The 105,094-nt window shown below is 45.4% G+C and overlaps 7 protein-coding genes and 1 pseudogene across 7 annotated transcripts; 3 read left to right on the forward strand and 5 right to left on the reverse strand.

Moving 5' to 3' along the window:
* Window positions 1-1,285: 1,285 nt before the first annotated feature.
* On the reverse strand, window positions 1,286-18,591 carry nf2b (NF2, moesin-ezrin-radixin like (MERLIN) tumor suppressor b). The gene is made up of 17 exons (XM_072374840.1): window positions 18,295-18,591; window positions 18,047-18,150; window positions 17,185-17,310; window positions 16,980-17,102; window positions 16,804-16,887; window positions 16,650-16,718; window positions 16,490-16,572; window positions 16,333-16,408; window positions 14,976-15,113; window positions 12,885-12,959; window positions 12,699-12,812; window positions 12,504-12,626; window positions 12,212-12,429; window positions 11,776-11,878; window positions 3,220-3,350; window positions 2,821-2,989; window positions 1,286-2,751 (listed from the first exon to the last, which is right to left on the reverse strand). The coding sequence occupies exons 2-17, from the start codon at window positions 18,134-18,136 to the stop codon at window positions 2,704-2,706; spliced, it is 1,770 nt and encodes a 589-aa protein (XP_072230941.1). The 5' UTR covers window positions 18,137-18,150; window positions 18,295-18,591; the 3' UTR covers window positions 1,286-2,703.
* Window positions 18,592-18,597: 6 nt separating this feature from the next.
* On the forward strand, window positions 18,598-26,664 carry mettl27 (methyltransferase like 27). Its single transcript, XM_072374841.1, has 6 exons — window positions 18,598-18,769; window positions 19,328-19,458; window positions 24,608-24,736; window positions 24,814-24,949; window positions 25,114-25,206; window positions 26,310-26,664. The coding sequence occupies exons 1-6, from the start codon at window positions 18,613-18,615 to the stop codon at window positions 26,510-26,512; spliced, it is 849 nt and encodes a 282-aa protein (XP_072230942.1). The 5' UTR covers window positions 18,598-18,612; the 3' UTR covers window positions 26,513-26,664.
* Window positions 26,665-31,786: 5,122 nt separating this feature from the next.
* LOC140279761 (claudin-4-like) lies at window positions 31,787-32,714 on the reverse strand. The gene has a single exon (XM_072374930.1). The coding sequence runs from the start codon at window positions 32,702-32,704 to the stop codon at window positions 31,787-31,789; it is 918 nt and encodes a 305-aa protein (XP_072231031.1). The 5' UTR covers window positions 32,705-32,714.
* Window positions 32,715-36,554: 3,840 nt separating this feature from the next.
* Window positions 36,555-37,200, reverse strand: LOC140279762 (claudin-4-like). The gene has a single exon (XM_072374931.1). It carries the CDS (start codon window positions 37,194-37,196, stop codon window positions 36,564-36,566), a length of 633 nt encoding a protein of 210 aa, XP_072231032.1. The 5' UTR covers window positions 37,197-37,200; the 3' UTR covers window positions 36,555-36,563.
* A 12,052-nt stretch (window positions 37,201-49,252) lies between these two features.
* Window positions 49,253-52,598, reverse strand: LOC140279764 (claudin-like protein ZF-A89). The gene is made up of 2 exons (XM_072374932.1): window positions 52,074-52,598; window positions 49,253-49,995 (listed from the first exon to the last, which is right to left on the reverse strand). The coding sequence occupies exons 1-2, from the start codon at window positions 52,578-52,580 to the stop codon at window positions 49,450-49,452; spliced, it is 1,053 nt and encodes a 350-aa protein (XP_072231033.1). The 5' UTR covers window positions 52,581-52,598; the 3' UTR covers window positions 49,253-49,449.
* A 1,134-nt stretch (window positions 52,599-53,732) lies between these two features.
* Window positions 53,733-71,607, forward strand: LOC140279763 (claudin-4-like; annotated as a pseudogene).
* LOC140279765 (claudin-4-like) lies at window positions 56,085-60,304 on the reverse strand. The gene is made up of 2 exons (XM_072374933.1): window positions 59,826-60,304; window positions 56,085-56,745 (listed from the first exon to the last, which is right to left on the reverse strand). The coding sequence occupies exons 1-2, from the start codon at window positions 60,299-60,301 to the stop codon at window positions 56,100-56,102; spliced, it is 1,122 nt and encodes a 373-aa protein (XP_072231034.1). The 5' UTR covers window positions 60,302-60,304; the 3' UTR covers window positions 56,085-56,099.
* Window positions 71,608-83,416: 11,809 nt separating the features above from the next.
* Window positions 83,417-84,139, forward strand: LOC140279909 (claudin-3-like). The gene has a single exon (XM_072375131.1). It carries the CDS (start codon window positions 83,466-83,468, stop codon window positions 84,114-84,116), a length of 651 nt encoding a protein of 216 aa, XP_072231232.1. The 5' UTR covers window positions 83,417-83,465; the 3' UTR covers window positions 84,117-84,139.
* Window positions 84,140-105,094: the final 20,955 nt, after the last annotated feature.

The raw sequence follows: 105,094 nt of genomic DNA on the forward strand, positions 1-105,094 counted from the left end.
GCTTCCAGAGTTACGACTCTTTATAGGGTCAAAGCTTCCAGAGCTATGACCCTTTATAGGGTCAAAGCCTCCAGAGTTATGACCCTTTATAGGGTCAAAGCTTCCAGAGCTATGACCCTTTATAGGGTCAAAGCTTCCAGAGTTATTACCCTATATAGGGTCAAAGCTTCCAGAGTTATGACCCTTTATAGGGTCAAAGCCTCCAGAGTTATGACCCTTTATAGGGTCAAAGCTTCCAGAGCTATGACCCTTTATAGGGTCAAAGCTTCCAGAGTTATGACCCTATATAGGGTCAAAGCTTCCAGAGCTATGACCCTATATAGGGTCAAAGCTTCCAGAGCTATGACCCTATATAGGGTCAAAGCTTCCAGAGCTATGACCCTATAAAGGGTCAAACCTTCCAGAGTTACGACCCTTTATAGGGTCAAAGCTTCCAGAGCTACGACCCTATATAGGGTCAAAGCTTCCAGAGTTATGACCCTATATAGGGTCAAACCTTCCAGAGCTACGACCCTTTATAGGGTCAAAGCCTCCAGAGCTACGACCCTTTATAGGGTCAAAGCCTCCAGAGCTACGACCCTTTATAGGGTCAAAGCCTCCAGAGCTACGACCCTTTATAGGGTCAAAGCCTCCAGAGTTATGACCCTATATAGGGTCAAAGCCTCCAGAGTTATGACCCTATATAGGGTCAAAGCTTCCAGAGTTATGACCCTTTATAGGGTCAAAGCCTCCAGAGCTACGACCCTTTATAGGGTCAAAGCCTCCAGAGCTACGACCCTTTATAGGGTCAAAGCCTCCAGAGTTATGACCCTATATAGGGTCAAAGCCTCCAGAGTTATGACCCTATATAGGGTCAAAGCTTCCAGAGTTATGACCCTATATAGGGTCAAAGCTTCCAGAGTTATGACCCTTTATAGGGTCAAAGCCTCCAGAGCTACGACCCTATATAGGGTCAAAGCCTCCAGAGTTATGACCCTATATAGGGTCAAAGCTTCCAGAGTTATGACCCTTTATAGGGTCAAAGCCTCCAGAGCTACGACCCTTTATAGGGTCAAAGCCTCCAGAGTTATGACCCTATATAGGGTCAAAGCTTCCAGAGTTATGACCCTTTATAGGGTCAAAGCTTCCAGAGTTATGACCCTATATATGACCCTATATAGGGTCAAAGCCTCCAGAGTTATGACCCTATATATGACCCTTTATAGGCAAGTTGTCCCTACACCTCAGCAGAACTTTAGTTATTCACCACAAACCGTCAGTCAAACACCAGGCTTCCTGTCAGCTGTTTAAGAATGTTCCTTTATTAGGAGGACTGTGTGTTAACAGACACATTATGAGCAACAATTATTCTCCAATTATCCAACAAGCCAGTCAGAAGCACAACAGAGGCACCGTCGTGTCATTAGTGATGTAATGAAGTGAGGTTACAACAGAGACGTTAGGTCACTTCAAGGTAAACATGCGCTCCGAAATGTTGTTCAACACTAGACTGAACATTAAAAGAAAGGTATAGCACAAATAAATAAGGGTAAAGGAGGAAACTGAGGCCCATCTGAACCTGAATCTACACCAGACCGAGGTTAGTGTTCAGCCATGAGACCCCCGCCCGTCACCGCTCTGAAGAACGTGGCGAGCGGATTCACCCAATATCGTTATAGTCCACAGCAGGGGGGCAGCTAGGAACAGTTTCCATCTTTTTTAACAGAACATATGTTCATAAATATTATTAATATCCGACTCACTGTCGCTGGGACTCTTTTATATTTATGGGAACATAATGAGATTCTCCTGATCGTTTCCAACACTAACCCTGAGAAAAGCGCGAGCTCAGGACCAAACGGAGAGCCATCAGTCATCTGTTCTGTGAATTCATAAAGGTCAGAGTTAAACAGCCCCAACACGAAGAGCAGAAAGACACCAAACAACACCTTAACATCTTAAAACGTAGCAAAAAAGTCCAGCAGCAGCCTGCAGGACCAAGTATAAAAACTGAAAATGGCAGAGCTGAAGCCCGAAAGTGTAATACTCGCCAAAGAGCTCCCGTGATCAGGCTCCGCCCACAATAAAGGCACCTGGGTGACGCCAGCAAAGCAGCTGAGTTTACCACAGCTCCCTGCACGGGATGATTTAACGAGGATCTGAGTCCGTCTGAATAAGAATCTGTGAATGAGAGCAGCTTTTTAGGGAATTTGTGTCAGAATACGTTAGAGTTCTGGAGGTCTGGAGCATGCAGAGCACCTGCAGCTGTTTGAGAGCAGCTGAGCGTATTCATGCAGCAGTAAATGGGCTTAATTTGACCTTCCACGCTAAGTACGACTGATCAAACCTTATATTTCGTGTACCGAGCCTCCATCAGCCCAAATGTGAAATCTGTGCCTCCAAAGAGCTTCGTTTCAAAGTGGAGTCTGAGAAAACAACCTCTAAAAGTCGAAGGTAAGTCATCACATCCCTTAAAAGCACAAAGTATAAAAGACAACGCCTTGAGAATCCCATCCTGAGTCAGCGTTGTACATGTCACACGTTAAAGTTCTTTATGTTTAGCAGAGCTGAGTGTAGCGGGTATCTGTGTCCGTCTGTCCCAGAGAACAGCGTCACGGTGTTTCCACGCCGCTGTCCGTTACGTTTCAGCCGGGAACAAGGCGCCCAAGCATGCTGCAGGAGCCCCGAGTCGCAGCCACAGGCCCCGCTGCTGCAGGACCGGCATCACACCTCCTCAAAGAAGGCCATCTGGGACATGTAGGCGGAGTTCCGCTGCAAGACAAACCATGTGAGTGGCATCAGTCACCGGGGGGGAACGGTTCCAGAGACAAGTCAACCTACGTTGCTGTGGGGTAAGTAGACGGGCTCCTGGACGTATCCCCTGGCCTCGCTGTGGAGGCTGTACAGGCTGGCTTGCTGCTGCTGCTCCTCCAGCTTCAGAGACTCGATCTCAGACTTCAGCTCCTTCAGCTGGTCCTGCAGGTGTTTGCTCTTCTCCATGTACTCCAGCCTGCATCAGGGCGAGAAAACACGGCGGCGTCAAGATACAGAAAGAGCGCTGCGGCGCTGCAACACGCCGTCAGCACACAGAAAGAGCTGCAACAGGGTGTCAGACACACAGAAAGAGCTGCAACAGGGCGTCAGACACAGAAAGAGCTGCAACAGGGCGTCAGACACAGAAAGAGCTGCAACAGGGCGTCAGACACAGAGAAAGGAGGCACTAACCCTAACCCAGCTCACCTCTCTCTCTCGATCTCCATCGACAGCCTCTTCATGTCAGAGTCCTTGAAGTCGAGGCGTGAGGACGCAGATTCATAGCCAAATTCTGACGGCTCGGGAGGAGCGGGGGGGGTGGAGTAAGCTGCTATGAGCTGGAGGAGAGGTAGAGGAAGAAGTTAATACCTTCATGGAGGCAAAGCACGTTAAGACTGAGCATCACGGCTTATCTGAGTCAAACCAAACTGTCTTTCCATCTCCGCCCTGAAATAACGTCTCCTGCTTCTTTTCTCCTGCTTCTTTTCTCCTGCTTCTTCTCTCCTGCTTCTTTTCTCCTGCTTCTTTCCTCCTGCTTCTTTCCTCCTGCTTCTTTTCTCCTGCTTCTTTCCTCCTGCTTCTTTTCTCCTGCATCTTTCCTCCTGCTTCTTTTCTCCTGCTTCTTTCCTCCTGCATCTTTCCTCCTGCTTCTTTCCTCCTGCTTCTTTCCTCCTGCTTCTTTCCTCCTGCTTCTTTTCTCCTGCTTCTTTTCTCCTGCTTCTTTCCTCCTGCTTCTTTTCTCCTGCATCTTTCCTCCTGCTTCTTTCCTCCTGCTTCTTTTCTCCTGCTTCTTCTCTCCTGCTTCTTCTCTCCTGCTTCTTCTCTCCTGCTTCTTTCCTCCTGCTTCTTTCCTCCTGCATCTTTCCTCCTGCTTCTTTCCTCCTGCTTCTTCTCTCCTGCTTCTTTCCTCCTGCTTCTTTCCTCCTGCATCTTTCCTCCTGCTTCTTTCCTCCTGCTTCTTTCCGCCTGCTTCTTTTCTCCTGCTTCTTTCCTCCTGCTTCTTTTCTCCTGCATCTTTCCTCCTGCTTCTTTCCTCCTGCTTCTTTCCTCCTGCTTCTTCTCTCCTGCTTCTTTTCTCCTGCTTCTTTTCTCCTGCTTCTTTCCTCCTGCTTCTTTTCTCCTGCTTCTTTTCTCCTGCTTCTTTCCTCCTGCTTCTTTTCTCCTGCTTCTTCTCTCCTGCTTCTTCTCTCCTGCTTCTTTTCTCCTGCTTCTTCTCTCCTGCATCTTTCCTCCTGCTTCTTTCCTCCTGCTTCTTCTCTCCTGCTTCTTTCCTCCTGCTTCTTTCCTCCTGCATCTTTCCTCCTGCTTCTTTCCTCCTGCTTCTTTCCGCCTGCTTCTTTTCTCCTGCTTCTTTCCTCCTGCTTCTTTTCTCCTGCATCTTTCCTCCTGCTTCTTTCCTCCTGCTTCTTTCCTCCTGCTTCTTCTCTCCTGCTTCTTTTCTCCTGCTTCTTTTCTCCTGCTTCTTTCCTCCTGCTTCTTTTCTCCTGCTTCTTTTCTCCTGCTTCTTTCCTCCTGCTTCTTTTCTCCTGCTTCTTCTCTCCTGCTTCTTCTCTCCTGCATCTTTCCTCCTGCTTCTTCTCTCCTGCATCTTTCCTCCTGCTTCTTTCCTCCTGCTTCTTTTCTCCTGCTTCTTCTCTCCTGCATCTTTTCTCCTGCTTCTTCTCTCCTGCTTCTTCTCTCCTGCTTCTTTCCTCCTGCTTCTTCTCTCCTGCATCTTTCCTCCTTCTTTTCTCCTGCTTCTTTTCTCCTGCTTCTTTCCTCCTGCTTCTTCTCTCCTGCTTCTTTCCTCCTGCTTCTTTCCTCCTGCTTCTTTCCTCCTGCATCTTCTCTCCTGCTTCTTTCCTCCTGCATCTTTCCTCCTGCTTCTTTTCTCCTGCTTCTTTTCTCCTGCTTCTTTTCTCCTGCTTCTTCTCTCCTGCTTCTTCTCTCCTGCTTCTTCTCTCCTGCATCTTTCCTCCTGCTTCTTTTCTCCTGCATCTTTTCTCCTGCTTCTTTTCTCCTGCTTCTTTCCTCCTGCTTCTTTCCTCCTGCTTCTTTTCTCCTGCTTCTTCTCTCCTGCTTCTTTCCTCCTGCTTCTTCTCTCCTGCTTCTTCTCTCCTGCATCTTTCCTCCTGCTTCTTTCCTCCTGCATCTTTTCTCCTGCTTCTTTTCTCCTGCTTCTTTCCTCCTGCTTCTTCTCTCCTGCTTCTTCTCTCCTGCTTCTTTCCTCCTGCTTCTTTCCTCCTGCTTCTTCTCTCCTGCTTCTTTTCTCCTGCTTCTTTTCTCCTGCATCTTTTCTCCTGCATCTTTTCTCCTGCTTCTTCTCTCCTGCTTCTTTCCTCCTGCATCTTTCCTCCTGCTTCTTTCCTCCTGCTTCTTTCCTCCTGCATCTTTCCTCCTGCATCTTCTCTCCTGCTTCTTTCCTCCTGCATCTTTTCTCCTGCTTCTTTTCTCCTGCTTCTTTCCTCCTGCTTCTTTTCTCCTGCTTCTTCTCTCCTGCTTCTTTCCTCCTGCTTCTTCTCTCCTGCTTCTTCTCTCCTGCATCTTTCCTCCTGCTTCTTTCCTCCTGCATCTTTTCTCCTGCTTCTTTTCTCCTGCTTCTTCTCTCCTGCTTCTTCTCTCCTGCATCTTTCCTCCTGCATCTTTCCTCCTGCTTCTTCTCTCCTGCTTCTTTTCTCCTGCTTCTTTTCTCCTGCATCTTTTCTCCTGCATCTTTTCTCCTGCTTCTTTTCTCCTGCTTCTTTCCTCCTGCTTCTTTTCTCCTGCTTCTTCTCTCCTGCTTCTTTCCTCCTGCTTCTTCTCTCCTGCTTCTTCTCTCCTGCATCTTTCCTCCTGCTTCTTTCCTCCTGCATCTTTTCTCCTGCTTCTTTTCTCCTGCTTCTTTTCTCCTGCTTCTTTCCTCCTGCTTCTTCTCTCCTGCTTCTTCTCTCCTGCATCTTTCCTCCTGCATCTTTCCTCCTGCTTCTTCTCTCCTGCTTCTTTTCTCCTGCTTCTTTTCTCCTGCATCTTTTCTCCTGCATCTTTTCTCCTGCTTCTTCTCTCCTGCTTCTTTCCTCCTGCATCTTTCCTCCTGCTTCTTTCCTCCTGCTTCTTTCCTCCTGCATCTTTCCTCCTGCATCTTCTCTCCTGCTTCTTTCCTCCTGCATCTTTCCTCCTGCTTCTTCTCTCCTGCTTCTTTCCTCCTGCTTCTTTCCTCCTGCATCTTTCCTCCTGCATCTTTTCTCCTGCTTCTTTTCTCCTGCATCTTTTCTCCTGCTTCTTCTCTCCTGCTTCTTTCCTCCTGCTTCTTTCCTCCTGCATCTTTCCTCCTGCATCTTTTCTCCTGCTTCTTTCCTCCTGCTTCTTTCCTCCTGCATCTTTCCTCCTGCATCTTCTCTCCTGCTTCTTTCCTCCTGCATCTTTCCTCCTGCTTCTTCTCTCCTGCTTCTTTCCTCCTGCTTCTTTCCTCCTGCATCTTTCCTCCTGCATCTTTTCTCCTGCTTCTTTTCTCCTGCATCTTTTCTCCTGCTTCTTCTCTCCTGCTTCTTTTCTCCTGCTTCTTCTCTCCTGCATCTTTCCTCCTGCATCTTTTCTCCTGCTTCTTTTCTCCTGCTTCTTTTCTCCTGCATCTTTTCTCCTGCATCTTCTCTCCTGCTTCTTTCCTCCTGCTTCTTTCCTCCTGCATCTTTTCTCCTGCTTCTTTTCTCCTGCTTCTTCTCTCCTGCTTCTTCTCTCCTGCTTCTTTCCTCCTGCATCTTTCCTCCTGCTTCTTCTCTCCTGCTTCTTTCCTCCTGCATCTTTCCTCCTGCTTCTTCTCTCCTGCTTCTTTCCTCCTGCTTCTTTCCTCCTGCATCTTTCCTCCTGCTTCTTTCCTCCTGCTTCTTTTCTCCTGCTTCTTTCCTCCTGCTTCTTCTCTCCTGCTTCTTCTCTCCTGCATCTTTCCTCCTGCATCTTTTCTCCTGCTTCTTTTCTCCTGCTTCTTTCCTCCTGCATCTTTCCTCCTGCATCTTTCCTCCTGCTTCTTTCCTCCTGCTTCTTTCCTCCTGCATCTTCTCTCCTGCTTCTTTCCTCCTGCATCTTTCCTCCTGCTTCTTCTCTCCTGCTTCTTTCCTCCTGCTTCTTTCCTCCTGCTTCTTTCCTCCTGCATCTTTCCTCCTGCATCTTTCCTCCTGCTTCTTTCCTCCTGCTTCTTTTCTCCTGCTTCTTTTCTCCTGCTTCTTTTCTCCTGCTTCTTTCCTCCTGCATCTTTTCTCCTGCTTCTTTTCTCCTGCTTCTTTTCTCCTGCATCTTTTCTCCTGCTTCTTTTCTCCTGCATCTTTTCTCCTGCTTCTTCTCTCCTGCTTCTTTCCTCCTGCTTCTTTCCTCCTGCATCTTTCCTCCTGCTTCTTTTCTCCTGCTTCTTCTCTCCTGCATCTTTCCTCCTGCATCTTTTCTCCTGCTTCTTTTCTCCTGCTTCTTTTCTCCTGCATCTTTTCTCCTGCTTCTTCTCTCCTGCTTCTTTCCTCCTGCTTCTTTCCTCCTGCATCTTTCCTCCTGCTTCTTCTCTCCTGCTTCTTTCCTCCTGCTTCTTTTCTCCTGCTTCTTCTCTCCTGCATCTTTCCTCCTGCATCTTTTCTCCTGCTTCTTTTCTCCTGCATCTTTTCTCCTGCTTCTTTTCTCCTGCTTCTTTCCTCCTGCTTCTTTTCTCCTGCTTCTTTCCTCCTGCTTCTTTCCTCCTGCTTCTTTCCTCCTGCTTCTTTCCTCCTGCATCTTTCCTCCTGCTTCTTTCCTCCTGCTTCTTTTCTCCTGCTTCTTTCCTCCTGCTTCTTCTCTCCTGCTTCTTCTCTCCTGCATCTTTCCTCCTGCTTCTTTCCTCCTGCATCTTTTCTCCTGCATCTTTCCTCCTGCTTCTTTCCTCCTGCTTCTTCTCTCCTGCTTCTTTCCTCCTGCATCTTTCCTCCTGCTTCTTCTCTCCTGCTTCTTTCCTCCTGCATCTTTCCTCCTGCTTCTTTCCTCCTGCTTCTTTCCTCCTGCTTCTTTTCTCCTGCTTCTTTTCTCCTGCTTCTTTTCTCCTGCTTCTTTCCTCCTGCATCTTTTCTCCTGCTTCTTTTCTCCTGCTTCTTTCCTCCTGCATCTTTCCTCCTGCATCTTTCCTCCTGCTTCTTTTCTCCTGCTTCTTCTCTCCTGCTTCTTTTCTCCTGCTTCTTTCCTCCTGCATCTTTTCTCCTGCTTCTTCTCTCCTGCTTCTTTCCTCCTGCTTCTTTTCTCCTGCTTCTTCTCTCCTGCTTCTTCTCTCCTGCTTCTTTCCTCCTGCATCTTTCCTCCTGCTTCTTCTCTCCTGCTTCTTTCCTCCTGCATCTTTCCTCCTGCTTCTTCTCTCCTGCTTCTTTCCTCCTGCTTCTTTCCTCCTGCATCTTTCCTCCTGCATCTTTCCTCCTGCTTCTTTCCTCCTGCTTCTTTCCTCCTGCTTCTTTTCTCCTGCTTCTTTTCTCCTGCTTCTTTCCTCCTGCATCTTTTCTCCTGCTTCTTTTCTCCTGCTTCTTTCCTCCTGCATCTTTCCTCCTGCATCTTTCCTCCTGCTTCTTTTCTCCTGCATCTTTTCTCCTGCTTCTTTTCTCCTGCATCTTTCCTCCTGCTTCTTCTCTCCTGCTTCTTTCCTCCTGCTTCTTTTCTCCTGCTTCTTTTCTCCTGCTTCTTTTCTCCTGCTTCTTTTCTCCTGCATCTTTCCTCCTGCTTCTTCTCTCCTGCTTCTTTTCTCCTGCATCTTTTCTCCTGCTTCTTTCCTCCTGCTTCTTTCCTCCTGCATCTTTCCTCCTGCATCTTTCCTCCTGCTTCTTCTCTCCTGCTTCTTTTCTCCTGCATCTTTTCTCCTGCTTCTTTTCTCCTGCATCTTTCCTCCTGCTTCTTCTCTCCTGCTTCTTTCCTCCTGCTTCTTTTCTCCTGCTTCTTTTCTCCTGCTTCTTTTCTCCTGCTTCTTTTCTCCTGCATCTTTCCTCCTGCTTCTTCTCTCCTGCTTCTTTTCTCCTGCATCTTTTCTCCTGCTTCTTTCCTCCTGCTTCTTTCCTCCTGCTTCTTTTCTCCTGCATCTTTTCTCCTGCTTCTTTTCTCCTGCTTCTTTTCTCCTGCATCTTTCCTCCTGCTTCTTCTCTCCTGCTTCTTTTCTCCTGCATCTTTTCTCCTGCTTCTTTCCTCCTGCTTCTTTTCTCCTGCTTCTTTCCTCCTGCTTCTTTCCTCCTGCTTCTTCTCTCCTGCTTCTTTCCTCCTGCTTCTTTCCTCCTGCTTCTTTTCTCCTGCATCTTTTCTCCTGCTTCTTCTCTCCTGCTTCTTTCCTCCTGCTTCTTTCCTCCTGCATCTTTCCTCCTGCTTCTTCTCTCCTGCTTCTTTCCTCCTGCTTCTTTTCTCCTGCTTCTTCTCTCCTGCATCTTTCCTCCTGCTTCTTTTCTCCTGCTTCTTTTCTCCTGCATCTTTTCTCCTGCTTCTTTTCTCCTGCTTCTTTCCTCCTGCTTCTTTTCTCCTGCTTCTTTTCTCCTGCTTCTTTCCTCCTGCTTCTTTCCTCCTGCTTCTTTCCTCCTGCTTCTTTCCTCCTGCATCTTTCCTCCTGCTTCTTTCCTCCTGCTTCTTTTCTCCTGCTTCTTTCCTCCTGCTTCTTCTCTCCTGCTTCTTCTCTCCTGCATCTTTCCTCCTGCTTCTTTCCTCCTGCATCTTTTCTCCTGCATCTTTCCTCCTGCTTCTTTCCTCCTGCTTCTTCTCTCCTGCTTCTTTCCTCCTGCATCTTTCCTCCTGCTTCTTCTCTCCTGCTTCTTTCCTCCTGCTTCTTTCCTCCTGCATCTTTCCTCCTGCATCTTTCCTCCTGCTTCTTTCCTCCTGCTTCTTTCCTCCTGCTTCTTTTCTCCTGCTTCTTTTCTCCTGCTTCTTTTCTCCTGCTTCTTTCCTCCTGCATCTTTTCTCCTGCTTCTTTTCTCCTGCTTCTTTCCTCCTGCATCTTTCCTCCTGCATCTTTCCTCCTGCTTCTTTTCTCCTGCTTCTTCTCTCCTGCTTCTTTTCTCCTGCTTCTTTCCTCCTGCATCTTTTCTCCTGCTTCTTCTCTCCTGCTTCTTTCCTCCTGCTTCTTTTCTCCTGCTTCTTCTCTCCTGCTTCTTCTCTCCTGCTTCTTTCCTCCTGCATCTTTCCTCCTGCTTCTTCTCTCCTGCTTCTTTCCTCCTGCATCTTTCCTCCTGCTTCTTCTCTCCTGCTTCTTTCCTCCTGCTTCTTTCCTCCTGCATCTTTCCTCCTGCTTCTTTCCTCCTGCTTCTTTCCTCCTGCTTCTTTTCTCCTGCTTCTTTTCTCCTGCTTCTTTCCTCCTGCATCTTTTCTCCTGCTTCTTTTCTCCTGCTTCTTTCCTCCTGCATCTTTCCTCCTGCATCTTTCCTCCTGCTTCTTTTCTCCTGCATCTTTTCTCCTGCTTCTTTTCTCCTGCATCTTTCCTCCTGCTTCTTCTCTCCTGCTTCTTTCCTCCTGCTTCTTTTCTCCTGCTTCTTTTCTCCTGCTTCTTTTCTCCTGCTTCTTTTCTCCTGCATCTTTCCTCCTGCTTCTTCTCTCCTGCTTCTTTTCTCCTGCATCTTTTCTCCTGCTTCTTTCCTCCTGCTTCTTTCCTCCTGCATCTTTCCTCCTGCATCTTTCCTCCTGCTTCTTCTCTCCTGCTTCTTTTCTCCTGCATCTTTTCTCCTGCTTCTTTTCTCCTGCTTCTTTTCTCCTGCTTCTTTTCTCCTGCTTCTTTTCTCCTGCATCTTTCCTCCTGCTTCTTCTCTCCTGCTTCTTTCCTCCTGCTTCTTTTCTCCTGCTTCTTTTCTCCTGCTTCTTTTCTCCTGCTTCTTTTCTCCTGCATCTTTCCTCCTGCTTCTTCTCTCCTGCTTCTTTTCTCCTGCATCTTTTCTCCTGCTTCTTTCCTCCTGCTTCTTTCCTCCTGCTTCTTTTCTCCTGCATCTTTTCTCCTGCTTCTTTTCTCCTGCTTCTTTTCTCCTGCTTCTTTTCTCCTGCATCTTTCCTCCTGCTTCTTCTCTCCTGCTTCTTTTCTCCTGCATCTTTTCTCCTGCTTCTTTCCTCCTGCTTCTTTTCTCCTGCTTCTTTCCTCCTGCTTCTTTCCTCCTGCTTCTTTTCTCCTGCTTCTTTTCTCCTGCTTCTTTCCTCCTGCATCTTTTCTCCTGCTTCTTTTCTCCTGCTTCTTTCCTCCTGCTTCTTTCCTCCTGCTTCTTCTCTCCTGCTTCTTTTCTCCTGCTTCTTCTCTCCTGCTTCTTCTCTCCTGCTTCTTTCCTCCTGCTTCTTTCCTCCTGCTTCTTCTCTCCTGCTTCTTTCCTCCTGCTTCTTTCCTCCTGCTTCTTTCCTCCTGCTTCTTCTCTCCTGCTTCTTTTCTCCTGCTTCTTCTCTCCTGCTTCTTTCCTCCTGCTTCTTTCCTCCTGCTTCTTTTCTCCTGCTTCTTTCCTCCTGCTTCTTTCCTCCTGCTTCTTTTCTCCTGCTTCTTTCCTCCTGCATCTTTCCTCCTGCATCTTTCCTCCTGCTTCTTTTCTCCTGCATCTTTTCTCCTGCTTCTCCTGCTTCTCCTGCCATCGTCGGGACTTTTCCCGTCAGAACTTAACTCGTCGCTGTAGCAAAGCGTCTGACATTAAGCTCCCTCAGTCCAACCCTTTGAAGCCCATGAGTCACCTTTAAAGGCACAGCAGCTGATCAGCGGCCTTCAGCTGTTAGAGTTCACTCTCACAGACTTCATATTTCAGAGAAACTCAAGTAATCACCCTAAACAGAACCTGCACTGATCCACAGAAACAAATAAAGGAAACAGCATGGCAGTACGGGGTAGGTGGTCTTTGTGATCTCCAGCAGCTTCTGCTTGGCTCTCCTCTCTGCATCCTTTGCCTCCGTCAGGTCCTGCTTCAGGTGGTCCGCCTCCTTCAGCCTGAAACAGAGGTTTGGTCTGATGAAACAGCAGCGCTGTGAACATTTCTGCGGCTCAGATAACAGCTGGAGAACACATCTGTAGGTTTTCCACAGCTGCATCCTGTTCCAGGGGATAATCTACACCAATGCTCTGACTCTAAGAGGTGGAAAGGTTTTAAATCAGCTGTTATGCTCATGGCAGCAGATCCACAGTGACTCACAGTGGGGGGGCCCACCTTCTGCAGGTGGGCCCTCTCACCACACCCAGGTGAAAGGTGGCAGTCTGACCTCTGATAAAGACCCCAGGATTAAAAGCAGGACCCTTCGTTAAGCTAATGCTGCAGACTCAGACCTCCTCTCAGACTGCTCCACCAGCTTCACCGCCAGCTGCTCCGCCTCCCTCATCTTCTGCTCCATCAGCCGCTTCTCCTCCTTGGTCTTCATGGCCGTGACCTCTAACCTCTGCCTCTCCTGCTCGGCCTCTGCAGCTTTGTGGGCCAGCAGCTTGGCTTCTTCCTCGGCTATCTGGGCCTTCTCTGCCAGCAGGTCTGCAGTCTCCTCAGAGCGCAGCTGCAGGGGAACAAGCATCTTTACAGTGTGCTGGAACAGGGGAGAGGGTCTCAGCTGCAGGGGGAGCCTCTCACCAGCGCCTCGTTGGCCAGCCGTGCCTCGTCCTGCAGCTGGAAAAGCCTTCGCTCCATCTCCTCCTTCGCTCGCTCTGCTTCTTCTCTCATCTGCTTTTCCCGGGCCAGGATCTGTCGCTCCATCTGAAGGAAACACAGGAGCACAGCTGAGAAAGCCGCTCTGGCTTCGCAGCGGCGGCAGCTGGGAGCACAAACCTTCTTGCGGGCCTTCTCCTCTTTAGCCTGAGCCTTCATCTGCTGCACTTCGATGGAGTCCACCTTCCTCCTCCTCATGAACAGATCGTGGTTCCCGATGCAGAGCTGCAGGATCTAAACACAGGAGGGACTGTGAGGTGGCCCTGCTCAGCTTTGGGTGGATCAGCAGCTCGGTTACACACTCACCAGCTTGTTCACACGCAGCTGAGAGGAGTAGAACTTGAAGACATCTTTCTTTTTGTCCAGCGGTTTGATTGTGAACTGAAAGGAGGAGAAGTTCAGTCAGAGCAGGGAACATCTGCAGCTCTTTACAGTGAAGCTCGACCCACAGTAACCGGTCCATGGTTCCATGGTGGAGACTCACGGGGGGGGCGAGGCCGATATCTTACTGTAGGGATGTCAAACTCCTGTATTAAAGGGCCGCTGTCCGGCAGGTTTTAGATGTTTTCCGGCAGGTTTTAGATGTTTTCCTGCAGGTTTTAGATGTTTCCTGCAGGTTTTAGACGTTTCCCTGCAGGTTTTAGATGTTTCCCTGCAGGTTTTAGATGTTTCCTGCAGGTTTTAGATGTTTTCCTGCAGGTTTTAGATGTTTCCCTGCAGGTTTTAGATGTTTCCCTGCAGGTTTTAGATGTTTCCTGCAGGTTTTACATGTTTCCCTGCGGGTTTTAGATGTTTCCTGCAGGTTTTAGATGTTTCCCTGCAGGTTTTAGACGTTTTCCTGCAGGTTTTAGATGTTTTCCTGCAGGTTTTAGATGTTTCCCTGCAGGTTTTAGATGTTTCCCTGCAGGTTTTAGATGTTTTCCTGCAGGTTTTAGATGTTTTCCTGCAGGTTTTAGATGTTTCCCTGCAGGTTTTAGATGTTTCCCTGCAGGTTTTAGATGTTTCCCTGCAGGTTTTAGACGTTTCCCTGCAGGTTTTAGACGTTTCCCTGCAGGTTTTAGATGTTTCCCTGCAGGTTTTAGATGTTTTTCTGCAGGTTTTAGATGTTTCCCTGCGGGTTTTAGATGTTTCCCTGCGGGTTTTAGATGTTTTTCTGCGGGTTTTAGATGTTTTTCTGCGGGTTTTAGACGTTTCCCTGCGGGTTTTAGACGTTTCCCTGCGGGTTTTAGACGTTTCCCTGCGGGTTTTAGACGTTTCCCTGCGGGTTTTAGACGTTTCCCTGCGGGTTTTAGACGTTTCCCTGCGGGTTTTAGACGTTTCCCTGCGGGTTTTAGACGTTTCCCTGCGGGTTTTAGACGTTTCCCTGCGGGTTTTAGACGTTTCCCTGCGGGTTTTAGACGTTTCCCTGCGGGTTTTAGAAGTTTCCCTGCGGGTTTTAGATGTTTCCCTGCAGGTTTTAGATGTTTCCCTGCAGGTTTTAGATGTTTCCCTGCAGGTTTTAGATGTTTCCCTGCAGGTTTTAGATGTTTCCCTGCAGGTTTTAGATGTTTCCCTGCAGGTTTTAGACGTTTTCCCTGCAGGTTTTAGACGTTTTCCTGCAGGTTTTAGACGTTTCCCTGCAGGTTTTAGACGTTTACCTGCAGGTTTTAGACGTTTTCCTGCAGGTTTTAGAAGTTTTCCTGCAGGTTTTAGAAGTTTCCCTGCAGGTTTTAGATGTTTCCCTGCAGGTTTTAGATGTTTCCCTGCAGGTTTTAGATGTTTCCCTGCAGGTTTTAGATGTTTCCCTGCAGGTTTTAGATGTTTTCCTGCTGGTTTTAGATGTTTCCCTGCAGGTTTTAGATGTTTTCCTGCAGATTTCAGATGTTTCCCTGCAGGTTTTAGACGTTTCCTGCAGGTTTTAGATGTTTCCCTGCAGGTTTTAGACGTTTCCTGCAGGTTTTAGATGTTTCCTGCAGGTTTTAGACGTTTCCCTGCAGGTTTTAGATGTTTTCCTGCAGATTTCAGATGTTTTCCTGCAGGTTTTAGATGTTCCCCTGCTCCAACACCTGATTGAGATCAATGCCTCATTAGCTGGTTTGTACAGAACTTAACAATCTTTTGAAGAGATTATTTTACTCTGAATCAGGTGCTTTGAAGCAGGGAAACATCTAAAACCTGCAGGACAGCGGCCCTCCAGGACCGGAGTTTGACATCCCTGAACTGTAGCACTAAGATAGGAGGAAGCCCTGTGATGGGATGCACTGGATTAATCATTTAAAGCTCGCAGCTAAAGAATATTTCCTGAAAGTTTCAGTGCAGCAGACCCACATCACAGCTTCTTCCTCCGTGGAGCCGCTTTGGATTGATGGTTTCCTGCTTTTCAGACTGGCCTCTAACAGAAAGCTGCCATAAGGTTACCTCCTTCTCGCTGTAGGAGATGTTTCGGATCCCGCTCCAAGGGAACGACTTGTTGGGGTTAAGTTTGCTCTTGGGGCTGTAGATGTGAAGGCCCTGAGCATCCACTCCGAGCAGGAGGTCCGTGTCCCTCTTGTTCTGCTGTTGGTGAGAAGCAACACGACAGTTAAAGGCTGCATCTGGAACAGCTGCATCTGGAACAGCTGCATCTGGAACAGCTGCACCTGGAGCAGCTGCACCTGGAGCAGCTGCACCTGGAACAGCTGCACCTGGAACAGCTGCACCTGGAACAGCTGCACCTGGAACAGCTGCACCTGGAACAGCTGCACCTGGAACAGCTGCATCTGGAGCAGCTGCACCTGGAACAGCTGCACCTGGAGCAGCTGCACCTGGAACAGCTGCACCTGGAACAGCTGCACCTGGAACAGCTGCACCTGGAACAGCTGCACCTGGAACAGCTGCATCTGGAACAGCTGCACCTGGAACAGCTGCATCTGGAGCAGCTGCACCTGGAACAGCTGCACCTGGAACAGCTGCACCTGGAACAGCTGCACCTGGAACAGCTGCACCTGGAACAGCTGCACCTGGAACAGCTGCATCTGGAGCAGCTGCACCTGGAACAGCTGCATCTGGAACAGCTGCACCTGGAACAGCTGCACCTGGAACAGCTGCACCTGGAACAGCTGCACCTGGAACAGCTGCACCTGGAACAGCTGCACCTGGAACAGCTGCATCTGGAGCAGCTGCACCTGGAACAGCTGCACCTGGAACAGCTGCATCTGGAACAGCTGCACCTGGAACAGCTGCATCTGGAACAGCTGCACCTGGAACAGCTGCACCTGGAGCAGCTGCTTCTGGAGCAGCTGCATCTGGAACAGCTGCACCTGGAACAGCTGCACCTGGAACAGCTGCATCTGGAGCAGCTGCACCTGGAACAGCTGCACCTGGAACAGCTGCACCTGGAACAGCTGCACCTGGAGCAGCTGCACCTGGAACAGCTGCACCTGGAACAGCTGCATCTGGAACAGCTGCACCTGGAACAGCTGCACCTGGAACAGCTGCATCTGGAACAGCTGCACCTGGAACAGCTGCACCTGGAACAGCTGCATCTGGAACAGCTGCATCTGGAACAGCTGCACCTGGAACAGCTGCACCTGGAACAGCTGCACCTGAAACAGCTGCACCTGGAACAGCTGCACCTGGAACAGCTGCACCTGGAACAGCTGCACCTGGAACAGCTGCACCTGGAACAGCTGCACCTGGAACAGCTGCACCTGGAACAGCTGCACCTGGAGCAGCTGCACCTGGAACAGCTGCACCTGGAGCAGCTGCAGCACCGAGCAACAGCCACTGAACTCACCGTGATGGCAAAGTAGCTGACGCCGTACATCTCCAGGTCCTGAGCGATTTTTAAGTACTCCATCTCTGCCTCGTCCCTGTAGGAGGAGCAGAAACACGGTGAGACAGAACCACGCCTTTATTAGCGCTGCTGATCTGCCTGAGAGCGGCGGCCCGACCTGGCGATGCCTCGGTGCTCCGCGTACCACGCCGTGATCTTCTCCTCCCACATGTCCGCCGTCATCTGGTACTGCATGAGGACCTGAAAGACACATCTGATCTTATCTCATCCCACGGCAGACAAACACCGGCTAACAGCCTCTTTCACGGCCCACTCACCCTTTTTGGCAGCAGCTCATCCTGGGCCAGGAAGCCCGGCTTGTGGAAGTTTGGGTCGTAGGCCCCGTACTGTGGTTAGGATGAGAAACAGCAGTGAGACTTCTGCACAGTCAGCCTGAACGATGCAGCTCTGGGCCTCGCCGAGTGTTCCTACCTTGGCCTGGACGGCGTACGACGCCAGCAGCACCGAGGCTTCGGGGGAGCAGAAGATCTCCTCATCTAATATCTGCTTTTTCACCTAAAACAGGAGCAGAAGACGTGTTAACAGGCGCCGAACTGCACAAAAGAGACGACTGGATTCCATCCAGGTGTTCAAAGAGCTTCTACTACCTGCAGGAAGAAGAGGTGCTGAGTGATCTCCTGGACCAGCTCCTCCTCCACCTTTTCAGGGAAGAACTTAGCCAGGAAGTGAAAGGTTATGGGCGAGTCTTTGGGAACCTCCTGATCCAAAACCTGAGCAGATAAACCAAAAGGAGGAGACAAACATGAGCTACCAGAGCAGGATATTACCTCAACAACACCTTCATTCACTCACCCGCTTCTCCGGTTTCAGCCAGGCGTAAGTGTCCTTTACGATGTACCGGAGTCCAAAAAACCAGGTCTCCCTCAAACCCACCGTGCGGCACACCAGGTCAAACAGGTCCTTCCCTTTCCACTTAACCTGAAAGAGGAAGCACATTCCTGCAGTTGTCATTTTTAACAGAGAAAAGCCTTTTCTGCCAGTGGAGCTGCTGCTTCCTCAACCTTCAGCTGCAGGAAATGCAAAAAGGGAAAGATTCAGACCGTTTCCTCGCTGCGTTTGACCCTAAAAGTCCAAAAACTAAACCTCAAACTGAGATTTCAGGAGCCCAATAACTTAATCCTCATTTCTTTGAGTCGTAAATAAGAAAGCCAACTGTCAGAGTCATCCAGGACAGACCAAAGGTCTGCTCATCTACCACAGAACCTGTGCAGAACCGGGCCTTCGATGGGCCTCACTTAAAGGACTCAAAGTGAAGCTTCAGTTTAGAGGATTTCAGCCCAACTGCAGCCATCTGTGAGGCTGTTGTTCAGCTTCTTCTGTGGATTCCTGCCTGGAGCTGCCCCTTTGGCCCGTTTAGGGATGGAAACCTTTGAGTTTTTAATCCCAGGCTCCTTTAAAAGGTTTAAAAGCAGGAGAAGAGGCTGAAACCCTGATTAGTTTGGAACTATTTCATGAGAAAAGCTGCTGCTCCGACCTGAACCGAGTCAGGACCTGTGCAGCCGAGGAGCTTCAGAGTCCGGGAGCTGCATTTAGACTCGAGTAAAGTCCACAGAAAGCCAGAATAATCATCTTTGTTCAGCGTGGGACCCCACAGGAGCAGAGAAATGGTTAAAGACTGGTTAAAGTGCCAGAGGCTGCTTCAGGATGCTCGTACCTCACAGCTGAACTCCATCTCAGCATCCATAGTGATAACCTTGACTTTGAAAGTCTTCGGCTGCTTCTTCTTTAACCCGAGGATAGACATTTCTGAAGGTGTTTCTGAGGGGAAAGAGCACACAAATACAGCTGATTTTACACATCTGGGCGCCTTTTAATCCAGGCCAGGAGAAAACTAATGATTTTACAGTCAGAAATGCTTCATTGTTCCAGAGGAGGGTTTAAAATGAGGATGAGGCCCATTACCAGGGGGTAAAGTTAAACTTCTGCCGTCCAACCAGGCTTCGCTAAGCTAACTTCTCTCCAAACAGCTTTATCCTCCCAGCTATGCCACAAACACGGACCAGAACAAGTTGGACACGCGGAGAAACTTTGTGGAGACCCCCATCACGGCTGCAGATGTTAAAGTCGGTTCAAACTGCTCTGGGACAGCTTGGCTAAAGCTAGCAGTTGCTACCAGGTTAGCTTCGTTAGCCTGCAGCTGAAAATCAGGACGACTTTCCAGAAGATTTTTGTTTTGACTCCCAGTCGCTCTACAGGTGGGAACATGAACAGCACTCCGGAATGACGCTGCTGCGCATGTGCAAGAATCTGCCCGCTCGAATGCCTCCTTCACTGACCGTCGGAAATAACGCGCTTTCAGTGTTTGTGTCCAAGAACGCAGCAGCAGGGGTCGGGCTGAACCTGTGCGGTGCACGGCTTATTTCTCTGGCCACTAACGGTAATTAAACATAAAAGATGTTCACAAAGGCTTTAAACTCTCAGTCGGGTCATCGATCAGAAGCTGTTTCGGTAAAAAGCCGGAAACGCCTTCCAGTGGAGCTGCTCCAACGTGTCTTTAATGCAGTGTTTGACTCTATCTGAGCTAGCCTGGGACCTTTGGGGAGAGAAACTGCCGGTAAAACCACGCATTGAGGTCAGGGATGGCAGTTCATCTCAGTGTAAAGTAAAGGTAGTTGTCGGCTTTAGATTTGCGCACGAGCCAAGTGTCCAAAACCGAGTAGTTCACTCAACCAGGCTGTTTATTGCGCTTTACTAACAGCAGTATTAGTAAAACAGGTAACATATGTGCCATATATCCCTTTTAGAGCAGCTTTTGGGTTAATCAGGTGAAAGAAAAGCAACTACTTTCAGCCTCTCACACAAAATCCCACCCATCAGTCCATATATATATATAGATGATTGATTATTAACAGGTAGAGTAGATCAGCTTATATGGGGAAAAAAAAGCATCTTTTAATACTATTTCTTGGCTAACTTTCTCCTTTTTCCTAAATAGATCTGTCTACGATGTCAGCTGTCAGTAACACCTTTGAAAATGTGAAGGCGGTTATCTTATCAGCTCATAAAAGCACCACGCCGAGAGAGAAGGTCAACTTCTACAACTCGTGGGCAGGGAACTACGATCAGGTGAGGAAACAGACAACTATTGGCTCTGTTTGGTTGCTGCAAAGCTCGGGAAACCTTTAGTGTTTCTGCGGCTCCTAAGAGCTCGAATAAAGGCTCTTAAAGGCTCTTAAAAGGCTCTTAAAGGCTCTTAAAAGGCTCTTAGCTTATTGAAACGCTGAAGATGACCATGACCTGGATCTGCAGCAGCATAGAGAGTAAGGAGAGCCCGTTTAAACCTTCAGATAAACCTTCAGGTAAAGATTTAAAAGGTTAAAGGTGATCCTTTTTTATGGGGAAATGAGCCAACTTCAGGTAAAGATTTAAAAGGTTAAAGGTGATCCTTTTTTATGGGGAAATGAGCCAACTTCAGTTAAAGATTTAAAAGGTTAAAGGTGATCCTTTTTTATGGGGAAATGAGCCAACTTCAGGTAAAGATTTAAAAGGTTAAAAGTGATCCTTTTTTATGGGGAAATGAGCCAACTTCAGGTAAAGATTTAAAAGGTTAAAGGTGATCCTTTTTTATGGGGAAATGAGCCAACTTCAGATAAAGATTTAAAAGGTTAAAAGTGATCCTTTTTTATGGGGAAATGAGCCAACTTCAGGTAAAGATTTAAAAGGTTAAAGGTGATCCTTTTTTATGGGGAAATGAGCCAACTTCAGGTAAAGATTTAAAAGGTTAAAGGTGATCCTTTTTATGGGGAAATGAGCCAACTTCAGGTAAAGATTTAAAAGGTTAAAGGTGATCCTTTTTTATGGGGAAATGAGCCAACTTCAGGTAAAGATTTAAAAGGTTAAAGGTGATCCTTTTTTATGGGGAAATGAGCCAACTTCAGGTAAAGATTTAAAAGGTTAAAGGTGATCCTTTTTTATGGGGAAATGAGCCAACTTCAGGTAAAGATTTAAAAGGTTAAAGGTGATCCTTTTTTATGGGGAAATGAGCCAACTTCAGGTAAAGATTTAAAAGGTTAAAGGTGATCCTTTTTTATGGGGAAATGAGCCAACTACAGGTAAAGATTTAAAAGGTTAAAGGTGATCCTTTTTTATGGGGAAATGAGCCAACTACAGGTAAAGATTTAAAAGGTTAAAGATGATCCTTTTTTATGGGGAAATGAGCCAACTTCAGGTAAAGATTTAAAAAGTTAAAGATGATCCTTTTTTATGGGGAAATGAGCCAACTTCAGGTAAAGATTTAAAAGGTTAAAGGTGATCCTTTTTTATGGGGAAATGAGCCAACTTCAGGTAAAGATTTAAAAGGTTAAAGGTGATCCTTTTTTATGGGGAAATGAGCCAACTTCAGGTAAAGATTTAAAAGGTTAAAGGTGATCCTTTTTTATGGGGAAATGAGCCAACTACAGGTAAAGATTTAAAAGGTTAAAGGTGATCCTTTTTTATGGGGAAATGAGCCAACTTCAGGTAAAGATTTAAAAGGTTAAAGGTGATCCTTTTTATGGGGAAATGAGCCAACTTCAGGTAAAGATTGGTTTCCTGGTGGGATCTGCTGCCTTCAGGGTCCTGGACAAACCTTTTCCTTTCGAGCTCTTTGGTGTAATCTGTCCTGGTTTAGTTAAACAGGCCTAAAGCCTCTCACTTCACCCAAAAGGTTCTGTATTTTCAACAGCTTGTTCCCATGATGTCTGTAACTCTTCTTCTTGGAGAGGCTTGGCCTTCTTCTTGCAGCCTTCTGATTTTCCTCTGTTCACATACAGTTTCTCTGACTGGATTAGTGGAGTTCGAACTCTTTTTCAGCCCCCAAAGAACCATTTGTTTGATACACATAAACAAAGTGACAGTTTTACTTTGGTAGATCCCTGTTAAAAAGATTTAAAAAGCTCTTTCTGTTGTAGAAACTGATGCAGCTGGGCAGGATAATCCGGTCAAAAAGCCACAGTGAAATGTGTTTTGTACGTTGACGACACCTGTTTTATCCAGAGAAGTGTTGGTAAAACTACTTTTTAAAAGTTAAAAGCATAAAAAACAGGTACAGCAGTGTTAAAGCACTTTCCTTCACTCTCACTTAATGAGTAACTTGTTTATTTACAGTTCTGTCATCACACCAGAGAACTTTATGTGAGTTTTGAAGAAAGGATTTTCAGATTTTAGGATCTGAAACTGCAGGAAAAGGAGGAAAATGGATGAAACCAAGGAGGAGAGCAGGACTACACTGCCCCCTGGTGGCCAATCAGAGGAACGAGCAGATGTCCCACAGGCTGATAAAATGGATCGGGCTCCAAATGATGGCTCCTGATGACAAAGGCTGTCCAACAGTTAGATAAAGAAGAACAGACAGTGTGTCTGAGGCGATCCAACGTCAAACTATTGATATAAACTGACTGCACCACAAAGCAATAGATCAATGAAGGCTAAAACACACAAACTGCATCCCCGAGGTTCACTTTCCTCTGCTGAAATAAGAGTTTAATGGAAACAGATATGCTGAAATAAGAGTTTAATGGAAGCAGATATGCTGAAATAAGAGTTTAATGGAAGCAGATATGCTGAAATAAGAGTTTAATGGAAGCAGATATGCTGGAATAAGAGTTTAATGGAAACAGATATGCTGGAATAAGAGTTTAATGGAAGCAAATCTGCTGAAATGAGAGTTTAATGGAAACAAATATGCTGGAATAAGAGTTTAATGGAAACAAATATGCTGGAATAAGAGTTTAATGGAAACAAATATGCTGGAATAAAAGTTTAATGGAAACAAATATGCTGGAATAAAAGTTTAATGGAAGCAAATCTGCTGAAATAAGAGTTTAATGGAAACAAATATGCTGGAATTAGAGTTTAATGGAAGCAGATATGCTGAAATAAGAGTTTAATGGAAAGAAATATGCTGAAATAAGAGTTTAATGGAAGCAAATCTGCTGAAATAAGAGTTTAATGGAAGCAGATCTGCTGGAATAAGAGTTAAATGGAAGCAGATATGCTGGAATAAGAGTTTAATGGAAGCAAATCTGCTGAAATAAGAGTTTAATGGAAGCAGATCTGCTGGAATAAGAGTTAAATGGAAGCAGATATGCTGGAATAAGAGTTTAATGGAAGCAGATATGCTGGAATAAGAGTTTAATGGAAGCAGATATGCTGAAATAAGAGTTAAATGGAAGCAGATGTGCTGGAATAAGAGTTTAATGGAAGCAGATATGCTGGAATAAGAGTTTAATGGAAGCAGATATGCTGAAATAAGAGTTAAATGGAAGCAGATGTGCTGGAATAAGAGTTAAATGGAAGCAGATGTGCTGGAATAAGAGTTAAATGGAAGCAGATGTGCTGGAATAAGAGTTTAATGGAAGCAGATATGCTGGAATAAGAGTTTAATGGAAGCAGATATGCTGAAATAAGAGTTAAATGGAAGCAGATCTGCTGGAATAAGAGTTTAATGGAAGCAGATGTGCTGGAATAAGAGTTAAATGGAAACAAATGTGCTGAAATAAGAGTTTAATGGAAGCAGATGTGCTGGAATAAGAGTTAAATGGAAACAAATGTGCTGGAATAAGAGTTTAATGGAAGCAGATCTGCTGAAATAAGAGTTAAATGGAAGCAGATCTGCTGAAATAAGAGTTAAATGGAAGCAGATGTGCTGGAATAAGAGTTAAATGGAAGCAGATGTGCTGGAATAAGAGTTTAATGGAAGCAGATATGCTGGAATAAGAGTTTAATGGAAGCAGATATGCTGAAATAAGAGTTAAATGGAAGCAGATCTGCTGGAATAAGAGTTTAATGGAAGCAGATGTGCTGAAATAAGAGTTTAATGGAAGCAGATCTGCTGAAATAAGAGTTTAATGGAAGCAGATCTGCTGAAATAAGAGTTTAATGGAAGCAAATCTGCTGAAATAAGAGTTTAATGGAAGCAGATGTGCTGGAATAAGAGTTAAATGGAAGCAGATGTGCTGGAATAAGAGTTTAATGGAAGCAGATGTGCTGGAATAAGAGTTTAATGGAAGCAGATGTGCTGGAATAAGAGTTTAATGGAAGCAGATGTGCTGGAATAAGAGTTTAATGGAAGCAGATCTGCTGGAATAAGAGTTAAATGGAAGCAGATATGCTGGAATAAGAGTTTAATGGAAGCAGATGTGCTGAAATAAGAGTTTAATGGAAGCAGATGTGCTGGAATAAGAGTTTAATGGAAGCAGATCTGCTGGAATAAGAGTTAAATGGAAGCAAATCTGCTGAAATAAGAGTTTAATGGAAGCAGATGTGCTGGAATAAGAGTTTAATGGAAGCAGATCTGCTGGAATAAGAGTTAAATGGAAGCAAATCTGCTGAAATAAGAGTTTAATGGAAGCAGATCTGCTGAAATAAGAGTTTAATGGAAGCAGATCTGCTGAAATAAGAGTTTAATGGAAGCAAATCTGCTGAAATAAGAGTTTAATGGAAGCAGATGTGCTGGAATAAGAGTTAAATGGAAGCAGATGTGCTGGAATAAGAGTTTAATGGAAGCAGATATGCTGAAATAAGAGTTAAATGGAAGCAGATCTGCTGGAATAAGAGTTAAATGGAAGCAGATCTGCTGGAATAAGAGTTTAATGGAAGCAGATATGCTGAAATAAGAGTTAAATGGAAGCAGATCTGCTGGAATAAGAGTTTAATGGAAGCAGATGTGCTGAAATAAGAGTTAAATGGAAGCAGATCTGCTGGAATAAGAGTTTAATGGAAGCAGATGTGCTGAAATAAGAGTTAAATGGAAGCAGATCTGCTGGAATAAGAGTTTAATGGAAGCAGATGTGCTGAAATAAGAGTTTAATGGAAGCAGATGTGCTGAAATAAGAGTTTAATGGAAGCAGATATGCTGAAATAAGAGTTAAATGGAAGCAGATATGCTGAAATAAGAGTTAAATGGAAGCAGATGTGCTGGAATAAGAGTTTAATGGAAGCAGATGTGCTGAAATAAGAGTTAAATGGAAGCAGATCTGCTGGAATAAGAGTTTAATGGAAGCAGATGTGCTGAAATAAGAGTTTAATGGAAGCAGATGTGCTGAAATAAGAGTTTAATGGAAGCAGATATGCTGAAATAAGAGTTAAATGGAAGCAGATATGCTGAAATAAGAGTTAAATGGAAGCAGATGTGCTGGAATAAGAGTTTAATGGAAGCAGATCTGCTGGAATAAGAGTTAAATGGAAGCAGATGTGCTGGAATAACTGCTTGTCTTCCTCTCTTTGCTCTGAACAGGATGTGGCTGTTCTGGACTACCGTGCACCGGCTCTGGCTGCAAACTGCATCTCGTCCCATTTCAGCGGCGCTCCAGAAGCAGCGGTCGTGTTGGACGTGGCGTGCGGCACGGGGCTGGTGGCCAAACAGGTAGGAGGCGTGGCCAGAGGCCGGCTGAGTCAGAGGGAGTAACTCCAAGGTCAAACCAATGTGTCTGTGCTGCTCAGATGAAACAGCGTGGCTTCGGGCGTTTTCTGGGGGTGGATGGAAGCGATGCCATGCTGCAGGTGGCCAGGCGGAGCGGGCTGTACCGGGACCTGAAGCAGTGCCTTCTGGGAGAGGAGCCTCTGCCTTCTCAGTGGGGTAATCAAACCCGTCGCATCACCCGGGTTACGGATCGCTGCGATCCTCTGGTCCCTAACCCTGGTGTTAGATCATCTTTAGTCCTGGGATCCGTCTCCAGGAGCCTCTGATCCCTAACCAGGAGCCTATCAGGAGCCTGAACTCTTTGGCCTCTCCACCCCCAGGTCTGTGTGATGTGGTCGTGGTCGTGGGAGCCCTGAGTGTCGGTCAGGTCCCCGTCGGTGCCGTCAGACACTTCTGCAGGGCCACCAAGCCAGGTGAGGGGGGGCGTTATAAAGCTTATAGTTAGGGATGGCTCAGCCTGAAACATCCCATAGTTAAGCTGCTATAGGCTTAGACTGCTGGGGGAGCTCATCTGTCCCACCTTTCCTCTCTTTCCTCTCTTTTCCCCCTGTTTAATTTCTCAGATGATTTTCTGTCCATGTGACATTATTGTGGTTATTAACTTGTGTTTCCCTGTTCCAGCAGGTATCCTTTGAATGGTGTTATGGTGTTTTTCCCCCCTCTTTTCCCTCTTTTCTGTCTTCTCAAACCCCAGCTGGTCGAGGCGGATGGACACCCTTCCTGGTTCTGGTTCTGCCAGAGGTTTCTTCCTGGTTCTGCCAGAGGTTTCTTCCTGGTTCTGCCAGATGTTTCTTCCTGGTTCTGGTTCTGCCAGAGGTTTCTTCCTGGTTCTGCCAGAGGTTTCTTCCTGGTTCTGGTTCTGCCAGAGGTTTCTTCCTGGTTCTGCCAGAGGTTTCTTCCTGGTTCTGGTTCTGCCAGAGGTTTCTTCCTGGTTCTGCCAGAGGTTTCTTCCTGGTTCTGGTTCTGCCAGAGGTTTCTTCCTGGTTCTGGTTCTGCCAGAGGTTTCTTCCTGGTTCTGCCAGAGGTTTCTTCCTGGTTCTGGTTCTGCCAGAGGTTTCTTCCTGGTTCTGGTTCTGCCAGAGGTTTCTTCCTGGTTCTGCCAGAGGTTTCTTCCTGGTTCTGCCAGAGGTTTCTTCCTGGTTCTGGTTCTGCCAGAGGTTTCTTCCTGGTTCTGGTTCTGCCAGAGGTTTCTTCCTGTTAAAGGGAGTCGTTCCTTTCCACAGTCCCTCAGGCTCAGGACGGGAGATTGGACTGAAGACAAGTTTCGGTCCAATCTGTTGGTTTCCTTAGCTAGGATATTATTTTTGAATTGGCTCCATATGAATTAATTGGATTATGATTACAATGAATTGAATTCCAATTGGCTTGAATTGGACTTTATTACTTAAGTTCCTTGAGATGATATTTGTTGTAATCTGGTGCTTTATAAATAAAACTGAATTGAATTGAATTGAATTGAATTTGGTTTTGAATGAGTAATTAACCGCTCAGCTGCACTCTGGCGTCTCTCCACCAGGGGGCATCATCTGCATGACAACAAGAAGTAACCAAGACAATCTGGAGTACAAAGCCACCCTGGAGCGGGAGCTGAGGCAGATGGAGCAGGAGGGGCTTTGGGCCTGTGTGGAGGTGGCTGAGGAGAAGGACTGGGAGAGAGCTGTGTCAGAGCAGGAGGTCGGCTACATATCTGGGGCCGTGTACCTCTATAAGAAGCTGTGACGCCATAAGAGACAAAGACCAACAAAGAAGAGAACAGTTCCAGAATAAAGAAAATGTTTGAATCAGTCGTCATGATGTGAAATATTCATCAGAATATGCAGCAAGTCCTGCATTTGAAGCCTTTTTTCATTATGAAACGGTCATAATCTGACATAAATACAAAAATATATAATGTTAAAACAACCTTAAATTAATGCAGTTTCAAGTTAAAGCAGAGAAATGTTTCACTTTCTGCTCAATTATTAAGTTATTTTATGACTTCATTTAACAGCATTTATTATCATATTAGGTTCATTATTGAGCCATTGATACAGTTTGAGTCGTCCACACCACAGATAACAATGGGGGGGGGGGGGGGCAGTAAGCACCATATGAGCATTTTCACATCAGAGCACACATCAGTCTGCAAGTCTTTTGTTTCAGAGGCAAAGGAAGACAGAAAGAAAGAAAAAGAAGGAAAGAAAGAAAGAAAAAGACAGAAAGGAAGAAAGAAAGAAAGACAGATGGAGGAAGACGGGATGCAGCACATGTTGAGTTTCAGTGAAGTTTTACTGAAAGATTCACTTCCTGGTTATGACATCATTTAACTTAAAAATCTGAATGATGTAGTTTGGGTTGAATAGAAAGAAAGAGAGAGAGAAAGAAAGAGAGAGATATAGAAAGAAAGAAAGAGGTCAAAGGTTAAATTTGCTCGGTACCTTCTTGGATAATATTCTGCTTTTACTCAGAATCTTTTGTTGTTCCAGTGTAATTTTGGCCTGTTTGAACCTATAGGGGGGGGGGTTCAGAAGGAGGCCAGACTCAGTAACAGAAGTGTTTATCCAACTCATATTTCCAATCATTAATCAAGCTAACGTGTTGTTCTTGGACTGCGGGAGGAAACCGGAGCGTCCAAACGCCACAGCTTTGAGTCCAGCCGGGAACCTTCCAACCGGGAACCTTCCAGCCGGGAACCTTCCAGCCGGGAATCTTCCTGCTGGGAACCTTCCTGCCGGGAACCTTCCTGCTGGGAACCTTCCTGCCGGGAACCTTCCTGCTGGGAACCTTCCTGCCGGGAACCTTCCTGCCGGGAGGCCTCAGGATCCTCCGAGCCGCCCGGGTTCTGCCTGAAAACCTTTTCAGGTGCATGAAACCCTCTGTTCTCTGTTGGAAATGGGCCGGTTTCTGGAAGAAGATGGTCTAAGGTGTGTTGGGACCATCAGGAGACGTGTCCCTGGTGTCTCCTGCACCTTCATCCAAAAGGTCTTCTTCCTCCCTCCAGCCTCCAGGACTCCTCCCTTAACCTCCTGCATGTCCAGGCGGGCTTCATCCAGAAGATCCTCGCAGGGAGCATTTCTTTCTTCTCTTTGAGGCTGGGTGACTTAGTGACTCAGTCTCCTCCTCCCTGTGAGTCTCTCTGCACAGGGATTTAATTCAGCCCTCTGAGCCCTTTGCATAATGCTGCTCCTGTGAAAAAGGCCTGGGGGGTTGAGCAGGAACAGGATAAAGAACTCAGTCTCTGTGAAGGCATCACAAGGACCTGCTAACACCCCCTCTGAGTGTGTTTGTTCCTGTTTTTCTACATTTGTGGGGTTCAAACGACCCATTAACACCACCATGCTGCTGATTGTCAAATAAAAAGAGCAGACTCACCAAAACCTGATAAAACCATGAGAAAGTATTAAAACTCTGACCCATGAAAGTGTTTCATCATTATAATGCCGTACAGGGACCTAAATCTGACTTTAACAGACAGGAAGGTTTTTAAAGGCTGTTTCTCAGAGGGTTTCAGATAATCCTGGCAGAGCTCTGAGGTCAACAAATCAACTTTAGCTGGAAGTGTTCAGGTCAAAATAAAAGCCCTGGGGTGACCGAGCCTTTTCTGCTGCTGCCCCCAGGCTCTGGAATAAGCCCCCCCCCCCCCCCCGAGATGCGTCTTATTTCTGACCTCTGACCTCTTTAAATCTAGGCTAAAAACATATTTATTTCAGATGGCTTTTAATACCCAGTAGAATGGTGACACTTTTATATTATCTTATCTTATTCAATTTTACTGTTATTTTATTGTTTTTTACTGTTATTTTATTGTTTTTTACTGTTATTTTATTGTTTTTTACTGTTATTTTATTGTTTTTTACTGTTATTTTAATGTTTTTTACTGTTATTTTATTGTTTTTTACTGTCATTTTATTGTTTTTTACTGTTATTTTATTGTTTTTTACTGCTATTTTATTGTTTTTTACTGTTATTCTATTGTTTTTTACTGTTATTTTATTGTTTTTTACTGTTATTTTATTGTTTTTTACTGTCATTTTATTATTTTTTACTGTTATTTTATTGTTTTTTACTGTTATTTTATTGTTTTTTACTGTTATTTTATTTTTTTACTGTTATTTTATTGTTTTTTACTGTTATTTTATTGTTTTTTACTGTCATTTTATTATTTTTTACTGTTATTTTATTGTTTTTTACTGTTATTTTATTGTTTTTTACTGTTATTTTATTTTTTTACTGTTATTTTATTGTTTTTTACTGTTATTTTATTGTTTTTTTACTGTTATTTTAATGTTTTTTACTGTTATTTTAATGTTTTTTACTGTTATTTTATTGTTTTTTACTGTTATTTTATTGTTTTTTTACTGTTATTTTAATGTTTTTTACTGTTATTTTATTGTTTTTTACTGTTATTTTAATGTTTTTTACTGTTATTTTATTGTTTTTTACTGTTATTTTATTGTTTTTTACTGTTATTTTAATGTTTTTTACTGTTATTTTATTGTTTTTTACTGCTATTTTATTGTTTTTTACTGTTATTCTATTGTTTTTTACTGTTATTTTATTGTTTTTTACTGTTATTTTATTGTTTTTTACTGTTATTTTATTGTTTTTTACTGTTATTTTAATGTTTTTTACTGTTATTTTATTGTTTTTTACTGTCATTTTATTGTTTTTTACTGTTATTTTATTGTTTTTTACTGCTATTTTATTGTTTTTTACTGTTATTCTATTGTTTTTTACTGTTATTTTATTGTTTTTTACTGTTATTTTATTGTTTTTTACTGTCATTTTATTATTTTTTACTGTTATTTTATTGTTTTTTACTGTTATTTTATTGTTTTTTACTGTTATTTTATTTTTTTACTGTTATTTTATTGTTTTTTACTGTTATTTTATTGTTTTTTTACTGTTATTTTAATGTTTTTTACTGTTATTTTAATGTTTTTTACTGTTATTTTATTGTTTTTTACTGTTATTTTATTGTTTTTTTACTGTTATTTTAATGTTTTTTACTGTTATTTTATTGTTTTTTACTGTTATTTTAATGTTTTTTACTGTTATTTTATTGTTTTTTACTGTTATTTTATTTTTTTACTGTTATTTTATTGTTTTTTACTGTTATTTTATTGTTTTTTTACTGTTATTTTAATGTTTTTTACTGTTATTTTAATGTTTTTTACTGTTATTTTATTGTTTTTTACTGTTATTTTATTTATTTTTTTACTGTTATTTTAATGTTTTTTACTGTTATTTTTCTTGTTTTTTACTGTTATTTTATTTTTTTTACTGTTATTTTATTGTTTTTTACTGTTATTTTATTGTTTTTTTACTGTTATTTTAATGTTTTTTACTGTTATTTTAATGTTTTTTACTGTTATTTTATTGTTTTTTACTGTTATTTTATTGTTTTTTTACTGTTATTTTAATGTTTTTTACTGTTATTTTATTGTTTTTTACTGTTATTCTATTGTTTTTTACTGTTATTTTAATGTTTTTTACTGTTATTTTATTGTTTTTTACTTCTATTTTATTGTTTTTTACTGCTATTTTATTGTTTTTCACTGTTATTCTATTGTTTCTTACTGCTATTTTATTTTTTTTACTGTTATTTTATTGTTTTTTACTGCTATTTTATTGTTTTTTACTGTTATTTTATTGTTTTTACTGTTATTTTATTGATTTTTACTGCTATTTTATTGTTTTTTACTGTTATTTTATTGTTTTTTACTTCTATTTTATTGTTTTTTACTGCTATTTTATTGTTTTTTACTGTTATTCTATTGTTTCTTACTGCTATTTTATTTTTTTTACTGTTATTTTATTGTTTTTACTGTTATTTTATTGTTTTTTACTGTTATTTTATTGTTCTGTCAGACGTGTTGTACATAAAGCACAAAGACACATCAAAAATATCGTAATTTGATAAAAAATTATGCAGCAATAGACGGACATTTAGTCCAAAAACAGACGTTGCTAAAGCTAAAGGCCTCACAGATCACCTTTAAATGCTTTTCATCACTCTGAAAGAGGTCACTGACAGCTGGTTTAGAGTTTGTTGGTGTCCATCAGGCAGTTTCCACCCTGAAAGCACAGCTTTTATCTTCCACAGTTTGGGAACCAGACGCTGAAACGTGATGCTTCTGCAGTGAAGTCATGATTCACAGAAACTGAATGTTGAATCTTCAGCAAACACTCTCTGCTTCCTCCTCTAACAACACAAACCTTTGCTGCAGCCACACTTTCTGTCAAACCAGTTTGTCATGAGGCTCGTTTCAGCCGGTTTCAGGGGCTTTCCGAGAGGCTCTTTGCTGTGAGCCACGTGTTTAATAATGTTAAAAGACTCAAATGCGTCAGGACTTTGGGCGTAAAACAAAAAAATAAGATAAAATAAGAGTACAGAAGTTTCACTGGCTGAAAATAATGCATCCTCACAGAGACTGTTGCTCAAATGCTTTAATAAAAGACTTCATGGCTACATTATACTGAATATTTTCATTAATCACATAGCATCCGAGGTAAAACATCTGAGGTGAAAAACAGCCGATAGAACGAGACAAAATAAGGCAGTTTAAGAACAGTTTAAGTTAAAGAAGTTCAGAGATAACTGTGCATCCTTCACTTGCTGATTGCTGCTTGTTTTAAGGTCAGTTTTAAGGTCACACATGAGAGGTTAAACTGTCTCCTCCTTCAGGGAGATGAAGCCGGTCCTTTTCCTCCTCCTCCTTCAGGGAGATGAAGCCGGTCCTTTTCCTTCTCCTCCTTCAGGGAGATGAAGCCGGTCCTTTTCCTCCTTCTCCTCCTTCAGGGAGATGAAGCCGGTCCTTTTCCTCCTTCTCCTTCAGGGAGATGAAGCCGGTCCTTTTCCTTCTTCTTTGATCAAAAATGATGCAGCAATAGACGGACATTTAGTCCAAAAACAGAAAGAAAACATGAAAAACAGTCTGATCCTTCATTAGTGACACAGTAAAAGGCTTCTCATCAGCAGTCTGAGCATGGAACAGGTCCATGCATCTCATGTTACAGGTATGTTTTCGCTGGGTTGGAAGATGCATCTTCCCCCCCCCCCTCTGATAAAGTCTCTTCCATCCGTTTCAGCTCAGACTTTGTTGACGGCGCCTCGCTGAGCTCGGACCTCGTCGACCGCGGTCTTTCCATCTGGGACTTTGTTGATGGCGCCCATGATCTTTCTGAGTCCTCTTTAGGTCGGACCTCCCGTGTGTGAGGCTTTGTGGCGGCTCCCGGCTGGCTCTGGGGCCCGGGGGGGGGCAGGACTCTGACAGAGGGCCCCCTGCTGTGGTGGCTGGAGCCGTTGGAGGAGCGGACCACCAGGTAGCGAACAGAGGGGCTCCTGTCTGTGCTGTGGGCTTCCTGTGGGCACGCCGAGCTGATGAAGAGTCCGCCCCCCAGAACAAGCAAGATGGACGCCCCCCAGCCAAGGTAAAGACAGGCTCCGAGCTCCCGCCGCTGAACATCCAAGGAGGCGCTGTAGAACTTCTTCACCACCGCCCCGGCCGTCCAGGAGGTGGGAATCAGACAGAGCAGGCCTGTGGCGATCAGCACGGCTCCTGCTGCTACCGCCACTTTGCCCTTCGTCCCGCCTCCTTCTTCATCCAGGAAACGGGTGCATTTACCGCCAACAAAAGCCAGAAGCAGGCCCACGCTGCCTGTGGCGATAGCGAGGACGGTCAGAGCCCGGGCAGCCTGCAGGTCAGAGGTCAGTGCCAGGAGAGAGTCGTAAGGCTTGCACTGGATCTGTCCCGTGCTCTGAACCACGCAGGTCATCCAGATGCCCTCCCAGACGGTCTGTGAGGTCACGATGGTGCTGCCCACGAAGGCCGTGACCCTCCACATGGGCAGGATGCAGATGATGATGAGCCCCGCCCAGCCCACAAGGCACAGGGCGCTGGCCAGCAGCTGCATCCCCGTTGAAGCCATGATGAGGATGCAGAAGATCTGCTGGAGAAAACCTCTCAGAGCTTTCAGAGGTGGTGCTTTTCTTGATGTTTTTGGAGCTTCTTTAGCTTCTTTAGCTTCTCTCTTCTTGATTTCTTTGGAGCTTCTTTAGCTTCTTTAGCTTCTCTCTTGGTGGTGCTTTTCTTGATGATTTTGGAGCTTCTTTAGCTTCTGAAGCTTCTCTCTTGGTGGTGCTTTTCTTGATGTTTTTGGAGCTTCTTTAGCTTCTGAAGCTTCTCTCTTGGTGATGCTTTTCTTGATGTTTTTGGAGCTTCTTTAGCTTCTGAAGCTTCTCTCTCGGTGGTGCTTTTCTTGATGATTTTGGAGCTTCTTTAGCTTCTGAAGCTTCTCTCTCGGTGGTGCTTTTCTTGATGTTTTTGGAGCTTCTTTAGAGCTTCTGAAGCTTCTCTCTTGGTGGTGCTTTTCTTGATGTTTTTGGAGCTTCTTTAGCTTCTTTAGCTTCTCTCTTCTTGATGATTTTCGAGCTTCTTTAGCTTCTGAAGCTTCTCTCTTGGTGGTGCTTTTCTTGATGTTTTTGGAGCTTCTTTAGCTTCTGAAGCTTCTCTCTCGGTGGTGCTTTTCTTGATGTTTTTGGAGCTTCTTTAGCTTCTTTAGCTTTTCTCTTCTTGATTTCTTTGGAGCTTCTTTAGCTTCTGAAGCTTCTCTCTTGGTGATGCTTTTCTTGATGTTTTTGGAGCTTCTTTAGCTTCTGAAGCTTCTCTCTCGGTGGTGCTTTTCTTGATGATTTTGGAGCTTCTTTAGCTTCTGAAGCTTCTCTCTCGGTGGTGCTTTTCTTGATGTTTTTGGAGCTTCTTTAGAGCTTCTGAAGCTTCTCTCTTGGTGGTGCTTTTCTTGATGTTTTTGGAGCTTCTTTAGCTTCTTTAGCTTCTCTCTTCTTGATGATTTTCGAGCTTCTTTAGCTTCTGAAGCTTCTCTCTTGGTGGTGCTTTTCTTGATGTTTTTGGAGCTTCTTTAGCTTCTGAAGCTTCTCTCTCGGTGGTGCTTTTCTTGATGTTTTTGGAGCTTCTTTAGCTTCTTTAGCTTTTCTCTTCTTGATTTCTTTGGAGCTTCTTTAGCTTCTGAAGCTTCTCTCTTGGTGATGCTTTTCTTGATGTTTTTGGAGCTTCTTTAGCTTCTGAAGCTTCTCTCTCGGTGGTGCTTTTCTTGATGATTTTGGAGCTTCTTTAGCTTCTGAAGCTTCTCTCTCGGTGGTGCTTTTCTTGATGTTTTTGGAGCTTCTTTAGAGCTTCTGAAGCTTCTCTCTTGGTGGTGCTTTTCTTGATGTTTTTGGAGCTTCTTTAGCTTCTTTAGCTTCTCTCTTCTTGATGATTTTCGAGCTTCTTTAGCTTCTGAAGCTTCTCTCTTGGTGGTGCTTTTCTTGATGTTTTTGGAGCTTCTTTAGCTTCTGAAGCTTCTCTCTCGGTGGTGCTTTTCTTGATGTTTTTGGAGCTTCTTTAGCTTCTTTAGCTTTTCTCTTCTTGATTTCTTTGGAGCTTCTTTAGCTTCTGAAGCTTCTCTCCTGGTGGTGCTTTTCTTGATGTTTCTGGAGCTTCTTTAGCTTCTGAAGCTTCTCTCTAGGTGGTGCTTTTCTTGATGATTTTGGAGCTTCTTTAGAGCTTCTGAAGCTTCTCTCTCGGTGATGCTTTTCTTGATGTTTTTGGAGCTTCTTTAGCTTCTGAAGCTTCTCTCCTGGTGGTGCTTTTCTTGATGTTTTTGGAGCTTCTTTAGCTTCTGAAGCTTCTCTCTTGGTGGTGCTTTTCTTGATGTTTTTGGAGCTTCTTTAGCTTCTGAAGCTTCTCTCTTCTTGATGTTTTTGGAGCTTCTTTAGCTTCTGAAGCTTCTCTCTCGGTGGTGCTTTTCTTGATGTTTTTGGAGCTTCTTTAGCTTCTGAAGCTTCTCTCTCAGTACATTACTTTCACCACATGCCTCGGTTTCTGTGCACTCCTTCTTCTTGCTGCATGTCTCAGTCTCAGGAACGAGGAATTCTTTCTGAGCGCTGCGGTTTGTCGTCCTGCCTCTTGTACCTTTAACCCAACTCCAGGTGTGTCTTGCTTCAGCTGAATCTCATTTGTTTACAGCTTATTTCCATCTGTCCCTCCCCTTTTGTGTCCCTGACAACTCTTTTTGCCACCGGAGCGGCTGCCTGTGAGCTACTGCTCAGGTGCGGAGGCACCACACCTACTCTGGTGGGAAAAGAAAGGGGGGGGGGTGAGGCGGTGACATCATTTCCTGCCTTTCTTCTTATCGTCACCTTTTATTTTATTTTATTTATCTGACTGAATGAATAAAGGAGGAATGAATAAGAAACAGACCTCTGGAGTCTTTTATCTTCTCTGCTCTGTTGAAATGCTGAATATCATTTGATTTAATTAACTGTGAGCTCATCACCTCTCAGTTTAAGGTAATAACTGCTCTTCCAGGCTGAGTCTTTGTGACACTGGAGGACGTGAAACACAATATCCTGGGAGGAGACCTGCTTCATTCAGTCTGTTGAGCAGGAAAACCGGTTTGAAAAATGCAAACAGCTCTGCGTGGTTTTTGTGAGCATTTGAATGGACGTTTCCCTCCTTTTCTGCTTCCTCTTCAACTCTTCTCTCTCTTTGCTGGATATCAGCAATAAAACTTCATCTTTTTGTCCCGTTCTGTCCTGGCTGCAGCTTCTTTGTGGAAATATTTCAGTTTACGGGGATTATAAAGATATAAATGATCTTTATAAAGATAATTATAGATATAAAGTAAGATTATAAAGTTCGCCTGCTGCCACACATGAGCTGATATCTGATGTTACTCAAGGCTGAAATGGTCACAGCATCCCCATCAGGACACGGGACCGATGCCCGTCCCAGACTGTGGAGAGTCTCACATCATCTTTATTAATGATAATAATCATTCTATAATAAGAATAAGTCAGCTGTTAACATGTTACACTCACTTTTCTCCTGTCATCTTTAATAAAACGTTTTTCCTACATTTCTACGACACTTTGCCTCTTCTTCGTTGGTGTTTTATCACCTCATCTAAAACATTATGACACAATGGATTGCATCAAACCTTGTTTTTTAATGTAAATTTAGAGAATCTACATCTGTTGATGGTGAAGGTGGGAGCTGAACTCATGAGATTCATCAAAGAATACCGTTTGCATGACCATTTGACCCGTTTTATTCCCTGAAGTCTATATATGGGCCTAACTTCCTCCTGAGTTCATCCATGAGCCCAGAGGGGATTTTCATCTTCATGATGGAAATCAGCCTTAAAAGTTTAAAGAAACAACAACACACGAACACAGGGTTACTATTCAGTCTGTTTATTAGGCCTTGTGTCTTTGGCTGGCAGGAAACACACTTACAAAACCTGTTTGTAAGGATTCTTTCACAAAACCGGATCCTCTCAGCATTTTTCTTAGCTTTTGTCATCACTGATCCTGCCATTCAGAGAAGAATGTGAGCGACACGCAGTAACTGCAAATATACAGAATATTTAAGAACAACAACATAAACTGAAATAAATCAAGAGATTAACAATATTCTGATTCCATGACATCATTTTATAAGCAAACATTTGCTTTAAGTTAAAGCAGCAGAGTAGGATTTTCTGATTTTTCACAGTGAAATTAGGTCAGTGGGTCAGTGAGTCTGAGAAAAAACATGAGCAAAAGCAAACAAGAACAACAGAAGTGGCTATAAAAGTTTAGAATAATAATCATTCATAAACAGGTTGTTAAAGTGCGAGGGTTCGGAAACTAAAGCTTGAATTCACACCTCCTCCTCGTTTGGTCGTTTTGTTGGAACTGGAGCGACTCGACCCAAAATAAAGCCGTAAGAAAGGCTGTGTGGGAGATCTAAACGTAGGCCTTGCTGCTCTCCATAGAACGAGCCTTGGAGTAGCGAACATCGTAGTCACTTTCATCACTGGGGGGGCAGGAGCTGCAGAGAAGGCCTCCGCCCAGGAACAGCAGCCCTGCAGAGGCCCAGCCGATGTAGAGCGAGGCTCCCAGCTCCCTCTTCTGAGCGCTGATCAGGACCGGGTTGTAAAAATCCCGGATGATGGTGTTGGCGGTCCAGCAGACGGGGACGAGCACCAGGAGACCCGCGATGATGAAGACGACTCCAGAAGCAATGGCCACTCTGCTCTTCTGCCGTTCTTCCTCCACAAAGTTGGTGCACTTGCCTCCAGCGACACCCAGCAAGATCCCGAAGACCGCGGCGATGATGGCGATGATGACCAGGGCCCTGGCGGCCTGCAGGTCCTGAGGTAAGGCCAGCAGCGAGTCGTACACCTTGCACTGCATCTGGCCGGTGCTCTGGGTCACACAGTTCATCCACAGGCCCTCCCAGATCACCTGCGAGGTCACGATGTTGGAGCCAATGAAGGCCGTGACTTTCCAGGTGGGGACGCCGCAGATGATGATGCTCCCCAGGAAGCCGATGATGGCCAGCGCCAAACCCAGGATCTGCCTTCCTCCTGCTACCATGTTGAAGCTCTAAGACTTAAGACTGCGAGTCCAGAGGAGTTTCTTTGTTGAGATGAGAGAGCAGGTACTGGTTTTTATCAGGGGAGGCTGCCTCTCGCCTCCCTTCCTGTCGGCTGGTTTTGAAGGCAGAGGAGGGGTTGAACTCCTCTGATTCTAGGCTGAAACCAGTTTGTGGAGAAATCTCACCAAACCGGATGGCTTCACAGCAGGAAAAGGACACCAGAGTTTCAGGACCATGAGGACAAAATCACAGAAATGTAGCTGCAGCAGCACAGTGTCCTGATTGGTAAAGAGAATTTAAAAAATGGCTAAAAGCTGTAAAGAAATATTCAGCTTGGATGAAACAAAGTGTGCAAACAGGAACTAACCAGGTGACCAAAGTGGAAAAACACGTCACCGCTCTGTTGTAATCTCAGTTTCACTCAGTTCCTGCTTATAAATTATTCTTTAATTCCTAATTACTGAGTTTAGGAATCAAATTTCTCTTTTTCTGTTATTCACAGTTACTCAAAACAAGAGCTTCTAAATTCCCCCCAGATAGACCATGTGACCCGGGGTGAATATGTGGCCAATCGATACCAGAAGCTCTGAGGCTGATAGCAGATCGGAATGAGACTGTAGGGATCCTCCCTTCTCTCCTGAGTCTGAACACAGAACGCTTTGGACTCAGGTTGTTGTCTTATAACATTCAGCAAAAAGCTGATCAGACCCTGCTTTCACCAGCTGAACTCCACTGATTCTGATCCGATTTCATTTCTTTTTTCTCTTCAGCAAATTCAAATTTATTAGGACTTAATTAAAGAAACACATGGGAACCCAGGCATCATACTCATTCAGTCAAGTCAGAATATGATTGGTCCACTTTGTCAGAATATTCTGGTAAAATTATTTATTAGTTTTTAATTATTTTTTAAAGATAATGTGAAAAAGAACCATTGCAGCTTTAACTAAAGGGAATATGTCATTTCTTTCAACACTTTGCTCTGTAAACTTGCACTTTTAAACATTTTTACACAAAAAGTGGTGTGTTTAAACTGCTTTTTTAACTGTACTGTTCATCTTTGGAGCTCTGGGGACTGCAATGTTTTCAGAGCCGGTCCTGAAACTGCTTTAGGCCGCAGAATCCGTGCAGAAAAGACGCGTTCGCTGCCCGCTTATCGCGCCATGTGTGGAGCTGCAGAACAGCAGCAGAAGCGGAACAATGAGGCCTGTGTCCCGCAGGCTGTGCGCTTTGGCCTGCTGTCATTTTCAGAGCCTCCGCGTGAAGCTTTATTACCGGTAAATGCACCTATTGTAGCCAGAAGTGACGCGTGCGCCCCAGTGTTGCGTTTAAGTGTCACAGAGGTGGTGGGACACAGGACGGGATGCTGATTAAACACTTTCACACTGGACTCATGCAACGCACGAGTTAGATGTTAGTGGGTGTTTAAAATTAGCTTAAAATGTCAACCAGACACTGTGTATAAAGGCCTCCAGGCCGGAGAACCGAACCCTGTGGGGAAGTGTCTTCAGATGCAGCACCACTGGGTCCAGTCCTAAAGTTCATTAAACACCTCTTAAACAACTGTTTAATCAAATAATAATAATGCAAATAATGATAATAATTGTAGTAATAATTGTAGTAATAATTATAATGATTAAAACAGGGTTAGAGGCTCTGATAAATATATATATAACCCTGTAAACCCGCACCGATAGGCTTCAGCTCCATATATATATATATATATATATATATATATATATATATTCCACCCTCCTGATAAAAATAATTGGTTCTGAAAAGATCCTGACCACTAAATGTCCTCCAGTACAATACATGTGTCGTAATTTCTAAACTCCCCAAATCTTTATAAAGTTTCTGATTCACATCAACTCTTAAGGCTCCTATTACAGCTAATATTATTAATATCTCTCAACCACCTCATCTTGTGACGCTCTGATGTAAAACACACAAAACCAGGTAAGTAGTTTGTGATTTTAGTGCTTAAATGTAACTGGACAGCAAGAGGAAATAAGAGAGTGGAGCCATGGTGTCAAATGTAAAAAACAAAGTACACAACAATGTCTTTACACTGGTGTTAAACCAGAGTTTCCCAGGAAAAGGTCTAATATGTTAATTATCTACCAGCTAACAAGGTTTTCTTTATCGTTCCTTCATCATTTCATATGATCTGACCCTGAATGCTGCCTGACTACACAATATAGGCTAAACTTGGACAAACAGGATGTGAGGCTTTGATTGATCTCTTGTTTTCTCTCCAATGAGGAGTTAGCATCAATTAACATGTGAAGAGACGCCATCAGTGACCTCACTGACAATCCTTCTCAGAACCTTCCCAGCAGTGTCCCTTAACAATTTGATGGATTACAATCCAACGTATGCAGTTCACTTCATGGTCGTACCACCAAGCAAACGATGAGCTGCATTCAGAGACTTATATGCACTTGGGCTCATCATACCTCTCCTCATATGAAGATGAAACATCTAAAGGATCAGAGCCAAAGCAGCAGAATAATGGACTGAACTGAACGCTGGAGCTGTTCGGCTGAAAGTGGTGGGAAGGTTGGGATTTCTTCACCTCCTCAGGAAATGCACTAAGAAGGAGGGAAGCACTCACTGTAGAGGGCAGCACTCACTGTAGGGGGCAGCACTCACTGTAGGGGGCAGCACTCACTGTAGGGGGCAGCATTCACTGTAGAGGGCAGCACTAACTGTAGAGGGCAGCTCTCACTGTAGAGGGCAGCACTCACTGTAGGGGGCAGCATTCACTGTAGAGGGCAGCACTAACTGTAGAGGGCAGCACTCACTGTAGGGGGCAGCACTCACTGTAGAGGGCAGCACTCATTGTGGAGGGCAGCTCTCACTGTAGGGGGCAGCACTCACTGTAGGGGGCAGCACTAACTGTAGAGGGCAGCACTCATTGTGGAGGGCAGCTCTCACTGTAGAGGGCAGCACTCACTGTAGAGGGCAGCACTCACTGTAGGGGGCAGCACTCACTGTAGGGGGCAGCACTAACTGTAGAGGGCAGCACTCACTGTAGGGGGCAGCACTCACTGTAGAGGGCAGCACTCACTGTAGAGGGCAGCACTCACTGTAGGGGGCAGCACTCACTGTAGAGGGCAGCACTCACTGTAGGGGGCAGCACTCAGGGTAGAGGGCAGCACTCATTGTGGAGGGCAGCACTCAGTGTGGAGGGCAGCACTCACTGTAGGGGGCAGCACTCACTGTAGGGGGCAGCACTCAGTGTGGAGGGCAGCACTCAGTGTGGAGGGCAGCACTCACTGTAGGGGGCAGCTCTCACTGTAGAGGGCAGCACTCACTGTGGAGGGCAGCACTAACTGTAGAGGGCAGCACTCAGTGTGGAGGGCAGCACTCACTGTAGGGGGCAGAACTCACATTAGAGGGCAGCACTCACTGTAGAGGGCAGCACTCACTGTAGGGGGCAGAACTCACATTAGAGGGCAGCACTCACTGTAGAGGGCAGCACTCACTGTAGGGGGCAGAACTCACTGTAGGGGGCAGAACTCACATTAGAGGGCAGCACTCACTGTAGAGGGCAGAACTCACATTAGAGGGCAGCACTCACTGTAGGGGGCAGCACTCACTGTAGAGGGCAGCACTCACTGTGGAGGGCAGCACTCAGTGTGGAGGGCAGCACTCACTGTAGGGGGCAGCACTCACTGTAGGGGGCAGCACTCAGTGTGGAGGGCAGCACTCAGTGTGGAGGGCAGCACTCACTGTAGGGGGCAGCTCTCACTGTAGAGGGCAGCACTCAGTGTGGAGGGCAGCACTCACTGTAGGGGGCAGAACTCACATTAGAGGGCAGCACTCACTGTAGAGGGCAGCACTCAGTGTGGAGGGCAGCACTCAGTGTGGAGGGCAGCACTCACTGTAGGGGGCAGCTCTCACTGTAGAGGGCAGCACTCACTGTGGAGGGCAGCACTCAGTGTGGAGGGCAGCACTCACTGTAGGGGGCAGAACTCACATTAGAGGGCAGCACTCACTGTAGAGGGCAGCACTCACTGTAGAGGGCAACACTCACTGTAGAGGGCAGCACTCACTGTAGAGGGCAGAACTCACATTAGAGGGCAGCACTCACTGTAGAGGGCAGCACTCACTGTAGAGGGCAGCACTCACTGTGGAGGGCAGCACTCACTGTAGGGGGCAGAACTCACATTAGAGGGCAGCACTCACATTAGAGGGCAGCACTCACTGTAGAGGGCAGAACTCACATTAGAGGGCAGCACTCACTGTAGGGGGCAGAACTCACATTAGAGGGCAGCACTCACTGTAGGGGGCAGAACTCACATTAGAGGGCAGCACTCACATTAGAGGGCAGCACTCACTGTAGAGGGCAGAACTCACATTAGAGGGCAGCACTCACTGTAGAGGGCAGCACTCACTGTAGAGGGCAACACTCACTGTAGAGGGCAGCACTCACTGTAGGGGGCAGAACTCACATTAGAGGGCAGCACTCACATTAGAGGGCAGCACTCACTGTAGAGGGCAGCACTCACTGTAGAGGGCAACACTCACTGTAGAGGGCAGCACTCACTGTAGAGGGCAACACTCACTGTAGGGGGCAGAACTCACATTAGAGGGCAGCACTCACATTAGAGGGCAGCACTCACTGTAGAGGGCAGCACTCACATTAGAGGGCAGCACTCACTGTAGAGGGCAGCACTCACTGTAGAGGGCAGCACTCACTGTAGAGGGCAACACTCACTGTAGAGGGCAGCACTCACTGTAGGGGGCAGAACTCACATTAGAGGGCAGCACTCACATTAGAGGGCAGCACTCACTGTAGAGGGCAGCACTCACATTAGAGGGCAGCACTCACTGTAGAGGGCAGCACTCACTGTAGAGGGCAACACTCACTGTAGAGGGCAGCACTCAGTGTGGAGGGCAGCACTCACTGTAGGGGGCAGAACTCACATTAGAGGGCAGCACTCACATTAGAGGGCAGCACTCACTGTAGAGGGCAGCACTCACATTAGAGGGCAGCACTCACTGTAGAGGGCAGCATTCAATGTAGAGGGCAGCACTAACTGTAGAGGGCAGCACTCACTGTAGAGGGCAGCACTCACTGTAGGGGGCAGCACTCACATTAGAGGGCAGCTCTCACTGTAGAGGGCAGCACTCACTGTAGGGGGCAGCACTCACTGTAGAGGGCAGCACTCACATTAGAGGGCAGCACTCACTGTAGGGGGCAGCACTCACTGTAGAGGGCAGCACTAACTGTAGAGGGCAGCACTCACTGTAGAGGGCAGCACTCACTGTAGAGGGCAGCACTAACTGTAGAGGGCAGCACTCACTGTAGAGGGCAGCACTAACTGTAGAGGGCAGCACTAACTGTAGAGGGCAGCACTCACTGTAGAGGGCAGCACTCACTGTAGGGGGCAGCACTCACATTAGAGGGCAGCTCTCACTGTAGAGGGCAGCACTCACTGTAGGGGGCAGCACTCACTGTAGAGGGCAGCACTCACTGTAGGGGGCAGCACTCACTGTGGAGGGCAGCACTCAGTGTAGAGGGCAGCTCTCAGGGCAGCACTCACTGTGGAGGGCAGCACTAACTGTAGGGGGCAGCACTCACTGTGGAGGGCAGCTCTCAGGGCAGCACTCACTGTGGAGGGCAGCACTCACTGTGGAGGGCAGCACTCAGTGTGGAGGGCAGCACTCACTGTAGAGGGCAGCACTCACTGTGGAGGGCAGCACTCACTGTAGGGGGCAGCATTCACTGTAGAGGGCAGCACTCACTGTGGAGGGCAGCACTCACTGTGGAGGGCAACACTCACTGTGGAGGGCAGCACTCACTGTAGGGGGCAGCATTCACTGTAGGGGGCAGCACTCACTGTAGAGGGCAGCACTCACTGTAGGGGGCAGCAATCACTGTAGGGGGCAGCACTCACTGTAGAGGGCAGCACTCACTGTAGGGGGCAGCACTCACTGTGGAGGGCAGCACTCAGTGTAGAGGGCAGCACTCACTGTAGAGGGCAGCACTAACTGTAGAGGGCAGCTCTCACTGTGGAGGGCAGCACTCACTGTGGAGGGCAGCACTAACTGTAGGGGGCAGCACTCACTGTGGAGGGCAGCACTCACTGTGGAGGGCAGCACTAACTGTAGGGGGCAGCACTCAGTGTGGAGGGCAGCACTCACTGTGGAGGGCAGCACTCACTGTAGAGGGCAGCACTCACTGTAGAGGGCAGCACTCACTGTAGAGGGCAGCACTCACTGTGGAGGGCAGCACTCACTGTAGGGGGCAGCACTCACTGTGGAGGGCAGCACTCAGTGTAGAGGGCAGCACTCACTGTAGAGGGCAGCACTCACTGTGGAGGGCAGCACTCACTGTAGGGGGCAGCATTCACTGTAGAGGGCAGCACTCACTGTAGAGGGCAGCACTCACTGTGGAGGGCAGCACTCAGTGTAGAGGGCAGCACTCACTGTGGAGGGCAGCACTCACTGTGGAGGGCAGCACTCACTGTGGAGGGCAGCACTCACTGTGGAGGGCAGCACTCACTGTAGGGGGCAGCATTCACTGTGGAGGGCAGCACTCACTGTAGGGGGCAGAACTCACATTAGAGGGCAGCACTCACTGTAGAGGGCAGCACTAACTGTAGAGGGCAGCTCTCACTGTGGAGGGCAGCACTCACTGTGGAGGGCAGCACTCACTGTAGGGGGCAGCATTCACTGTAGGGGGCAGCACTCACTGTAGAGGGCAGCACTCACTGTAGGGGGCAGCACTCACTGTGGAGGGCAGCACTCACTGTAGAGGGCAGCACTCACTGTAGAGGGCAGCACTAACTGTAGAGGGCAGCTCTCACTGTGGAGGGCAGCACTAACTGTAGGGGGCAGCACTCACTGTAGAGGGCAGCACTCACTGTGGAGGGCAGCACTCACTGTAGAGGGCAGCATTCACTGTAGAGGGCAGCACTAACTGTAGAGGGCAGCTCTCACTGTGGAGGGCAGCACTCACTGTGGAGGGCAGCACTCACTGTAGGGGGCAGCACTCACTGTAGAGGGCAGCACTCACTGTGGAGGGCAGCACTCACTGTAGAGGGCAGCATTCACTGTAGAGGGCAGCACTAACTGTAGAGGGCAGCACTCAGTGTAGAGGGCAGCACTCACTGTGGAGGGCAGCACTCACTGTGGAGGGCAGCACTCACTGTAGAGGGCAGCACTAACTGTAGAGGGCAGCTCTCACTGTGGAGGGCAGCACTAACTGTAGGGGGCAGCACTCACTGTGGAGGGCAGCACTCACTGTGGAGGGCAGCACTCACTGTGGAGGGCAGCACTCACTGTGGAGGGCAGCACTAACTGTAGGGGGCAGCACTCACTGTGGAGGGCAGCACTCACTGTGGAGGGCAGCACTAACTGTAGGGGGCAGCACTCACTGTGGAGGGCAGCACTCACTGTGGAGGGCAGCACTCACTGTGGAGGGCAGCACTCACTGTAGAGGGCAGCACTCACTGTGGAGGGCAGCACTCACTGTAGAGGGCAGCATTCACTGTAGAGGGCAGCACTCACTGTGGAGGGCAGCACTCAGTGTAGAGGGCAGCACTCACTGTGGAGGGCAGCACTCACTGTGGAGGGCAGCACTCACTGTAGGGGGCAGCATTCACTGTGGAGGGCAGCACTCACTGTGGAGGGCAGCACTCACTGTAGGGGGCAGAACTCACTGTAGAGGGCAGCACTCACTGTGGAGGGCAGCACTCACTGTAGGGGGCAGCATTCACTGTAGAGGGCAGCACTCACTGTAGAGGGCAGCACTCACTGTGGAGGGCAGCACTAACTGTAGGGGGCAGCACTCACTGTGGAGGGCAGCACTCACTGTAGGGGGCAGCATTCACTGTAGAGGGCAGCACTAACTGTAGAGGGCAGCACTCACTGTGGAGGGCAGCACTCAGTGTAGAGGGCAGCACTCACTGTGGAGGGCAGCACTCACTGTGGAGGGCAGCACTCACTGTGGAGGGCAGCACTCACTGTGGAGGGCAGCACTCACTGTGGAGGGCAGCACTCACTGTAGGGGGCAGCACTCACTGTGGAGGGCAGCACTCACTGTAGGGGGCAGAACTCACATTAGAGGGCAGCACTCACTGTAGAGGGCAGCACTAACTGTAGAGGGCAGCTCTCACTGTGGAGGGCAGCACTCACTGTGGAGGGCAGCACTCACTGTAGGGGGCAGCATTCACTGTAGGGGGCAGCACTCACTGTAGAGGGCAGCACTCACTGTAGGGGGCAGCACTCACTGTGGAGGGCAGCACTCACTGTAGAGGGCAGCACTCACTGTAGAGGGCAGCACTAACTGTAGAGGGCAGCTCTCACTGTGGAGGGCAGCACTCACTGTGGAGGGCAGCACTAACTGTAGGGGGCAGCACTCACTGTAGAGGGCAGCACTCACTGTGGAGGGCAGCACTCACTGTAGAGGGCAGCATTCACTGTAGAGGGCAGCACTAACTGTAGAGGGCAGCTCTCACTGTGGAGGGCAGCACTCAGTGTAGAGGGCAGCACTCACTGTGGAGGGCAGCACTCACTGTGGAGGGCAGCACTCACTGTGGAGGGCAGCACTCACTGTGGAGGGCAGCACTAACTGTAGAGGGCAGCTCTCACTGTGGAGGGCAGCACTCACTGTGGAGGGCGGCACTAACTGTAGAGGGCAGCTCTCACTGTGGAGGGCAGCACTAACTGTAGGGGGCAGCACTCACTGTGGAGGGCAGCACTCACTGTAGAGGGCAGCATTCACTGTAGAGGGCAGCACTAACTGTAGAGGGCAGCACTCACTGTGGAGGGCAGCACTCACTGTGGAGGGCAGCACTCAGTGTAGAGGGCAGCACTCACTGTGGAGGGCAGCACTCACTGTGGAGGGCAGCACTCACTGTGGAGGGCAGCACTCACTGTGGAGGGCAGCACTCACTGTAGGGGGCAGCATTCACTGTGGAGGGCAGCACTCACTGTAGGGGGCAGCATTCACTGTAGAGGGCAGCACTCACTGTAGAGGGCAGCACTCACTGTAGGGGGCAGCATTCACTGTAGAGGGCAGCACTCACTGTAGAGGGCAGCACTCACTGTGGAGGGCAGCACTAACTGTAGGGGGCAGCATTCACTGTAGAGGGCAGCACTCAGTGTAGAGGGCAGCACTCACTGTGGAGGGCAGCACTCACTGTGGAGGGCAGCACTAACTGTAGAGGGCAGCACTCACTGTGGAGGGCAGCACTCACTGTAGAGGGCAGCACTCACTGTAGAGGGCAGCATTCACTGTAGGGGGCAGCACTCACTGTAGGGGGCAGCACTCACTGTGGAGGGCAGCACTCACTGTGGAGGGCAGCACTAACTGTAGGGGGCAGCACTCACTGTAGAGGGCAGCACTCACTGTAGAGGGCAGCACTCACTGTAGGGGGCAGCATTCACTGTAGGGGGCAGCACTCACTGTAGGGGGCAGCACTCACTGTGGAGGGCAGCACTAACTGTAGGGGGCAGCACTCACTGTGGAGGGCAGCACTCACTGTAGAGGGCAGCACTAACTGTAGAGGGCAGCACTAACTGTAGGGGGCAGCACTCACTGTGGAGGGCAGCACTAACTGTAGAGTGCAGCACTCACTGTAGGGGGCAGCACTCAGTGTGGAGGGCAGCATTCACTGTAGAGGGCAGCACTCACTGTAGAGTGCAGCACTCACTGTAGGGGGCAGCACTCAGTGTGGAGGGCAGCATTCACTGTAGAGGGCAGCACTCACTGTGGAGGGCAGCACTCACTGTGGAGGGCAGCACTCACTGTGGAGGGCAGCACTCACTGTGGAGGGCAGCACTCACTGTAGAGGGCAGCACTCACTGTAGAGGGCAGCACTCACTGTAGGGGGCAGCACTCACTGTGGAGGGCAGCACTCACTGTGGAGGGCAGCACTAACTGTAGAGGGCAGCACTCACTGTAGGGGGCAGCACTCACTGTGGAGGGCAGCACTCACTGTAGAGGGCAGCTCTCAGGGCAGCACTCACTGTGGAGGGCAGCACTCAGTGTGGAGGGCAGCACTCACTGTAGAGGGCAGCACTCAATGTAGAGGGCAGCACTCACTGTAGAGGGCAGCACTCACTGTAGGGGGCAGCACTCACTGTGGAGGGCAGCACTCACTGTAGAGGGCAGCTCTCAGGGCAGCACTCACTGTGGAGGGCAGCACTCAGTGTGGAGGGCAGCACTCACTGTAGAGGGCAGCACTCAATGTAGAGGGCAGCACTCACTGTAGAGGGCAGCACTCACTGTAGAGGGCAGCACTCACTGTAGAGGGCAGCACTCACTGTAGGGGGCAGCACTCACTGTAGAGGGCAGCACTCACTGTAGAGGGCAGCACTCACTGTAGAGGGCAGCACTCAGAGGGCAGCACTCACTGTAGAGGGCAGCACTCACTGTAGAGGGCAGCACTCAGAGGGCAGCACTCACTGTAGAGGGCAGCACTCACTGTAGGGGGCAGCACTCACTGTGGAGGGCAGCACTCACTGTGGAGGGCAGCACTCACTGTAGAGGGCAGCACTCACTGTAGAGGGCAGCACTCACTGTAGGGGGCAGCACTCACTGTGGAGGGCAGCACTCACTGTAGAGGGCAGCTCTCAGGGCAGCACTCACTGTGGAGGGCAGCACTCAGTGTGGAGGGCAGCACTCACTGTAGAGGGCAGCACTCAATGTAGAGGGCAGCACTCACTGTAGAGGGCAGCACTCAGTGTAGAGGGCAGCACTCAATGTAGAGGGCAGCTCTCACTGTAGGGGGCAGCACTCACTGTAGAGGGCAGCTCTCACTGTAGAGGGCAGCACTAACTGTAGGGGGCAGCACTCACTGTGGAGGGCAGCACTCACTGTGGAGGGCAGCACTCAGGGCAGCACTCACTGTAGAGGGCAGCTCTCACTAAAGGCTCGATGTAGATTGAGATGCTTGTTCTCTTTGGTTAGTTAATTGTTTTGACTTTAATTAAAGGTGCATCAACATTATAAAATGCAGAAATAATCTATTCCATTAAATGATTTGGTACTGGTGTAACTAAAGCTTTAGTTTATACATTTCCTGGCTCTATATGAAAAAGCTGTTGACATTAGTTTATGCATCATGATGCAATATGATGAGAATGACCAAAGAAATCCTTTGAATTCTCCTTTTTCTGCAGTAACTTAATTATGGAGTCACAAAATTTGCTCCCTAATTAAAATGTGTTTATGTGTCCTTTTCACACTGCATTTATCTGCATTTTTAGCTTTTGGAAGTCCATCGTACAGCATTACAACAACATATCAAAGTCATCAGCGTTAGAGTCAAAGCATGAGTGGATATACAAAACTACAAAAACACCCTCTGAAAACATGCTTTTATGACACCATTCTGTTCTCTGTGTGTCCAACATACCCTCCTGCAGCAGTTTGCTCAGACCAGAGCAACAAAAACAGAAGAAATTCACCACGACGCCAAAGAAAACACGAACCCAGGCAAGACTTCAGAGAAAACAGCAAGAAAAATAAATGTCTCAGTTCAAATAAAACGTGAGCTGCTCAGTGATGTTGCTTTTGTAGTCAGAGGAATCATAAATTAGTGAGGAGGTATCTGTGGCATGAGAGGAGTCTGTGGAGGACATTCAAAGAAAGAAAATGGGCTCCTGCTGAGCACTGAGTCCCAGCATCATATCGCATGTTTTCTCTGAAAAACAGCGAAAGAAGAAAAAAAGAAACGCAAAGAAAGACGAGAGGCTTACAGCTCCTTTTAATTAATACAAAAATAATTGGTTTCCTGCAGCTGACATGATAAAACATGCTGAATAAGAGAGAAAAATCCAGTTTTTACAGAGTTTTACACAATGCCACTTTCTTATGATTTAATAGTAGCTTTTTATTTATTTAACAGTTGAATAATTTGCTCTATTTTGTGCTAAAATGCTCAAATTTAAGTAAAACTATTGTATTTAAAAGAGAAATTTCATGAAAAAACACTGACTTTACAGAGTAAATCTAACACAAAAGCATGTTGAACTTTTTCCCCACATACAGCACTTAAATAACTCGAATCAACTCAAATGTCTCCATTAGTTCGCTGTTTGTTGATATCAGTTTCATGGCATCATGCAGCAGTGAGCTGGGCTCCTGTTTTCCTTCACTTCACACGCTTTATGCAACATGTGAGCACAGTGCAGTCAAAGGTTTAAAGTCAGAATGAAAAGGGAGCTCCAGTCAGAGTTAATAAACACATTTTATCTTCCTTTTGGATGGATGCGACTCTTTGACTCTCCTCAGTATCTGTAGGTGCTGCACAGCATCCCTCCGCCGATGACGAGCAGAGCCCCGGACACCCAGCCCACATATATGGACGCTCCGAGCTCCCCCCTCCGCTCCTCGGTGGCCTCAGGGTTGTAAAAGCCTGTGATGATGGTGTGAGCCGACCAGCTGACAGGAATGATACACAGCAGCCCCGCGAGAATAAACACCACCCCCCCAGACACACCAATATTGGTTTTAGTCAGACTGTCATCACGGCAGAAGTTGGTGCAGCGGACCCCAACCACGGTGAGTCCAATGGCCACCACGCTGACGGCGATGGAGACGCAGACCAGGGCCCGGGAGCCTTGCAGGTTCTGTGGTAAAGCCAGAATGGAGTCGTATGCTTTACACTGCAGCTGCCCCGTGCTTTGGATCACGCAGTTCATCCACAAGCCTTCCCAAAAGACCTGAGAGGTGACGATGTTTGCGCCGACGAAGGCCGTCACTTTCCACATCGGTAGCGCGCAGATGAGTATGGTTCCAAGGAAGCCGAGGACTGCCAAACTCACGCCAACGAGCTGAGTCTGCATGTTGTCCAGAGACAGTCCAAAGCACCGCTTTAAGTTTGCCACATGGTGGGAAAGATTCAGAACTCTGTCGATCTAAAGATCTTAGATTTTAGCAACAAGTTTCCAAGCTGCGGTGAGCGCTGCAGGTATGAGAAGAGCAGCTGGGAGGGGACTCAAAAGTGTGTGGATCAGGTTTCCTGCCTGTCCTGATTCCTTCTCTGCCTGAAAGGACGGAAAGCTGTTGACAAAAGTGATTATGTGAGAGAAACTGCCAGACAAAAGGCTTTGTTCACACGTTTAAACAGACCGAAACGCGTATTTCAACCACAGTAATGAGAGAATAAATGCACAACTGATCAGGTTCAAATATCACCTTATTATTAAAGAATATGATAAAAAAAAACTCATGACACATATCATCATCCGCTGTTTAAGCTGCTGTTGATCTGTAAAAACCCTGAAATTATCAAGACCAACGCTGCAAAGAGCGAGATCACAGAAAGTAATCCCAAGAAAAATGTCTTCAGCTGCTATTCAAATACAAAATATTTACACAGTAAAACGGGTCACATGATCAGAGCTTTAAAAAAAAGCTAAATATATTCTCTGGATTGGTCACAAAGTACCAAAAAGGCCATTAAACTCTGATTTACTGCTCACATATTCAAAAGATGCAGTAATGTTCCCTCATCTCCAGTTCATATTATTATCAGTAATGTTCAGTGAAGGAGGAGACGTCCTTCTGCCTGTGACCTTTGACCTGCCTGTGACCTTTGACCTGCCTGTGACCTTTGACCTGCCAGGCAGCTCTGCAGGAGCAACAGGAATGATGCTGGCAGAAAATCTCTGTTTTTTTTCATTTCCTCAGGTTTTAGAGCAACATTTGCTCCCATCTAAATGACTTCTACTTCTGGGAAAAGCAACGAGGAAGACCCAGAGCGGCCAGAACCGACCCAGTGGGACAACACTCCAGACATTTGGGATGCTGCACAGTGAGAAACACGCCATCAAATTCAAGGTGTTTCCATGAAACCGTCACATTACTTTCAACATTTTATGTCTTCAAAGTTCTTTCATGAATAAAATATTTGCAAATCATCAAATTCTGCTTTTATCTTGACATTTTGCCCAAATTCATAGTGAAAATGTAAGAAAATGATTTGAATGCTGCAGCCACAAGGTGTTGTGGGAAGGATGCAGGTCCTTTATGAAAGAAAGGACAGTCCAGTGCTTAGCTTCAGACCCGGAGTCTACTGAACATGTTCCCCCCAACCACAGCCAAACCAGGAAGTCTGCTTCAGCTGCATCAACTCATCCATGTTACAGTTTTAATAGGTTTGTACCTTAGAGAAAAACCACTGAAGCTAATAGAATTAAAGTTGTATCGCTTTAAATCAGCTTCTTTTAAAGGTTGTGGAGCTCAGCAGGTCATACAGCCTCCAAACAAGTAGACTTCGGCTGTCTTTACTCAAAATATGCTCCAGTTATGCATGTTTCAGCATCTTAAACCAGGTCACATTTCTCTGAGAGAAGCCCCCCCCAAACTACTCCTGAAACTTCATGCACTGTGGATGTTAAACACTGCAATAGTCAGACAAATCAAAGGGTCAGGGCAGACCTTATAGAGGATTATTTCTGCCTAGAACCCCTTTAAGGGCTTGTGGTCAAAAGGACCCACTGGAAACGCAGCCTACAGCTACAAGTCGAACCTCTACTCTGGTTGTTTAAAAGTAACCATGTCTGGAAGATAACTTTTGGCCCATTTCAGTTCCTTTCCCTTGCTTAAAGGCTTTAAACAGCTTCAGCTTTGCCCAAACTCAGCTGCAGTTTAAAACCGGAGCCACAGCAGAGGTAAAGAAACGCCTTTCACCAGGATACAGTTTAAACTTTTATTAAGAGCAGTAAGACACATTAAAACAGAATTAAAACCATGACTCGGTGTTCAGTCCCTCGGGGCAGACTCAAACATAAGCCCCTGCGCTGGCTGCAGAGCGGGGAGCAGAGTATCTGACAGAGTACCTGCTATCCTTACGCTGCCGACACTGACAGCACAGCAGCGCCCCGCCGATGATGAGCAGTCCCGCTGCCCCCCAGCCAATGAACAGCGCCGCCCCCAGCTCCCTCTTCTGGGCATCGATCATCATGGGGTTGTAGAAGTTCCTGATGACCTCGTGAGCAGACCAGGACACGGGGATAAGGCACAGGATGCCGCCAGCGATGAAGAACACGCCCGCTGCGATGGCCACCTTGCTCTTGGAGGCCTCATCCTCGATGCAGTTGGTGCACTTTCCCCCCGCCACAGAGAGCAGGATTCCCAAGACTGCGATGAGGATGGAGATGACCAGCAGGGCGCGGGCCGCTTGGAGGTCGTGAGGCAGCGCCAGCATGGAGTCGTACACCTTGCACTGCATCTGCCCGGTGCTCTGCTTCACGCAGTTCATCCACAGGCCCTCCCAGAAGATCTGCGCCGTCACGATGTTGTTCCCGATGAAGGCCGACACCTTCCACATGGGCAGGGCGCAAACTATGATGTCTCCCACAAAGCCAACGCTCGCCAAGAAGATGCCACAAATCTGAACCCCTGCAGACGCCATCTTTGCTTCACGTGCCCCCGAAAAACCGTAGAAAAGAAGTCAGCTGCAGAAGCAACGATGCAGGGAGCTGGGCCTCAGCTGCAGCTTTTATATCCACGTGAAGGCAGGTGGCGTCTGTCCTGATTGGTTCTTCTGACTGAAAACAGCAATCAGGCCGATTGATCCCATCTGTGCTAATCATCCAGGGCAGTTTGAGTGCATTTGCTCGATTTCACTCCACTGACATACATCCATGTTCCAGGAGCCTCTACAACTGGATATCAGGTAAAAGCAGTAAAAAAAAAAGGCTTTTAACAAGATATTATTATTTATGTTAAAAGTTTAATGTCTTAAGATGTAATATCTATCTAAAACTGACTTGTTTATTGAATTTTCTGTTCTTGACTCATAGAAAAAAGGCCAGAATACTGGATATCTCTCTTTGTGTCTATACTTAGGAATGAAAATCTAAATGCAAACCTCTGGGGTGAAGCTGGGGATGAGGGTAAAATCATTTAAGTGTGGATGGGAAATCCAGCACTCTTGTTTTTTAAAACAAATGCATAATAAAAAGATGTCTTTATATATTATTATTTATTTATTTATTAGATGTCTCTAATAAAAAGACATAATAAAAAGATGTCTTTATATATTATTATTTATTTATTAGATGTCTCTAATAAAAAGACATAATAAAAAGATGTCTTTATATATTATTTATTTATTAGATGTCTCTAATAAAAATGCATAATAAAAATATGTCTTTATATATTATTATTTATTTATTAGATGTCTCTAATAAAAAGACATAATAAAAAGATGTCTTTATATATTATTATTTATTTATTAGATGTCTCTAATAAAAAGACATAATAAAAAGTGCATCTCGGACAGTTTCTTACCAAAAGTTTGTGAAAAATGTACAGTTTTGAAAGCAAAATAGCCCAAAATGTGAAATTTGAACTGACTTGTATCATCTTCCATGAAAGTGGTCAAAATAAATAAATTCTGTAGATTGTTTGGACATCGATACCTGATCAATAAGATGTCTTGACGGTTTTACCTGGTGCATAATGTTGGACTTTTGTTGCACTTTGTTCTTTTCAAACCTCTCTTCTCCTTTTCCAGCTTGGTGGGAAAGTGTTATTCATTTCATGAAGTCGTGTTTTTATGTCTTACTTTTGAACACGGGCTCATTTGAAGCCTCTTTTATGTCCCTGAACTCCTCTGGGACACAAGAGGGCCTCTTTATGGGGGAGAAAGACCTCTGAACTCAAAGGCAGCGTGATGAATGTTTGCATGTCGGAGCCAGAGCCCCAGATATAAAACTGCAGGACAGCGAGAGGACTTCAGTCTGCAGCCAAGAGAAGAAAACAGGCGGTAATGGCGTCTTTGGGGCTACAGGTTCTGGGTGTCGGGCTGGCGGTGCTGGGGTGGATCGGAAACATCCTGATCTGCATGCTGCCTCTGTGGAAGGTGTCGGCCTTCATCGGGAACAACATCGTGGTGGCTCAGACCATCTGGGAGGGCCTGTGGATGAGCTGCGTGGTCCAGAGCACCGGCCAGATGCAGTGCAAGGTGTACGACTCGCTGCTGGCGCTGCCCCCCGACCTGCAGGCCGCCCGCGCCATGGTGGTCATCGCCATCCTCTTCTCTCTGCTCGGCCTGCTGCTGGCTGTGGTCGGAGGAAAATGCACCACCTGCATCGGGGACCAAGCTGCGAAGGCCAGAGTGGCCATCTCAGCCGGTGCCTTCTTCATCCTGAGCGGGGCGCTGTGTGTGGTGACGGTGTCTCTGCCTGCTAACACCATCATAAAGGACTTCTACAACCCCATGGTGGCCGATGCTCAGAGGAGAGAGCTGGGAGCGTGTCTGTACATGGGCTGGGGCGCCTCGGGACTGCTGCTGATCGGCGGCGCGCTGCTGTGCTGCCAGTGCCCCCCAGGAGGAGGAGACCGCTATAACGGGGCCAAGTACTCCCCGCCGAAATCCACCACCCCCCCCGGGAAGGAGTTCGTCTGAGCGGCCAGAAACTGCACCCTTTGTGTTGTGAACAAACCGGTTTCTTATCAGGCTGTGGTTTGCATCGTGAATAACTTCTTCTGACTAACACGTGCACATAACTCTCTTCCTGCTCCATTGCTCCGTGAGACGTTTTTAACATTTTATTATCTCATATTTTCATGTTTGTATTTCTTTAATTTGAAAAATAAACTTTGGTTTTGCCAGAAACTGTTTTGTAATGTTTGCAGGAGGAAGGCTGCATATAGTTCCAGTTTCTGATCTGCTGCGGATTTACTTAAAGAAGTAAAACGGTGACGAATCAAACGCTGAAACATTTTAATTTGATGCCAGAAAATGAACAAAAACAAACCGTAGATCGGATTTCTGCCTCCATGCAAAGCATAAATCTAAAATCATAATTATAGAAGGGGTTATGGGCTGTAAATGACATCCTGGCTGTTCCCCAAAGCAAAAACCTTCACATTAATGCTCCGAACAATTGATTTATTGCAGATACGAAGGATGCCAAGTAGGATTGTTTTCATGCAGATCTGGCAGGCCTCGTTCCAGCTGAGGTTAAAGTGAAAATGGAAACTATGTCTGACGTAATTACTGAAGCATTCTGTGGTCAGGCTGGTTTCTGCTGTGAATCAGTGAGAGAAAATACAAAGTATTTAACCCAGAACCAACCTTTACCTTTACCCATCACTTAAAGCCACTTAAATCGTTTTTATTTAAAGGATTTTAGTGGAGAAGTTTTCCAGAAAGCCCAGGTTTTAGAGCAGAATCTTTAAACGAGGCCTTGGGACTGGATTAAAAAGGCTGAGGATTTATCCTGCTGACAGGACTTGGCAGATGTGTAATCATCCATTCTTTGGACCTGTACCGCTGTTCCTCGGCAACACGAAGCCGAGCAAACCCAGAGCACCGTTGTCTGAGCCGCTCACAGCCATTGTCCTCGCGACAGAAACTAAATCAGCGACACAATGACAGTCGATTACAGCAGAGCAAACATCTCCAGCAGATACAGTAAATTCCCAGGAGTTCCCCCAACTGAACTCTGAACGTCTTTCAGCGGTGTTACGCTACAGAATGAACAAAGGAGCTCACGTTTCAGGGCCTGAAGGAGTCCTTTTATTACACAGATTAAGCTTTGTTCTCTAGCTGTCACATTTTATGTCCGAGCATACATGATATTAGACTGGATGGGGGCTGGATAATGTAGTGGTGTGATTTCCACCTTCCATCTGGGTTTAAATCCCCTGCATGAAAGGTATTACCTCCAGTAGGGGTCCTTACCCTTACCTGACTGCCTACCTGTAAGTTGCTTTGGATAAAAGCTAAATGCATAAAGATAAACATAGCATTAAAAGCTAAATGCATAAAGATAAACACAGCATACATGGTATTAAACCATTCAAGGAGCGCAGACTTCAGTGAAAAGCTCCCAGGAATCCCGGTGAAGCAGCTTTTAATCAACCTGACACAGAGTAAAGTGAAATCTATCTTTATTGGTGCATCATGTGGAAAACAGACTCACACATAGTCCACATTTGAGGACGCGGTTCTTGCAGGGGCAAACTTGGCCGGTATGTAGGCTCTGCCGCCCTTTGGGGGGCAGTTGTTGCACAGCAGCCCCCCGCCCAGCAGCAGCATCCCCGCAGAGCCCCACCCGATGTACAGAGCAGCGCCGAGCTCCCGTCGCTGAGCGGCAATCACCAGCGGGTTGTAAAAGTCCCTGATGACCGCGTGAGCTGACCAGGACACAGGAATCAGGACCAGGAAGGCGGTTATAATGAAGATGACTCCGGACACGATGCAGGCTTTAGCTTTGGACGCCTCGTCCTCCATGCAGTTGGTGCACTTCCCTCCAACCACGGCCATGAGCGTGCCGAACACCCCCGCGATCACAGAGATGATGACCATGGCGCGGGCGGCCTGCAGGTCCTGGGGCAGCGCCAGCATGGAGTCGTACACCTTGCACTGCATCTGGCCGGTGCTCTGGACCACGCAGGTCATCCACAGGCCCTCCCAGATCACCTGGGCGGTGACGATGTTGGCCCCGACGAAGGCGGTGACTCTCCACATGGGCAGAGCGCAGGTGATGATGGTGCCCAGCCAGCCAGTGAAGGAGAGCAGCACGCCCATGATCTGGAGGCCCTGAGAAGCCATGGTCCGGCAGCTGCGGCCAGGACTCGCTTTCTGCAGCTGGCTGGCACAAAGATGCTCACTTCTTCAGGCTTTTTAAGGCTTTTTGGCTCCGGTTAATGCTGGATGAAGGGTGTTGAGCCCTCCGTGGTCGCCTCTTTTTTGACGGAGACTGGAACAACCTCCAGTTGTGGTTGAAACTTTCAGGGTGGAGTTTCTGTTCCGCCGGACAAAGAGGGAAAGCTGAGACCTGATATCCACAACCTTCTTCATTGTTCCCACACATACAAGCTTTGTTACCTCCAGCAGGCTTCAACTTTGGGAACAATGGCCCCAGATCCCAGCTGTGCTGGAACATGAAGGTACGCCCCCCACAGGTCAGGTGGAGCCTGGAGCAAACACTGGCTGTTCACCAGAAAACAGATTATTCAGTCTATAGATAGTCTGGACTTTCAGTAAAATATAAACTCTGAAACCTCTGAACTTAACAGACGTAATGAGTCATAATGGAAGAAGAAAATGTTCATTTTATGGAAATTCTTCACAATTAGCTTTAATTAATTAATTAGCTTTGCGTAAAAAACTCAGAAAAAAGGGAAGAAAATGTTCATTTTATGGAAATTCTTCTCAATTAGCTTTAATTAATTAATTAGCTTTGCGTAAAAAACTCAGAAAAAAGGGAAGAAAATGTTCATTTTATGGAAATTCTTCACAATTAGCTTTAATTAATTAATTAGCTTTGCGTAAAAAACTCAGAAAAAAGGGAAGAAAATGTTCATTTTATGGAAATTCTTCACAATTAGCTTTAATTAATTAATTAGCTTTGCGTAAAAAACTCAGAAAAAAGGGAAGAAAATGTTCATTTTATGGAAATTCTTCACAATTAGCTTTAATTAATTAATTAGCTTTGCGTAAAAAACTCAGAAAAAAGGGAAGAAAATGTTCATTTTATGGAAATTCTTCACAATTAGCTTTAATTAATTAATTAGCTTTGCGTAAAAAACTCAGAAAAAAGGGAAGAAAATTTTCATTTTATGGAAATTATTCACAATTAGCTTTAATTAATTAATTAGCTTTGCGTAAAAAACTCAGAAAAAAGGGAAGAAAATGTTTTTCTGGCTCTCTTAACGGGGGAAAATTGTCATTATGTCCCACATAAACCCCAAATACATCTGTGTCAGAGGACAAAGGAAGGTTCACAGCCACCTTCCTGCCACTCCTAAACCTGATCAGCAGGAATGGCAGACAACAGATGCTTCACAGCCATTGTTCGAGTGTTTTCAAAGACTGGATCGTTGTTTTATCAAAGTTCAGCCGTGAAAGGCCACTTAAGAATCAGTAAATCTGTAAATAAGAGAAATAACACAGTAAAGGCCACTTAAGAATCAGTAAATCTGTAAATAAGAGAAATAACACAGTAAAGGCCACTTAAGAATCAGTAAATCTGTAAAATAAGAGAAATAACACAGTAAAGGCCACTTAAGACTCAGTAAATCTGTAAATAAGAGAAATAACACAGTAAAGGCCACTTAAGACTCAGTAAATCTGTAAAATAAGAGAAATAACACAGTAAAGGCCACTTAAGACTCAGTAAATCTGTAAATAAGAGAAATAACACAGTAAAGGCCACTTAAGACTCAGTAAATCTGTAAAATAAGAGAAATAACACAGTAAAGGCCACTTAAGACTCAGTAAATCTGTAAATAAGAGAAATAACACAGTAAAGGCCACTTAAGACTCAGTAAATCTGTAAAATAAGAGAAATAACACAGTAAAGGCCACTTAAGACTCAGTAAATCTGTAAAATAAGAGAAATAACACAGTAAAGGCCACTTAAGACTCAGTAAATCTGTAAAATAAGAGAAATAACACAGTAAAGGCCACTTAAGACTCAGTAAATCTGTAAATAAGAGAAATAACACAGTAAAGGCCACTTAAGACTCAGTAAATCTGTAAATAAGAGAAATAACACAGTAAAGGCCACTTAAGAATCAGTAAATCTGTAAATAAGAGAAATAACACAGTAAAGGCCACTTAAGACTCAGTAAATCTGTAAAATAAGAGAAATAACACAGTAAAGGCTACTTAAGACTCAGTAAATCTGTAAATAAGAGAAATAACACAGTAAAGGCCACTTAAGAATCAGTAAATCTGTAAATAAGAGAAATAACACAGTAAAGGCCACTTAAGAATCAGTAAATCTGTAAAATAAGAGAAATAACACAGTAAAGGCCACTTAAGACTCAGTAAATCTGTAAAATAAGAGAAATAACACAGTAAAGGCCACTTAAGACTCAGTAAATCTGTAAAATAAGAGAAATAACACAGTAAAGGCCACTTAAGAATCAGTAAATCTGTAAAATAAGAGAAATAACACAGTAAAGGCCACTTAAGAATCAGTAAATCTGTAAAATAAGAGAAATAACACAGTAAAGGCCACTTAAGAATCAGTAAAACTGTAAAATAAGAGAAATAACACAGTAAAGGCCACTTAAGAATCAGTAAATCTGTAAAATAAGAGAAATAACACAGTAAAGGCCACTTAAGACTCAGTAAATCTGTAAATAAGAACTCATAGATTAGATTTTAGTTTGTTTTAAGGATGTGAAATGACTCGTTTTGAAGTCAGCTTTGTGTAAGAAATAAAAAGCAAAGATGTCAGATTTGTAAACAACAAACATCTTTATTTACAGCATTTTACACCAATGTTTCAGGAAAAAACAGCACAGTATCAAGAGAAGTGAAAAAGAAGTTAAAGCACAGGAAAGACTTCATAATATTCAAACTTTACATACAAGTAAAGAACATTTACGGCTGAGTTTCTCCTTGGGGTGCGGTTCGTTTCAGTTACACCCTGAAATCTCAGCCAGCCCAGCAGCACCAGTCCCTCAGTCCCAGTGGATTCCCCGTTAAATGAAGCTGCTTCAGACGTAGTCTTTCCCGGACTTCGGAGCCGAGGCCTCGGATCTGGCAGCCGACATGTCAGACCTGGCGGCAGCTTTGTACTTTGCGGTGTAGGAGCCTTCATCTTTAGGGCAGTTGGAGCAGAGCATGGCGCCTCCGATCAGCAGCAAAGCAGACGCCCCCCACCCGATGTACAGCGCGGCCCCCAGCTCTCTCTTCTGGGCGCTGATGGTGAGCGGGCTGTAGAAGTCCCGTATGATGGTGTGAGCCGTCCAGCAGACCGGGATGAGGCAGAGGACCCCGGCTACGATGAAGACCACCCCGGATGCAATGCCCACCTTGATCTTTGAGGACGGGTCCGACACGCAGTTGGTGCATTGCCCCCCGGCGACAGCCAGCAGGATAGCCATGACGCCCACGATGATGGAGATGATAGTCAGGGCCCGGGCAGCCTGGAGGTCGGAGCTGAGGGCCAGCATGGAGTCGTACACCTTGCACTGCATCTGTCCCGTGCTCTGGACCACGCAGCTCATCCAGATGCCCTCCCAGGACGTCTGTGACGTCACTATGTTGCTCCCGATGAACGCGGTGACCCTCCACATGGGGATGGCGCACACGATGATGGCACCGATCCATCCCACGGTCCCCAGAGCAGTGCCCAGGATCTGGAACCCAGCAGAAACCATGGCGAAGGGTGAGTCCTCTGCTGCTGGTGGAGTGGTGGCAGGTTGTTGGTCTCTTTGCTGAATGGGTGGAGATTCAGAGGAGAGCAGAAGCTTAAGGCTGATGGAGGCGGGGCCTCAGTGTCCCACTCCCATCCGTTTCTGCAGGTGCACCAAACCCCAGGATGACCGAACCTGTTCCCCTCCCCCAGCCTGCCTGCTCTGTTCGACCTGAGAAAACATGCGACCCCCCAGCAAACAGACCCTGAACCTCCTATAATACGTCATTAACTGTTTAATATTGTGTTAATCCCTCTTCTTGGCCCCTCCCCCCAGTTTCAGATGAAAATCAGGTGGGTGGAGCTTCGGATGACTCACCTGGTTCTAGATTAAACCGCCTCTGACAGAAACCTTAAACTCGTGCTCACGTGCTCGGTCGTTTTGTCGTGTCACACCTTCAGAAACTATGAATGACGTGTTCAAAATAGAGCGTCCTCACTGAGCTGTAAACAGCTGTAAACAGCTGTAAACAGCTGTCATCACTGAGCTGTAAACAGCTGTAAACAGCTGTCCTCACTGAGCTGTAAACAGCTGTAAACGGCTGTCCTCACTGAGCTGTAAACAGCTGTAAACAGCTGTAAACAGCTGTCCTCACTGAGCTGTAAACAGCTGTAAACAGCTGTAAACAGCTGTCCTCACTGAGCTGTAAACAGCTGTCCTCACTGAGCTGTAAACAGCTGTCCTCACTGAGCTGTAAACAGCAGTAAACAGCTGTCCTCACTGAGCTGTAAACATCTGTCCTCACTGAGCTGTAAACAGCTGTAAACAGCTGTCCTCACTGACCTGTAAACAGCTGTAAACAGCTGTCCTCACTGACCTGTAAACAGCTGTAAACAGCTGTCCTCACTGAGCTGTAAACAGCTGTAAACAGCTGTCCTCACTGAGCTGTAAACAGCTGTAAACAGCTGTCCTCACTGAGCTGTAAACAGCTGTAAACAGCTGTCCTCACTGACCTGTAAACAGCTGTAAACAGCTGTAAACAGCTGTCCTCACTGACCTGTAAACAGCTGTAAACAGCTGTAAACAGCTGTCCTCACTGAGCTGTAAACAGCTGTCCTCACTGACCTGTAAACAGCTGTAAACAGCTGTAAACAGCTGTCCTCACTGACCTGTAAACAGCTGTAAACAGCTGTCCTCACTGAGCTGTAAACAGCTGTAAACAGCTGTCCTCACTGAGCTGTAAACAGCTGTAAACAGCTGTCCTCACTGAGCTGTAAACAGCTGTAAACGGCTGTCCTCACTGACCTGTAAACAGCTGTAAACAGCTGTCCTCACTGAGCTGTAAACAGCTGTAAACAGCTGTAAACAGCTGTCCTCACTGAGCTGTAAACAGCTGTAAACAGCTGTAAACAGCTGTCCTCACTGAGCTGTAAACAGCTGTCCTCACTGAGCTGTAAACAGCTGTCCTCACTGAGCTGTAAACAGCAGTAAACAGCTGTCCTCACTGAGCTGTAAACATCTGTCCTCACTGAGCTGTAAACAGCTGTAAACAGCTGTCCTCACTGACCTGTAAACAGCTGTAAACAGCTGTCCTCACTGACCTGTAAACAGCTGTAAACAGCTGTCCTCACTGAGCTGTAAACAGCTGTAAACAGCTGTCCTCACTGAGCTGTAAACAGCTGTAAACAGCTGTCCTCACTGAGCTGTAAACAGCTGTAAACAGCTGTCCTCACTGACCTGTAAACAGCTGTAAACAGCTGTAAACAGCTGTCCTCACTGACCTGTAAACAGCTGTAAACAGCTGTAAACAGCTGTCCTCACTGAGCTGTAAACAGCTGTCCTCACTGACCTGTAAACAGCTGTAAACAGCTGTAAACAGCTGTCCTCACTGAGCTGTAAACAGCTGTAAACAGCTGTCCTCACTGAGCTGTAAACAGCTGTAAACAGCTGTCCTCACTGAGCTGTAAACAGCTGTAAACAGCTGTCCTCACTGAGCTGTAAACAGCTGTAAACAGCTGTAAACAGCTGTCCTCACTGAGCTGTAAACAGCTGTAAACAGCTGTAAACAGCTGTCCTCACTGAGCTGTAAACAGCTGTAAACAGCTGTAAACGGCTGTAAACAGCTGTCCTCACTGAGCTGTAAACAGCTGTCCTCACTGAGCTGTAAACAGCTGTAAACAGCTGTAAACAGCTGTCCTCACTGAGCTGTAAACAGCTGTAAACAGCTGTCCTCACTGAGCTGTAAACAGCTGTAAACAGCTGTAAACAGCTGTCCTCACTGAGCTGTAAACAGCTGTAAACAGCTGTAAACAGCTGTCCTCACTGAGCTGTAAACAGCTGTAAACAGCTGTAAACGGCTGTAAACAGCTGTCCTCACTGAGCTGTAAACAGCTGTCCTCACTGAGCTGTAAACAGCTGTAAACAGCTGTAAACAGCTGTCCTCACTGAGCTGTAAACAGCTGTAAACAGCTGTAAACAGCTGTCCTCACTGAGCTGTAAACAGCTGTAAACAGCTGTAACACCGGTGAAACACGATGGTCGACTTAAAGCCTGATGGAGCGACGGTATTCAAGGCAAAAAACGTTCCAATCCCTCCAACTTTTGTTCCGACCGACTTTCCAGGACATTAGAAAACTGCGTTCACACAAGGAGGCGCTTGTAGTTTGTCAAAGGAATGATTTATTGGGATCAGAAAAAGTGTAAAACATAAAGAGAGCGTTTGAACTAGCCTCTGAGCGAGGCTCTGAGTGGGTTCTGGGAATCAGACTGCGGGCTGATTGTGTGCAGGAAGCGTGAGACGAAGGACTGTTTTAGATCACAGGAGAGGAGCTTCAGCTTTATGTGGAACTGGTTTGGACGGAAACTCCAACAAAGAGCGCTCAGTTTGATGCTGTTCAGCAGATCTGGCTTTTAAATGGCATGAAAGAAGAGGAGTGTGCTCCTGCTCCTCTCCGCTGTGACCAGGAGGGGGCAGCACCTCCTGCCTTTAAGATACTTCTGTTATCTGGCGTCTGCTTCCGTGTGCATTTGGTGGAGTGCACCATTAAAAAGTTACCTGTCGGGAATCTACTGAGGAGAGGCTCAGCTCTGGGGTGAAAAAGCTGGAATTAGTCGTTTAAGCTGAGTTTTCTTCTTCTTTTGACTTCTGTGAGCATGGCCATGACTATGAAAGTGTTTCATCACTCAAACAACTTCTAACTGAGGCTCCTTTGTCCATAAATCTCTGAGCAGTCATTAAACTGAAGGCTGCCTCCCTTAAAGCACGTAGAACTGACACTGAGACCCTTCGCAGACCAGGAAATGAATAAATGCTGGCAGTGGAAATTCCCAGTGTTCATTTCAATCATTTCAAAAGGAAAGAATTCTGTTGAAAACAGTGTGTGGGGGGGGGGACTTTTCTATAGAGTTTCTGTTATATTTCACTGTCACAAACTCGCGCTGATAGCCTCATCATTTCATTATTATTATGACTGAATAAAAGTGACGTAAAGCAAGAGAAATAAGCTTAAAAAAGGACATAATTTAAATTTTAAAGTATAATCTGGAAAGCATCTTTGTGCAACCCTCCTCCCCCCAGGTTCCTGCTCAGCTACCATCACCTGGATGCCAGCGGGTACTTTTCATGTGACTTGTGTTGATCCAAATCATTTATATTACATATATTACATCTATATCTTATGTCTTTCAACTGTTTCTCCTTGAAAATTGAGCATGAAATCCAAAATATCCCATTTTTACCGCTTGTTTACAGAAATTGTGTCAGATTGTCGTTAATCTCCTAAATTATTGGTTGGATTTCGTGAGTCAACAACACTTGTGAGAGTATTGCCCAACTGGACCTTTCGGCTCATTATGACCGCGCCAGATGTGCTATTTCAGGGGGATTTCTGTAGGTATGGATAGAGATAAAGTACAGAAGTGGCTGAAAAACATTACACAAGCTACCAGGAAACGTGTGTTTGAGGAAGTGGGAGAACGCCTGCTGCCACTTTCACATCATGGAATTAAAAGTTCAACCGGTGACTCACAGAAGCCGTGTCCACAGCTCTTAGAGTTCATCAGCTTTTCTTTAAAAAGGACAGAACTGTTCATCAGCTTTTCTTTAAAATGGACAAAACTGTTCATCAGCTTTTCTTTAAAAAGGACAAAACTGTTCATCAGCTTTTCTTTAAAAAGGACAGAACTGTTCATCAGCTTTTCTTTAAAAAGGACAGATCTGTTCATCAGCTTTTCTTTATAAAGGACAAAACTGTTCATCAGCTTTTCTTTATAAAGGACAAAACTGTTCATCAGCTTTTCTTTATAAAGGACAGAACTGTTCATCAGCTTTTCTTTAAAAAGGACAGAACTGTTCATCAGCTTTTCTTTAAAAAGGAAAAAACTGTTCATCAGCTTTTCTTTAAAAAGGACAGAACTGTTCATCAGCTTTTCTTTAAAAAGGACAGAACTGTTCATCAGCTTTTCTTTAAAAAGGAAAAAACTGTTCATCAGCTTTTCTTTAAAATGGACAAAACTGTTCATCAGCTTTTCTTTAAAAGGACAGAACTGTTCATCAGCTTTTCTTTAAAAAGGACAGAACTGTTCATCAGCTTTTCTTTAAAAAGGACAGAACTGTTCATCAGCTTTTCTTTAAAAAGGACAGAACTGTTCATCAGCTTTTCTTTAAAAAGGACAAAACTGTTCATCAGCTTTTCTTTAAAAAGGACAAAACTGTTCATCAGCTTTTCTTTAAAAAGGACAAAACTGTTCATCAGCTTTTCTTTAAAAAGGACAGAACCGTTCATCAGCTTTTCTTTAAAAAGGACAGAACTGTTCATCAGCTTTTCTTTAAAAAGGACAAAACTGTTCATCAGCTTTTCTTTAAAATGGACAAAACTGTTCATCAGCTTTTCTTTAAAAAGGACAGAACTGTTCATCAGCTTTTCTTTAAAAAGGACAGATCTGTTCACCAGCTTTTCTTTAAAAAGGACAAAACTGTTCATCAGCTTTTCTTTAAAAAGGACAAAACTGTTCATCAGCTTTTCTTTAAAAAGAACAAAACTGTTCATCAGCTTTTCTTTAAAAAGGACAAAACTGTTCATCAGCTTTTCTTTAAAAAGGACAAAACTGTTCATCAGCTTTTCTTTAAAAAGGACAGATCTGTTCATCAGCTTTTCTTTAAAAAGGACAAAACTGTTCATCAGCTTTTCTTTAAAAAGGACAAAACTGTTCATCAGCTTTTCTTTAAAAAGGACAAAACTGTTCATCAGCTTTTCTTTAAAACAGACAGAACTGTTCATAAGCTTTTCTTTAAAAAGGACAAAACTGTTCATCAGCTTTTCTTTAAAACAGACAGAACTGTTCATAAGCTTTTCTTTAAAAAGGACAGAACTGTTCATCAGCTTTTCTTTAAAAAGGACAGAACTGTTCATCAGCTTTTCTTTAAAAAGGACAGAACTGTTCATCAGCTTTTCTTTAAAAAGGACAGAACTGTTCATCAGCTTTTCTTTTAAAAGGACAGAACTGTTCATCAGCTTTTCTTTAAAAAGTACAAAACTGTTCATCAGCTTTTCTTTAAAAAGGACAAAACTGTTCATCAGCTTTTCTTTAAAAAGGACAGAACTGTTCATCAGTTTTTCTTTAAAAAGGAAAAAACTGTTCATCAGCTTTTCTTTAAAAAGGACAAAACTGTTCATCAGCTTTTCTTTAAAAAGGACAGAACTGTTCATCAGCTTTTCTTTAAAAAGGACAGAACTGTTCATCAGTTTTTCTTAAAAAAGGAAAAAACTGTTCATCAGCTTTTCTTTAAAAAGGACAAAACTGTTCATCAGCTTTTCTTTAAAAAGGACAGAACTGTTCATCAGCTTTTCTTTAAAAAGGACAGAACTGTTCATCAGCTTTTCTTTAAAAAGGACAAAACTGTTCATCAGTTTTTCTTTAAAAAGGAAAAAACTGTTCATCAGCTTTTCTTTAAAAAGGACAAAACTGTTCATCAGCTTTTCTTTAAAAAGGACAGAACTGTTCATCAGCTTTTCTTTAAAAAGGACAGAACTGTTCATCGGCTTTTCTTTAAAAAGGACAGAACTGTTCATCAGCTTTTCTTTAAAAAGGACAGAACTGTTCAACAGCTTTTCTTTAAAAAGGACAGAACTGTTCATCAGCTTTTCTTTAAAAAGGACAGAACTGTTCAACAGCTTTTCTTTAAAAAGGACAGAACTGTTCATCAGCTTTTCTTTAAAAAGGACAGAACTGTTCATCTGTTTTTCTTTAAAAAGGACAGAACTGTTCATCTGTTTTTCTTTAAAAAGGACAGAACTGTTCATCAGCTTTTCTTTAAAAAGGACAGAACTGTTCATCAGTTTTTCTTTAAAAAGGACAGAACCGTTCATCAGCTTTTCTTTAAAAAGGACAGAACTGTTCAACAGCTTTTCTTTAAAAAGGACAGAACTGTTCATCAGCTTTTCTTTAAAAAGGACAGAACTGTTCAACAGCTTTTCTTTAAAAAGGACAGAACTGTTCAACAGCTTTTCTTTAAAAAGGACAGAACTGTTCATCAGTTTTTCTTTAAAAAGGACAGAACTGTTCATCAGCTTTTCTTTAAAAAGGACAGAACCGTTCATCAGTTTTTCTTTAAAAAGGACAGAACTGTTCATCAGCTTTTCTTTAAAAAGGACAGAACTGTTCATCAGCTTTTCTTTAAAAAGGACAGAACTGTTCATCAGCTTTTCTTTAAAAAGGACAGAACTGTTCATCAGCTTTTCTTTAAAAAGGACAGAACCGTTCATCAGCTTTTCTTTAAAAAGGACAGAACCGTTCATCAGCTTTTCTTTAAAAAGGACAGAACCGTTCATCAGCTTTTCTTTAAAAAGGACAGAACTGTTCATCAGTTTTTCTTTAAAAAGGACAGAACTGTTCATCAGTTTTTCTTTAAAAAGGACAGAACCGTTCATCAGCTTTTCTTTAAAAAGGACAGAACTGTTCATCAGTTTTTCTTTAAAAAGGACAGAACTGTTCATCAGCTTTTCTTTAAAAAGGACAGAACTGTTCATCAGTTTTTCTTTAAAAAGGACAGCACTGTTCATCAGCTTTTCTTTAAAAAGGACAAAACTGTTCATCAGCTTTTCTTTAAAAAGGACAGAACTGTTCATCAGCTTTTCTTTAAAAAGGAAAAAACTGTTCATCAGCTTTTCTTTAAAAAGGACAGAACCGTTCATCAGCTTTTCTTTAAAAAGGACAGAACCGTTCATCAGCTTTTCTTTAAAAAGGACAGAACAGTTCATCAGCTTTTCTTTAAAAAGGACAAAACTGTTCATCAGCTTTTCTTTAAAAAGGACAGAACCGTTCATCAGCTTTTCTTTAAAAAGGACAGAACTGTTCATCAGTTTTTCTTTTAAAAGGACAGAACTGTTCATCAGTTTTTCTTTAAAAAGGACAGAACTGTTCATCAGCTTTTCTTTAAAAAGGACAGAACTGTTCATCAGCTTTTCTTTAAAAAGGACAAAACTGTTCATCAGCTTTTCTTTAAAAAGGACAGAACTGTTCATCAGCTTTTCTTTAAAAAGGACAGAACTGTTCATCAGCTTTTCTTTAAAAGGACAGAACCCCGGATGTTGGGAAACAGTAACAGTAGCTGTTGGGCTGCAGTATTTCTCACAAAGACATTATTCTAGATGATGATAAACCAGCAGACAGGATCTGCTTAAACTTTGGGATTCGGCTCTGAAACACCTGCAGGGAACCTCTGTCTTCTTCTCTGGTTTTCTTATGGAGTAGATGCCAAAGCCTGACCCGCTCACATTTTAGTCCAGACCCACATCTACAGTTCCTGCAGTGCTTCCACCCTTTTATACTTGCTTTTAAGGCTGTGTTTAGGTTACTGTGATCCATCTGATGTTCTGTTATTCACTCACTATGCCCTGAAACCTTTCCCCACATCCTTTCTTTGTGTTTCCTCCTCACCTGGAGAGCAGAGCACCCTCAGAGATCCATGGAGGCACTGCAGCAAACAAGGAAATGGATAATCCCTTTGCACACTGATAGAAGCCGCCTCTCTGGGCAGATTCACTCCTCAGAGAAAATGGCTGCTGAGCAGCAATGAGTCGCTTTATTGGCTGAGAAGTGGATGTCCAGCTGGTAATCCAGGCTCCTGTTTCACAAGAAACTGAGACAAAAGGAGCCAACATCTGCAGTTCAGATCAGTCTCATGTTGAGCTGATTCAGAGACTTTTTCATGACCAGTTAACAAGTCTTTTTTCCTTAAAACAAGAGTTAAACAGGCTGTCTGCAGAGATTAGCCAAACATTACCAGCGATATACACTGATGTTTGGAACAAGTCGCTGGGCAAAGAATTGTGTTTTCCAAGCAAGAATCTCCCCAAATCATTGTTTTTTGCTCAGTTTTTAGAAGCTTTCATTCTTATATTCACAATAATAAACTATTAACCTTATCAACGAGTAATTATTAGATATTTTACAGCTAAAACCAGATAATAAAATCAATACGAAGCATTTATGCAGTATTTGCATTTAATATTACATCGTTTTATGGACTGTGGCCATGTTTAAGCTTTTAAAAACATTTTTAGTGTCAGTCAGTTAACTTTGACTTCACTGCATTGTTTAATCGGCACTTTTATTGGTTTTATCGGCTCCGGCTTGCTTCGGCATGGCTAAAAACACCAAGTTTCACTGAGGAATACATATTTATATATGAATATATAATGTAGCTGTTATATTTATACAGCTACATGTGGGGCTGGCTTCGCTGCTCAGGTCAACAATAGAAAACCAGCCTAATTGTCTCAGATTAATGATTATCAGAAGTCAGGTTTGTACAGTTTCCAAAGTTTTTTGCTTTTGCACCATTTCAAATAAGTGAGTTTAAGTGTGAAAGAAATTAAAGAAGTTTTAAACTGTGCATCATAACACAAAAGGGTGTTTTTAACGATATTTCTTGAAATTTGATGCTTCTTTAAAGCTAATAATCTTCATTATCTAGTATTTAGTTTCACCTAATAACATAACATCCACACATGCATGTAGAAAGCAGCTTATATAAAGAAGATTACAAGAAATAAAATGACAGCTTGCAGGAGAACGGATTCTATTTGTCATTTATTATCATTTATCATGACCTTTACTGACCTTATCATTCATCATTTACTATCATTCAAACAGACTGTTATCAGGACGTCTGAATCACTTGTTTCCTCCTTAAAAATCTCAGCGCAGTGTCATTTTAATTCAGGTTTAGCTGTAATATTAGATGTTAAAGTGTGATACAGTTGGACAGAAGTCTAAAGGCATAATAACACCCTGATGGAGCCAGTTAAAGTACAAAAACAGACCTGCTGCACGGCTCATCTTGAGGGATTTTTCACTTGTTTTTAGACACAATCCAACAGAAAACCTCCTGGTTCTTTCTGCCTAATAAAAGCCATGATGTGCACTTTGCTTCACAGGGACCTGTGGTGCTAATTTACTGCTCTATGCTTTCGTTTTGGGAGTTCTTATCTATCTCATACAGTCTCTTTGTTCAGCCCTCAGGTCCCTTTAAGGCAGCTCAAGTGTGAGAATCAGACTGTAACATTCAATATATATACATATATACAGCAGTATGGTGACACTTTTATATTATCTTATTAATTTTTGCTGTATTTTATTGCGTTTACTGTTATTCTATTGTTTTGTACTTATTCTTTTCTTTATTTATTATCTGCACTTTGGATGGAATGGGCTGTATAAATAAATTACATAAAAGCTTTTACTATTTGTTGGGTTTTGTGTTATTTCTGCTGAAATTAGCCAATAAAACATCGTTTGAAATGCCTTTTTTACACCCGTTTTTTGAGTAAAGACAACATGTGACCCTCTTTAACAGATCTGTGCCCTCAGGGCTTTCAGCTGTTATGTATAACTCTCTGTACACTGTATCCGATTCTCTTAAACACAGAAATAAAGACAGTTTCTGTCTCTGTCACGCCTTAAAGATAGAAAAAGTCCAGCTGGAGCACAGAAGCCCCAGTTAAACATCTATAAAATATACTCTCGGGCATTTCTGGTTTATCATTAACTCAAATTTGACTGTGACCCAGTGGAGATGGAACATCTTTCTCCTATAAAAACCAGGCAATGCTGTGAAAAGGTGAATTAGAATGAAAACAGAAACAGATTTTATTTCTTCTGTGTCCCTGAAACGGTCCAAATCCGTTTCAGGGATCAATACAAACACTGAATCCACTGAATCTTTCCCAGATGGTGTTTGGCACCCGTTGGAGTCGCATACGTCAGCTTTCAGCTGCATAACAAGGTCTGCCTTAGCCACTCATTACCTGCTGCCAGCCATAAAACAGACACACCCAGAGCTACCATGGGCAAAAGGTCAGGACATAAAAACTGCACTAACTAAACCCCCCCCACACACCCAGGTGGTAAATCACCTGATTGGCTCATTTTGAAGTCATCGCCAACAGTAGGAGGGCCGGAGTGTTGCCTGATAAAGTGATTCACGGGTTTATTGATGCCTGAGAGGCAGGCGGGTCGCAGAGAGCTCGTGGGTCCGAGTTCTGGTGGAAAGAAGCAAAGCTTGAAGGGTAAATTAAAGAAGGGAAAACAGGCAAAAGGAGACAGAAGGAAGAGGAACCCAGAGAGCAAGGGGAGGACATATAAGAGGCTGAACTATGGCGACGCTGGCCCTGGAGCTGGTTGGCATCTGTCTGTCGGTGCTGGGCTGGATACTGAGCGTGCTCTGCTGCGCCCTGCCCATGTGGAGGGTCTCCGCCTTCATCGGCGCCAACATCGTCACTGCCCAGGTGTACTGGGAGGGCCTGTGGATGAGCTGCGTGGTCCAGAGCACGGGCCAGATGCAGTGCAAGGTGTACGACTCCATGCTGGCGCTGCCCCAGGACCTGCAGGCCGCCCGCGCGCTCACCGTCGTCACCATCGTCCTGGGAGTGTTGGCGCTCCTCATCTCTATGATTGGAGCCAAGTGCACCAACTGCATCGAGGAGGAGGGGGTCAAAGCCAAGGTGATGGCCTGTTCGGGGGGGGCCTTCGTCACAGCAGCTCTGACGCAGATCGTGCCCGTCTCCTGGTCGGCGCACTCCATCATTATCGAGTTCTACAGCCCAATCATCCCCTCCGGGCAGAAGATGGAGATCGGAGCAGCGCTGTACCTGGGGTGGGCCTCCGCGGCCCTGCTGCTGATTGGGGGGTCTATCCTCTGCTGCAGCTGCCCCCCAAAGGAGGAAAAAGCTATGAGGTACAGCATACCCCCACAAAGCCGCATGGCATACTCTGCCGCTCCGAGGTCCGTGGCCCAGAGCTCCTACAACAGGAGAGACTATGTGTGAGGACCGGAACTCTCCGTGTTTCCATGGAGATGAACTCACATCACAATCCCTCCGGTTCAGCTACAACCACCAGACAGTCAAGACTTGAAATTTCATCTGGAAACACATCTGGAGGCCTTTCGCAGTCAGTTGATAACACTGTTTACACGCTGGGTCTCAGGGAGCCAGTGGAGGCGATCAGGATGTTTCCAGAGGTGAAATATATTCCTGCCAGAGCTCAGAAATCTCAGAGGAAAACTGTTATTTTCTATATTTATTTGTGCTCGTAGACTTTTTGTGGGTGTTCATCGTTGGTTTAGACATTGGGGGGGTCCAAGAAAAACAAAATTGTTAAGTGCATTATCTACAATTCTTTATTTATATATGAAAAATTGGACATTTAGAACATAGTTTAGAGGACTACATTGACCATGTAAGTTCACATCTAAAGGAATAGTGTAATTTCTCCGAGACAGTGACTGCCCCCCCACTTTGTTTTGGTTAGTTGCTTACTGTTTACTGACCTTAAACACACCTACCAATTACAGTTATGCTCTTCCAGTAGTTCTGTAGCAAATAGGACAGCTTCCAATGGAAAACGACCAAATACCCAAAGCATGTTGATGGAAATATTTTAATAAGGACAACTAATGATGTAACAAATTACAGACTTTTCCTTTAGCAAAAAATGTGCCGAGGACTTTTAAGTCCAGGTTAATTTCTATTGTGTCAGTGTCTCAAAATGTGCATTAACAATGAAAAGTCTAACAGTCTAATGTTATTTTTGTTTTAAGTTCTTTTATTTTGAAAGGGGGCGGAAGTTTATTTTGTTGATTCTGTGTTGGATTTCCTGTTCTGGTACAATCTGCTCTGTTGAGCAGCGGTTCCGTCAAAAGTAGAAGTCCAACGTAAAGATAAGGAGAGCCGCTGCTGAGACGGCGGCGCGCCCGGTGGGTCACTCTCATTGGCTGTTAGCATCACCAACGGCCACCGCGGCGCAGCCGTTACGTTCCCATGGTAACACACGGAAATAAACTGAAAATAAACAAGAAATAACAAGAGACCGATCCCTTGACAGGGTTCATAAAAGGAGAACATGCATTTTACATGTTTTCTTCTGTATATTGGGGGGGGGGGGGCAGGTTGGTATTTTCTTAATATTGGGGGGGACACGACCCCCCAAAAGAATGCGTGGTTACGCCATAGATCAGCGTATTCACTGTTGTAACTGATATGAGTTTCCATCATTTCATTGTCATATTTTTCGATGTTTTTATGAATTACAAAGTTAGGCTGAGTCCCAGAAATCAGATCTTATACAGATGAGCAAAACAGAGCTCAAACAGGGCGTGAGCTGTAAAACGACGAGGCAGGTGGTGGAAAATCAACGTTTGATTCGAGTGATTTCATGTGTTTGATTCCAGTTTAACTTCAGTGTGTTGAATTTAGTAAGAAGAGCTTTTCAAGCATTTTTACCTTTTCTTTGGATGAACTTTGGCACGTTTTCTGTGAGTTTTACTACGATGTTTAGGAAAAATGTGACTATAGGTGTACAGATGAAGCTTTAAATGACTGAAAGAATAAAGAAATCAGGTTTTCTACTGTAAAACAGTCCTTTGAAGTCTTTTACGGGATTAAGATCATTTGGTGTTTAGATGAAATAAAAAGCATTTAAATTTTAGATTTAAGATGAAGAAATCCATGGCAGAAAAGTCCTTGTGACCATGAACAGGGATATTCCATGTAGTCTTTTCTTTGTCCTTTTACTGTAAGTTCAGTGATTATTTATCATTTTTACACTTTTACTTTGTAAGATGAAAGAAAATGAATGGCTTCATGTTTTAAGTTAACACGCCTTCTGAATTATTTCTTAACATTTTTCACACACTGGATATTTTTCTCTTTTTAGAAAATGAGCAAAATATTACATTTAATTTTTAAAAGTCCAAAGAGGAGTGTGATCTGCATCAAACAACTATTCTGATGAAACACGTCAAAGCACCCAGACAGCGTTCTGTAGATCAGGAAGAGACCGGGCACAGGTCTGGCTCAGGTCGGGCACAGATCCGAGCACAGATCCGGGCACAGATATGGCACAGGTCGGGCACAGGTCGGGCACAGATTCGGGCACAGGTCGGGCACAGATCCGGGCACAGATATGGCACAGGTCGGGCACAGATATGGCACAGACCGGGCACAGATCCGGGCACAGATATGGCACAGGTCGGGAACAGGTCGGGGACAGATATGGCACAGATCCGGGCACAGATATGGCACAGGTCGGGCACAGGTCGGGCACAGATATGGCACAGACCGGGCACAGATCCGGGCACAGATATGGCACAGGTCGGGCACAGATTCGGGCACAGGTCGGGCACAGATCCGGGCACAGATTCGGGCACAGATATGGCACAGGTCGGGCACAGGTCGGGCACAGATATGGCACAGACCGGGCACAGATCCGGGCACAGATATGGCACAGGTCGGGAACAGGTCGGGGACAGATATGGCACAGATCCGGGCACAGATATGGCACAGGTCGGGCACAGGTCGGGCACAGATATGGCACAGACCGGGCACAGATCCGGGCACAGATATGGCACAGGTCGGGCACAGATTCGGGCACAGGTCGGGCACAGGTCGGGCACAGATATGGCACAGACCGGGCACAGGTCGGGCACAGATTCGGGCACAGGTCGGGCACAGATATGGCACAGACCGGGCACAGATAGGGCACAGATATGGCACAGACCGGGCACAGATTCGGGCACTGGTCGGGCACAGATCTGGCACAGATCCGGGCACAGGTCGGGCACAGGTCGGGCACAGGTCGGGCACAGATATGGCACAGACCGGGCACAGATCCGGGCACAGATATGGCACAGGTCGGGAACAGGTCGGGCACAGATATGGCACAGATCCGGGCACAGATTCGGGCACTGGTCGGGCACAGATCTGGCACAGATCCGGGCACAGGTCGGGCACAGGTCGGGCACAGGTCGGGCACAGATATGGCACAGATCCGGGCACAGATATGGCACAGGTCGGGCACAGGTCGGGCACAGATATGGCACAGACCGGGCACAGATCCGGGCACAGATATGGCACAGGTCGGGCACAGGTCGGGCACAGGTCGGGCACAGATTCGGGCACAGGTCGGGCACAGGTCGGGCACAGATATGGCACAGACCGGGCACAGGTCGGGCACAGATTCGGGCACAGGTCGGGCACAGGTCGGGCACAGATATGGCACAGACCGGGCACAGGTCGGGCACAGATTCGGGCACAGGTCGGGCACAGATATGGCACAGACCGGGCACAGATAGGGCACAGATATGGCACAGACCGGGCACAGATTCGGGCACTGGTCGGGCACAGATCTGGCACAGATCCGGGCACAGGTCGGGCACAGGTCGGGCACAGGTCGGGCACAGATATGGCACAGATCCGGGCACAGATATGGCACAGGTCGGGCACAGGTCGGGCACAGATATGGCACAGACCGGGCACAGATCCGGGCACAGATATGGCACAGGTCGGGCACAGGTCGGGCACAGGTCGGGCACAGATTCGGGCACAGGTCGGGCACAGGTCGGGCACAGATATGGCACAGACCGGGCACAGGTCGGGCACAGATTCGGGCACAGGTCGGGCACAGATATGGCACAGACCGGGCACAGATAGGGCACAGATATGGCACAGATTCGGGCACTGGTCGGGCACAGATCTGGCACAGATCCGGGCACAGGTCGGGCACAGGTCGGGCACAGATCCGGGCACAGGTCGGGCACAGATTCGGGCACAGATATGGCACAGACCGGGCACAGATTCGGGCACAGGTCGGGCACAGGTCGGGCACAGATATGGCACAGACCGGGCACAGATTCGGGCACAGGTCGGGCACAGATAGGGCACAGATCCGGGCACAGATCCGGGCACAGATCCGGGCACAGGTCGGGCACAGATAGGGCACAGATCCGGGCACAGGTCGGGCACAGGTCGGGCACAGATTCGGGCACAGGTCGGGCACAGATTCGGGCACAGATATGGCACAGACCGGGCACAGATTCGGGCACAGGTCGGGCACAGATAGGGCACAGGTCGGGCACAGATAGGGCACAGATCCGGGCACAGATCCGGGCACAGATATGGCACAGATCGGGCACAGGTCTGGCACAGACCGGGCACAGGTCGGGCACAGATAGGGCACAGATCCGGGCACAGATCCGGGCACAGATATGGCACAGATCGGGCACAGGTCTGGCACAGACCGGGCACAGATAGGGCACAGATATGGCACAGATCCGGGCACAGGTCGGGCACAGGTCGGGCACAGATATGGCACAGACCGGGCACAGATTCGGGCACAGGTCGGGCACAGATAGGGCACAGATCCGGGCACAGATAGGGTACAGATCCGGGCACAGGTCGGGCACAGATAGGGCACAGATCCGGGCACAGATTCGGGCACAGACCGGGCACAGATTCGGGCACAGGTCGGGCACAGGTCGGGCACAGGTCGGGCACAGACCGGGCACAGATTCGGGCACAGGTCGGGCACAGATATGGCACAGACCGGGCACAGATTCGGGCACAGATAGGGCACAGATCCGGGCACAGATATGGCACAGGTCGGGCACAGATAGGGCACAGATCGGGCACAGGTCTGGCACAGGTCGGGCACAGATCTGGCACAGATCCGGGCACAGGTCTGGCTCAGGTCGGGCACAGATCCGGGCACAGTTCGGGCACAGATCCGGGCACAGGTCTGGCACAGATTCGGGCACAGGTCTGGCACAGGTCGGGCACAGGTCTGGCACAGATCCGAGCACAGGTCGGGGACAGATATGGCACAGGTCGGGCACAGGTCTGGCACAGGTCTGGCACAGATTCGGGCACAGGTCTGGCACAGATAGGGCACAGATCGGGCACAGGTCTGGCACAGGTCTGGCACAGATTCGGGCACAGGTCTGGCACAAGTCGGGCACAGATCTGGCACAGATCCGGGCACAGGTCTGGCTCAGGTCGGGCACAGATCCGGGCACAGGTCTGGCTCAGGTCGGGCACAGATCCGGGCACAGTTCGGGCACAGATCTGGCACAGGTCGGGCACAGATCCGAGCACAGGTCGGGGACAGATATGGCACAGGTCGGGCACAGGTCTGGCACAGGTCTGGCACAGGTCTGGCACAGATTCGGGCACAGATATGGCACAGGTCGGGCACAGGTCTGGCACAGGTCTGGCACAGATCCGAGCACAGGTCTGGCACAGATATGGCACAGGTCTGGCCCTGTTTCAACACGGTTCCATATGAACATGAAGTGGAGTCTGTTCCTACGTCAGTGACGCACATGGAAAGCAGCGGGCTGATCAAATCTCCCGTGTTGGGAAAGGAAGTTCTTTCTGTTCTTTCTGTTCTTTCTGCTGCCTTCACTGAACTGCAGACACCTTTTTCCTCATTTGAATAGTCAAATAACTTCAAATAACTTCCTTTCTGGCGTCAGCAGCAACACTTCCCCTGAACTCCAGTGAGCCGCACCCAGAGAACAAATGTTTTAAGAGTAGAATCAGCCTCACTGAAGCCGGTATAAAGTAAATAAAGGCCCATTAGCCTGGTGCTGCAGTTATTTACAATGAAAATAAACTCTCACTCCACTGCAGCCTGATTGGAAGTAAGTGTCAGCTTCACTTCTGTCTCTGCACTTGTTTTGGTGACAGCAGCAGCTCAACAGTGAGCCGGTTCTGCCAATGGAAAAGCTCCAGCTGCTGTTTGCACATAAACTCCAGAAATGCTGCTGATGAAACGACAAACAGCCGCCCTCAGCTGTGTTTATAGGTGTCACTTTGAGTTAATTTGGACCCTGAACTCTCAGTGTGACGAGGTGCTTCATCCAAGTAAAAGTCCTGAGCAGCCCGGAGCACTCAGTAGGTCTGAAGAAAAGGTTCTGGGTTCTGGGCTTTATGCTGCAGGATCATCACTCATGTATCAGTGGAAAAGCAGGCTTTGGTTTAGATGCACTGATGAGTATTTCAGATGATTATTAAACAGTTTTCATCCGTCTAATTAATAAGAAAACATCATGTTTTTAGATGTTTTTCACATCTGCAGAACATTTTTCTCTGAAATGCAGATAATTAATGAGAAAACATCATGTTTTTAGATGTTTTTCACATCTGCAGAACATTTTTCTCTGAGATGCAGATAATTAATCAGAAAACATCCTGTTTTTAGATGTTTTTCACATCTGCAGAACATTTTTCTCTGAGATGCAGATAATTAATAAGAAAACATCATGTTTTTAGATGTTTTTCACATCTGCAGAACATTTTTCTCTGAGATGCAGATAATTAATAAGAAAACATCATGTTTTTAGATGTTTTTCACATCTGCAGAACATTTTCCTCTGAGATGCAGATAATTAATAAGAAAACATCATGTTTTTAGATGTTTTTCACGTCTGCAGAACATTTTTCTCTGAGATGCAGATAATTAATCAGAAAACATCCTGTTTTTAGATGTTTTTCACATCTGCAGAACATTTTTCTCTGAGATGCAGATAATTAATAAGAAAACATCATGTTTTTAGATGTTTTTCACATCTGCAGAACATTTTTCTCTGAGATGCAGATAATTAATAAGAAAACATCATGTTTTTAGATGTTTTTCACGTCTGCAGAACATTTTCCTCTGAGATGCAGATAATTAATAAGAAAACATCATGTTTTTAGATGTTTTTCACGTCTGCAGAACATTTTTCTCTGAGATGCAGATAATTAATCAGAAAACATCATGTTTTTAGATGTTTTTCACATCTGCAGAACATTTTTCTCTGAGATGCAGATAATTAATGAGAAAACATCATGTTTTTAGATGTTTTTCACATCTGCAGAACATTTTTCTCTGAGATGCAGATAATTAATCAGAAAACATCCTGTTTTTAGATGTTTTTCACATCTGCAGAACATTTTTCTCTGAGATGCAGATAATTAATAAGAAAACATCATGTTTTTAGATGTTTTTCACATCTGCAGAACATTTTTCTCTGAGATGCAGATAATTAATAAGAAAACATCATGTTTTTAGATGTTTTTCACGTCTGCAGAACATTTTCCTCTGAGATGCAGATAATTAATAAGAAAACATCATGTTTTTAGATGTTTTTCACGTCTGCAGAACATTTTTCTCTGAGATGCAGATAATTAATAAGAAAACATCATGTTTTTAGATGTTTTTCACATCTGCAGAACATTTTTCTCTGAGATGCAGATAATTAATAAGAAAACATCATGTTTTTAGATGTTTTTCACATCTGCAGAACATTTTTCTCTGAGATGCAGATAATTAATAAGAAAACATCATGTTTTTAGATGTTTTTCACATCTGCAGAACATTTTTCTCTGAGAAGCAGATAATTAATAAGAAAACATCCTGTTTTTAGATGTTTTTCACATCTGCAGAACATTTTTCTCTGAGATGCAGATAATTAATAAGAAAACATCATGTTTTTAGATGTTTTTCACATCTGCAGAACATTTTTCTCTGAGAAGCAGATAATTAATAAGAAAACATCATGTTTTTAGATGTTTTTCACATCTGCAGAACATTTTTCTCTGAGATGCAGTAGAACAGGATTAAACCTCCTCATGTTCTGCCTCTCTAAGCTTTAAAGCTGGAACCTACGATATACTAATGTGCATTTGGTTTAAAACAAGTTTGTTTGTAGTGATTGTGGGAAATAAAGTGCTGTCATGGGTGAAAATGATGGTAATGAAAGAGCCTAAACACCCCTGAGCTCATGATTGATCAGGTCTGGGCAGAATATTTCAGCTGAAAGTACCTTAAAAAGGCATCTTTGAGTCTTTGTGTCTCCACAGGGAAACATCCTCACTTTTCAGTGCTTTCCAAATGAAACGTTCATCAGGAGAAAGCAACACAAAGAGCAGAGCTCGTGTTTTCTCAGAGTCTAACCGATACCCAGAAGATCACACCGACTGTATGCTAAAGGTGTCTGAGGGCTGACCTTTTATGTTTCCTCTCTGCTCATATTTGCTCTTGGTGCAGTTATTCCGGTTTCCAGCAAAGCTTTGTTTTCCCACCACCAAAAAAAAGAGAAACACACGATATGGATCCAGGAAGTAACCAAAGATAGGAACAATTCCAGTGTTTTTCTCACCTGCAGGTCTTTGAATGCTTCTTTGTTACCGCTGTTTATATTCTGCATGTGAGCAGGAACTAAGTAAATAACACACAACAGAACTTCTGCTTCCCTTCGGTCCTGCTTAAATATATAATATTAAATAATCCTTTTTCACTTTAAACGCCACCTTGGACTCACTCCTTCATCAGCGTTTATTCACCTTCAGGGCTCAGGATTCTTTGGGGGAAACAGGTGAAGTGTTGACTTTACTGGCTGTTTGGCCGGTGGCCGTCCCTGAAACCCTTAAACCCCCTCCTGCCCCCTCCTGCCCCCTCCTGCCCCCTCCTGCCCTCTCCTGCCCCCTCCTGCCCCCTCCTGCCCCCTCCTGCCCTCCCTCCTACCCTCTCCTGCCCCCTCCTGCCCCCTCCTGCCCCCTCCTGCCCCCTCCTGCCCCCTCCTGCCTCCTCCTGCCCCCTCCTGCCTCCTCCTGCCCCCTCCTGCCCCCTCCTGCCCCCTCCTGCCCCCTCCTGTCCTCCCTCCTGCCCCCTCCTGCCCTCTCCTGCCCCCTCCTGCCCCCTCCTGCCCTCTCCTGCCCTCCCTCCTGCCCCCTCCTGTCCTTCCTCCTGCCCCCTCCTGCCTCCTCCTGCCCCCTCTTGCCCCCTCCTTCCCCCTCCTGCCCCCTCCTGCCCCCTCCTGCCCTCTCCTGCCCTCTCCTGCCCCCTCCTGCCCCCTCCTGTCCTCCCTCCTGCCCCCTCCTGCCCCCTCCTGCCCTCTCCTGCCCTCTCCTGCCCTCCCTCCTGCCCCCTCCTGTCCTTCCTCCTGCCCCCTCCTGCCTCCTCCTGCCCCCTCCTGCCTCCTCCTGCCCCCTCCTGCCCCCTCCTGCCCCCTCCTGCCCCCTCCTACCCTCTCCTGCCCCCTCCTGCCTCCTCCTGCCCCCTCCTGCCTCCTCCTGCCCCCTCCTGCCCCCTCCTGCCCCCTCCTGCCCCCTCCTGTCCTCCCTCCTGCCCCCTCCTGCCCCCTCCTGCCCTCCCTCCTGCCCCCTCCTGTCCTTCCTCCTGCCCCCTCCTGCCTCCTCCTGCCCCCTCCTGCCCCCTCCTACCCCCTCCTGCCCCCTCCTTCCCCCTCCTGCCCCCTCCTGCCCCCTCCTGCCCTCTCCTGCCCTCTCCTGCCCCCTCCTGCCCCCTCCTGCCCTCTCCTGCCCTCTCCTGCCCTCCCTCCTGCCCCCTCCTGTCCTTCCTCCTGCCCCCTCCTGCCTCCTCCTGCCCCCTCCTGCCCCCTCCTACCCTCTCCTGCCCCCTCCTGCCCCCTCCTTCCCCCTCCTGCCCCCTCCTGCCCCCTCCTACCCTCTCCTGCCCCCTCCTGCCCCCTCCTTCCCCCTCCTGCCCCCTCCTGCCCTCTCTCCTGCCCTCTCCTGCCCCCTCCTGCCCCCTCCTACCCTCTCCTACCCTCTCCTGCCCCCTCCTGCTCCCTCCTACCCCCTCCTGCCCTCTCCTGCCCCCTCCTGCCCTCTCTCCTGCCCTCTCCTGCCCCCTCCTGCCCCCTCCTACCCTCTCCTACCCCCTCCTGCCCTCTCCTGCCCCCTCCTTCCCCCTCCTGCCCCCTCCTGCCCTCTCTCCTGCCCTCTCCTGCCCCCTCCTTCCCCCTCCTGCCCCCTCCTGCCCCCTCCTGCCCCCTCCTGCCCCCTCCTGCCCCCTCCTGCCCTCTCTCCTTCCCCCTCCTGCCCCCTCCTGCCCTCTCTCCTGCCCTCTCCTGCCCCCTCCTTCCCCCTCCTGCCCCCTCCTGCCCTCTCTCCTGCCCTCTCCTGCCCCCTCCTGCCCCCTCCTGCTCCCTCCTACCCTCTCCTGCCCCCTACTGCCCCCTCCTGCCCTCTCCTGCCCTCTCTCCTGCCCTCTCCTACCCTCTCCTGCCCCCTCCTGCTCCCTCCTACCCCCTCCTGCCCCCTCCTTCCCCCTCCTGCCCCCTCCTGCCCCCTCCTGCCCCCTCCTGCCCTCTCTCCTGCCCTCTCCTGCCCCCTCCTGCCCCCTCCTGCTCCCTCCTACCCTCTCCTGCCCCCTCCTGCCCCCTCCTGTCCTTCCTCCTGCCCTCTCCTGCCCCCTCCTGCCCCCTCCTGCCCTCTCTCCTGCCCTCTCCTGCCCCCTCCTGCCCCCTCCTGCTCCCTCCTACCCTCTCCTGCCCCCTCCTGCCCCCTCCTGTCCTTCCTCCTGCCCTCTCCTGCCCCCTCCTGCCCTCTCCTGCCCTCTCTCCTGCCCTCTCCTGCCCCCTCCTTCCCCCTCCTGCCCCCTCCTGCCCTCTCTCCTGCCCTCTCCTGCCCCCTCCTGCCCCCTCCTGCTCCCTCCTACCCTCTCCTGCTCCCTCCTGCCCCCTCCTGCCCCCTCCTGCCCTCTCCTGCCCCCTCCTGCCCTCCCTCCTGCCCTCTCCTGCCCTCCCTCCTGCCCCCTCCTACCCCCTCCTGCCCCCTCCTGCCCCCTCCTGCCCTCCCTCCTACCCTCTCCTGCCCCCTCCTGCCCCCTCCTGCCCCCTCCTGCCCCCTCCTACCCCCTCCTGCCCTCTCCTGCCCTCCCTCCTGCCCTCCCTCCTGCCCTTCCTCCTGCCCCCTCCTGCCCTCTCCTGCCCCCTCCTGCCCTCTCCTGCCCTCTCCTGCCCTCTCTCCTGCCCTCTCCTGCCCCCTCCTGCCCTCTCCTGCCCCCTCCTGCCCCCTCCTGCCCCCTCCTGCCCCCTCCTGCCCTCCCTCCTGCCCCCTCCTGCCCCCTCCTGCCCTCCCTCCTACCCTCTCCTGCCTCCTCCTGCCCTCTCCTGCCCCCTCCTGCCCCCTCCTGCCCTCCCTCCTACCCTCTCCTGCCTCCTCCTGCCCCCTCCTGCCCCCTCCTGCCCCCTCCTGCCTCCTCCTACCCTCTCCTACCCTCTCCTGCCCCCTCCTGCCCTCTCCTGCCACCTCCTGCCCTTCCTCCTGCCCCCTCCTGCCCTCTCCTGCCCCCTCCTGCCCTCTCCTGCCCTCTCCTGCCCTCTCTCCTGCCCTCTCCTGCCCCCTCCTGCCCTCTCCTGCCCCCTCCTGCCCCCTCCTGCCCCCTCCTGCCCTCCCTCCTGCCCCCTCCTGCCCCCTCCTGCCCTCCCTCCTACCCTCTCCTGCCTCCTCCTGCCCCCTCCTACCCTCTCCTGCCCCCTCCTGCCCTCTCTCCTGCCCCCTCCTGCCCCCTCCTACCCCCTCCTGCCCCCTCCTGCCCTCTCCTGCCCCCTCCTGCCCCCTCCTGCCCTCCCTCCTACCCTCTCCTGCCTCCTCCTGCCCCCTCCTGCCCCCTCCTGCCCCCTCCTGCCTCCTCCTACCCTCTCCTACCCTCTCCTGCCCCCTCCTGCCCTCTCCTGCCACCTCCTGCCCTCCCTCCTGCCCTCTCCTGCCCCCTCCTACCCTCTCCTGCCCCCTCCTGCCCTCTCTCCTGCCCCCTCCTGCCCCCTCCTACCCCCTCCTGCCCCCTCCTGCCCTCTCCTGCCCCCTCCTGCCCCCTCCTACCCTCTCCTACCTGTACATGTTTGTGTGCTGACAGCCTCCTGCTGACAGCCTCCTGCTGACAGCCTCCTGCTGACATCATCGCTCAGGGACTCCTCCTCGCTCCCCTGAGGTATAAAGGATCTCTTGTTTCCGTGGCAGCATCCTACAGCTGCATCACACCCTGATGCAGGTGCTTCCACCGGAGCCTGAGAAACCAACCGGCTGACTTCTGTTCTGCTGCCAGACGAGACGCCAGCATGTCGATGGGGCTGGAGATAGTGGGCATCTCTCTTGGTTTCCTGGGATTTATCATTGCTATAGTGTCGTGTGCGTTGCCTTTGTGGAGGGTGACGGCGTTCGTCGGGGCCAACATCATCACAGCTCAGACCATCTGGGAGGGCCTGTGGATGAACTGTGTGACCCAGAGCACCGGCCAGATGCAGTGCAAGGTCTACGACTCGCTGCTGGCGCTGTCTCAGGAGCTTCAGGCCTCCAGAGCCATGATGATCATCGCCATCATCCTCGGCGTGCTGGCCGTCATGATCTCCATCGTTGGCGCCAAGTGCACCAACTGCATCGAGGACGAGCCGACCAAGAGCAAGGTGATGATCATCTCCGGGATCTTCTTCCTCCTCGCAGGCCTTCTGGTCCTCATCCCCGTCTCCTGGAGCGCCAGCGTCATCATCCGAGACTTCTACAACCCCGTCCTGCTCAGCCCTCAGAAAAGAGAACTGGGGGCCTCGCTCTACATCGGCTGGGGCGCCGCCGCGCTGCTCCTGATCGGGGGGGCGATGCTCTGCAGCAGCTGCCCACCCAAAGAAAAGAGATACAAGCCGCCGCGGATGGCTTACTCCGCCCCGCGCAGCGGCAGCGCAGGTGGGGGCTACGACAGGAAGGACTACGTTTGAACACCTAGAGTAGAGTGAATGTGTTTGAAAGCAGAGGCCGAACCCTCTGAAAGACTCCGCCATGAAGAAGCTTTGTACTGCTCTCGCTGCTCATTTACTTCTTTTAGCTCGTAGGAAATATAAAACACGCACATAGGAGCCTATTTTCTGCTATTTTTAACTGCTGAAGTAGTATTTTTCTGCTATTTTTAACTGTTGAAGTAGTATTTTTCTGCTATTTTTACATGTTGAAGTAGTATTTTTCTGCTATTTTTACATGTTGAAGTAGTATTTTTCTGCTATTTTTACATGTTGAAGTAGTATTTTTCTGCTATTTTTACATGTTGAAGTAGTATTTTTCTGCTATTTTTACATGTTGAAGTAGTATTTTTCTGCTATTTTTACATGTTGAAGTAGTATTTTTCTGCTATTTTTACATGTTGAAGTAGTATTTTTCTGCTATTTTTAACTGTTGAAGTAGTATTTTTCTGCTATTTTTAACTGTTGAAGTAGTATTTTTCTGCTATTTTTACATGTTGAAGTAGTATTTTTCTGCTATTTTTACATGTTGAAGTAGTATTTTTCTGCTATTTTTAACTGTTGAAGTAGTATTTTTCTGCTATTTTTAACTGTTGAAGTAGTATTTTTCTGCTATTTTTACATGTTGAAGTAGTATTTTTCTGCTATTTTTACATGTTGAAGTAGTATTTTTCTGCTATTTTTAACTGTTGAAGTAGTACTTTTCTGCTATTTTTAACTGTTGAAGTAGTATTTTTCTGCTATTTTTACATGTTGAAGTAGTATTTTTCTGCTATTTTTAACTGTTGAAGTAGTATTTTTCTGCTATTTTTACATGTTGAAGTAGTATTTTTCTGCTATTTTTAACTGTTGAAGTAGTATTTATGTGTATTTTTAACTGTTGAAGTAATATTTCTGTGTGTTTTTAACTGTTGAAGTAGTATTTATGTGTGTTTTTAACTGTTGAAGTAGTATTTCTGTGTGTTTGATGCCTGAAACACCTGCTGCTTTCTCGTGCTGCGTGGTGTCGACTTTCACTGAAGCTCTCTGACAATGACAAGGAGGAGGAAGCTCTCATTTTACATGGATTTGGTTGTGTGATTGTTCGCTCTGTGTGTGTTTTGCATGTAATATTTGCTTAGGAGAGTTTCTGCTGAGGCTGAAACCGAAGGTGGATCACTGATATGGCCGTTTTTTCTTCCTTCTCACAGTCTGAGGACACAGAAAAGATTGTTTCGGTTACTCAGGTTTTATTTCATACCAGAGCAGGATTTAATTTGAAATGCTTGTTCATTAGTTTGTGTTTCTAAGTGCCTTAGTTTTGCATTAACATGCTTTTTATTCTTGTTAAATGCCTAAAGCTGGAGGGAGTTTATTGTAATATTCCTGTGATAAATGTTTTATAGTAATGTTGGAGTTTAAGCTGATTAATAAAAGTCTCTTTGCACAAAAAAACAAAGAAATCTTTCAGCATTTCTTTCTCTTTCTGGAGCATAAAAAACCCACAACAAGCCAAACCAAACTGCTCAGACAGGCTGAGGCTGGGTTGGGCTTCAGGAGTTGGGTTACTCTGTTTAGCCAGCGGCAGAGTTAGATTTATCCAGAGCCACAAACGTTAGGCGGGGCGGCTGCTGCTGACTTCTGCCGGAGGCTTCGTTATCGAGGCAAGACTCAAGTGGAAAAAAGGTCAACATCCAACACAAGAGCCCATTTTATACAGTAGCTGTGCATTCTGACCCAGAGCAGCTGTTTCTAAAGGTATAAGACGGTGTTTGTCAAGATTTAGGGTTAGATTAAGGTAAGATTTCAATGGTGGAGAAGTATGATTTCAGAACTTTAACAGTTTTATAAAGTTATATGCAGTAAATTGGTCTAAAGGTGCCTTTAATGACTTTAATTCTGACCCAGAGAAGCTGTTTCTATGATATAAGACGGTGTTTGTCACGATTTAGGGTTAGATTAAGGTAAGATTTTTATCATTCTGACCCAGAGAAGCTGTTTCTAAAGGTGTTTGTCAAGATTTAGGGTTAGATTAAGGTAAGATTTTGATGGTGGAGAAGTATGATTTCAGAACTTTAACAGTTTTATAAAGTTATATGCAGTAAATGTGTCTAAAGGTGCCTTTAATGACTTTAATTCTGACCCAGAGCAGCTGTTTCTATGATATAAGACGGTGTTTATCAAGATTTAGGGTTAGATTAAGGTACGATTTTTATCATTCTGACCCAGAGCAGCTGTTTCTAAAGGTGTTTGTCAAGATTTAGGGTTAGATTAAGGTAAGATTTCGATGGTGGAGAAATATGATTTCAGTTATATGCAGTAAATGTGTCTAAAGGTGCCTTTAATGCATTAAACTCTCGTGCATTCGAGACCTGAGACATTTCTCATTTTTCCTTTTTAAGCCACCTCTGAGCTACTCTTTTCATAGAACTTCCCAGACATCACCACCAAACCAAATGAATCAGGTAACTTAAAACAGTCCAATCAGCTGATCTCCATCAGCTCCAGAAAGGTGTGGGTTCACATACTTATCCCTTGGTCAGGGTTTCTAACTGTCAGATGCTTCCAGTCGATGGATCTTTCAGTTTGGTTCCAAATGTGGCAGAAATGTGTTAGTTCCCTCTCTGTTCTGTTCAAAGTTATATTACGGTTATTGTTGGGCATTCGTGGGGATGGCAAACTCTGGTCCTGGAGGGCCGCTGTCCTGCAGGTTTTAGATGTTTCCTGCAGGTTTTAGATGTTTCCTGCAGATTTTAGATGTTTCCCTGCAGGTTTTAGATGTTTCCTGCAGGTTTTAGATGTTTCCTGCAGGTTTTAGATGTTTCCCTGCAGGTTTTAGACGTTTCCCTGCAGGTTTTAGACGTTTCCCTGCAGGTTTTAGACGTTTCCCTGCAGATTTTAGACGTTTTCCTGCAGGTTTTAGACGTTTCCCTGCAGGTTTTAGACGTTTTCCTGCAGGTTTTAGACGTTTCCTGCAGATTTTAGATGTTTCCCTGCAGGTTTTAGATGTTTCCCTGCAGGTTTTAGATGTTTCCTGCAGGTTTTAGATGTTTCCTGCAGATTTTAGATGTTTCCCTGCAGGTTTTAGATGTTTCCTGCAGGTTTTAGATGTTTCCTGCAGGTTTTAGATGTTTCCTGCAGGTTTTAGATGTTTCCCTGCAGGTTTTAGACGTTTCCCTGCAGGTTTTAGACGTTTCCCTGCAGGTTTTAGACGTTTCCCTGCAGATTTTAGACGTTTTCCTGCAGGTTTTAGACGTTTCCCTGCAGGTTTTAGACGTTTTCCTGCAGGTTTTAGACGTTTCCTGCAGATTTTAGATGTTTCCCTGCAGGTTTTAGATGTTTCCCTGCAGGTTTTAGATGTTTCCTGCAGGTTTTAGATGTTTCCTGCAGATTTTAGATGTTTCCCTGCAGGTTTTAGATGTTTCCTGCAGGTTTTAGATGTTTCCTGCAGGTTTTAGATGTTTCCTGCAGGTTTTAGATGTTTCCCTGCAGGTTTTAGACGTTTCCCTGCAGGTTTTAGACGTTTCCCTGCAGGTTTTAGACGTTTCCCTGCAGATTTTAGACGTTTTCCTGCAGGTTTTAGACGTTTCCCTGCAGGTTTTAGACGTTTTCCTGCAGGTTTTAGACGTTTCCTGCAGATTTTAGATGTTTCCCTGCAGGTTTTAGATGTTTCCCTGCAGGTTTTAGATGTTTCCTGCAGGTTTTAGATGTTTCCCTGCAGGTTTTAGACGTTTCCCTGCAGGTTTTAGACGTTTCCCTGCAGGTTTTAGACGTTTCCCTGCAGATTTTAGACGTTTTCCTGCAGGTTTTAGACGTTTCCCTGCAGGTTTTAGACGTTTTCCTGCAGGTTTTAGACGTTTCCCTGCAGGTTTTAGACGTTTCCTGCAGATTTTAGATGTTTCCCTGCAGGTTTTAGATGTTTCCCTGCAGGTTTTAGATGTTTCCCTGCAGGTTTTAGATGTTTCCCTGCAGGTTTTAGATGTTTCCTGCAGATTTTAGATGTTTCCCTGCAGGTTTTAGATGTTTCCCTGCAGGTTTTAGATGTTTCCTGCAGGTTTTAGACGTTTCCCTGCAGGTTTTAGACGTTTCCCTGCAGGTTTTAGACGTTTCCCTGCAGATTTTAGACGTTTTCCTGCAGGTTTTAGACGTTTCCCTGCAGGTTTTAGACGTTTTCCTGCAGGTTTTAGACGTTTCCCTGCAGGTTTTAGACGTTTCCCTGCAGGTTTTAGATGTTTCCCTCCAGGTTTTAGACGTTTCCCTGCAGGTTTTAGACGTTTTCCTGCAGGTTTTAGATGTTTTCCTGCAGGTTTTAGACGTTTCCCTGCAGGTTTTAGACGTTTCCCTGCAGGTTTTAGATGTTTCCCTCCAGGTTTTAGACGTTTCCCTGCAGGTTTTAGACGTTTCCCTGCAGGTTTTAGACGTTTTCCTGCAGGTTTTAGACGTTTCCCTGCAGGTTTTAGACGTTTCCCTGCAGGTTTTAGACGTTTCCCTGCAGGTTTTAGATGTTTTCCTGCAGGTTTTAGATGTTTCCCTGCAGGTTTTAGACGTTTCCTGCAGGTTTTAGATGTTTTCCTGCAGATTTTAGATGTTTCCCTGCAGGTTTTAGATGTTTCCTGCAGGTTTCAGATGTTTTCCTGCAGGTTTCAGATGTTTCCTGCAGGTTTCAGATGTTTCCCTGCAGGTTTTAGATGTTTTCCTGCAGGTTTTAGACGTTTCCCTGCAGGTTTTAGACGTTTTCCTGCAGGTTTTAGACGTTTCCCTGCAGGTTTTAGACGTTTCCCTGCAGGTTTTAGACGTTTCCCTCCAGGTTTTAGACGTTTCCCTGCAGGTTTTAGACGTTTCCCTGCAGGTTTTAGACGTTTTCCTGCAGGTTTTAGACGTTTCCCTGCAGGTTTTAGACGTTTTCCTGCAGGTTTTAGACGTTTTCCTGCAGGTTTTAGATGTTTCCTGCAGGTTTTAGATGTTTCCCTGCAGGTTTCAGATGTTTCCCTGCAGGTTTTAGACGTTTCCTGCAGGTTTTAGATGTTTCCCTGCAGGTTTTAGATGTTTCCCTGCAGGTTTTAGATGTTTTCCTGCAGGTTTTAGAGGTTTCCCTGCAGGTTTTAGAGGTTTCCCTGCAGGTTTTAGATGTTTCCCTGCAGGTTTTAGATGTTTTCCTGCAGGTTTCAGATGTTTTCCTGCAGGTTTTAGACGATTCCCTGCAGGTTTTAGACGTTTCCCTGCAGGTTTTAGACGTTTCCCTGCAGGTTTTAGACGATTCCCTGCAGGTTTTAGATGTTTCCCTGCAGGTTTTAGACGTTTCCCTGCAGGTTTTAGACGTTTCCCTGCAGCTTTTAGATGTTTCCAACACACCTGATTCAGATCAATGCCTCATTAGCTGGTTTGTGCAGAACTTAACAATCTTTTGAAGAGATCCATTTAATCTGAATCAGGTGCTTTGAAGCAGGGAAACATCTAAAACCTGCAGGACAGCGGCCCTCCAGGACCGGAGTTTGCCATCCCTGGATTAGGGGGAACAAGAAAGGAAACATCACCTCACATCAAGGGATATGCAAAGACGATACTCACCTCAGGTGAAAGCTCTACAGCCGTCTTCAAACAGGACTTTCATTATGATCTCAACCACAGTTTGTTACGCTTTGTGATTGAACCCGTCATGGCGGCACGGCGAGGGACTGTAGAATGACCAGGGACCAACGCCACCTGGAGAATTACACCCCAGGAACCACAGGCTAATACTGAAGAGGCAGAGACGTACTTTCATGGTAAAATTAAAATGTTTATTCCCAACAAATTAAAGAATAAGCAAAAGAATCAACACAAAACTTGACTAAATTTACATGAACTAATGCAAAACAAATGTGGACAAAGACACAAAGCGAACAGCGGCTGAACGAAACAACAGGAGGATAAAACCGCAGCTGGATAAAATGGTGCCAGTACTAAATAATGTCGATACCCCTAAAGGGAAAGGAGGAAGCTCAGGGAAAGAGTTAGCATGCAAGATAAGCAGCTACCTACCAGGAGGCCACAATCAGCAGCAGAACAGGAAGTGAGGTAGAGGAAGGAGCCCAAGCAGGGCTTTATACTGGCTGGCAGGGGCCACATTCAAGGGCCCCACTACAACTGCAACACCAACTGGCTCCTGGAGCAGAAACCGGTTAACTGGATGGTAGGGACCAGATGTGAGAGGCAGGTCAGGGATGACCTCTGGTGTCCTGGGTGAAGGTCAAGTGTCTAACTCTGCTGGCACCTTTCAGTCTTTAAAAATGGGAGTTTTGGTCTATAAAAAGTGCTTAACGCTCTCTTTTATGACAGTTTTATGTGAAACAGTCTTTGCTCCAGGGACAAACTTTGTCACAATGACACACAAAGCATAGTATCGTCCTATGGCGTAACCACGCATTCTCTGGGGGGGTCGTGTCCCCCCCAATATTGAGAAAATACCAACCTGTCCCCCCCAATATTCAGCAGAAAACATGTAAAATGCATGTTCTCCTTTTATGAACCCTGTCAAGGGATCGGTCTCTTGTTATGTCTTTTTATTTTCAGTTTATTTCCGTGTGTTACCATGGGAACGTAACGGCTGCGCCGCGGTCGCCGTTGGTGATGCTAACAGCCAATGAGAGTGACCCACCGGGCGCGACACCGGGCGCGCCACCGGGCGCGCTTGCGTGTGTTACCATGGGAACGTAACGGCTGCGCCGCCGTCTCAGCAGCGGCTCTCCTTATCTTTACGTTGGACTTCTACTTTTGACGGAGCCGCTGCTCAACAGAGCAGATTGTACCAGAACAGGAAGTCCAACACAGAATCAAGAAAATAAACTTCCGCCCCCTTTCAAAATAAAACAACTTAAAACAAAAATAACATTAGACTGTTAGACTTTTCATTGTTAATGCACATTTTGAGACACTGACACAATAGAAATGAACCTGGACTTAAAAGTCCTCAGCACATCTTTTGTTAAAGGAAAAGTCTGTAATTTGTTACATCATTAGTTGTCCTTATTAAAATATTTCCATAAACATGCTTTGGGTATTTGGTCGTTTTCCATTGGAAGCTGTCCTATTTGCTACAGAACTACTGGAAGAGCATAACTGTAATTGGTAGGTGTGTTTAAGGTCAGTAAACAGTAAGCAACTAACCAAAACAAAGTGGGGGGGCAGTCACTGTCTCGGAGAAATTACACTATTCCTTTAGATGTGAACTTACATGGTCAATGTAGTCCTCTAAACTATGTTCTAAATGTCCAATTTTTCATATATAAATAAAGAATTGTAGATAACGCACTTAAGAATTTAGTTTTTCTTGGACCCCCCCAATGTCTAAACCATGGTTACGCCCTTGGTATCATCTACCAGCAACCGGCAGCAGTTTTAAAGAGACACAGTCACTTAAACCTGGTCCTTTACAGCTGAGACCGAACAGGATGTGATGGGCTAAACTTAAAGAGAGCATCCTGTTCAAGGCGTCCTCTCTGGGCTCTATGGGCTCCACCCCCAAACAGGTTTCTGTATCTCCTTAATCTCACACAGGTGTGGAAAATGGATGGATGCAACTTTTTCTGTTATTGTGAGAGTCGAATGAAGAGAACTACAGATATGATGCAGATAAGAGCTGATTAGTTAGTATCAGCCTGATTAACGCTGCGTCAGGGAAGGCTGCAGGGTCACAACACGCTAAGTGGCTCCATTTACAGCTTTATCTGTAGAAAACAGAACCAAAGGTACTTTATCAGTTAACAGGTTTTACTCATTAGTTACTCACATGCACTTCTCAGTCACTCAGTGGAATTTGACCAACATCTGCAACATATCTGATGATTAGTCGCATTCACTTTTATTTTATCATACAAGAAAACTTCAATCTGAGCATTTAATGCAACAACGTCTGATTTCCTGCGTTTTAAAGGGAAAATTAACCATCGAACGTTCCAGTTTACATTTAATTATGTCATTTATCGAGCAAAAAGTCGTCAAATGTCCTTCTTCTGCAGCTGATCATCACAGGGGAGCGGCAGAGAGTTTCTCCTTCCATCAGTCACAGGTGAATCCAGCAGAAACAATCTGACAGCCAAAGTCCAAAAGGTGCCTGATAGAGGCAGAATGACGCCTCAGCCGAGGTTATCGCTGTTATTTTAACCTCATCAGCTGATGGACAGTTTACCTGAGCAGAGCCGATAAACTATCAGTCGAAAACATAATTATGTTGTTTGTCTGAGATACTGCATAATAAACTGTTCCAAAGTGTTGGAAGTGAGCAGATTAGACAACTGAGACGATAAAGAGTTCATTATTTAAAGTATATCGTCATAGTTTTGTACGATATTTCTACGTAAAAGAGGTTAAATCTCCTCTGGACCATCACAGGACCACACAAAGAGGTGGGGGCCAGGTCCTGTTGTTCGTAGAAATGAGTCTCAATATGTAAAGTTGTAGCAACCAATAGATGGCAGCTCCAGAACAACTTCTTCTTCATGACATTATTTCAAGGCCGTCTGTTTGAGCTAGTGACGCAGCATCTTTGCTAACAAGCTAACGTTAAATTAATCTCCTGTTGTTCGTAGAAATGCTGTAGCAACAAAATCTCAGATTATTACACCAATAGATGGCAGCTCCAGAACAACTTCTTCTTCATGACATTATTTAGAGTTAGTTTTACTCCTGTGTGGGGGCCATATTTTGTTTTCAACTACATTTAGTTAAAGGTGGTCAGATGTCATCACATCTGGGCTCCTATTGGTCATTAGATGCAACGCTTAAGAGCAGCTCTGCCTCCAAACTATCAGCATCAGGCCGAGTCAACAACCTGTCAACATCCAAATGGGTTAAGTTTGCTGACAGAGCCTAACGTTTCATTTTGAACCTGCACAAATTGCACAAAAGACAGAACCACAGTTTAGGAGGCCAGAAGTTTCCATTAGCCCAGCTTCTAATTGTTTTATCATCTTTGGTGCAGCAGCTCATTCTTTCTCTGAGGCACTTGGAAGGTACCGAACAAAGGTCTGACATGGCGGCGATGCTCAGGAAAGAAAGAAGCAGTACAAATGAACACTTATCCAGACAAATCAGTTTTATTTCTATTTCAGTTTCACTAGATTTCCACGGAGGAAAGAAAAAACACTGACATGCATCTGGAGAGAGAAAACCAGCCAGGTCACATGACCAAGTGAGCTAGTGACGCAGCATCTTTGCTAACAAGCTAACGTTAAATGAATCTCCTGTTGTTCGTAGAAATGAGTCTAAATATGTAAAGTTGTAGCAACCAATAGATGGCAGCTCCAGAACAACTTCTTCTTCATGACATTATTTCAAGGCCGTCTGTTTGAGCTAGTGACGCAGCATCTTTGCTAACAAGCTAACGTTAAATTAATCTCCTGTTACCTGAATTACTCCTGGGTGGGGCAAGCAAACTCCACACCAAAAGGCCGTCCTGCTGGGATATGACCACCATGCCATCGTTTTATTCTCCATTTCCTTTCTGCAGCTCCAGTAACTCCATAAAAGTTGGACTGCTGTGTTACATGTAAACCAGGAACTCCGGTCCTGGAGAGCCGCTGTCCTGCAGGTTTTAGATGTTTCCCTGCTTCAAAGCACCTGATTCAGATGAAATGGATCTCTTTGAAAGATTGTTAAGTTCTGCATAAGCCTGCTAATGATGCATTAATCTGAATCAGGTGTGTTGGAGCAGAGAAACATCTAAAAGCTGCAGGACAGCGGCCCTCCAGGACCGGAGTTTGACTTCCCTGATGTAAACAGAACAGAATACAATGAATAAAGTGTCATTTATTTAGTTTATCATCAATAAACTGTCATTTATTTACAGCTGAACATAGAAAATATCAAGCGATATTGGATCAGGGTGCACAAAAGGATGGAAAAGGAATGAATACTTAGGAACATGTTGAACATGATAAGAGGCCGAAGTAAAGCTGGGCTTCAGGTTCAGCAATCTGCTAAAAGCTGTGGAGTAGTTTCAGAAAAACGCTCCTCAGAGGGATAACTTCAATATTCCATCATCTGTGTGACGCCATCTAAAGATTCAGGGAACCTGGAGACAGAATCCTGAGATTCTGTCATTCTTTATCTGCATTAACAGACACGTTTCTGTGATAGAAGCCATTAGATGTGTTCTCCTGTCACCGGTCTTTGCTCAGATGGCTTCTCTTCTCAGACTCGGCGCCTTTTCTGGAGCTTCAGTTCCTCCAGATGATTTCTGCTGGTGTAACTTAGTGCTAACTGCAGTCCAGATGCAACAAACCAACCTCTAATTTAAAACAAAGGCTAGATTTAGTCTCTTTATCAGAAAAAACATCATTCTGGCTCCACAACATAAACTTGTAAAGACACAACACAGCTTTGAGTTGCTGCAATCAAACCCAAACCCAGTTCCAAGTGTTGGCTCCACGTTTCCTGGGGCAGAAAAGTGTAAAACTCTGAGGTAATATGGAGTTTTTCCCTGTTTTATACCAAGCTCTGTGTTACGTCCACTTGGTGAAAGCAGTTAGCAGAGAATAACACGACAACCAGTAAATCAAAGGAGTCTCAGTTGAAGTGAACAAATTAGCTTTATTGTAACAAAAAAAGAGGGACAAAGTGATTGTGCCAAATAAAATGAAATTAATATAACAAAAGAAGGCCTGTCTGAGCTATCTCTGAAGAAAGAAATTAAACAGAATACCTCCAAAACAGTACAGTGGAAACCCAGTGGAATAACAATTAAATGCTATGTGAGTGCTAAAGAAATAAAATGTTCCCCAACTTACCTCGTCCCAAAACCTCCCTGAACAAATGTGTCTCTGAAAGAGCACCAAAAGAGACAAGGATAGCAGCAAAATCAAGAGTCAAGAAGCCCCGAAGGCCCGAGACTTCCTCCATTTTAAAATGGCTCCTCAGCTGTGATTGGTCAGAGGTCAGAGGTCAGCGGTAATTATCCAATCAGCTGCTCACACAGGTGAGCAGCATCCCTGCAGCAGTTACCTGAAGACAACACACAGGGAAGGGGGGGGGCACAAAACCACAGAATAGCTGGCCGCCTGGCACGTAAAACTCTGAAAACATTTGTCTAAAACTAAAGAAAAGTCTCAGACTAAAGGTCGGAGGAAGCCTTGTGGAACTCTTATTTTACCTGGTAAAACTGTTAATTTCTCTTTTCTCTTACAGATTTAAAACATGATTCCTATACGCAGTCCTTTGAGAAGATGCTGAACCTTAAACCCGACTCACCTCAGGCCGTGAATGAGCAGAACCTCTGACTCACCTGAGGAGGCTGAGGCAGCAGCCGGTGGTTAGATTACAACACGCTCTGCCCACAATAAAGAGAAGAAGGCGGGGAAAGGAAGCTGTAAATCAGAGGAGATGGAGGCTGTGGTTGATTCCTGTAATAAAACTAACAAAGTTTAACATGTTTATATACTCCTCATTTATAACTGCTCTGTATTTGTCAGCCTGAGAGATTGAGTCTCTGTTATCTTGTGATATATTTATATAAATATATATATATATGTGTATAACAGCACTATAATACACACAAACTGACACATCTTCACACATACATCAGTGTGGTTGTTGAGAGTTGTTCAGAGCATCTTGATGACCCTGCAGCACTTATCAGGAGCTTTGAGCTGAACTTTAAACCATTTACATCTGAATACAGATAGAACTGGTTGAGAAGGACTGAGATAGTGATGTTACCCAAAGTTCTCCACCAGGAGTTTCTCTCTGAATGTGAAGCAGAAACAAAGCCTTCCCTGCACCAGTTAGCGCTGAAGCTCACGATGGAGGAGACCACTGGAAACATCTGGCTTCTGGGTAAAGGAGCATAAAAGGAAGCTGGTTTCCATTTACAAAGCCTGCTAGCAACAGGTTCTGGGACGTGTCTTCTGGGGGATAATTATTAAGTTGTTGGCCAGATCTGATATTTGCAAACTGGGCTCAGAAAAGCCGGCTTGGCCCGAAGAACTCAGGGTACCAGCAGGTTCTCCACGCTTTCAGAAAAGCAGAGAAAAGCACTGATAAGTCCACGCTGTGGATGAGTTTGGTGCTTTTATGATGCTGTGGTAACAATGAAAGGTCCATAAAATAATAAAGTGAACAGAATAAACAAGTAGAGAGAAAACACTGAGTTTGAATATCAGACCACAGCAGCCTTCCTTCCTTTTATTCACATTATTCTGTTTATTCCCTAAAGATAAAATATAATGATGATTCAGACTCGTTTTTATCATTCATTTCGTCTGCTTCTGATCATCTAAATGCTGAATAAACTCTTTGTTTATGGATGATGATGCAGAACTGGTTTCAGTAGCAGTTTAGAACAGTCAAATCAGCATAAATCCGACTCACACCTCCTGAAAAAGCCTGATGTGGTCTTCAGGTTTTTACCTGCAGCTTCCAGCTTCCTCAGAAGGCACAAACTGCCTTAAAGGACTCTGTGGCTGTAGAATCAGGATTTAGTGAGAGCTGACCGTCCAGAACTGACATACAGCCCCTTTGAGTCTGGTTTACAGCATAAACAAGTTTCAGCCCCGACCTCATTACCTGGGGGGGGGGGGGGGGGGGTCACAAACAATGTGCTGCTATCCTCACATCAGCTGCTCAGTGTGGGCTGTTGTTGGTTTTCAGCTTAAATAAAAGTTCTGATTTTAAAGTTTGAACAAACATATGTTTAGATAAATGTTCATGTGACTCTGAATCTGTGAGGGACCCGTCCAGGTTGGACCCCTCGCCCAGTGACAGCCCCCCCCCCCCCCCATAATTAATGGTTTTTAATGATTGTGTCAGCTTCGGGCTGCCATCTGATGTTTCAGTTGCAGATGTTTCAGTTGCAGATGTTTCAGTTGCAGATGTTTCAGTTGCAGATGTTTCAGTTGTAGATGTTTCAGTTGCAGATGTTTCAGTTACATGTTTCAGTTGCAGATGTTTCAGTTCCAGATGTTTCAGTTGCAGATGTTTCAGTTACATGTTTCAGTTGCAGATGTTTCAGTTGCAGATGTTTCAGTTGCAGATGTTTCAGTTGCAGATGTTTCAGTTACAGATGTTTCAGTTGCAGATGTTTCAGTTACATGTTTCAGTTGCAGATGTTTCAGTTGCAGATGTTTCAGTTACATGTTTCAGTTGCAGATGTTTCAGTTACATGTTTCAGTTGCAGATGTTTCAGTTGCAGATGTTTCAGTTGCAGATGTTTCAGTTACAGATGTTTCAGTTACATGTTTCAGTTGCAGATGTTTCAGTTGCAGATGTTTCAGTTACAGATGTTTCAGTTGCAGATGTTTCAGTTGCAGATGTTTCAGTTACAGATGTTTCAGTTGCAGATGTTTCAGTTACATGTTTCAGTTACATGTTTCAGTTGCAGATGTTTCAGTTACATGTTTCAGTTGCAGATGTTTCAGTTACATGTTTCAGTTACATGTTTCAGTTGCAGATGTTTCAGTTGCAGATGTTTCAGTTGCAGATGTTTCAGTTGCAGATGTTTCAGTTACATGTTTTAGTTGCAGATGTTTCAGTTGCAGATGTTTCAGTTGCAGATGTTTCAGTTGCAGATGTTTCAGTTACAGATGTTTCAGTTACATGTTTCAGTTGCAGATGTTTCAGTTGCAGATGTTTCAGTTACAGATGTTTCAGTTGCAGATGTTTCAGTTACAGATGTTTCAGTTGCAGATGTTTCAGTTGCAGATGTTTCAGTTACATGTTTCAGTTGCAGATGTTTCAGTTGCAGATGTTTCAGTTGCAGATGTTTCAGTTACAGATGTTTCAGTTGCAGATGTTTCAGTTACAAATGTTTCAGTTGCAGATGTTTCAGTTGCAGATGTTTCAGTTGCAGATGTTTCAGTTGCAGATGTTTCAGTTACATGTTTCAGTTGCAGATGTTTCAGTTGCAGATGTTTCAGTTGCAGATGTTTCAGTTGCAGATGTTTCAGTTGCAGATGTTTCAGTTACATGTTTTAGTTGCAGATGTTTCAGTTGCAGATGTTTCAGTTACATGTTTCAGTTGCAGATGTTTCAGTTGCAGATGTTTCAGTTGCAGATGTTTCAGTTGCAGATGTTTCAGTTACAGATGTTTCAGTTGCAGATGTTTCAGTTGCAGATGTTTCAGTTACAGATGTTTCAGTTGCAGATGTTTCAGTTACAGATGTTTCAGTTGCAGATGTTTCAGTTGCAGATGTTTCAGTTACATGTTTCAGTTGCAGATGTTTCAGTTGCAGATGTTTCAGTTGCAGATGTTTCAGTTACAGATGTTTCAGTTGCAGATGTTTCAGTTACAAATGTTTCAGTTGCAGATGTTTCAGTTGCAGATGTTTCAGTTGCAGATGTTTCAGTTGCAGATGTTTCAGTTACATGTTTCAGTTGCAGATGTTTCAGTTGCAGATGTTTCAGTTGCAGATGTTTCAGTTGCAGATGTTTCAGTTGCAGATGTTTCAGTTACATGTTTTAGTTGCAGATGTTTCAGTTGCAGATGTTTCAGTTACATGTTTCAGTTGCAGATGTTTCAGTTGCAGATGTTTCAGTTGCAGATGTTTCAGTTGCAGATGTTTCAGTTACAGATGTTTCAGTTACATGTTTCAGTTGCAGATGTTTCAGTTGCAGATGTTTCAGTTGCAGATGTTTCAGTTACAGATGTTTCAGTTGCAGATGTTTCAGTTGCAGATGTTTCAGTTGCAGATGTTTCAGTTGCAGATGTTTCAGTTGTAGATGTTTCAGTTGCAGATGTTTCTATTACAGATGTTTCAGTTACATGTTTCAGTTGCAGATGTTTCAGTTGCAGATGTTTCAGTTGCAGATGTTTCAGTTGCATGTTTTAGTTGCAGATGTTTCAGTTGCAGATGTTTCAGTTACATGTTTCAGTTGCAGATGTTTCAGTTGCAGATGTTTCAGTTGCAGATGTTTCAGTTGCAGATGTTTCAGTTACAGATGTTTCAGTTGCAGATGTTTCAGTTGCAGATGTTTCAGTTGCAGATGTTTCAGTTGCAGATGTTTCTGTTACATGTTTCAGTTGCAGATGTTTCAGTTGCAGATGTTTCAGTTGCAGATGTTTCAGTTGCAGATGTTTCAGTTACATGTTTTAGTTGCAGATGTTTCAGTTGCAGATGTTTCAGTTACAGATGTTTCAGTTGCAGATGTTTCAGTTGCAGATGTTTCAGTTGCAGATGTTTCAGTTGTAGATGTTTCAGTTGCAGATGTTTCAGTTGCAGATGTTTCAGTTGCAGATGTTTCAGTTGCAGGTGTTTCAGTTGCAGATGTTTCAGTTACAGATGTTTCAGTTGCAGATGTTTCAGTTGCAGATGTTTCAGTTGCAGATGTTTCAGTTGCAGATGTTTCTGTTACATGTTTCAGTTACATGTTTCAGTTGTAGATGTTTCAGTTGCAGATGTTTCAGTTACAGATGTTTCAGTTGCAGATGTTTCAGTTGCAGATGTTTCAGTTGCAGATGTTTCAGTTGCAGATGTTTCAGTTGTAGATGTTTCAGTTGCAGATGTTTCAGTTGCAGATGTTTCAGTTGCAGGTGTTTCAGTTGCAGATGTTTCAGTTACATGTTTCAGTTGCAGATGTTTCAGTTACATGTTTCAGTTGCAGATGTTTCAGTTGCAGATGTTTCTGTTACATGTTTCAGTTACATGTTTCAGTTGTAGATGTTTCAGTTGCAGATGTTTCAGTTACAGATGTTTCAGTTGCAGATGTTTCAGTTGCAGATGTTTCAGTTGCAGATGTTTCAGTTGCAGATGTTTCAGTTGTAGATGTTTCAGTTGCAGATGTTTCAGTTGCAGATGTTTCAGTTGCAGGTGTTTCAGTTGCAGATGTTTCAGTTACATGTTTCAGTTGCAGATGTTTCAGTTACATGTTTCAGTTGCAGATGTTTCAGTTGCAGATGTTTCAGTTACATGTTTCAGTTGCAGATGTTTCAGTTGCAGATGTTTCAGTTGCAGATGTTTCAGTTGCAGATGTTTCAGTTACAGATGTTTCAGTTGCAGATGTTTCAGTTGCAGATGTTTCAGTTGCAGATGTTTCAGTTGCAGATGTTTCTGTTACATGTTTCAGTTGCAGATGTTTCAGTTGCAGATGTTTCAGTTGCAGATGTTTCAGTTGCAGATGTTTCAGTTACATGTTTTAGTTGCAGATGTTTCAGTTGCAGATGTTTCAGTTACAGATGTTTCAGTTGCAGATGTTTCAGTTGCAGATGTTTCAGTTGCAGATGTTTCAGTTGTAGATGTTTCAGTTGCAGATGTTTCAGTTGCAGATGTTTCAGTTGCAGATGTTTCAGTTGCAGGTGTTTCAGTTGCAGATGTTTCAGTTACAGATGTTTCAGTTGCAGATGTTTCAGTTGCAGATGTTTCAGTTGCAGATGTTTCAGTTGCAGATGTTTCTGTTACATGTTTCAGTTACATGTTTCAGTTGTAGATGTTTCAGTTGCAGATGTTTCAGTTACAGATGTTTCAGTTGCAGATGTTTCAGTTGCAGATGTTTCAGTTGCAGATGTTTCAGTTGCAGATGTTTCAGTTGTAGATGTTTCAGTTGCAGATGTTTCAGTTGCAGATGTTTCAGTTGCAGGTGTTTCAGTTGCAGATGTTTCAGTTACATGTTTCAGTTGCAGATGTTTCAGTTACATGTTTCAGTTGCAGATGTTTCAGTTGCAGATGTTTCTGTTACATGTTTCAGTTACATGTTTCAGTTGTAGATGTTTCAGTTGCAGATGTTTCAGTTACAGATGTTTCAGTTGCAGATGTTTCAGTTGCAGATGTTTCAGTTGCAGATGTTTCAGTTGCAGGTGTTTCAGTTGCAGATGTTTCAGTTACATGTTTCAGTTGCAGATGTTTCAGTTGCAGATGTTTCTGTTACATGTTTCAGTTACATGTTTCAGTTGTAGATGTTTCAGTTGCAGATGTTTCAGTTGCAGATGTTTCAGTTGCAGATGTTTCAGTTGCAGGTGTTTCAGTTGCAGATGTTTCAGTTACAGATGTTTCAGTTGCAGATGTTTCAGTTGCAGATGTTTCAGTTGCAGATGTTTCAGTTGCAGATGTTTCTGTTACATGTTTCAGTTACATGTTTCAGTTGTAGATGTTTCAGTTGCAGATGTTTCAGTTACAGATGTTTCAGTTGCAGATGTTTCAGTTGCAGATGTTTCAGTTGCAGATGTTTCAGTTGCAGATGTTTCAGTTGTAGATGTTTCAGTTGCAGATGTTTCAGTTGCAGATGTTTCAGTTGCAGATGTTTCAGTTGTAGATGTTTCAGTTGCAGATGTTTCAGTTGCAGGTGTTTCAGTTGCAGATGTTTCAGTTACATGTTTCAGTTGCAGATGTTTCAGTTACATGTTTCAGTTGCAGATGTTTCAGTTGCAGATGTTTCTGTTACATGTTTCAGTTACATGTTTCAGTTGTAGATGTTTCAGTTGCAGATGTTTCAGTTACAGATGTTTCAGTTGCAGATGTTTCAGTTGCAGATGTTTCAGTTGCAGATGTTTCAGTTGTAGATGTTTCAGTTGCAGATGTTTCAGTTGCAGATGTTTCAGTTGCAGATGTTTCAGTTGCAGGTGTTTCAGTTGCAGATGTTTCAGTTACATGTTTCAGTTGCAGATGTTTCAGTTACATGTTTCAGTTGCAGATGTTTCAGTTGCAGATGTTTCAGTTGCAGATGTTTCAGTTGCAGATGTTTCTGTTACATGTTTCAGTTGCAGATGGTTCAGTTGCAGATGTTTCAGTTGCAGATGTTTCAGTTGCAGATGTTTCAGTTACAGATGTTTCAGTTGCAGATGTTTCAGTTGCAGATGTTTCAGTTACATGTTTCAGTTGCAGATGTTTCAGTTGCAGATGTTTCTGTTACATGTTTCAGTTGCAGATGGTTCAGTTGTAGATGTTTCAGTTGCAGATGTTTCAGTTACAGATGTTTCAGTTGCAGATGTTTCAGTTGCAGATGTTTCAGTTACATGTTTCAGTTGCAGATGTTTCAGTTACATGTTTCAGTTGCAGATGTTTCAGTTGCAGATGTTTCTGTTACATGTTTCAGTTGCAGATGGTTCAGTTGCAGATGTTTCAGTTGCAGATGTTTCAGTTGCAGATGTTTCAGTTACAGATGGTTCAGTTGCAGATGTTTCAGTTGCAGATGTTTCAGTTACATGTTTCAGTTGCAGATGTTTCAGTTGCAGATGTTTCTGTTACATGTTTCAGTTGCAGATGGTTCAGTTGTAGATGTTTCAGTTGCAGATGTTTCAGTTACAGATGTTTCAGTTGCAGATGTTTCAGTTGCAGATGTTTGTCCCATAGTGTAAAAAGCAGTAAAAGTATAAAGCTCTTTCTTATAATAAAACATGTTTATGTTAAACACGAAATAAAAGCACAATAACCAAACATGTTCCCATGCAGATGAGCGACTGCTGAAGAATGTTTTACTCATGCAGGAAGTATTTCTGCTCAACAGAACGCACACTTATCTCCCTCTTTGCTCTTCTCCTCTCTGCACCACACACTCCCCCGGGTCATTGTCTCACGCCATCGCCATGGTGACAGTTTACAGCGTGCTTTATCCCAGAAGACGCATCCCCCCTAGCAATGAATGTTCGAAGCAACAGCAAACAGACCCAGAGTCTCCGAGCCTTTCAGACCGATGGATTGTCTTTATGCATCATGGTGGCCAGGCAGGGAAAGAGGGGAAAACTAAAAATCAGACTCAGTAGCATCAATCAATCACACATCAGATAGATTATATGTGCAGACGACCAGTTCCATGTTACAACTGTAGGCTAAACCCTAAACTAATAACCAGAAGGTGCATAAAACATCATTTCACCACATATCAGAGTAAAAAACTTAAACAAAGTTACGCAGGAAAGTGATGAAACACCAAACATATGACAGGATTCTGACATCACTATTATTGTGACAACAGCTTTATTTCACGGCTCAGTTTGAACTTAAACATAAAGAGCTTTTCTGAAAATGTTTAAATGTGTCAGTAATGCCTTATGTCATCAGTTATGAAGGTTTTTCCCACATAAATGTCCAGCTTAAAGAAGGAGGTTTGTTGCTTTTTCTTTAGGAGACGAAGCTTTCTGCTGATCACATGTTTGTTTTAAACTGTCCAATAAAAACGTCTCATGAAGACATTAAAGGAAGGACTTATTCAGCAAAGCAGGTGAAGCAGCTCTGCCATTCAGCCAGATCCTTTATGATTTTATTTCTGGTAACTGTGGCGGCACGATGGCGCCCCCTAGTGGCTCAGTCAGGGTAACACTTTTGTTTTCTAAATCTTTTTAAGCTTTATTTAATGTAGACCTTTTTTTATCCAGCTAATGTGTTGTAGGCCAAACAGGACAATCCTTAAAGGTACTGATGATACAGATATTTCTTTTGTTATGACGATCATTTGCACAAAATACAGAAAGATTTCCTGTCCTATAAAACTTGACAACAGTTTGACATTTTATACACTTTATACCACAGTTGATTAGTTAAAAACTGATGAAACACTGATGAAATGTGTTGTTTCTGATAAATGTGACAGATTAAAAGTAAAAGTAAAACTAAATTAGCTGTTTTATAGCTGCTCTGCAGCACTGAGCATACAGTGTGTATAACAGGAGTATAACAGGAGTATAACAGGAGTATAACAGGAGTATAACAGTGTGTATAACAGGAGTATAACAGTGTGTATAACAGGAGTATAACAGTGTGTATAACAGGAGTATAACAGGAGTATAACAGGAGTATAACAGTGTGTATAACAGGAGTATAACAGTGTGTATAACAGGAGTATAACAGGAGTATAACAGGAGTATAACAGGAGTATAACAGTGTGTATAACAGGAGTATAACAGGAGTATAACAGTGTGTATAACAGGAGTATAACAGTGTGTATAACAGGAGTATAACAGGAGTATAACAGGAGTATAACAGTGTGTATAACAGGAGTATAACAGGAGTATAACAGGAGTATAACAGTGTGTATAACAGGAGTATAACAGGAGTATAACAGGAGTATAACAGTGTGTATAACAGGAGTATAACAGTGTGTATAACAGGAGTATAACAGGAGTATAACAGGAGTATAACAGGAGTATAACAGGAGTATAACAGTGTGTATAACAGGAGTATAACAGGAGTATAACAGTGTGTATAACAGGAGTATAACAGTGTGTATAACAGGAGTATAACAGGAGTATAACAGGAGTATAACAGTGTGTATAACAGGAGTATAACAGGAGTATAACAGGAGTATAACAGTGTGTATAACAGGAGTATAACAGGAGTATAACAGGAGTATAACAGTGTGTATAACAGGAGTATAACAGTGTGTATAACAGGAGTATAACAGGAGTATAACAGTGTGTATAACAGGAGTATAACAGTGTGTATAACAGGAGTATAACAGGAGTATAACAGGAGTATAACAGGAGTATAACAGGAGTATAACAGTGTGTATAACAGGAGTATAACAGTGTGTATAACAGGAGTATAACAGGAGTATAACAGTGTGTATAACAGGAGTATAACAGTGTGTATAACAGGAGTATAACAGGAGTATAACAGTGTGTATAACAGGAGTATAACAGTGTGTATAACAGGAGTATAACAGGAGTATAACAGGAGTATAACAGGAGTATAACAGGAGTATAACAGTGTGTATAACAGGAGTATAACAGGAGTATAACAGTGTGTATAACAGGAGTATAACAGTGTGTATAACAGGAGTATAACAGTGTGTATAACAGGAGTATAACAGGAGTATAACAGTGTGTATAACAGGAGTATAACAGGAGTATAACAGTGTGTATAACAGGAGTATAACAGTGTGTATAACAGTGTGTATAACAGGAGTATAACAGTGTGTATAACAGGAGTATAACAGGAGTATAACAGGAGTATAACAGTGTGTATAACACGAGTATAACAGTGTGTATAACAGGAGTATAACAGGAGTATAACAGGAGTATAACAGTGTGTATAACAGGAGTATAACAGTGTGTATAACAGGAGTATAACAGGAGTATAACA

Source organism: Leuresthes tenuis, unplaced genomic scaffold (genome assembly GCF_036924035.1).
Source record: "Leuresthes tenuis unplaced genomic scaffold, fLeuTen1.0.hap1 SCAF_21, whole genome shotgun sequence".
In the NCBI taxonomy this organism is placed as follows: domain Eukaryota; kingdom Metazoa; phylum Chordata; class Actinopteri; order Atheriniformes; family Atherinopsidae; genus Leuresthes; species Leuresthes tenuis.

Coding starts and splice junctions, on each gene's coding strand:
- nf2b (XM_072374840.1), bottom strand. CDS start 18,136: ATGTCTATCCTCGGGTTAAAGAAGAAGCAGCCGAAGACTTTCAAAGTC. Junction 11,879..12,211: donor GTGGAGCAGTCTGAGAGGAG/GTCTGAGTCTGC, acceptor CCTCTGTTTCAG/GCTGAAGGAGGCGGACCACC. Junction 2,990..3,219: donor ATGGAGATCGAGAGAGAGAG/GTGAGCTGGGTT, acceptor GCCCTGATGCAG/GCTGGAGTACATGGAGAAGA.
- mettl27 (XM_072374841.1), top strand. CDS start 18,613: ATGACGCTGCTGCGCATGTGCAAGAATCTGCCCGCTCGAATGCCTCCT. Junction 24,950..25,113: donor GCCTCTGCCTTCTCAGTGGG/GTAATCAAACCC, acceptor CTCCACCCCCAG/GTCTGTGTGATGTGGTCGTG. Junction 25,207..26,309: donor CTGCAGGGCCACCAAGCCAG/GTGAGGGGGGGC, acceptor TCTCTCCACCAG/GGGGCATCATCTGCATGACA.
- LOC140279761 (XM_072374930.1), bottom strand. CDS start 32,704: ATGGCTTCAACGGGGATGCAGCTGCTGGCCAGCGCCCTGTGCCTTGTG.
- LOC140279762 (XM_072374931.1), bottom strand. CDS start 37,196: ATGGTAGCAGGAGGAAGGCAGATCCTGGGTTTGGCGCTGGCCATCATC.
- LOC140279764 (XM_072374932.1), bottom strand. CDS start 52,580: ATGGCGTCTGCAGGGGTTCAGATTTGTGGCATCTTCTTGGCGAGCGTT. Junction 49,996..52,073: donor CGCTGTTCATTGGCTGGGGG/GCAGCGGGACTG, acceptor ATGCAGACTCAG/CTCGTTGGCGTGAGTTTGGC.
- LOC140279765 (XM_072374933.1), bottom strand. CDS start 60,301: ATGGTTTCTGCTGGGTTCCAGATCCTGGGCACTGCTCTGGGGACCGTG. Junction 56,746..59,825: donor ATCAGCGCCCAGAAGAGAGA/GCTGGGGGCCGC, acceptor TCCTGGCCGCAG/CTGCCGGACCATGGCTTCTC.
- LOC140279909 (XM_072375131.1), top strand. CDS start 83,466: ATGTCGATGGGGCTGGAGATAGTGGGCATCTCTCTTGGTTTCCTGGGA.